The sequence below is a fragment of the Scyliorhinus torazame genome, chromosome 31 (assembly GCF_047496885.1).
Source record: "Scyliorhinus torazame isolate Kashiwa2021f chromosome 31, sScyTor2.1, whole genome shotgun sequence".
NCBI lineage: Eukaryota > Metazoa > Chordata > Chondrichthyes > Carcharhiniformes > Scyliorhinidae > Scyliorhinus > Scyliorhinus torazame.
The window spans coordinates 19,514,499-19,636,998 of NC_092737.1; the positions used below are offsets into that span (position 1 = coordinate 19,514,499).

The 122,500-nt window shown below is 54.4% G+C and overlaps 3 protein-coding genes and 1 long non-coding RNA gene across 8 annotated transcripts in view; 1 reads left to right on the forward strand and 3 right to left on the reverse strand.

Annotated features, from left to right (window-relative positions):
• The window catches only part of LOC140404744 (ephrin type-B receptor 1-like), a 15,806-nt gene extending 15,659 nt beyond the window's left edge, over positions 1-147 (reverse strand). For 2 of the 3 annotated variants that reach the window (XM_072493454.1, XM_072493456.1), the window contains exon 1: positions 16-147. In XM_072493454.1, coding sequence (XP_072349555.1) covers positions 16-67 — 52 coding nt within the window. In that variant the 5' untranslated portion in view covers positions 68-147. The other variant, XM_072493455.1, reaches the window with a different exon arrangement.
• A 3,899-nt stretch (positions 148-4,046) lies between these two features.
• Positions 4,047-14,284, reverse strand: LOC140404746 (uncharacterized). The gene is made up of 2 exons (XM_072493457.1): positions 14,222-14,284; positions 4,047-10,027 (listed from the first exon to the last, which is right to left on the reverse strand). Exon 2 carries the CDS (start codon positions 10,023-10,025, stop codon positions 5,256-5,258), a length of 4,770 nt encoding a protein of 1,589 aa, XP_072349558.1. The 5' UTR covers positions 10,026-10,027; positions 14,222-14,284; the 3' UTR covers positions 4,047-5,255.
• Positions 14,285-26,255: 11,971 nt separating this feature from the next.
• On the reverse strand, positions 26,256-110,555 carry LOC140404747 (mitochondrial 2-oxoglutarate/malate carrier protein). Its single transcript, XM_072493458.1, has 8 exons — positions 110,401-110,555; positions 46,686-46,838; positions 45,017-45,223; positions 41,819-41,909; positions 40,840-40,930; positions 33,752-33,851; positions 32,605-32,656; positions 26,256-30,960 (listed from the first exon to the last, which is right to left on the reverse strand). The coding sequence occupies exons 1-8, from the start codon at positions 110,475-110,477 to the stop codon at positions 30,805-30,807; spliced, it is 927 nt and encodes a 308-aa protein (XP_072349559.1). The 5' UTR covers positions 110,478-110,555; the 3' UTR covers positions 26,256-30,804.
• Positions 110,556-121,483: 10,928 nt separating this feature from the next.
• The window catches only part of LOC140404749 (uncharacterized), a 10,482-nt gene continuing 9,465 nt past the window's right edge, over positions 121,484-122,500 (forward strand). Inside the window, exon 1 of one of the 3 annotated variants that reach the window (XR_011938562.1) lies at positions 121,484-121,524. This is a non-coding gene — a long non-coding RNA (uncharacterized lncRNA). The other 2 variants (XR_011938560.1, XR_011938561.1) reach the window with 2 other exon arrangements.

The following is a 122,500-nucleotide window of genomic DNA, read 5'->3' on the forward strand; positions in this document are numbered from 1 at the left end:
ATCTCGAGGCCTCACCATCCACCGCCAGTGCTGTGGGGAGCAGGCACAGGGGGAGCCAGAACCCCATGTCCGGTAGGCTGCGAAAGGAGATCCCTCGGGAACATTCGATTCTTCCTGCTGAATTCAGTTGAACACCAGCTCCCTTCGCTGATCCGCAGCGGTGGGACTGACGGAGGCCTTCGCTCCCCTGGCCATTGACCCCCCTCCCCCCCCACTGTGAGGCCGTGTCCACAGGACGCTGTCCCTTCCCAGCATTCCGTGCACGCCCTCCCCTCCCCCACGCCGCTCAAGGCCAGGCCCCCAGTTTGAGTGGCTCACTTTCCCGGTTCGATTTTTGCAGGCAGGCAAAACTGTGATCTTATTTAAACCCCTCTCACGACTTCAGGATGGCCCAGAACACCTTGCAGCCAGCCACGAACTGCTCGTCGTCACTGTCATAATAGCCACACTCCCATTGCACAGCAAGCTCCCATAAACCGCAATGTGGCCATGGCCCGCTCATCCCGTCCGAAGTGTGGGCCGAATGCCCTTCTCGCCCGCAAAATTATTCTTTCGGTGCATTTTTAAGTGATGTGGGTATCCCTGGCTAGGCCCAGAATTTATCCCCTAATTGCCCCTTGTGAAGGGGGTAAGCTGCCTTCTTGAGCCGCTGCAGTCCCTGAGGTGTAGGTACACCCACTGTGCTGTTAGGGAGTCCCAGGATTTTGACCCCAGCGACAGTGAAGGAACGGCCGATATATTTCCCAGTCGGGACGGTGAGTGACTCGGAGGGGGACCTCCAGGCGGTGGGGTTCCCAGGTATCTGCTGCCCTTGTCCTTCTAGATGGTAGAGGTGGTGGGTTTGGAAGGTGCTGCCTGAGGAGCCTTGGTGAGTTGCTGCAGTGCATCTTGTAGACGGTACACACGGCTGTTACTGTGCGTCGGTGGGGGAGGGAGTGAATGTTTGTGGAAGGGGAGCCAATCAAACGGGGCTGCTTTGTCCTGGATGGTGTCGAGCTTCTTGAGTGTTGTTGGAGCTGCGTTCATCCAGGCAAGTGGAGAGTATTCCCTCACACTCCTGACTTGTGCCTTGTAGATGGTGGACAGGCTTTGGGGAGCCAGGATGTAGGTTACTGTAGGATCTCATAAGAACATAAGAACTAGGAACAGGAGCAGGCCATCTGGCCCCTCGAGCCTGCTCCGCCATTTAATGAGATCATGGCTGATCTTTGTGGACTCAGCTCCACTCTCCGGCCCGTACACCATATCCCCGAATCCCGTTATTCTTTAGAAAGGTATCTATCTTTTTCTTAAAAACTTTTAATGAAGGAGCCTCTACTGCTTCACTGGGCAAGGAATTCCAGAGATTCACAACCCTTTGGGTGAAGAAGTTCCTCCTACACTCCGTCCTAAACCTACTTCCCCTTATTTTGAGGCTATGCCCCCTAGTTCTGCTTTCCCCGACCAGTGGAAACAACCTGCCCGCATCTATCCTATCTATTCCCTTCATAATTTTATATGTCTCAATAAGATCCCCCCGCATCCTTCTAAACTCCAATGAGTACAGTCCCAGTCTACTCAACCTCTCGTCATAATCTAATCCCCTCAACTCTGGGATCAACCTAGTGAATCTCCTCTGCACTCCCTCCAGTGCCAATATGTCCTTTCTCAGGTAAGGAGACCAAAACTGAACACAATACTCCAGATACGGCCTCACCAACACCCTATACAATTGCAGCATAACCTCACTAGTCTTGAACTCCATCCCTCTAGCAATGAAAGACAAAACTCGATTAGCCTTCTTAGTTACCTGTTGCACCTGCACACCAACTTTTTGCGACTCGTGCACCAGCACACCCAGGTCCCTCTGCACAGCAGCATGTTTTAACATCTTACCGTTTAAATAATAATCCATTCTGCTGTTATTCCTCCCAAAATGGATAGCCTCACACTTGGCAACATTGAATTCCATCTGCCAGACCTTAGCCCATTCACCGAACCTATCCAAATCCTTCTGCAGACTTCCGGTATCCTCTGCACTTTTTGCTTTACCACTCATCTTAGTGTCGTCTGCAAACTTTGACACATTGCACTTGGTCCCCAACTCCAAATTGTCTATGTAAATTGTGAACAACTGCGGGCCCAACACTGATCCTTGAGGGACCCCACTAGTTACAGGTTGCCAACCAGAGAGACACCCATTTATCCCCACTCTCTCTCTTACTCTATCTTCAATTAAGAGTCGATTGTCTGGTTAATCCGAGGTGCGCAAAATACAACTTTATTGCTCATTATTCACTTTAATACACTTGCATAAGAATTAAATCAAATCATGCAATAAAAAAATAGAAGCTAAAGAAAACACATTCAGAGTTGTCTTTGATGGTCCCTTGTTTAGGAACAGCCTTCAACACTGGAATGGGCAATTCTTTAAAAAGTTACAAGCGTTTCAAGCTAATAGTAAAAACCATTCATACCCTGTGAAAGTATTTGTCTAAGTGAATACAGAGGCACCGTTTTAGGGCTTCTTGACGTCCTCTTACAGATACATTTAGTTGTCAGAGACATAACATACAGAGCAAAAAATTACAGAGTACATGACCGAACCTTGCACCAGTGAGGCTCGCTTGAGTTTTTCTACCTCCGTCTGGGTGCTTTTTTGCTAAATCAGTGATCTCTTTGGAGTTATCTGGAATATACGTACAACATTCTGACCTAATCGGGCCACCTGTCCCACCTCTCTGGGCGACTAGGTAATCAAGAGCTATTCGATGTTGCAAGGCCACAGTACGGGTGGGTAGCATTTCAGCGGACATCTTGAACTGGGCTGCAGAGGTGTTCTTCGCTACCTTTTCCAGTTTATTCCATAATCTATTGTCACTTGAAGGTGATGTCTGAACAATGGTCTCCGGTGGTCATTGCCTGACACTTGTGTGGCGCGAATGTAACTGGCCCCTTGTCAGCCCGAGCCTGGATATGGTCCAGGTCTTGCTGCATTTGGACAGGGACTGATTCAGTATCTGAGGAGTCGCGAATGGTGCTGAACATTGGGCAGTCATCCACAAACACCCCCACCTCTGACCTCATGATGGTAGGGAGGTGATTGATGAAGCGGCTGAAGGTGGTTGGGTTAGGGTTAGAGTTGACAGCTCCCTTGCCCTGCCTCAAAATGGAGCCGAGGCCTTCTGTTTAACATTGGCTGTGGATGATGGAACCGGCAACAGTGCAGCACCCCCTCAGTACTCGCCCAACATCCCCCCACCCCCCCCAACGCATTTCTCCGTAACCTCCTCCAGTCCCACAACTCCTCGAGACACACTGCGCTCCTCCCACTCCGGCCTCTTACGCAGGCCCGATTTTTATCACTCCAATAATGGCTGCCAAAATCCTCAGCCAGCTGGGGCGGGCGTGGGGTGGGGTCGAGGGCTGGGGGTCGAGGGGCGCATGCTCTGGAAGTCCCTCCCTCAACCTCTTGGCCTCACTGTCTCCCCCTTCAGGGCATTTCGTGGAGCCTTCTTCGTTGGCCGAGCTTTGGGTCATGTGACACAAATCTCTGCTCATGTGACTTCCGTCCACACCACCCCAGCCCTTGAACCTGGAGACACCGACGGGGATACCCCCGACCCTCAGAGCTGCCTCCCCCAAATGGAACCATGGTCGTGCCAACATCTTAGCCGTTGCATCCTTTGGCAATTACCTTGTTGAACTAATTGAACTAATCCCCAACGGTGGCGGGTGGGGACCGATAAGAGGGCTGTAAGTCCACTGAGCCTGTTTGAAGAATAAACTTGCTGAAGGTAAAAGACGAGCTCCTGTCAAAGGCGTCACTCTGTCGTGAGGACTTGGCAGTGATTCCACCCCCCGGATCATTTACTCCCCTCCTCCCACCCCACGCCCATTGCTCAATCCTAACACGCCGACGGCAATCCGGGTGATCGAGCCAATTGCAGCCAACAGAAGGAGGCCGAGAATCGCACGGAGCCCGTGGCTGCTTCCTCCAGGGCGATCCAGTCAGTCCCATCCCTCCTCGATGCCCCCTCACCCCCCCCCCCCCCCCCCCACCAGCAACGGGTCCATCCCCATCACCCTGCGAGTCGATTTCCCTCGGGGCCCCATTCCAATTTCCTCTCGATGTAAACCCTCGTCGCCACTTGCACCACCCATCAACCCCATTGCTCTTGGGGAATGCAAGGTTCCGCTGGCCGGATTAGTGAAAGGCCTCATTCGCAAACACCCCCCCCCACACACACACACACTACCCTACTACCCACCCTGTAATTTACACTGATGGGGGTACAGAAGAGGAAAGAGGCCAATCGGATCCCCTGCCGTGCCGTCCGGAGCTGAGGTCCGAGCGATATTCAAATAAGGCTGCCCGCCCTCATCTGCATATATGTAAATTCAGACGCATGCTTGATCTCGAAGACCTCCGCCTCGAGGCGCTGCCTCCCGTGTTGGTGTTGATTCACTCACACCGAACACATGTGAGGCCACATCTGGGGTGTGGTGGACAGAATTGGTCTCCTTCTCCAAGGGAAGATGTAAATACATCAGGAGCAGTTCAGAGAGCGTTTACCCGACTAATCCCAGGAACGGGCGGGCTGTCTGATGAGGAAAGGTTGGGGAGGTTGGGTTTGTATCCGCTGGAGTTTGAAGAGTGAAATGAAATGAAAATTGCTTATTGTCACAAGTCGGCTTCAAATGAAGTTACTGTGAAAAGCCCCTAGTCGCCACATTCCGGCACCTGTTCGGGGAGGCTGGGACGGGAATCGAACCGTGCTGCTGGCCTGCCTTGGTCTGCTTTAAAAGCCAGCGATTTAGCCCTGTGTGCTAAACCAGCCCCTAAGATTCTCTTGTGGGAGAATCGAGAACCGGGGGAGGGGGGGTCACCGTTTAAAAATAAGGGGGTGGCCCCTTTAAGACGGAGATGAGGAGAAATATTTTCTCTCGGGGGGGGGGGGGGGCGGAGTCTCTGGAACTCTCTTCGTCAAAATGGCGGCGGAAGCAGAATCTTTGAGTATTTTTACGCCGAGCGGGATAGATTCTCGATTAACGAGGGGGGTGAAAGGTTATCGGGGGTGAAAGGTTATCGGGGGTGAAAGGTTATCGGGGGTGAAAGGTTATCAGGGTTCGGCGTGAAGGCTGCACAATTGGATCAGCGATGATTGTATTGAATGGGGGACCAGGCTCGAGGGCCGAGGGAGGGCTCAGTCCGTTCGTGAGGAGACCACCCCTCCCTTTCGAACGTGTGTGGGGGGGGGGGGGGGGCTGAGATATCATCCGGTGGCTGACCCACGGTCGTCCGGCTCCCCGTCGGGGGAGGGGTAGATCTGGCAAGGCTCGGGCTGCAGCAGGCTGTACCGCACGAGTCTGATGCCAAAGGGCCTCTGGGCGAGGCGCTTCATGGGCGCGTAGCACCTGCGGTGGAAGCGGAAGGTGCAGAACAGGAGGAGGCCGCTCGACAAGAGCAGGAGGCCAAGTGAGAGGCAGTGCAGGAGGAAGAGTAGGAGGCAGCACGAGGCCCATTCGCTCAGCGCCGCGAGGAGGCCCAATCCACGCCCCCTGTGTTTAACGGCACCTTTAGGGCTGCCTAGATGGGATTGACTGGTTAGCAGCGCACCGGGGCTGCGGAGGGTTGTCAGGGTGACCTGGCCAGGCATGCTGGCCGTACACAAGACCAGTGGGTCAAGCAGAACGAGAGGCAGCCCTCCCATGTGAGGGGGGCTGTTACAATGAACACCAGTATCATTGAAGGCTCCTTCACCACAGGACATCTTTCCCTCACTCAGCTTCATCCACCTCGTCAAGTATTGAATGTCACAATCACAATGCCATGGGTTGCCATAGAAATGGAGGCAAACCACAGGATTCTCCATCAACAATTCCCGAGGGATTGTTCTCAGCTCATTACTGGAGACGTCCAAAGCTTTCAGATTCCTTAGGAAGGACAATGGGTTATTGGGGAGGCTCTTGATCCTGTTTCCAGACAGGATTAGATATCTGAGTTCCTCCAGAGGGTCAAAGATGTGCTCGGGAATAACCCGAATTGAGTTCCCTCTGAGGCTCAGCTCTTCCAGGGACACCAAGTCATCGAACGCTCCCTCGGGGAGATCAGGAATCTGATTGTGATCGAGGGTTAGGATTCTGAGTGTGGTGAGGTTGCTGAAGTTGGGAATGCTGGTTAAGGAGTTAGACGAGAGGTCCAACTTTTCCAATGGGAGTGAGTGGTCTGAGTCAAAGTGTTGAATGTGGTTGTTGGAGAGATCGAGGTCCTTGAGCTTTGAGAGACTTTTAAACGAGGTTAACGAGACGGACGTGAGATTGTTGCCATTCAATAAGAGGATCTCTGTCTCCTGTGAGAGAGGATGAGGGGTGGACACAAGGGACTGATGGCTACAATTGGTTCCCCTCTTCCCTTGCAAATCCGTGAATGGAGGACAAATTTCCAGGGTAGGAGATGTCTTTAACAAGTAGGTGTTGTCAGTGCTCACTTGAGATCTTTCCGTCACTGTGGGTGTCTGAGGGATCATTCCAATTGTTGTCACAATGGGACAGATTTGCTCAAAGGGGAGATCGATAATCGCAATCCCTTTCCAAACTGATGGTGTCAGACAAACAACACTCCTGGAGTCGGACACACCTGTACTATCGTATATGTTACCATCAATTTTACTAATCCAATCACTAAATATTCGCACAGTGTCACAATCACAGTGCCACGGGTTATCGTAAAGATAGATGTAAGGTGCAGAGAGATTCACAAAGTCTTGAGGAACAGATCTTAGATTATTCTTTGAGATGTCAAATTTGTCCAGAGTTTGAGCATTATGGAATGAGTTTTCAGGGAATTTCTCAATTCTGTTTGCAGACAGGATTAAATGTTTGAGATTCCCCAGAGGTTCAAAGAAATGATTGGGAATAACCCGAATTGTGTTCCCTCTGAGGCTCAGCTCTTCCAGGGACACCAAGTCATCGAACGCTCCCTCGGGGAGATCAGGAATCTGATTGTGATCGAGGGTTAGGATTCTGAGTGTGGTGAGGTTGCTGAAGTTGGGAATGCTGGTTAAGGAGTTAGACGAGAGGTCCAACTTTTCCAATGGGAGTGAGTGGTCTGAGTCAAAGTGTTGAATCTGGTTGTTGGAGAGATCGAGGTCCTTGAGCTTTGAGAGACTTTTAAACGAGGTTAACGAGACGGACGTGAGATTGTTGCCATTCAATAAGAGGATCTCAGTCTCCTGCGAGAGAGGATGAGGGGTGGACACAAGGGACTGATGGCTACAATTGGTTCCCCTCTTCCCTTGCAAATCCGTGAATGGAGGACAAATCTCCAGGGTAGGAGATGTCTTTAACAAGTAGGTGTTGACCGTGCTCACTTGAGATCTTTCCGTCACTGTGGGTGTCTGAGGGATCATTCCAATTGTTGTCACAATGGGACAGATTTGCTCAAAGGGGAGATCGATAATCGCAATCCCTTTCCAAACTGATGGTGTCAGACAAACAACACTCCTGGAGTCGGACACACCTGTACTATCGTATATGCTACCCTCAATTTCATTAATCCAATCACTAAATATTCGCACAGTGTCACAATCACAGTGCCACGGGTTATCGTAAAGATAGATGAAAGGTGGAAAGAGATTCACAAAGTCTGGAGGAATTGTTCTTAGATTATTGTTTGAGATGTCAAATTTGTCCACATTTTCCACATTACGGAGTGGGTTTCCGGGGAATTTCTCAATTCTGTTTCCGGACAGGATTACAACGGTGAGTTCCTCCAGAGGGTCAAAGATGTGCTCGGGAATAACCCGAATTGAGTTCCCTCTGAGGCTCAGCTCTTCCAGGGACACCAAGTCATCGAACGCTCCCTCGGGGAGATCAGGAATCTGATTGTGATCGAGGGTTAGGATTCTGAGTGTGGTGAGGTTGCTGAAGTTGGGAATGCTGGTTAAGGAGTTAGACGAGAGGTCCAACTTTTCCAATGGGAGTGAGTGGTCTGAGTCAAAGTGTTGAATGTGGTTGTTGGAGAGATCGAGGTCCTTGAGCTTTGAGAGACTTTTAAACGAGGTTAACGAGACGGACGTGAGATTGTTGCCATTCAATAAGAGGATCTCTGTCTCCTGCGAGAGAGGATGAGGGGTGGACACAAGGGACTGATGGCTACAATTGGTTCCCCTCTTCCCTTGCAAATCCGTGAATGGAGGACAAATCTCCAGGGTAGGAGTTGTCTTTAACAAGTAGGTGTTGACCGTGCTCACTTGAGATCTTTCCGTCACTGTGGGTGTCTGAGGGATCATTCCAATTGTTGTCACAATGGGACAGATTTGCTCAAAGGGGAGATCGATAATCGCAATCCCTTTCCAAACTGATGGTGTCAGACAAACAACACTCCTGGAGTCGGACACACCTGTACTATCGTATATGCTACCCTCAATTTCATTAATCCAATCACTAAATATTCGCACAGTGTCACAATCACAGTGCCACGGGTTATCGTAAAGATAGATGAAAGGTGGAAAGAGATTCACAAAGTCTGGAGGAATTGTTCTTAGATTATTGTTTGAGATGTCAAATTTGTCCACATTTTCCACATTACGGAGTGGGTTTCCGGGGAATTTCTCAATTCTGTTTCCGGACAGGATTACAACGGTGAGTTCCTCCAGAGGGTCAAAGATGTGCTCGGGAATAACCCGAATTGAGTTCCCTCTGAGGCTCAGCTCTTCCAGGGACACCAAGTCATCGAACGCTCCCTCGGGGAGATCAGGAATCTGATTGTGATCGAGGGTTAGGATTCTGAGTGTGGTGAGGTTGCTGAAGTTGGGAATGCTGGTTAAGGAGTTAGACGAGAGGTCCAACTTTTCCAATGGGAGTGAGTGGTCTGAGTCAAAGTGTTGAATGTGGTTGTTGGAGAGATCGAGGTCCTTGAGCTTTGAGAGACTTTTAAACGAGGTTATCGAGACGGACGTGAGATTGTTGCCATTCAATAAGAGGATCTCTGTCTCCTGCGAGAGAGGATGAGGGGTGGACACAAGGGACTGATGGCTACAATTGGTTCCCCTCTTCCCTTGCAAATCCGTGAATGGAGGACAAATTTCCAGGGTAGGAGATGTCTTTAACAAGTAGGTGTTGACCGTGCTCACTCGAGATCTTTCCGTCACTGTGGGTGTCTGAGGGATCATTCCAATTGTTGTCACAATGGGACAGATTTGCTCAAAGGGGAGATCGATAATCGCAATCCCTTTCCAAACTGATGGTGTCAGACAAACAACACTCCTGGAGTCGGACACACCTGTACTATCGTATATGTTACCATCAATTTTACTAATCCAATCACTAAATATTCGCACAGTGTCACAATCACAGTGCCACGGGTTACCGTAAAGATGGATGTAAGATGCAGAGAGTTTCACAAAGTCTTGAGGAATTGTTCTTAGATTATTGTTTGAGATGTCAAATTTGTCCAGATTTTGAGCTTTAAGGAATGAGTTTTTGGGGAACTTCTCAATTCTGTTTCCGGACAGGAATACATTTCTGAGTTTCTCCAGAGGGTCAAAGATGTGCTCGGGAATAACCCGAATTGTGTTCCCTCTGAGGCTCAGCTCTTCCAGGGACACCAAGTCATCGAACGCTCCCTCGGGGAGATCAGGAATCGGATTGTGATCGAGGGTTAGGATTCTGAGTGTGGTGAGGTTGCTGAAGTTGGGAATGCTGGTTAAGGAGTTAGACGAGAGGTCCAATGTTTCCAATGGGAGTGTATAGTCCGGATCAAAGCGTTCAATCTGGTTGTCGGAGAGGATGAGTTCTTTGAGGTTGGAGAGGCTTTTTAACGAGCTTAAAGACACGTTGGTGAGGCTGTTGTCATTCAATAAGAGGATCTCTGTCTCCTTCAAGAGAGAATGAGGGATGGATACATGGGACTGATGGCTACAGTCAGTTTCTGTCTTCGCTTGCGGATAAATGTACATCTCACATTGGGATTTTGATTGGAAAAAAGATGATAGGTACATAGGACAGAGGGTTTGCAAGTATAACATCCTCAACAGCCACATTCCTGCAGATGAAGAGCAGAAAGAAGACACTTGTCAATGCTGACTATCACTTCAATATTCCCTAATTGTCTCTCTATTAACCGAACAAACCTTGGTCATTGACATCCCAACAGAAGAGTGGGTCAGGGTTCAACATATTGAGGGCCTTCTTGCAATTGTTGCAAGTGACCATCCTGCGCGTACGCTGAGGGAGTGGCTCTAGGCTCTTCGAGTACAGAGGCCTTCGTCGCTCATATTCACTGATCCCACTCTGACCTTGCCGCCTCGGCAACTGATTGGATGGAGGGACAGGGTCGAGGAGCTGACTGGAGAGAGAGAGAGAGAGAGGGAGAGAGAGAGAGAGGGGGAGAATCAGCGGAGAGAGTGATAGAGATGGAGGAGAAAGAGAGAGAGATAAAGGAGAGAGAGAGAGATGGGGGGAGAGAGAGAGATGGAGGAGAGAGAGATGGGGTGAGAGAGAAATGGGTAGAGAGAGAGATGGCGAGAGAGATGTGGGGAGAGAGCAATGGGTAGAGAGAGATTGGGTGGGAGAGAGAGATGGGGAGAGAGAAATGGGAGAGAGAGAGAAATGGGAGAGAGAGAGAGATGGGGGAAGAGAGATGGGGGAGAGAGAGCTGGAGAGGAGAGAGAGAGGAGAAGGGGGAGAGAGATGGGGGAGAGAGAGAGAGATGGGGAAGGAGAGAGAGATGGGGAAGGAGAGAGAGATGGGGAGAGAGAGATGGGGAGAGAGAGGTGGGGGGAGAGAGGTGGGGGAGAGAAAGGTGAGGAGAGAGATGTGGGGGAGAGAGAGAGATGGGGGGATAGAGCGAGGGAGAGATGGGGAAGAGAGGAACAGAGATGTGGAGAGAGAGAGAGAGAGATGGGGAGAGAGAGAGAGAGAGATGGGGAGAAAGGGAGAGGGAGAGATGGGGAGGAAGGAAGAGAGAGAGGGCCGTGGCCAATTGAAGGGATTCAAATCAGGAATGAGGAAGAGTCCCGAATTAGGTGAGGCGCACAGATCCCAGATCTGGGAAGGCTACAGGGATAGGGAGAGGTGAGCCAGGGAGGGATTTGGACCCGAGGTCTTCAAAAAGATGAGCGGGGTCTGGACAGTGTCGAGAGGACGTGTCCCCATTTGTGAAAGGCTCGAGGACGAGCGGGACACAGATCTGAAGTGGTTATTAAAACAAGCGACGGGGACAGGAGGAGGAACGTTCTCACCCAGCGCGGGGTTAGGCTCGGGAAGTCGCTGCCTGAGAGCGGGATGGAGGCAGATTCAATCCAGGCTTCCCAGTGGGATTGGGATTGTGATCTGAAGGGGGAGGATGAGCCGGGTTATGGTGAGAAGGTGGGGTGATGGGTAACGGAACTCAGAACGCCAGTGCAGACGCGATGGGCCGAGTGACCCCCTTCTGCCCCCGACCAATTCTGTGATTCTATGGACGCCCAATTGGTTGGACCAGGAGCTAGTGGACACAAGGCGGATGGCTTAACGGGACTGGGGAGCGAGTTAGGTCACTGGCTATGGAGTCTTGGGTAAGCTCATGAGGGCTGTCCTCTATCGTAGCAGCCAAGTATCTTATCTGGGGCAGGCAGAGAGCAGAGCTCAATGTTTTAACAATTTCCTATCTTATCGCTGTCACTGTGGATATCAAAGGAAGGAAATGAGTCAGTGAGCTGACACTCCAATTCTGATCCTGTCGGTATCGGAGGACAGAGATAACGTAGTCAGACTGCAGCTAGGTCTGCTGCCCTGGCTACATTTAGGCATCAAGCAACTAAACTGAAAACGGATGATCCGGTCGTCATCTCGTTGCTGTTTGTTGGAGGACATTGGCTACATGGGTGGCCGATGTTCCAATTTGGGCCTGGACACCAGGCTGGTCTTCCGAACAGCTCCTCGGGATGGCCTGCTACTTGGGACAGGCGGACAAGACCACGGCTTAACATCTCACCTAAGAGATGGCTCCTCCGACAGTCTCTGGGAACTGAACATGGGAGAGAACATGCCCGGATTATGAGCTCTGGAGCGAGACTCGAGCCCAGAAGCTTCTGACGGCCAAGAGATCGACACTGATCCGCGTCTTGATGCATCGTCCCAGGTCTGAGGTGACCTGCTTATCGGCACCACTCAACAGATAGTCCACTTGCCGAAGGGTGATAGCGGAGCCAGTTCGACGGATCTCAGACATGTCAAATCAGGTCACTAAGGTAAGTGTGATCAATCTCTACAAGATACACTGCAGCGACTCATCAAAGAGTCTTCCACGGCACCTTCTAAACCCGCGGCCTCTACCACTTAGAAGGACAAGAGCAGCAGATACCTGGGAACCACCACTTGGAGGTTCCCCTCCGAGCCACACACCCTTCTTAAATTAGTTCACCAGCTACCTTGGCCATTTATAACCCACCCCGAATTGCTCTCGAGAAGGTGGGTGGGTGAGCCGCCTTCCTGAGCCGCTGCAGTCCATGCGGTGCAGGTACACCCACCGTGCTGTTAGGGAGGGAGTTCCAGGATTTTGTCCCAGTGACAGTGAAGGAGCGGCCAATATATTTCCAAGTCAGGTGAGTGACTTGGGAGAGGAACCTCCAGGTGTGGGGTTCCCAGGTGTCTGCTACCCTTGTCCTTAAAGGTTACGGGTTTGGAAGGTGCTGCCTAAGGCATCTTGGTGAGTTGCTGCAGTGCATCTTGTAGATGGTACACACGGCTGCCACTGTGCGTCGGTGGGGGAGGGAGTGAATGTTTGTGGAAGGGGGAGCCAATCAAGCGGGGCTGCTTTGTCCTGGATGGTGTCGAGCTTCTTCAGTGTTGTTGGAGCTGCGCTCATCCAGGCAAGTGGAGAGTATTCCATCACATTCCTGACTTGTGCCTTGTAGGTGGAGGACAGGAAAGTGTATCACCTTGGAATGTTACAACACCCTCTGAAACAAACCACCTAGCAGGAACCAATCGCTGACTGTTGTCAGGCAGAACACTGCCCCTGGCCAACCCGCCAACCAATCAAACCGACTTCTTCCAAACCTGGTTCCTAAGATTCACCAATGTGCCTGACTTCTCCTCTCTAAAACAAGACCCGGGAACGCCGTGTCCTGACTAGCAGGCTGCTTCAGCTCAAGTCCTCCAGTTGAAGGCACATTCCGAATGTGGGTCCGCGGACCAAAAATAGTAAATAGAAGAAAATGGGAACCAAGCAAATAAACAGGAACTGACAGGAACGATATCAGAGCTTCACTGTCACTGGGTCATAATCATGGAGGTTGTGTTGGAGTTGGACTGAACATTGGTGAGGCCACAGCAGGAGCACTGTGTGCAGTTCTCGTTGCCACATTATAGGAAGGATGTGATTGCGCTGGAGGGGGTGCAGAGGCGATTCACCAGGATGTTGCCTGGGATGGAACGTTTTAGTTATGAAGAGAGGTTGGACAGGCTTGGGTTGTTTTTGCTGGAGCAGTGAGGACTGAGGGGCGACCTGATCGAGGTGGACAAGATTATGAGGGGCACGGACAGGGTAGATAGGGAGCGGCTGTTCCCCTTAGTTGAAGGGACAGTCATGAGGGGGACACAAGTTCAAGGTGAGGGGCGGGAGGTTTAGGGGGGATTTGAGGAAAAGTCTTTTTACCCAGAGGTTGGTGACGGTTTGGAATACGCCGCCTGGGAGGGGGGGGTAGAGGCGAGTTGCCTCACATCCTTTACAATGTACCTGGATGAGCACTTAGCGCGTCCATAACATTCAAGGCTGTGGCGGCGCAGTGGGTTAGTACTGCTGCCTCACGGCGCCGAGGACCCGGGTTCAATCCCGGCTCTGGGTCACTGTCCGTGTGGAGTTTGCACATTCTCCCCCGTGTCTGCGTGGGTTTCGCCCCCACAGCCCAAAGATGCGCAGGGCAGGTGGATTGGCCGCGCTAAATTGCCCCTTAATTGGAAAAAACGAATTGGGTACTCTAAATTTCTAAAAAGAAAAGCCGGGTGTAGGATTTAAGAAGCATGTTAAGGAGTTGAGAGAGGTAGAGAGATGGAGAGGTTTCGGAAAGGACTCCCAGCACCGGACAGTACGGAAATGCAAGTCTGTCTTTCTCATTGCAATCCCCGGGGACAGAGTAAGAGGGGCTGCCGTCTCGACATATCTGGTCTAACGGAGGAGCCGAGAGGTTTGTCCAGTCCTTATCTCCCGCCCCTTCAGAACAAAGACATCGCGCAAGGTAGGGAGCATGCTTACCGAAGCCGTTCTCCAGCCGAGGCCACTCTGGACTGTTCCAAGGACCCTGCGCCGAGATGTGGAGGGCTTCACGGGGAAGACAGCGGGACACAAGACCTCCCCGGGCGTCGAAGCAGTCAGGGGAATGCTCTCCACTTTTATCTCTCGCCCACACCCCCTTCCTCCTAAACCCAAAGCACTTATCGGTGGTTTCATTGCGAGGAGGAAGTGCGAGTATCAAGTATCGCTCCGGGACAAAAAAAACACGCCAGCAGGCAATTCTTTTTTTAAATATATTTTCATTCGAGCTTTTCACTTTATACACAATAAAGTTTTTTAAAAATAACCAAATCCCTACAATTTGCAAAGACCAGACATTGAAAAAAAAAGCCCAACTTCTTTTTGTATTTAATCGCTTATTGTCACAAGTGGGCTTCAAATCAAGTTACTGTGAAAAGCCCCTCGTCGCCACATTCCGCCGCCTGTTCGGGGAGGCTGGTACGGGGATTGAACCCACGCTGCTGGCCTCGGTCTGCTTTACAAGCCAGCTATTTAGCCCACTGTGCTAAACCACCTTCCCCCCAATTTTTAAAAGTTGTTTTTATTGTGGTGTTCCATTCTACACACTCTACAGTAGACAAGGGCATTTGCAGCTGCTATAATATACAGGAACTTTTCCGTTGGTTTTGGGTTCTTTCCCCTTTGTCAACTGCACCCCCACCTCTCTCCTCCCTGTCTCTTCCCTGCTGTTCTCATTGGCTCCTGTGAGCGCCCGCCCCCCCTCCCCCCCCCCCCTTGGCTCTATTAGCTGTCGGCATCGAACAGGTCCTGGAACGAGTTGGTGACTGACCCTCCTTCCTTCCTGACCCTCAGATGCCCAATTTGATCATCTCCGGCTGGAGAAATTCCGACACGTTTGGGGGGGGGGGGGGGGGATGCTGTCGATCGGCAGCCGAGCAGGATTCACCGGCGGGCCATTAGGGAAGCAAAGGCTCGGGCTGCTCCGATACCCCGAAGACTGCCACTCTTGGGCATGGCTCCACCCTCATCCCCACAACCTTGGGCATCGCCTCGGCGAAGGCCGTCCAGATCCCAACAAGTCTGGGGCAGGCCCAGAACATCTGGGCGTGGTTGGCCGAGCCTCCCTGGCACCGCTCACATTTGTCCTCCGCCTCCGGGAAGAACCTGTTCATTCGCGCTCTGGTCAGGTGTGATCTGTGCACCACTTTCAGCTGCATGAGGCTTAACCTTGCGCAGGAGGAGGTGGAGTTGCGCTGTTCAGTGCTTCGCTCCAGAGTCCCCACCCTATTTTCATCCCAAGCCCTTTCCCATTTTTTCCATGTCTAGTCCAGTGGGAAGCGTGGGTCCTTTCTAATAGTCATCCGTACAGGTCCCCGCATTTCCCCCCTCCCAGGTTACCAACATCTTGATGCATCTGTGCTTTGTTAATATATTTATGTGTCGCCGCACTATATATTAATCGACAGAACTTGAGACTGAGCTTCTTGGGTGAAGTAAAGTATAGCTTCATTTGTGTCAGTTTTAAAATCCACTGCTCAAGTCAGATTTTATGCGAGTACGGAATTTAGAACGTTCGTTTGTCCAACGCAAATACAGATGGTTGAGTTGAATTGAAAATACAATCCAGTTTGTGGTAATTTCTTCAGATCAAAATGCACGATGCAAAAATGAAACGAATAGTGGTTTGCAAAGGAAAGTAAAAGAATAGGTTTCAAAGGTTAGGTTAAAGATGATTTTGGAGTGTAGAAGGTTCTCTCCCGGTCTCTTAAGGAGATCACAATCTTTAAGGTTCTGTCCCCTTTCTGACTGTGATTGGGTTTAAGTAATTATAATTCATCTAATTCGACCGAAATGTCTGTGCATCAAGTTTTAAGAGATAACGTGGCATGAGAGAATGTTTCCACAATATGGTGTGATCGAACCACCTGTTTTCCAGAGCTGGGATGTTTGCCTAGTAATGATAACAATGAGTCTATTCCATAGCGTGGCCTTGTAGAGTATGGTCAGTTTTCAAACTGACTTCCTTATCTGATCCTTTACCACGCTCTCAGCATTTTCTGCTGTCATGTTTAATACATGATTCTTAATAGTATAATGTCACTAAATCATTTCTTCCTTTAAACTTAATTACCTATAAGAAAAGGTTAGTTTCTATCACTCCTCTAACATTGTACGTCTCAGGGTCCGTGGGTATGGTGGGATCTCCTTGCGGAGGAAGTTCTCAACCAGTATCTGTCGGGAGTTTGTCCCCGTTAGGTAGCTGCACTCTCTCTGTCAGATGGTAGCGAGCCGGTCCTCTGTGCAGTCAGCGTCCCCCTGTCCTGTCTCCACGTCTTAAAGGTGGTGTCTAGCATGGTTGGCGGGGGGGTGGGGGGGGGGGGGAACCTGTGGTTAATGCAGATGGGGGCATTTCGGTCAAGCGCCATTGGACTTACGGAGTGTTTGGCTGGCAGGGATAAAAACGGTGTCGTAGCGAGGGCCCGGAGGACTGTCCCTGCACAGGTGCTCTCCTCCATCCTCACCCATTCCGTGTCTGAATCATAGAACTTACAGTGCAGAAGGAGGCCATTCGGCCCATCGAGTCTGCACCGGCTCTTGGAAAGAGCAACCTACACAAGCCCACACCCCCACCCTATCCCCATAACCCAGTAACCCCACCCAACACCAAGGGCAATTTTGGACACCAAGGGCAATTTATCACGGCCAATCCACCTAACCCGCACATCTTTGGACTGTGGGAGGAAACCGGAGCACCCGGAGGAAACCCACGCAGACACGGGGGAGAACGTGCAGACTCCGCACAGACAGTGACCCAAGCCGGGAATCGAACCGGTGGGGGGGGGGGGGGGGCGGTCATTATCACGTTCAGCAGCCGCCTGATGTTCACAGTTAGCTGTCTACCCTTCAGAAAGCCCGCCTGGTCCTCTGCAACCACCTCTGGTATGCAGTTCTCTCGCCACTTAGCCAGGATTTTTGCGAGTATTTTCGTGTCCACATTAAGCAGCGAAATGGGTCTGTATGGTCCGCATTGCCCTGGGTCTTTAGTCTTTTTGGGTATCAGCGATATGGTGGCTGTGTTAGCGTTGGAGACAGAGTGCCCCTCACTAGCGAGTCTGCGAACATAGAATTTACAGTGCAGAAGGAGGCCATTCGGCCCATCGAGTCTGCACCGGCCCTTACAAAGAGCACCCTACCCAAGCCCACGTCTCTGCCCTATCCCCGTAGCTCAGTAATCCCCACTTAACCTTTTTGGACACCAAGGGGCAATTTATCATGGCCAATCCACCTAACCTGCACGTCTTTGGACTGGGGGAGGAAACCGGAGCACCCGGAGGAAACCCACGCACACACGGGGAGGACGTGCAGACTCTGCACAGGCAGTGCCCCAAGCCGGGAATCGAACCTGAGACCCTGGAGCGATGAAGTGACTGCGCTATCCACTGTGCTACTGTGCTGCCCCTCACCTCTCGCAGGTGCGGGGCCAGTGTCAATTTTTTGTTACAGTTCTCCGGTAACCCGTTGGACCCCGGCGCCTTCCCCGCTGGCATGGAGCTGATACTTTCCATGACCTCGCCCCTTATTGGTGCTTCCACTCCCTCCTCTATCGTCCCCCATGTTATGTCCAGTCCATCGAGGAACCGTTTCATCCGCAAGTCCCCATCGGGGACCTCGGAGGTGTAGAGACCCCGGTAGAGAGCTCTGTTGATCTTTTTTGGTTGGGCTACCAGTCTGCCTCGGCTGTCCTTTACCGGGGCTATTTCCCTCGTGGCTGCCTGCTTTCTCAACTGGTGAGCTAGCAGGCGGCTAACCTGGTCTCCGCGCTCGTGGAAGGTCCCCTGGTGGAGTTGGCACGCTGCCTTCCTGGTGGATAGCAGGTTAAAGTCCATTTGTCGCTTTTTCCTTCTGCTCTACGGTCGGAACCTCAGAGTATCTTCTGTCGACCTCCAGGATGGAGTCGATCAGCTATTGCCTGGCCTCCTTCTCGTCCCTGTCCCTGCGTGCTAAGAGGCGATTTGGAAGAAGAAAATTCCTATTCACCTGGGTGCGTGAACCTCCATGGGTGCACAGCCCCCACTAGCTCATAAATATGCACGTTCACATCAATGTATATAGTTACCGATCAATGTATATAGTTATCAGTACGATCTCTGACCAGCAGGTGGTAGTATAGATCCACCATGTGAGTTGAGAGATTCGCCAGTTGGTAGTAAGTCGTACAAGAGGAGAGCCGCACCAGAAGTAGCTCCAGGGGAATTCACTGAATTCATTTATTTTGTTACCGTTTATATCATAGCTCGTTAGTTATTTTTCCACGTGTTCATCTCGTTAATAAATCATCTCACTGGTCAAAGAACGAGATGTTGTGTGTTGAACTTTACCACGGCCGTAACGCAGAACGTTGGCGAGGACCACTGGTGCCCCGTCCAGGACACCGCTGACCATGACGTACCGTCCCCCTGGATCCATAACCGTCCTTGTCGAGGTAAATATCGTCCCAGTATTGTTACCCCCCAACCGGGGCTCTCGTCCCGTAACATGAATGGTCCGTCTGTCCCACCCAGACCTTCCTTACCCGCAGTCGGTCCTTCTACCCTCAGGTGTGCCTCTTGGAGGAAGACTATGTCGGCTCTCTTACCGTTCAGGTGGGCGAAGACTCTGGATCTTTTCAGCGGGCTGTTAGTCACCTGGAACGTCAGGGGACCTATCTTGGGGGGGGGGGTTTGTAACCCCGCTCCTGTGGTATCAACCATACTTACCTTGCGGGTGCGCCCCTGCACTCCCGGGGTTTCCCTGTGTTAGGAGGAGCCGCCCAGAATGGCCACGGTCACCATGAGGCCAGGCCCGTGCTCTCCGGGGTTCCCTTGTTCAGGGACCCTCCAAAGTTGCTACTTGCCGCGCCATCTTGTTCCACGTTCCTGAGAGTGATCTGCTGAAGGCGCCGTCTCTCTGGCGGGAGGTGTGTCGCAGGCTCCCCCCCCTCCCGCTCCTCACTCATACCTCCTGCGCTGTCTTTCCCGGGAGAGTGGTGCCTCCCCTCTCCCCCCCCCCTCCTGGGGTCAGTCTGACCCCCCCTCCGCTCTGCTGGTGCCCCCTCTACCTCCTCCTCGCCCTCTGCGGCCCTCGCCCCCTCCTTTCTGCGAAACGGTTCCCCCCCTGTCCACGACGCGGCAGTGCAGTCCCGCGCAAAATTGTCCTTTAGTTCCCCTCCGGCCTCCTCTGCGCCTATTTGTCGCGGTCTCCCTTGCTGGCCGCTCTTTTGAACGAACACATCTGCTTCCGCAGGGGCGCTATTGTTCCTTGCCCTGGTATCTTACCCAGAGCTTGGCTGGGTACGACAGCCCAGATTTAATGTCGTTCCTGTACAGGGCTGCTTTTGCCCTGTTAAATTCTGCTCTTTGCCAGGTCCACCCCAATGTCCGGACGGACTCTGATCTTGTGTCCTTCCCAGTTGCATGCCTTTTGGCAATGGGCGCTCTCGGCTGCTCCCCCGCCTGGGGTTTCAGCCGGAGCCACCTGTAGGCCCTGTCGATCTCCGGCGGCCTGGGGAAGCTGTCTCTCCCCACTCGGTTACCCGGCGCCTGGGCCATTTAGTCCTCGATTCCTTCTGGCAGGCCCGCTATTCTGATATTCTGCCATCCCGACTGATTTCCCTGGTCCTCCACCTCCAGGTTCCCCCGAGTCGCCACCCACCTCTTAGTTTCGGCCTCCAGGGTGGAGTCCCTCGAGGCTTTCACCAGCTCCTCGACTGTGCTCCCCTGGACCTGCAGTCTCCTTCCCATGCTGTCGAGGGCCACCTCCATGGCGGCCAACGCCCCCCCCCCCCCATCACATTTCTTTCAACCTCTATGTCGTTCCCTCACCGCATTCAGTTGCCCGGTGAGGAACGTCTTCCATCCACCTCCTGGTCCGGTGGGGGCTTGTTTCTCGGGTCGCCGGCCTCCCTCTCTCTGGGAGTGGCCGGGGACCCCTCACCTTATGGGTCAGCTTGCCCGCTTGCCCACCGCTCCTTCCGTCCCAGCTTTTGGCGTATCTGCAGCCTTTTGAACTGCTGCTTCCTGGCATCCTTGCTGTAATACTTGTCGTTGAGAGTTAGGGGATGTTTAAGTCCAATTCTGTGGGCTCCAAGTGCCTATTATTCTGTCTTTCGGAGGAGAGACAGCACATCCCCGTCATGGGGATCACTGCACCTCAGGCGACGGGCAAAGGCTGAGAGGGCGGGTCCATCGTGACTAACCTCGACCGGTACGGGAATTGAACCCGCGCCCCTGGCCTACGCTCAGCATCACGAGCCAGCCGTCCAGCCCACTGAGCTAAACCCTCTGCCACCATCGCGTCTGAGAGTATCCTACCTAGGCCCACACCCCAACCCAACCCCGCCTAACCTTGGACTCACCGAGGCTATTCAACCCGTCCCATTCATTCTGGCCCCTCCCCCAAAAGCAACTGAAACTAACCCCCGCCACCCCCCCCCCCCCCCCCCCCCGGCTATTTATCTCTCTTCAGATACTTATCCAACTCCCCTTTTGAAAGCCACGATGGAGCCTGCCTCCATCACACGCTCAGGCAGTGGAGACCAGATCCTCCGCACTTCCTGCATGAAATGGTTTCTCGTGTCAGCCCCGGTTCTGAACCCTCCAGCTGGTGGGAGCACGATGAGATTCTTCCTGCTCCAAAGATCAGGCTCTGAAATCTGAGCACATCGCTCACAAAAGGTGCAGTGGATGCTGGGTCTCTGCCTTCGAGGGGGAGACGGGCCCGCTTTGGGTTGGGATATGGACCTGTGCATAGCTGGGAGAAGAGCCCGCGCTTGGCTGGGAGAAGAGCCCGCGCTTGGCTGGGAGATGGACCCGCGCTTGGCTGGGAGATGGACCCGCGCTTGGCTGGGAGATGGACCCGCGCTTGGCTGGGAGATGGACCCGCGCTTGGCTGGGAGATGGACCCGCGCTTGGCTGGGAGATGGACCCGCGCTTGGCTGGGAGATGGACCCGCGCTTGGCTGGGAGATGGACCCGCGCTTGGCTGGGAGATGGACCCGCGCTTGGCTGGGAGATGGACCCGCGCTTGGCTGGGAGATGGACCCGCGCTTGGCTGGGAGATGGACCCGCCCTTGGCTGGGAGATGGACCCGCGCTTGGCTGGGAGATGGACCCGCGCTTGGCTGGGAGATGGACCCGCGCTTGGCTGGGAGATGGACCCGCGCTTGGCTGGGAGATGGACCCGCGCTTGGCTGGGAGATGGACCCGCGCTTGGCTGGGAGATGGACCCGCGCTTGGCTGGGAGATGGACCCGCGCTTGGCTGGGAGATGGACCCGCGCTTGGCTGGGAGATGGACCCGCGCTTGGCTGGGAGATGGACCCGCGCTTGGCTGGGAGATGGACCCGCGCTTGGCTGGGAGATGGACCCGCGCTTGGCTGGGAGATGGACCCGCGCTTGGCTGGGAGATGGACCCGCGCTTGGCTGGGAGATGGACCCGCGCTTGGCTGGGAGATGGACCCGCGCTTGGCTGGGAGATGGACCCGCGCTTGGCTGGGAGATGGACCCGCGCTTGGCTGGGAGATGGACCCGCGCTTGGCTGGGAGATGGACCCGCGCTTGGCTGGGAGATGGACCCGCGCTTGGCTGGGAGATGGACCCGCGCTTGGCTGGGAGATGGACCCGCGCTTGGCTGGGAGATGGACCCGCGCTTGGCTGGGAGATGGACCCGCGCTTGGCTGGGAGATGGACCCGCGCTTGGCTGGGAGATGGACCCGCGCTTGGCTGGGAGATGGACCCGCGCTTGGCTGGGAGATGGACCCGCGCTTGGCTGGGAGATGGACCCGCGCTTGGCTGGGAGAAGAGCCTGCGCTTGGCTGGGAGATGGACCCGCGCTTGGCTGGGAGATGGACCCGCGCTTGGCTGGGAGATAGACCCGCGCTTGGCTGGGAGAAGAGCCTGCGCTTGGCTGGGAGATGGACCCGCGCTTGGCTGGGAGAAGAGCCCGCGCTTGGCTGGGAGAAGAGCCCGCGCTTGGCTGGGAGATGGACCCGCGCTTGGCTGGGAGAAGAGCCCGCGCTTGGCTGGGAGATGGACCCGCGCTTGGCTGGGAGATGGACCCGCGCTTGGCTGGGAGAAGAGCCCGCGCTTGGCTGGGAGATGGACCCGCGCTTGGCTGGGAGAAGAGCCCGCGCTTGGCTGGGAGATGGACCCGCGCTTGGCTGGGAGAAGAGCCCGCGCTTGGCTGGGAGATGGACCCGCGCTTGGCTGGGAGATGGACCCGCGCTTGGCTGGGAGAAGAGCCCGCGCTTGGCTGGGAGATGGACCCGCGCTTGGCTGGGAGAAGAGCCCGCGCTTGGCTGGGAGAAGAGCCCGCGCTTGGCTGGGAGATGGACCCGCGCTTGGCTGGGAGATAGACCCGCGCTTGGCTGGGAGAAGAGCCCGCGCTTGGCTGGGAGATGGACCCGCGCTTGGCTGGGAGAAGAGCCCGCGCTTGGCTGGGAGATGGACCCGCGCTTGGCTGGGAGATGGACCCGCGCTTGGCTGGGAGATGGACCCGCGCTTGGCTGGGAGATGGACCCGCGCTTGGCTGGGAGATGGACCCGCGCTTGGCTGGGAGATGGACCCGCGCTTGGCTGGGAGATGGACCCGCGCTTGGCTGGGAGATGGACCCGCGCTTGGCTGGGAGATGGACCCGCGCTTGGCTGGGAGAAGAGCCTGCGCTTGGCTGGGAGATGGACCCGCGCTTGGCTGGGAGAAGAGCCTGCGCTTGGCTGGGAGATGGACCCGCGCTTGGCTGGGAGATGGACCCGCGCTTGGCTGGGAGATGGACCCGCGCTTGGCTGGGAGATGGACCCGCGCTTGGCTGGGAGATGGACCCGCGCTTGGCTGGGAGATGGACCCGCGCTTGGCTGGGAGATGGACCCGCGCTTGGCTGGGAGATGGACCCGCCCTTGGCTGGGAGATGGACCCGCGCTTGGCTGGGAGATGGACCCGCGCTTGGCTGGGAGATGGACCCGCGCTTGGCTGGGAGATGGACCCGCGCTTGGCTGGGAGATGGACCCGCGCTTGGCTGGGAGAAGAGCCCGCGCTTGGCTGGGAGATGGGCCCGCGCTTGGCTGGGAGAAGAGCCCGCGCTTGGCTGGGAGATGGACCCGCGCTTGGCTGGGAGAAGAGCCCGCGCTTGGCTGGGAGATGGACCCGCGCTTGGCTGGGAGATAGACCCGCGCTTGGCTGGGAGAAGAGCCCGCGCTTGGCTGGGAGATGGACCCGCGCTTGGCTGGGAGAAGAGCCCGCGCTTGGCTGGGAGATGGACCCGCGCTTGGCTGGGAGATGGACCCGCGCTTGGCTGGGAGATGGACCCGCGCTTGGCTGGGAGAAGAGCCCGCGCTTGGCTGGGAGATGGACCCGCGCTTGGCTGGGAGATAGACCCGCGCTTGGCTGGGAGAAGAGCCCGCGCTTGGCTGGGAGATGGACCCGCGCTTGGCTGGGAGAAGAGCCCGCGCTTGGCTGGGAGATGGACCCGCGCTTGGCTGGGAGATGGACCCGCGCTTGGCTGGGAGATGGACCCGCGCTTGGCTGGGAGATGGACCCGCCCTTGGCTGGGAGATGGACCCGCGCTTGGCTGGGAGATGGACCCGCGCTTGGCTGGGAGATGGACCCGCGCTTGGCTGGGAGATGGACCCGCGCTTGGCTGGGAGATGGACCCGCGCTTGGCTGGGAGAAGAGCCTGCGCTTGGCTGGGAGATGGACCCGCGCTTGGCTGGGAGAAGAGCCTGCGCTTGGCTGGGAGATGGACCCGCGCTTGGCTGGGAGATGGACCCGCGCTTGGCTGGGAGATGGACCCGCGCTTGGCTGGGAGATGGACCCGCGCTTGGCTGGGAGATGGACCCGCGCTTGGCTGGGAGATGGACCCGCGCTTGGCTGGGAGATGGACCCGCGCTTGGCTGGGAGATGGACCCGCCCTTGGCTGGGAGATGGACCCGCGCTTGGCTGGGAGATGGACCCGCGCTTGGCTGGGAGATGGACCCGCGCTTGGCTGGGAGATGGACCCGCGCTTGGCTGGGAGATGGACCCGCGCTTGGCTGGGAGATGGACCCGCGCTTGGCTGGGAGATGGACCCGCGCTTGGCTGGGAGAAGAGCCTGCGCTTGGCTGGGAGATGGGCCCGCGCTTGGCTGGGAGATGGACCCGCCCTTGGCTGGGAGATGGGCCTGTGCTCGGCTGGGAGATGGACCCGCGCTCGGCTGGGAGATGGACCCGCGCTTGGCTGGGAGATGGACCCGCGCTTGGCTGGGAGATGGACCCGCGCTTGGCTGGGAGATGGACCCGCGCTTGGCTGGGAGATGGACCCGCGCTTGGCTGGGAGATGGACCCGCCCTCGGCTGGGAGATGGACCCGCCCTCGGCTGGGAGATGGACCCGCCCTCGGCTGGGAGATGGACCCGCGCTTGGCTGGGAGAAGAGCCTGCGCTTGGCTGGGAGATGGACCCGCGCTTGGCTGGGAGATGGACCCGCGCTTGGCTGGGAGATGGGCCTGCGCTTGGCTGGGAGATGGGCCTGCGTTTGGCTGGGAGATGGGCCTGCGCTCGGCTGGGAGATGGGGCTGCGCTCGGCTGGGAGATGGGCCTGCGTTTGGCTGGGAGATGGGCCTGCGCTCGGCTGGGAGATGGGCCTGCGCTCGGCTGGGAGATGGGCCTGCGCTCGGCTGGGAGATGGGCCTGCGTTTGGCTGGGAGATGGGCCTGCGTTTGGCTGGGAGAAGAGCCTGCGCTTGGCTGGGAGATGGGCCTGCGCTCGGCTGGGAGATGGGGCTGCGCTCGGCTGGGAGATGGGGCTGCGCTCGGCTGGGAGATGGGGCTGCGCTCGGCTGGGAGATGGGGCTGCGCTCGGCTGGGAGAAGAGCCTGCGCTTGGCTGGGAGATGGGCCTGCGCTCGGCTGGGAGATGGGGCTGCGCTCGGCTGGGAGATGGGGCTGCGCTCGGCTGGGAGATGGGGCTGCGCTCGGCTGGGAGATGGACCGCACGATGCGTAAGACACGATTAATACCACTTTGGGGTTTGTCATTGCTTGGATCCCTCCTGGACTCATTCCGATTCGCTGATGATGTCGGAGACCTGATAGAGGTCTACAAGATAATGAATGGGATGGACAGAGCGGATAGTCAGATGCTCTTTCCTTGGGTAGGAGAGTCAAGTACTCGGGGACAGAGGTTCAAAGTACGTGGGGGAAAGTTTAGAACAGACGTGCGAGGCAAGTTTCCTTTTTACACAGAGGATGGTAAAGATATGGACCGCGCTGCCTGGGGACAGGTGGGAGCAGGTACGATAGCGGCACTTAAGGGGCATGTAGACAAATATATGAATAGGGTGGGAATGGAAGGATACGGACTCCCTAAGTGCAGACGGTTTTAGTTTAGGTCGGTACCATGGTCGGCGCTGGCTTGGAGGGCCGAAGGGCCTGTTCCTGTGCCGTATTGTTCTTTGCAAGTCCAGAACGAGCGGGGCTCCACTTTAAAATCGGGGGGGGCTGTCCTTTTAGGACGGAGAGATGAGGATTTCATTCTCTCTGAGGGATGTGCTACTTTGGAACTCTCTGTCGCGGAAGGCGGTAGAGGCCGGGGTGGGGTGGGGGGGATGTTATAACGGCGGAGGTACATTGATTCCTGTTAAGACGAGAAGGATCGAAGATTGTCGATGGGGTTGCGTAGGGCGGTGTAGTAGATGGGAATGTCGAACTCGAAACGCAAAGCCTTCGGCCGCGATCGTGTCAAATGGCGGAGCAGGCTCGAGGGGCCGAATGGCTTAGCCCTCGGCTCCGATTTCGCGCACTGGATTCAGGAGAGGCAGGTTCCCCTCTGACACCTGCGCCGGAGAAATCGCGGAGGCAGGCAGAGGTGGCAGGGGTGCGGGGCGAGTCGGAAAGCACTGGGAGAAGGAGGGACTCTCCGATCACGGTTGTCGTGTCCATACCTCGCTGCCCCAGTGCTGGCCGTCGGTTCTACATTCCTCGACGCTGCCGAGTACGAGCATTGACCACCTGACGAGGGAAAATAAAATGACAACCCTTCAACCAATAACTGATTTATTGTCAGGAACTGATTTTTTTCTCTCTCTCACATCACATGATCAAATATCGCCATGATCGAACATCACTATTAGCCTAAATATGCCAGTGCAGTTTTCCGTGGCAAGACACACAAACAGACTGACCGTACCGAAATGTCAATGGGAGTGAGCAAAGCGGAGGGGGCACACTGTCAGCATTGCTTGGGGGGGGGGGGGGGGGGGGGTGAACGATCGCGAGGGAGGTCAATAAGGGAGTAACAAACCCCCAACGAAATCCCCCCACCCAATGCGAGGCCCTTCGACGCAAGCCGTAACAAAAACGAGAGCACCTCTCTCCAAATCCTCGACACTCGAATGCTGTTGAAAAGGGGGCGGCGGATGTTTTCGAAGCTTCTCGTCCCGTCTCGGGAAAAGCGACAAGAATGCCGATTTTCAAACTCTCCCAACAATTTATACTACACGGGAAAAGGGCGTCGACGGGTTGGCAACTCCGCTCTGGCTGGCTGAGGCACTGCTGCTTCGAAGGGACGCGCGGGGGTCTACACACCGCAGGAATACGTTGGGGATTCGCTCCTTTTCTTTGTATTGGCGGGCCCCTGCGACGGTGCCTCGGCGAATCGGGTGCGACACGTCACCCATGCCACGCCCGAGGGCTTTGAAATTCTGCATTCTTGAGTCTGGCCGGGTGAGCGGAGGCAAGAAGAAAAGAAGCTTCGAGTTATCGGGCCCTCGCTTTCCAAATCCAGATTGCGGGGGAATCGCCCAGTGCAACATCGAAGGGGGTCACCCAAATGTTCCCGGACGTCAGCGGCGGGGACAGGGACTCAATTCCGATTTGCAGTCCCTGTTTCGCCGGTAGATAACCGGGAAACACACCTTTTGTGAGCACGACTCAGCAACGGAGTTTAGTCCAGGCCGCGTAACCCCCTACCTTTTCAAATTGACAAACTCCCAAAAGGTTTCGAGCTTTGAAGTAAATGATGTGGATTTGTTTTACAAATGTATTCAGACTTAAAAGTGTTTTCATTAAATATGACAGATGAAAATACCCTCTCAATTTTATATTTATCGCTATATACTTTTTTTTTTTTTTAAACAGCTCTAACTTTATTGGGTGTAGTGGGGACACTTATTTTATCGCCCTGCTTAGAGCAAAAGACTCACATCACAGCTACTGGGTAATACTTTGCAGACACGGACTCTGATTTTGAGGCGTTAGTGTTGACACGGAGGAAACACGGGCGCCAATATGAGCGCAGAAGGATCCCACATTGGGTGACGGCTGTTGGGGTGGGGGTTAGTATTCCCCTGGAGCGCCGTGGGGCAGACATGGCCTCGGCTTCACGGGTTCCAGGCCCAGCCGGACATCACGGGACCCCGGGTGGGCGGCACATCCCTCTTCATTCCCCCCCCCCACCGCTGGGCGGGGGCGCGAGGACACAGGCCCCCCCCCCCCCCCATCCCCATGTAAGCAAGCAAAAAGTCAACTCCCTTCAATAGGGATTTCAGGCATTCTCCGTTTAGCGGACCGTCTGGCGGACTGGGTGGACAGAGGTGGGTGTTTGGGGGGGTCCTTTTTTCGACAACCCAGGTATTGCCAATCTGACAAGTCATTTTGAGCCCAGAGCCGGATGCTCCCCCGCAACTTCAGCCTATTTCTAAAGTGTGTGCTCTCTGCCCGAGGATTGGGGAGGGGGGGATTGGGACATGCTGCAAATTGGCGTAAGAGTAAAGGGGGGGTGGGGGAGAAAGAGTTGTAATCACACCTTTCCTTGGCCGATGCCTTATGCGCGCGCACGCCACCTGAAAACGGAAGAGTCTGGGCAATCTCCCGCCAATCCTAGCTCAGGAGCACGGAGACCAAATCGAAACCCGACTACGCCGAGCCTCGCGGCCGCCACAGCGAACAGCGTTAAAATGTTGCGCTCGTTGGTGGGACGTGCGCGTCGCTGGCCGGGCTAACCCCAGGTGTGCTCGAGGAGTTGCCGGGAGCCACATTCTTGAACTGCTTTAGTCCGTGGGGAAGCACCGCAGCAGCTGACCAAGGCTCCTTGGACGTTCCCTGCTGTACATCTTGAAAGATGGCGTCAAGCTTTTCGAGTGGAGTTCATCCAGGCAAGTGTAGAGGATTCCAGTAGGCTGGTGCCTTGCAGATGGGGGGGGGGGGGGGGGGGGGTTCTGGAGGTGAGTTACTCACCGCAGGATTCCCAGCCTCTGACCTGTCCTGGTAGCCGCAGTATTTATAACGTGGCAGAGAGGGGTAGCACGGTGGCACAGTAGGTCAGCACTGTTGCCTCGCGGCGCCGGGGGACCCGGGTTCGATTTTGGCCTCGGGTGATTGTCACCCTTCCAAGTCACCCACCACCCTGACTCGGAGATATATCCTTCACTGCGGCTGGGTCAGAATCCTAGAACTCCCTCCCTAACAGCACCGTGGGTGTACCTACACCTCGGAGACTGCAGCGGGCTCACCCGCCACCTTCTCAAGGTGCAATTAGCGATGGGCAACAACGGCTGGGCCCAGCCAATCACAGGGCAGCTGACACCCTATTCGGGATCGATGACAGGGAAGACTTTTGACGAAAGAGGGGCGATGACTCTTGAGATCGATTCCGTAAAGGTGGGGGGGGGGCAAAAAAAAATTGTACCTACATTTAGAAGTCGCAGGCGTTACTGGGGACGATTCTAGAGGCCGGACATTACTGTGGGTGATATTAATGATGTGCGGTTAATGAGTCTGTGTCACATTCCCTGCGGCTATTTTAATGCCCTGAGCTTGTTAAGCGCTTATTTAATTATATCACGGACAGTCATGCCTTTTAATGCCCTTCGACACTGCACATTTAAATGGCGGAATAACTAGTTTACAAGATCCACAGCAAACCTTTCCAATGGGGCAATGATCCTTTCCTTTTTTTAAGCTTAAGTGAATGTTTGGCAGATTCAGCTATCGCAGCGATCAACTGGGTCCCAGCCTGCCTCAGCGATCCGAATCGGTCTCTACCCAGGCTGTCTCGGGGCTTGATTACAGGTTACAAAATGTTTGTGATCTACACTCGTACATGCTCATCCTGCACCAGGTTAATTTGTAAACTAGTCACACTTGTAAGACTTTGGCGTGGACGACGACTATCTTGTGTGTGTGTGTGTGTGTGTATCTGTCTGTGTGTGTGTGCGCGCGACAGGATGGGAATATCTCCAGGTAAATGGTCGACAACCTAAGAGGGCAGGGGATAATTTCTGTGCGCCCCCCCCCCCACCCCCAGTGCTGGAGGAAATGGTCAGTGGTTAGCACTGCTGCCTCATGGGCAGCACGGCGGCGCAGTGGGTAGCACTGCAGTCTCACGGTCCCAGGTTCGATCCCGGCTCTGGGTCGCTGTCCGTGCGGAGTTTGCACCTTCTCCCAGAGATCAATACTGCTCTGTTGTGAGTCGGACATTTCTGGGGAAATGCCAGTTTTCTTCCCATCGCTCTGGCAATATATTAAATGCTAGGGCAGCACGGTGGCACAGTGGTTAGCACTGGGACTACGGCGCTGAGGACCCGGGTTCAATCCCGGCTCTGGGTCACTGTCCGTGTGGAGTTTGCACATTCTCCCTGTGTCTGCGTGGGTTTCGCCCCCACAACCCCAAGATGTGCAGAAGGGGTGGATTGGCCGTGATAAATTGCCCCTTTAGCGTGTCCAACGATGTGCAGGTTCACAGAATCCCAGGAGTGCAGAAGGAAGTCGTTCGGCCCAGTGAGGCTGCACCGACCCCCTGAAAGGGCACCCTCCCCAAGCCCACTCCCCCTGCCCTACCCCCATAACCGAACCGCGTCATCCCTGATACGGTGGGGTTTGGGGGAGTGGGCCGAGGAGGGGCGCTCTCTCGGGGAGCCGGCGCAGACTCGATAGGCCAAGTGGCCTTGTTCTGCACTGTCGGGATTCTATAGTCCGAAAATGATATAACCCTTCCCACCTCCTGCGACCAGTCTTTGCGGAGTGCCTGAAGTACCCGTCATGGGCTTAGGGAGTGCGAGGAAGTCTGGAGTGGTTCTAGTCCCTCCTGCAGACTGGAGTTTGGGGAGGAGGTTAGGCCAGGAGCAAATGCTGCCGACTGAGAGTCCCACATGGGCTAAGCCTTGGACGGAGGCCCCCAGCCAGCGAGAGCAGCCTGGGGGAGGGGGGGGGGGGGAATCAGGTCCGAGGGGCGGAAGGGCCTCCTCCTGTCCCTTTGCGCTCTCCGGAGGGTCAAAGGTCAGGAGAAACCGGCCCCAACCAGAAATAAAGCGAAGCAGCGATGCGTTCCTGATTGACGGGCGCGCCCTTCGGTTTGGGCAGAGTGCGGATCACTTGACTGCGGCCTGACCCCCGGGCACCTCGTGAAGAAAAGTTACAAACACCCAACAAACCAGAAAAAACACCGCACCAATACAATCAGGGGAAATGCCAGCCCGGTCTCCGATGTCTGGCGGATAATACGACGTCTCCCCCCCCCCCCCCCCCCCCCCCCACATTCACACAAATATGTTATACCCCTTGGCGGGGAGCCGAGAGGAGTCACCACTTTATTGATCCAAGAAGTACTGCTTGTAAAATTTGTTCATCTGCTCCAGGAATATGAAGGTGAGCACTGTGTGAGGGCCCAGCCGAGCGTAGTACGGAGTGAACCCTTTCCAAAGGCTAAAGAATCCCTCTTGTCGAACGACACGGACAAGGACTTCCTGAGATGAACAGAGGGGAAAAAAACAACTCGGTCAAGGAAGCATCGCGGGAGTTTCCCCACAATCCCCACCCCTTTTCCCCAGGGAGACACAGAGTATCCCGTTGGTACAGTTTTGGCAGTGGATGACATTCGGGGGAAAACGAATGATGGACGAGCGTGTCTCCCACAATCGGTTTTACCCAGCAACCCTCGGCAGCGGCTACCCAACACCCCCCTGCAACCATGGCCCCGGCGAATCCTCGCCTCCGCGACGCCGCCCCCGCCTCCCCACGTCGCCCCCCGCCTTCCAACCCCCGCCCCCCTCGGCGTCGCCCCCGCCTCCCCGCCCCGCCCCCCTCGGCGTCGCCCCCGCCTCCCCGCCCCGCCCCCCTCGGCGTCGCCCCCGCCTCCCCGCCCCGCCCCCCTCGGCGTCGCCCCGCCCCCCCTCGGCGTCGCCCCGCCTCCCCGCCCCGCCCCCCTCGGCGTCGCCCCGCCCCCCTCGGTGTCGCCCCTGCCTCCCCGCCCCGCCTCCCTCGGCCACGCCCCGCCTCCCTCGGCCACGCCCCGCCTCCCTCGGCCACGCCCCCTCTCCCTCGGCCACGCCCCCGCCTCCCTCGGCCACGCCCCCGCCTCCCTCGGCCACGCCCCCGCCTCCCTCGGCCACGCCCCCGCCTCCCTCGGCCACGCCCCCGCCTCCCTCGGCCACGCCCCCGCCTCCCTCGGCCACGCCCCCGCCTCCCTCGGCCACGCCCCCGCCTCCCTCGGCCACGCCCCCGCCTCCCTCGGCCACGCCCCCGCCTCCCTCGGCCACGCCCCCGCCTCCCTCGGCCACGCCCCCGCCTCCCTCGGCCACGCCCCCGCCTCCCTCGGCCACGCCCCCGCCTCCCTCGGCCACGCCCCCGTCTCCCTCGGCGACGCCCCCGTCTCCCTCGGCGACGCCCCCGTCTCCCTCGGCGACGCCCCCGTCTCCCTCGGCGACGCCCCCTCTCCCTCGTCGACGCCCACTCTCCCTCGTCGACGCCCCCTCTCCCTCGGCCACGCCCCCTCTCCCTCGGCCACGCCCCCTCTCCCTCGGCCACGCCCCCTCTCCCTCGGCCACGCCCCCGTCTCCCTCGGCCACGCCCTCGTCTCCCTCGGCCACGCCCCGTCTCCCTCGGCCACGCCCCCTCTCCCTCGGCCACGCCTCCGCCTCCCTCGGCGACGCCCCCGCCTCCCTCGGCGACGCCCCCGCCTCCATGGGCGACGCCCCTCTCCCTCGGCGACGCCCCCGTCTCCCTCTGCGACGCCCCCGTCTCCCTCGGCCACGCCCCCTCTCCCTCGGCCACGCCCCCCCTCGGCGACCCCCCGCCTCCCTCGGCGACGCCCCCGTTTCCCTCGCCGACGCCCCCGTTTCCCTCGGCGACGCCCCCTCTCCCTCGGAGACACCCCCTTCTCTCTCTGTCACGGCACGTTACCCCTCCTCCCTCAGCCCTGCGTTTCCGCTCCTCCCTCACCCACCCCTAGCCCCGTCATTCACCTCTCACACGTTATCGCGACTACCTCGAACCCCAAATTACCCCTCCTCTCTTAGCACCCACTGCGTTGCCGCACTTCCCTCGATCCAGGAGTATCTCTCCCCTCACCCCTTGAAGGTCAGCGGGACAGAATAACACCTTTCACTCACCAATCCATTCCTATATTCAGGTTTTCCATCGATTATTTGCATATTTTGGATTCTGTGAAGTGAAAAAAAGGAAAGCTCAGATTCCTTTACAGCTTCCAGTCCCACTAAAGGAATCAGCGTTTGAATTTAACAAACTCCACAGCGTGGTGCAAAGAGCAAAGAGAATCGGTTCCAATTTTTCCAAAGCTTTAATATTGTGTAAATCTTGATCACGCCTATCCCCATCAAACACTCCCAGGACAGGTACAGCACGGGGATAGATACAGAGTAAAGCTCCCTCTACACTGTCCCCATCAAATACTCCCAGGACAGGTACAGCACGGGGTTAGATACGGAGTAAAGCTCCCTCTACACTGTCCCCATCAAACACTCCCAGGACAGGTACAGCACGGGGTTAGATACAGAGTAAAGCTCCCTCTACACTGTCCCCATCAAACACTCCCAGGACAGGTACAGCACGGGGTTAGATACAGAGTAAAGCTCCCTCTACACTGTCCCCATCAAATACTCCCAGGACAGGTACAGCACGGGGTTAGATACGGAGTAAAGCTCCCTCTACACTGTCCCCATCAAACACTCCCAGGACAGGTACAGCACGGGGTTAGATACAGAGTAAAGCTCCCTCTACACTGTCCCCATCAAACACTCCCAGGACAGGTACAGCACGGGGTTAGATACAGAGTAAAGCTCCCTCTACACTGTCCCCATCAAACACTCCCAGGACAGGTACAGCACGGGGTTAGATACAGAGTAAAGCTCCCTCTACACTGTCCCCATCAAACACTCCCAGGACCCGTACAGCACGGGGTTAGATACAGAGTAAAGCTCCCTCTACACTGTCCCCATCAAACACTCCCAGGACAGGTACAGCACGGGGTTAGATACAGAGTAAAGCTCCCTCTACACTGTCCCCATCAAACACTCCCAGGACAGGTACAGCACGGGGTTAGATACAGAGTAAAGCTCCCTCTACACTGTCCCCATCAAACACTCCCAGGACCCGTACAGCACGGGGTTAGATACAGAGTAAAGCTCCCTCTACACTGTCCCCATCAAACACTCCCAGGACAGGTACAGCACGGGGTTAGATACAGAGTAAAGCTCCCTCTACACTGTCCCCATCAAACACTCCCACAAATATTCTTACCTGGTCTTTGCAATATCCACGGGCATTGATGCTGCGGTTGTCACAAGCCCACTGATCATACTGGCACAGAAATGGCACAAGATATTATCACGGAAATAACCTGTGTTCAGGGGAAAAACCATAGGTCAGAAATCAGAACAATTCTGCCTCGATAAATTGCCAATTGGGCCAAACTGATGCAAGGGATCATTGTAACTGAGCCTCGAAGCAGACAGAATTGCAGCAAGGTTTGGATAAACTTAATTCAAAGCCACAGGACTTACTTTTAGGGCAGAGGTGAAGATGCTGCAAAGGCCACTTCGGATTCGAGTGCCAAAATCACGTTGTAGCAAATGGCTGGCATCAGCACAGGGTTAGATACAGAGTAAAGCTCCCTCTACACTGTCCCCATCAAACACTCCCAGGACAGGTACAGCACGGAGTTAGATACAGAGTAAAGCTCCCTCTACAATGTCCCCATCAAACACTCCCAGGACAGGTACAGCACGGGGTTAGATACAGAGTAAAGCTCCCTCTACAATGTCCCCATCAAACACTTCCAGGACAGGTACAGCACGGGGTTAGATACAGAGTAAAGCTCCCTCTACACTGTCCCCATCAAACACTCCCAGGACAGGTACAGCACGGGGTTAGATACAGAGTAAAGCTCCCTCTACACTGTCCCCATCAAACACTCCCAGGACAGGTACAGCACGGGGTTAGATACAGAGTAAAGCTCCCTCTACACTGTCCCCATCAAACACTCCCAGGACAGGTACAGCACGGGGTTAGATACAGAGTAAAGCTCCCTCTACACTGTCCCCATCAAACACTCCCAGGACAGGTACAGCACGGGGTTAGATACAGAGTAAAGCTCCCTCTACACTGTCCCCATCAAACACTCCCAGGACAGGTACAGCACGGGGTTAGATACAGAGTAAAGCTCCCTCTACACTGTCCCCATCAAACACTCCCAGGACAGGTACAGCACGGGGTTAGATACAGAGTAAAGCTCCCTCTACACTGTCCCTATCAAACACTCCCAGGACATGTACAGCACGGGGTTAGATACAGAGTAAAGCTCCCTCTACACTGTCCCCATCAAACACTCCCAGGACAGGTACAGCATGGGGTTAGACACAGAGTAAAGCTCCCTCTACACTGTCCCCATCAAACACTCCCAGGACAGGTACAGCATGGGGTTAGATACAGAGTAAAGCTCCCTCTACACTGTCCCCAAAACACACTCCCAGGACAGGTACAGCACGGGGTTAGATACAGAGTAAAGCTCCCTCTACACTGCCCCATCAAACACTCCCAGGACAGGTACAGCACGGGGTTAGATACAGAGTAAAGCTCCCTCTACACTGTCCCCATCAAACACTCCCAGGACAGGTACAGCACGGGGTTAGATACAGAGTAAAGCTCCCTCTACACTGTCCCCAAAACACACTCCCAGGACAGGTACAGCACGGGTTAGATACAGAGTAAAGCTCCCTCTACACTGTCCCCAAAACACACTCCCAGGACAGGTACAGCACGGGGTTAGGTACAGAGTAAAGCTCCCTCTACACTGTCCCCATCAAACACTCCCAGGACAGGTACAGCACGGGGTTAGATACAGAGTAAAGCTCCCTCTACACTGTCCCCATCAAACATTCCCAGGACAGGTACAGCACGGGGTTAGGTACAGAGTAAAGCTCCCTCTACAGTGTCCCCATCAAACACTCCCAGGACAGGTACAGCACGGGGTTAGATACAGAGTAAAGCTCCCTCTGCACTGTCCCCATCAAACACTCCCAGGACAGGTACAGCACGGGTTTGGATACAGAGTAAAGCTCCCTCTACACTGTCCACATCAAACACTCCCAGGACAGGTACAGCACGGGGTTAGGTACAGAGTAAAGCTCCCTCTAAACTGTCCCCATCAAACACTCCCAGGACAGGTACAGCACGGGGTTAGGTACAGAGTAAAGCTCCCTCTACACTGTCCCCATCAAACACTCCCAGGACAGGTACAGCACGGGGTTAGATACAGAGTAAAGCTCCCTCTACACTGTCCCCATCAAACACTCCCAGGACAGGTACAGCACGGGGTTAGGTACAGAGTAAAGCTCCCTCTACACTGTCCCCATCAAACACTCCCAGGACAGGTACAGCACAGGGTTAGATACAGAGTAAAGCTCCCTCTACACTGTCCCCATCAAACACTCCCAGGACAGGTACAGCACGGGGTTAGATACAGAGTAAAGCTCCCTCTACACTGTCCCCATCAAACATTCCCAGGACAGGTACAGCACGGGGTTAGGTACAGAGTAAAGCTCCCTCTACACTGTCCCCATCAAACACTCCCAGGACAGGTACAGCACGGGGTTAGATACAGAGTAAAGCTCCCTCTACACTGTCCCCATCAAACACTCCCAGGACAGGTACAGCACGGGGTTAGATACAGAGTAAAGCTCCCTCTACACTGTCCCCATCAAACACTCCCAGGACAGGTACAGCACGGGGTTAGATACAGAGTAAAGCTCCCTCTGCACTGTCCCCATCAAACACTCCCAGGACAGGTACAGCACGGGTTTAGATACAGACTAAAGCTCCCTCTACACTGTCCACATCAAACACTCCCAGGACAGGTACAGCACGGGGGTAGATACAGAGTAAAGCTCCCTCTACACTGTCCCCATCAAACACTCCCAGGACAGGTACAGCACGGGGTTAGATACAGAGTAAAGCTCCCTCTACACTGTCCCCATCAAACACTCCCAGGACAGGTACAGCACGGGGTTAGATACAGAGTAAAGCTCCCTCTACACTGTCCCCATCAAACACTCCCAGGACAGGTACAGCACGGGGTTAGATACAGAGAAAAGCTCCCTCTGCACTGTCCCCATCAAACACTCCCAGGCCAGGTACAGCACGGGTTTAGATACAGAGTAAAGCTCCCTCTACACTGTCCACATCAAACACTCCCAGGACAGGTACAGCACGGGGTTAGATACAGAGTAAAGCTCCCTCTACACTGTCCCCATCAAACACTCCCAGGACAGGTACAGCACGGGGTTAGATACAGAGTAAAGCTCCCTCTACACTGTCCCCAAAACACACTCCCAGGACAGGTACAGCACGGGGTTAGATACAGAGTAAAGCTCCCTCTACACTGTCCCCATCAAACACTCCCAGGACAGGTACAGCACGGGGTTAGATACAGAGTAAAGCTCCCTCTGCACTGTCCCCATCAAACACTCCCAGGACAGGTACAGCACGGGTTTAGATACAGACTAAAGCTCCCTCTACACTGTCCACATCAAACACTCCCAGGACAGGTACAGCACGGGGTTAGATACAGAGTAAAGCTCCCTCTACACTGTCCCCATCAGACACTCCCAGGACAGGTACAGCACGGGGTTAGATACAGAGTAAAGCTCCCTCTACACTGTTCCCATCAAACACTCCCAGGACAGGTACAGCACGGGGTTAGATACAGAGTAAAGCTCCCTCTACACTGTCCCCATCAAACACTCCCAGGACAGGTACAGCACAGGGTTAGATACAGAGTAAAGCTCCCTCTACACTGTCCCCATCAAACACTCCCAGGACAGGGACAGCACAGGGTGAGATACAGAGTAAAGCTCCCTCTACATTGTCCCCATCAAACACTCCCTGGACAGGTACAGCACGGGGTTAGATACAGAGTAAAGCTCCCTCTACACTGTCCCCATCAAACACTCCCAGGACAGGTACAGCACGGGGTTAGATACAGAGTAAAGCTCCCTCTACACTGTCCCCATCAAACACTCCCAGGACAGGGACAGCACAGGGTGAGATACAGAGTAAAGCTCCCTCTACACTGTCCCCATCAGACACTCCCAGGACAGGTACTGCACGGAGTTAGATACAGAGTAAAGCTCCCTCTACACTGTCCCCATCAAACACTCCCAGGACAGGTACAGCACGGGGTTAGATACAGAGTAAAGCTCCCTCTACACTGTCCCCATCCAACACTCCCAGGACAGGTACAGCACGGGGTTAGATACAGAGTAAAGCTCCCTCTACACTGTCCCCATCAAACACTCCCAGGACAGGTACAGCATGGGGTTAGATACAGAGTAAAACTCCCTCTACACTGTCCCCATCAAACACTCCCAGGACAGGTACAGCACGGGGTTAGATACAGAGTAAAGCTCCCTCTACACTGTCCCCATCAAACTCTCCCAGGACAGGTACAGCACAGGGTTTGATACAGAGTAAAGCTCCCTCTACACTGTCCCCATCAAACACTCCCAGGGCAGGTACAGCACGGGGTTAGATACAGAGTAAAGCTCCCTCTACACTGTCCCCATCAAACTCTCCCAGGACAGGTACAGCACAGGGTTTGATACAGAGTAAAGCTCCCTCTACACTGTCCCCATCAAACACTCCCAGGGCAGGTACAGCACGGGGTTAGATATAGAGTAAAGCTCCCTCTACACTGTCCCCATCAAACACTCCCAGGACAGGTACAGCACGGGGTTAGATACAGAGTAAAGCTCCCTCTACAGTGTCCCCATCAAACACTCCCAGGACAGGTACAGCACGGGGTTAGATACAGAGTAAAGCTCCCTCTACACTGTCCCCATCAAACATTCCCAGGACAGGTACAGCACGGGGTTAGGTACAGAGTAAAGCTCCCTCTACACTGTCCCCATCAAACACTCCCAGGACAGGTACAGCACGGGGTTAGATACAGAGTAAAGCTCCCTCTACACTGTCCCCATCAAACACTCCCAGGACAGGTACAGCACGGGGTTAGATACAGAGTAAAGCTCCCTCTACACTGTCCCCATCAAACACTCCCAGGACAGGTACAGCACGGGGTTAGATACAGAGTAAAGCTCCCTCTGCACTGTCCCCATCAAACACTCCCAGGACAGGTACAGCACGGGTTTAGATACAGACTAAAGCTCCCTCTACACTGTCCACATCAAACACTCCCGGGACAGGTACAGCACGGGGGTAGATACAGAGTAAAGCTCCCTCTACACTGTCCCCATCAAACACTCCCAGGACAGGTACAGCACGGGGTTAGATACAGAGTAAAGCTCCCTCTACACTGTCCCCATCAAACACTCCCAGGACAGGTACAGCACGGGTTTAGATACAGAGTAAAGCTCCCTCTACACTGTCCACATCAAACACTCCCAGGACAGGTACAGCACGGGGTTAGATACAGAGTAAAGCTCCCTCTACACTGTCCCCATCAAACACTCCCAGGACAGGTACAGCACGGGGTTAGATACAGAGTAAAGCTCCCTCTACACTGTCCCCAAAACACACTCCCAGGACAGGTACAGCACGGGGTTAGATACAGAGTAAAGCTCCCTCTACACTGTCCCCATCAAACACTCCCAGGACAGGTACAGCACGGGGTTAGATACAGAGTAAAGCTCCCTCTGCACTGTCCCCATCAAACACTCCCAGGACAGGTACAGCACGGGTTTAGATACAGACTAAAGCTCCCTCTACACTGTCCACATCAAACACTCCCAGGACAGGTACAGCACGGGGTTAGATACAGAGTAAAGCTCCCTCTACACTGTCCCCATCAGACACTCCCAGGACAGGTACAGCACGGGGTTAGATACAGAGTAAAGCTCCCTCTACACTGTTCCCATCAAACACTCCCAGGACAGGTACAGCACGGGGTTAGATACAGAGTAAAGCTCCCTCTACACTGTCCCCATCAAACACTCCCAGGACAGGTACAGCACAGGGTTAGATACAGAGTAAAGCTCCCTCTACACTGTCCCCATCAAACACTCCCAGGACAGGGACAGCACAGGGTGAGATACAGAGTAAAGCTCCCTCTACATTGTCCCCATCAAACACTCCCTGGACAGGTACAGCACGGGGTTAGATACAGAGTAAAGCTCCCTCTACACTGTCCCCATCAAACACTCCCAGGACAGGTACAGCACGGGGTTAGATACAGAGTAAAGCTCCCTCTACACTGTCCCCATCAAACACTCCCAGGACAGGGACAGCACAGGGTGAGATACAGAGTAAAGCTCCCTCTACACTGTCCCCATCAGACACTCCCAGGACAGGTACTGCACGGAGTTAGATACAGAGTAAAGCTCCCTCTACACTGTCCCCATCAAACACTCCCAGGACAGGTACAGCACGGGGTTAGATACAGAGTAAAGCTCCCTCTACACTGTCCCCATCCAACACTCCCAGGACAGGTACAGCACGGGGTTAGATACAGAGTAAAGCTCCCTCTACACTGTCCCCATCAAACACTCCCAGGACAGGTACAGCATGGGGTTAGATACAGAGTAAAACTCCCTCTACACTGTCCCCATCAAACACTCCCAGGACAGGTACAGCACGGGGTTAGATACAGAGTAAAGCTCCCTCTACACTGTCCCCATCAAACTCTCCCAGGACAGGTACAGCACAGGGTTTGATACAGAGTAAAGCTCCCTCTACACTGTCCCCATCAAACACTCCCAGGGCAGGTACAGCACGGGGTTAGATACAGAGTAAAGCTCCCTCTACACTGTCCCCATCAAACTCTCCCAGGACAGGTACAGCACAGGGTTTGATACAGAGTAAAGCTCCCTCTACACTGTCCCCATCAAACACTCCCAGGGCAGGTACAGCACGGGGTTAGATATAGAGTAAAGCTCCCTCTACACTGTCCCCATCAAACACTCCCAGGACAGGTACAGCACGGGGTTAGATACAGAGTAAAGCTCCCTCTACACTGTCCCCATCAAACACTCCCAGGACAGGTACAGCACGGGGTTAGATACAGAGTAAAGCTCCCTCTACACTGTCCCCATCAAACACTCCCAGGACAGGTACAGCACGGGGTTAGATACAGAGTAAAGCTCCCTCTACACTGACCCCATCAAACATTCCCAGGACAGGTACAGCCCCACATCCCAGTAGCTGTTTTTTTTAGTTGTAGGGCGATGTGTGAAGGCTGATAGCTCAGTGCCCTCGCCACATCAGAGCCCCTGTGTGTGTATGTGTGTGTGTGTGTGTGTGTGGGGGGGGGGGGAAACACCAGGTTGAGATGAAAGAAGCGGAGAGCGACAGGCAGCGAAAGCGGTTGATCTCACCGAGCCCCAGGAGGAATTGCTTGGACTGAGAGTACGACGCCAGCTGGGCTGCATTCACCACCACCGCTCGTGTCATTGTCGGGACACAACCCTGGAGACAGCCAGTGAGGAGGGTGCGAGTTAGTGAGAGTCAGAACCCGCGGCAGTCAGCAACAAAACACACCCGAGACCTGCATTCACGTAGCGCCCTTCACACCCTCAGCACGGCCACTGAGGTGTCGCCGCCGTTATGGTGGAGTACATTCCGTCGCTTGATTGCGCGTGGCAAGACCCCCATATTGAGTGACCATTTTGTTTTTTTGAAGATGATTATAAGGTTTGATTGGTTCGGCTTAGAGGTGGCGGATGTTCCCCATCTTCTAATGAACTTGCTTAGGGGGGGAAAGGTGGCCCTGTGCATAGGTGGCACGGTGGGTTAGCATTGCTGCCTCACAGCGCCAGGGACCCGGGTTCGATTCCGGTCTGGGGTGACTGTCCGTGTGCAGTTTGCGTGTCTTCTCTCCCCCCCCCCCCCCCCCCGCCGTGTCTGCGTGGGTTTCCTCCGGGTGCTCCGGTTTCCTCCCACACTCCAGAGATGTGCAGCTTCGGTGGGGTTATGGGGATAGGGTGGGAGAGGGGGCCCCGGTAGGGGTTTCTCAGAGGGCCGGCGCAGACTCGACGGGCCGAATGGCCTCCTTCTGCACTGTTGGGATTCTACGGAGGAGTAGGAGAAACGGGAGCTGGAGCATTCGGGCCCTCAAGCCTGCTGTCCCATTAAACAGGTTTGGAACTGACCTTCGATCACAACCCCCTTTCCTATATCCTCCCCCCCCCCCGCGTGCCCGAGGATCTGTCGGCCCCCGCTCTTGGAGATGCAGAACACCCATGGCCCTCTGGGGCGCAGGACGCCAAATATTCACAACCCTTCGAGCGGAAAGGAACCTCGTTCCTAAACGACCCACCCGTACCCGGACACTGCCACCACGTTCGGTTAACTCACCCGCCAGAGTGTGATAAGCCCCTCTTCGCGGGTAATGCGAACGAGTGCGTTGAACACGTTTGTGTACCCCCGACGTTGGCCGACAGGTAACCTAGAGCGAGAGAGAGAGAGAGAGACCGGTTTTCAAGTTGAGGGAGGCGGTTCTTGAAAAGGCTGTTCACGCGCATCGCCGCCAATTAAATCAAGCCCCACACAGCTGGATAAAGATTGCTCGAGCTTAGCGGAGATTTAAAAAGGGAGGAGAGTAGCTAAAGAAAGCCTGGGTTCCACGGAGGCTGCGGTTGCAGAAACGATATTGGGGAAATAACAAAATGGCGGAGACGTGAATCAGATATTATGTCTGTCTTCGGAGGAGAAGGTCAGAGCTGTAGGCCCCTGATCAACATCCTGGGGGTTACCATTGATTAGAAACTGAACTGGACCCAGCCACATTAATACTGTGGCTACCAGAGCAGGTCAGAGGCTGGGAATCCTGCGGAGAGTAACTCACCTCCTGACCCCCCCCCCCCCAAAGCCTGTCCACCATCTACAAGGCACAAGTCAGGAGTGTCATGGAATAAAGGACCCGGGTTTGATCCCGGCCCCGGGTCACTGTCCGTATGGAGTTGAAAATGAAATGAAAATCGCTTATTGTCACAAGTAGGCTTCAAACGAAGTTACTGTGAAAAGCCCCTAGTCGCCACATTCCGGCGCCTGTTCGGGGAGGCCGGTACAGGAATCGAACCGTGCTGCTGGCCCGCCTTGGTCGGCTTTAAAAGCCAGCGATTTAGCCCAGTGTGCTAAACCAGCCCCTATGTTTGCACATTCTCCCCGTGTCTACGTGGGTTTCGCCCCCACAACCCAAAGGTGTGCAGGGTAGGTGGATTGGCCGCGCTAAATTGCCCCTGAATTGGAGAAAATGAATTGGGTACTCGAAATTTAGACTAGAAAACACTGGTGCCTCATGGTGCCAGGAATCCGGGTTCGATCCCGGCCCTGGGTCACTGCCTGTGCGGAGTCTGCACGTTCTCCCCCGTGTCTGCGTGGGTTTCCACCGGGTGCTCCGGTTTCCTCCCACAGTCCAAAGATGTGCAGGTTCATAGAAACCCAGGAGTGCAGAAGGAAGCCGTTCGGCCCATCGAGCCTGCACCGACCCCCCAAAAGGGCACCCTCCCCAAGATGTGCAGGATAGGTGGATTGGCCGCGCTAAATTGCCCCTGAATTGGAAAAGAGAATCGGGTACTCTAAATTTTTTTTTTTTTTTTTTTTTAAAAGGAGTGTGAGGGAATACTCTCCACTTGCCTGGATGAGCGCAGCTCCAACAACACTCAAGAAGCTCGACACCATCCAGGACAAAGCAGCCCCGCTTGATTGCTCCCCCCTTCCCCAAACATTCACTCCCTCCACCACCGACGCACAGTGGCAGCCGTGTGCACCGTCTACAAGATGCACGGCAGCAACTCACGAAGGTTCCTCAGGCAGCACCTTCCAAACCCACGACCTCTACCATCTAGAAGGACAAGGGCAGCAGATACCTGGGAACCCCACCGCCTGGAGGTTCCCCTCCGAGTCACTCACCGCCCCGACTGGGAAATATATCGGCCGTTCTTTCACTGTCGCTGGGTCAAAATCCCCTCCCTCCCTAACAGCACTGTGGGTGTACCTACACCTCAGGGACTGCAGCGGCTCAAGTCGGCAGCTCCCCACCACCTTCCCAAAGGGCAATTAGGGTTGGGTAACAAATGCTGGGCCCGGCCAGCGACGCCCACATCCCGTAAAAGAATATCAAACTCAACTCCACTTTCTCACCCGCCCTCCATAATTCCGCAACTGCTTTCGTGTCCAAACATCATCGAGCTTAAATATACTCTTCAGACTATGATCCCGTATTCTAGACTAACCGCCCGGGGGGGGGGGGGGGGGACACAGCACCTATCCTGTCAAGCCCTCTACGAATTTTACACCTTTCATCGAGATCAGCTCTCACTCTGCTAAACGCCAGAGAACATGGGACCATTCTGCTCGAGCCTCCCTCAGTGGGTATGTGGCTATCGGTACTTTCACCAGATGTGCCGGCTGGTTATTCACCCTTCAGCCAGGGGGAAACAGTTTATCTTTATTTGCTCGATCTCAAACTTTCATGACCTTGAACAACGACAACGCTTCTCTTGGCCTTTTTCGCTCGGAGGAGAACAGCCTTTAAGCTTTTGTGAAAAAACGTGAGCCCGCTGTCGGGAGCGATTCGTCGCGCACACACCAGGGAGCTGTTGTCCTCTGCTCTCCATGGCGACGCCTCGACCATCAGTTAACTTGCCAACCAACCAGCGCCATTTCCACATGCAGTGCAATTTGTTGCTCCCTTTGAAATTTGGTGTTCTGTCCTGATGAGTCCAAGGCAAAAAATTTTGACTGGATGGGCGGGATTCTCCACTCCCACGCCGAAGTGGCCGCGCCGGCGTGAATGCCGTCGAGGTTCACGACGGCGCGGAACGGCCCCGGTCCCGACCGATTCAGGCCTTGACAATGGGCCAGGATTGGGCCGCGTCATCTACACGCGCCAGGCCTTGTCGCCCGAGAGAGGTTGCTTTAGAGAGGTTGCCGTCCTCTCTAAATCCGCCCCGCAAGAAGATGGGGGATGGATCTTGCGGGGCCGCGGAAGGAAGGAGGTCCTCCTTCAGAGAGGACGGCCCGACGATCGGTGGGCACCGATCGCGGGCCACCCCACATTCCAGGTGAAGCCCGGTGCAGGATCCCCCCCCCACCCCACAGGCCGCCCCCCCCAGCGTTCACGCACCGCCCACGACGGCGACGACCAGGTGTGGACGGCGCCGGGGGGGGAACCCGCCGTTTTGGCCTGGCCGCTCGGCCCGTCCGGGCCTCAGAATCGCGGGGGTGCCGGAGAATCGCCATTTTGGGTGTCTCCGGCGATTCTCCGGCCTGCGAAACCCGACCGGGCCGTTCCCGCCGCTCGGGAGAATCGAGTGAGGGCGTCGGACCAGCGTCCCCGGAAATTTTGGCGGCCCAGGCGGTTCTCCCAACCGGCGCGGGAGTGGAGAATCGCGCCCGATGTCTCCTTTATATCTTCCTTCTCCGACGGAAGGATCCCGAGCTGACATGTTCACGGTTTCTCCCTCCCCAGGCTGCTGCCTGACCTGCTCGCTCGTTTCCGACAATACCGGGTCTCACGGCCTTACCCCTCTTGCCGTTTTGGGTACGCACCTGCCGTCAGCGGTCATCCTGATCAGCGACACCTCGGCCGGAGTCCCCACGAAGGCGCCGATCGCGCCCGCCGTCATCCCGATGCCGGCTTTGAGGAAGAAGTTGGGCGGAGTCCCGTCGGCTTTGGTGAGTTTCTCGAAGAGGATGGTGTAGATCCCCAGGCGGGTCGTCGTGTAGGTGGCCTGTCGAAGCAAACCGGCAGAGAGGCTGCGGCGGGGGAGGGAGAAAGAGAGCGTCAGGCCGGGTCAAGGGCAGGCAACTGCTGAATGCAGCACTTTCTCCGGCAGGGGGCAGGGAGTGAGAGGCAGTGGTGGCGTTACGATGTGTAGAAGGTGTTTGACAAGAGTTGAGTGGAGGTATCAATGTGGTACTGGAGAGGTTTGGGATTGGGCCTAAGTTTGTGGCTTGGGTTGAACTGCTGTACAAGGCCATTATGTGGAGATGCCGGCGTTGGACTGGGGTGAGCACGGTAAGAAGTCTCACAACACCAGGTTAAAGTCCAACAGGAATCACTAGTGATTTGAAACAAATGTGTTGGGACTTTAACATGGTGTTGTAAGACTTCTTACTATACAAGGATCTGACAGCTTATGTGCGGACGAATGGGACGCAGTCACGGAGTGGAGGGGTTGCCACTTAGGGTGGCGGCAACTCATTTTAGGGACTCGAGGGGTGCAGGTAGCGTGGGATTTAGGGCAGCACGGTAGCACAGGTGGATAGCACTGTGGCTTCACAGCGCCAGGGTCCCGGGGGGGAGGGGGGGGGGGGGGGGATCCGTAAGCTTAACGAGTCTGGTGGGGAGGATGTGGGGTAATGGGATGGTCTCCTTTGTCATTGGTTGGCCAGGTGCAGCCAGCCGAGATGAATATTTCGTCACGGTTTCTGTTCCAGTGTCTGCCGGTCTTTTTGCTACAGGCATCTTTTTCGAGGGGTGGATGGGCTGGGTCTCGTCCTCTGTGTGGGCAGGGAAGGTGGCGAGGGCAAGGAAGGCGGCGCTCCGGAAGGGGCTCTTCCGAATCTGTGGCGCTATCACCGAGCGGCGAATGCAGAGAAGGTGCAGGGCTGGGGGGTGGAGATGGAGGCTTTGTGGGTGCGGATGGAAGCGGGGTCCGGTAAGAGGTCGGGATAGCGGGCGCTGGCAACGGTGGCGGTAGCGCTCACCCCGGGGAGGTATTCCGGGAATCCGGTGGCCACGCGGATGATCTGGGGTTCAGGCTGCAGCGTGAGGAGGGCTTTACGTATAGGCGGGAGCGGAATTTTGCAAGAAAGGTCCGTCCTTCTCGTTGCTGGGAGGAGCAGCTGTCGGTGGGGGTAAGTGTCACAAAGTAGCCGGGACTGAAAGAGAGGGTTACGGGGGGGGGGGGCCTCTCAGGCTGGGTGTGGAGGCCAGATGTGAGCTTCGGTATAAATCCCAGTGCCCTGATCCTCGAGGGTGCCAGCCCGCACCCCATCCGGCAGCAGAGGTGTGCACAGGGGAGAGGGGGGGCGTCAAGTCAGGATTGGGACGATGCCTGCCCTCGCCGAACAGCCGGCCGGCATTCAGGGGACAATCACTGTGATAGTCACAGCCCCAGACGTTTTTTTTTTGGGGGGAGGAGGGGGTGCTGGTCAGTGCGCTACATCAGTTCATCAGTTCACGCCCACAGGGGGCACGAGGCCGCTCGCTTACCCAGTGTAGATCCCTCGGACCCCCTCAGCCTTCAGGATGTTGGAGAGGGCGTGAAAGCTGGTCTTGTACTCTTTCGACCGCCCGCCTTGGCCGCTCAGCTGCATGCGGTTCTTCACCAGGTCCAGGGGCTGGACAAAGAAGGTGGCCCCCATCCTGGGACAGGAAAAAGAAAAAGTGCAACAATGATTCAGGCTGCTCCGGGGGGGGGCCGCCATCCCCAATGGCGGGCGCTGGGAGGCGGCAGCTTGGAGGGTCCGAGTGTGGGAACCCCCGAACGGGACAGAGGTGTCGGGATCAGTACAAGCGGGGAATGACTGACGATACAGAGCCAATGGCATCGTGGGGACATCATTGCGACGGCCAGGGGTGGGGAGGAGGAGAATACGGAGAGGATTTGATTGAGTGAGGGCTGGATGGAGGGAGCCAAGTTTTCACTGACCCCTGGGTCCCCTCGCCCCATCAGAGGAAACACCGCTTGTGACCAATCCTTCGAAACAGGTCAGACGCCCGCAATCAGATCGACCTTCGTGAATCGCGTTTTTTTAAATTAAATCTTTTTATTCGCCACCTTTTCAACAAAACGATAAACAAACCAAAACAGCCCCTCCCAGATTAAACCAGCTCCCCGCTCAATATACACCCGAAACAGCCCCCACAGATTAAACCAGCTCCCCGCTCAATATACACCCGAAACAGCCCCTCCCAGATTAAACCAGCTCAACGCTCAATATACACCCGAAACAGCCCCCCCAGATTAAACCAGCTCCCCGCTCAATATACACCCGAAACAGCCCCTCCCAGATTAAACCAGCTCAACGCTCAATATACAACCAAAACAGCCCCTCCCAGATTAAACCAGCTCCCCGCTCAATATACACCCGAAACAGCCCCTCCCAGATTAAACCAGCTCCCCGCTCAATATACACCCGAAACAGCCCCTCCCAGATTAAACAAGCTCAACGCTCAATATACAACCAAAACAGCCCCTCCCAGATTAAACCAGCTCCCCGCTCAATATACACCCGAAACAGCCCCTCCCAGATTAAACCAGCTCAACGCTCAATATACAACCAAAACAGCCCCTCCCAGATTAAACCAGCTCCCCGCTCAATATACAACCGAAACAGCCCCCCCCAGATTAAACCAGCTCCCCGCTCAATATACACCCGAAACAGCCCCCACAGATTAAACCAGCTCCCCGCTCAATATACACCCGAAACAGCCCCCCCAGATTAAACCAGCTCCCCGCTCAATATACAACCGAAACAGCCCCCACAGATTAAACCAGCTCCCCGCTCAATATACACCCGAAACAGCCCCCACAGATTAAACCAGCTCCCCGCTCAATATACACCCGAAACAGCCCCCCCAGATTAAACCAGCTCCCCGCTCAATATACAACCGGAACAGCCCCCCCAGATTAAACCAGCTCCCCGCTCAAAATACACCCGAAACAGCCCCCTCCCAGATTAAACCAGCTCCCCGCTCAATATACAACCGAAACAGCCCCTCCCAGATTAAACCAGCACCCCGCTCAATATACAACCGAAACAGCCCCTCCCAGATTAAACCAGCTCCCCGCTCAATATACTCCCGAAACAGCCCCTCCCAGATTAAACCAGCTCCCCGCTCAATATACAACCGAAACAGCCCCCACAGATTAAACCAGCTCCCCGCTCAATATACACCCGAAACAGCCCCTCCCAGATTAAACCAGCTCCCCGCTCAATATACACCCGAAACAGCCCCCCCAGATTAAACCAGCTCCCCGCTCAATATACACCCGAAACAGCCCCTCCCAGATTAAACCAGCTCCCCGCTCAATATACACCCGAAACAGCCCCTCCCAGATTAAACCAGCACCCCGCTCAATATACAACCGAAACAGCGCCCCCCAGATTAAACCAGCACCCCGCTCAATATACAACCGAAACAGCCCCTCCCAGATTAAACCAGCTCCCCGCTCAATATACAACCGAAACAGCCCCTCCCAGATTAAACCAGCTCCCCGCTCAATATACTCCCGAAACAGCCCCTCCCAGATTAAACCAGCTCCCCGCTCAATATACAACCGAAACAGCCCCTCCCAGATTAAACCAGCTCCCCGCTCAATATACACCCGAAACAGCCCCCCCCCAGATTAAACCAGCTCCCCGCTCAATATACAACCGAAACAGCCCCTCCCAGATTAAACCAGCTCCCCGCTCAATATACACCCGAAACAGCCCCCCCCAGATTAAACCAGCTCCCCACTCAATATACACCCGAAACAGCCCCTCCCAGATTAAACCAGCTCCCCGCTCAATATACAACCGAAACAGCCCCCCCCCAGATTAAACCAGCTCCCCGCTCAATATACAACCGAAACAGCCCCCCCCCCAGATTAAACCAGCTCCCCGCTCAATATACAACCGAAACAGCCCCTCCCAGATTAAACCAGCTCCCCGCTCAATATACAACCGAAACAGCCCCCCCCCAGATTAAACCAGCTCCCCGCTCAATATACAACCGAAACAGCCCCTCCCAGATTAAACCAGCTCCCCGCTCAATATACACCCGAAACAGCCCCTCCCAGATTAAACCAGCTCCCCGCTCAATATACAACCGAAACAGCCCCCCCAGATTAAACCAGCACCCCGCTCAATATACAACCGAAACAGCCCCCCCAGATTAAACCAGCTCCCCGCTCAATATACAACCGAAACAGCCCCCCCAGATTAAACCCGCTCCCCGCTCAATATACAACCAAAACAGCCCCTCCCAGATTAAACCAGCTCCCCGCTCAATATACACCTGAAACAGCCCCCCCAGATTAAACCAGCACCCCGCTCAATATACACGCGAAACAGCCCCCCCCAGATTAAACCAGCTCCCCGCTCAATATACAACCGAAACAGCCCCCCCAGATTAAACCAGCTCCCCGCTCAATATACAACCGAAACAGCCCCCCCCCAGATTAAACCAGCTCCCCGCTCAATATACAACCGAAACAGCCCCCCCAGATTAAACCAGCTCCCCGCTCAATATACAACCGAAACAGCCCCTCCCAGATTAAACCAGCACCCGCTCAATATACACCCGAAACAGCCCCTCCCAGATTAAACCAGCACCCGCTCAATATACACCCGAAACAGCCCCTCCCAGATTAAACCAGCTCCCCACTCAATATACAACCGAAACAGCCCCTCCCAGATTAAACCAGCACCCGCTCAATATACAACCGAAACAGCCCCTCCCAGATTAAACCAGCTCCCCGCTCAATATACAACCGAAACGGCCCCTCCCAGATTAAACCAGCTCCCCGCTCAATATACAACCGAAACAGCCCCCCCAGATTAAACCAGCTACCCGCTCAATATACAACCGAAACAGCCCCCCCAGATTAAACCAGCTCCCCGCTCAATATACACCCGAAACAGCCCCCCCCAGATTAAACCAGCTCCCCGCTCAATATACAACCGAAACAGCCCCTCCAGATTAAACCAGCTCCCCGCTCAATATACAACCGAATCAGCCCCTCCCAGATTAAACCAGCTCCCCGCTCAATATACAACCGAAACAGCCCCCCCAGATTAAACCAGCTCCCCGCTCAATATACAACCGAAACAGCCCCCCCCCAGATTAAACCAGCTCCCCGCTCAATATACACCCGAAACAGCCCCTCCCAGATTAAACCAGCACCCCGCTCAATATACACCCGAAACAGCCCCTCCCAGATTAAACCAGCTCCCCGCTCAATATACAACCGAAACAGCCCCTCCCAGATTAAACCAGCTCCCCGCTCAATATACACCCGAAACAGCCCCTCCCAGATTAAACCAGCTCCCTGCTCAATATACACCCGAAACAGCCCCTCCCAGATTAAACCAGCTCCCTGCTCAATATACAACCGAAACAGCCCCCCCCAGATTAAACCAGCTCCCTGCTCAATATACACCCGAAACAGCCCCTCCCAGATTAAACCAGCTCCCTGCTCAATATACACCCGAAACAGCCCCCCCAGATTAAACCAGCTCCCTGCTCAATATACAACCGAAACAGCCCCCCCAGATTAAACCAGCTCCCCGCTCAATATACAACCGAAACAGCCCCTCCAGATTAAACCAGCTCCCCGCTCAATATACAACCGAAACAGCCCCTCCCAGATTAAACCAGCTCCCCGCTCAATATACAACCGAAACAGCCCCCCCCCAGATTAAACCAGCTCCCCGCTCAATATACAACCGAAACAGCCGCTCCCAGATTAAACCAGCACCCCGCTCAATGTACAACCGAAACAGCCCCCCCCCAGATTAAACCAGCTCCCCGCTCAATATACACCCGAAACAGCCCCTCCCAGATTAAACCAGCTCCCCGCTCAATATACAACCGAAACAGCCCCCCCAGATTAAACCAGCACCCCGCTCAATATACAACCGAAACAGCCCCCCCAGATTAAACCAGCTCCCCGCTCAATATACAACCGAAACAGCCCCCCCAGATTAAACCCGCTCCCCGCTCAATATACAACCAAAACAGCCCCTCCCAGATTAAACCAGCTCCCCGCTCAATATACACCTGAAACAGCCCCCCCCAGATTAAACCAGCACCCCGCTCAATATACACGCGAAACAGCCCCCCCCAGATTAAACCAGCTCCCCGCTCAATATACAACCGAAACAGCCCCCCCAGATTAAACCAGCTCCCCGCTCAATATACAACCGAAACAGCCCCCCCCCCAGATTAAACCAGCTCCCCGCTCAATATACAACCGAAACAGCCCCCCCAGATTAAACCAGCTCCCCGCTCAATATACAACCGAAACAGCCCCTCCCAGATTAAACCAGCACCCGCTCAATATACACCCGAAACAGCCCCTCCCAGATTAAACCAGCACCCGCTCAATATACACCCGAAACAGCCCCTCCCAGATTAAACCAGCTCCCCACTCAATATACAACCGAAACAGCCCCTCCCAGATTAAACCAGCACCCGCTCAATATACAACCGAAACAGCCCCTCCCAGATTAAACCAGCTCCCCGCTCAATATACAACCGAAACGGCCCCTCCCAGATTAAACCAGCCCCCCGCTCAATATACAACCGAAACAGCCCCCCCAGATTAAACCAGCTACCCGCTCAATATACAACCGAAACAGCCCCCCCAGATTAAACCAGCTCCCCGCTCAATATACACCCGAAACAGCCCCCCCCAGATTAAACCAGCTCCCCGCTCAATATACAACCGAAACAGCCCCTCCAGATTAAACCAGCTCCCCGCTCAATATACAACCGAATCAGCCCCTCCCAGATTAAACCAGCTCCCCGCTCAATATACAACCGAAACAGCCCCCCCAGATTAAACCAGCTCCCCGCTCAATATACAACCGAAACAGCCCCCCCCCAGATTAAACCAGCTCCCCGCTCAATATACACCCGAAACAGCCCCTCCCAGATTAAACCAGCACCCCACTCAATATACACCCGAAACAGCCCCTCCCAGATTAAACCAGCTCCCCGCTCAATATACAACCGAAACAGCCCCTCCCAGATTAAACCAGCTCCCCGCTCAATATACACCCGAAACAGCCCCTCCCAGATTAAACCAGCTCCCTGCTCAATATACAACCGAAACAGCCCCCCCAGATTAAACCAGCTCCCCGCTCAATATACAACCGAAACAGCCCCTCCAGATTAAACCAGCTCCCCGCTCAATATACACCCGAAACAGCCCCCCAGATTAAACCAGCTCCCTGCTCAATATACAACCGAAACGGCCCCTCCCAGATTAAACCAGCTCCCCGCTCAATATACACCCGAAACAGCCCCTCCCAGATTAAACCAACTCCCCGCTCAATATACACCCGAAACAGCCCCCCCAGATTAAACCAGCTCCCCGCTCAATATACACCCGAAACAGCCCCCCCCAGATTAAACCAGCTCCCCGCTCAATGTACACCCGAAACAGCCCCCCCCAGATTAAACCAGCTCCCCGCTCAATATACACCCGAAACAGCCCCCCAGATTAAACCAGCTCCCCGCTCAATATACAACCGAAACAGCCCCTCCCAGATTAAACCAGCTCCCCGCTCAATATACAACCGAAACAGCCCCTCCCAGATTAAACCAGCACCCCGCTCAATATACACCCGAAACAGACCCCCCCAGATTAAACCAGCTCCCCGCTCAATATACACCCGAAACAGACCCCCCCAGATTAAACCAGCTCCCCGCTCAATATACACCCGAAACAGCCCCCCCAGATTAAACCAGCTCCCCGCTCAATATACAACCGAAACAGCCCCTCCCAGATTAAACCAGCTCCCGCTCAATATACAACCGAAACAGCCCCTCCCAGATTAAACCAGCTCACCGCTCAATATACAACCGAAACAGCCCCCCCAGATTAAACCAGCACCCCGCTCAATATACAACCGAAACAGCCCCCCCAGATTAAACCAGCACCCTGCTCAATATACAACCGAAACAGCCCCCCCAGATTAAACCAGCTCCCCACTCAATATACACCCGAAACAGCCCCCCCAGATTAAACCAGCTCGCCGCTCAATATACACCCGAAACAGCCCCTCCCAGATTAAACCAGCTCCCCGCTCAATATACAACCGAAACAGCCCCCTCCCAGATTAAACCAGCACCGCGCTCAATATACAACCGAAACAGCCCCCCCCAGATTAAACCAGCTCCCCGCTCAATATACACCCGAAACAGCCCCCCCAGATTAAACCAGCTCCCCGCTCAATATACAACCGAAACAGCCCCCCCCAGATTAAACCAGCTCCCCGCTCAATATACAACCGAAACAGCCCCTCCCAGATTAAACCAGCACCGCGCTCAATATACAAACGAAACAGCCCCTCCCAGATTAAACCAGCTCCCCGCTCAATATACACCCGAAACAGCCCCCCCCAGATTAAACCAGCACCCCGCTCAATATACAACCGAAACAGCCCCTCCCAGATTAAACCAGCACCGCGCTCAATATACACCCGAAACAGCCCCTCCCAGATTAAACCAGCACCCGCTCAATATACACCCGAAACAGCCCCTCCCATATTAAACCAGCACCCGCTCAATATACACCCGAAACAGCCCCCCCAGATTAAACCAGCTCCCCGCTCAATATACAAACGAAACAGCCCCTCCCAGATTAAACCAGCTCCCCGCTCAATATACAAACGAAACAGCCCCTCCCAGATTAAACCAGCACCCGCTCAATATACAAACGAAACAGCCCCTCCCAGATTAAACCAGCTCCCCGCTCAATATACAACCGAAACAGCCCCTCCCAGATTAAACCAGCACCCGCTCAATATACAAACGAAACAGCCCCTCCCAGATTAAACCAGCTCCCCGCTCAATATACACCCGAAACAGCCCCTCCCAGATTAAACCAGCACCCGCTCAATATACACCCGAAACAGCCCCTCCCAGATTAAACCAGCTCCCCACTCAATATACAACCGAAACAGCCCCTCCCAGATTAAACCAGCACCCGCTCAATATACAACCGAAACAGCCCCTCCCAGATTAAACCAGCTCCCCGCTCAATATACAACCGAAACGGCCCCTCCCAGATTAAACCAGCTCCCCGCTCAATATACAACCGAAACAGCCCCCCCAGATTAAACCAGCTACCCGCTCAATATACAACCGAAACAGCCCCCCCAGATTAAACCAGCTCCCCGCTCAATATACACCCGAAACAGCCCCCCCCAGATTAAACCAGCTCCCCGCTCAATATACAACCGAAACAGCCCCTCCAGATTAAACCAGCTCCCCGCTCAATATACAACCGAATCAGCCCCTCCCAGATTAAACCAGCTCCCCGCTCAATATACAACCGAAACAGCCCCCCCAGATTAAACCAGCTCCCCGCTCAATATACAACCGAAACAGCCCCCCCCCAGATTAAACCAGCTCCCCGCTCAATATACACCCGAAACAGCCCCTCCCAGATTAAACCAGCACCCCACTCAATATACACCCGAAACAGCCCCTCCCAGATTAAACCAGCTCCCCGCTCAATATACAACCGAAACAGCCCCTCCCAGATTAAACCAGCTCCCCGCTCAATATACACCCGAAACAGCCCCTCCCAGATTAAACCAGCTCCCTGCTCAATATACAACCGAAACAGCCCCCCCAGATTAAACCAGCTCCCCGCTCAATATACAACCGAAACAGCCCCTCCAGATTAAACCAGCTCCCCGCTCAATATACACCCGAAACAGCCCCCCAGATTAAACCAGCTCCCTGCTCAATATACAACCGAAACGGCCCCTCCCAGATTAAACCAGCTCCCCGCTCAATATACACCCGAAACAGCCCCTCCCAGATTAAACCAACTCCCCGCTCAATATACACCCGAAACAGCCCCCCCAGATTAAACCAGCTCCCCGCTCAATATACACCCGAAACAGCCCCCCCCAGATTAAACCAGCTCCCCGCTCAATGTACACCCGAAACAGCCCCCCCCAGATTAAACCAGCTCCCCGCTCAATATACACCCGAAACAGCCCCCCCAGATTAAACCAGCTCCCCGCTCAATATACAACCGAAACAGCCCCTCCCAGATTAAACCAGCTCCCCGCTCAATATACAACCGAAACAGCCCCTCCCAGATTAAACCAGCACCCCGCTCAATATACACCCGAAACAGACCCCCCCAGATTAAACCAGCTCCCCGCTCAATATACACCCGAAACAGACCCCCCCAGATTAAACCAGCTCCCCGCTCAATATACACCCGAAACAGCCCCCCCAGATTAAACCAGCTCCCCGCTCAATATACAACCGAAACAGCCCCTCCCAGATTAAACCAGCTCCCGCTCAATATACAACCGAAACAGCCCCTCCCAGATTAAACCAGCTGACCGCTCAATATACAACCGAAACAGCCCCCCCAGATTAAACCAGCACCCCGCTCAATATACAACCGAAACAGCCCCCCCAGATTAAACCAGCACCCCGCTCAATATACAACCGAAACAGCCCCCCCAGATTAAACCAGCTCCCCACTCAATATACACCCGAAACAGCCCCCCCAGATTAAACCAGCTCGCCGCTCAATATACACCCGAAACAGCCCCTCCCAGATTAAACCAGCTCCCCGCTCAATATACAACCGAAACAGCCCCCTCCCAGATTAAACCAGCACCGCGCTCAATATACAACCGAAACAGCCCCCCCCAGATTAAACCAGCTCCCCGCTCAATATACACCCGAAACAGCCCCCCCAGATTAAACCAGCTCCCCGCTCAATATACAACCGAAACAGCCCCCCCCAGATTAAACCAGCTCCCCGCTCAATATACAACCGAAACAGCCCCTCCCAGATTAAACCAGCACCGCGCTCAATATACAAACGAAACAGCCCCTCCCAGATTAAACCAGCTCCCCGCTCAATATACACCCGAAACAGCCCCTCCCAGATTAAACCAGCACCCGCTCAATATACACCCGAAACAGCCCCTCCCATATTAAACCAGCACCCGCTCAATATACACCCGAAACAGCCCCCCCAGATTAAACCAGCTCCCCGCTCAATATACAAACGAAACAGCCCCTCCCAGATTAAACCAGCTCCCCGCTCAATATACAAACGAAACAGCCCCTCCCAGATTAAACCAGCACCCGCTCAATATACAAACGAAACAGCCCCTCCCAGATTAAACCAGCTCCCCGCTCAATATACAACCGAAACAGCCCCTCCCAGATTAAACCAGCACCCGCTCAATATACAAACGAAACAGCCCCTCCCAGATTAAACCAGCTCCCCGCTCAATATACAACCGAAACAGCCCCCCCCAGATTAAACCAGCTCCCCGCTCAATATACAACCGAAACAGCCCCCCCAGATTAAACCAGCTCCCCGCTCAATATACACCCGAAACAGCCCCTCCCAGATTAAACCAGCTCCCCACTCAATATACAACCGAAACAGCCCCTCCCAGATTAAACCAGCTCCCCGCTCAATATACAACCGAAACAGCCCCTCCCAGATTAAACCATCTCCCCGCTCAATATACACCCGAAACAGCCCCCCCCAGATTAAACCAGCTCCCCGCTCAATATACACCCGAAACAGCCCCTCCCAGATTAAACCAGCACCGCGCTCAATATACAAACGAAACAGCCCCTCCAGATTAAACCAGCTCCCCGCTCAATATACACCCGAAACAGACCCCCCAGATTAAACCAGCACCGCGCTCAATATACACCCGAAACAGCCCCTCCCAGATTAAACCAGCACCCCGCTCAATATACACCCGAAACAGCCCCTCCCAGATTAAACCAGCTCCCCGCTCAATATACAACCGAAACAGCCCCTCCCAGATTAAACCAGCTCCCCGCTCAATATACAACCGAAACAGCCCCTCCCAGATTAAACCAGCTCCCCGCTCAATATACAACCGAAACAGCCCCTCCCAGATTAAACCAGCACCCGCTCAATATACACCCGAAACAGCCCCTCCCAGATTAAACCAGCACCCCGCTCAATATACACCCGAAACAGCCCCCCCAGATTAAACCAGCTCCCCGCTCAATATACACCCGAAACAGCCCCTCCAGATTAAACCAGCTCCCCGCTCAATATACAACCGAAACAGCCCCCCCAGATTAAACCAGCTCCCCGCTCAATATACAACCGAAACAGCCCCTCCCAGATTAAACCAGCTCCCCGCTCAATATACACCCGAAACAGCCCCTCCCAGATTAAACCAGCTCCCCGCTCAATATACACCCGAAACAGCCCCTCCCAGATTAAACCAGCTCCCCGCTCAATATACAACCGAAACAGCCCCTCCCAGATTAAACCAGCTCCCCGCTCAATATACACCCGAAACAGCCCCTCCCAGATTAAACCAGCTCCCCGCTCAATATACACCCGAAACAGCCCCTCCCAGATTAAACCAGCTCCCCGCTCAATATACAAACGAAACAGCCCCTCCCAGATTAAACCAGCTCCCCGCTCAATATACAACCGAAACAGCCCCTCCCAGATTAAACCAGCACCCGCTCAATATACAAACGAAACAGCCCCTCCCAGATTAAACCAGCACCCGCTCAATATACACCCGAAACAGCCCCTCCCAGATTAAACCAGCTCCCCGCTCAATATACAACCGAAACAGCCCCCCCAGATTAAACCAGCACCGCGCTCAATATACAAACGAAACAGCCCCTCCCAGATTAAACCAGCTCCCCGCTCAATATACAACCGAAACAGCCCCTCCCAGATTAAACCAGCTCCCCGCTCAATATACAACCGAAACAGCCCCTCCCAGATTAAACCAGCACCGCGCTCAATATACAAACGAAACAGCCCCTCCCAGATTAAACCAGCTCCCCGCTCAATATACACCCGAAACAGCCCCTCCCAGATTAAACCAGCACCCGCTCAATATACAACCAAAACAGCCCCTCCCAGATTAAACCAGCACCCGCTCAATATACAACCGAAACAGCCCCTCCCAGATTAAACCCGCTCCTCGCTCAATATACAACCGAAACAGCCCCTCCCAGATTAAACCAGCACCCGCTCAATATACACCCGAAACAGCCCCCCCAGATTAAACCAGCTCCCCGCTCAATTTTCACCCGAAACAGCCCCTCCCAGATTAAACCAGCACCCGCTCAATATACAACCGAAACAGCCCCCCCCAGATTAAACCAGCTCCCCGCTCAATATACACCCGAAACAGCCCCTCCCAGATTAAACCAGCACCCGCTCAATATACAACCGAAACAGCCCCCCCCAGATTAAACCAGCTCCCCGCTCAATATACAACCGAAACAGCCCCCCCCAGATTAAACCAGCACCCGCTCAATATACAACCGAAACAGCCCCCCCAGATTAAACCAGCACCCCGCTCAATATACACCCGAAACAGCCCCCCCCAGATTAAACCAGCACCCGCTCAATATACAACCGAAACAGCCCATCCCAGATTAAACCAGCACCCCGCTCAATATACAACCGAAACAGCCCCTCCCAGATTAAACCAGCTCCCCGCTCAATATACAACCGAAACAGCCCCCCCCCAGATTAAACCAGCTACCCGCTCAATATACAACCGAAACAGCCCCTCCCAGATTAAACCAGCTCTCCGCTCAATATACAACCGAAACAGGCCCCCCAGATTAAACCAGCTCCCCGCTCAATATACACCCGAAACAGCCCCCCCAGATTAAACCAGCTCCCCGCTCAATATACACCCGAAACAGCCCCCCCAGATTAAACCAGCTCCCCGCTCAATATACACCCGAAACAGCCCCCCCAGATTAAACCAGCTCCCCGCTCAATATACACCAGAAACAGGCCCCCCAGATTAAACCAGCACCCGCTCAATATACAACGGAAACAGCCCCTCCCAGATTAAACCAGCACCCGCTCAATATACAACCGAAACAGCCCCTCCCAGATTAAACCAGCTCCCCGCTCAATATACAACCGAAACAGCCCCTCCCAGATTAAACCAGCTCTCCGCTCAATATACAACCGAAACAGCCCCTCCCAGATTAAACCAGCTCTCCGCTCAATATACAACCGAAACAGCCCCTCCCAGATTAAACCAGCTCTCCGCTCAATATACAACCGAAACAGCCCCTCCCAGATTAAACCAGCTCTCCGCTCAATATACAACCGAGACAGCCCCTCCCAGATTAAACCAGCTCCCCGCTCAATATACAACCGAAACAGCCCCTCCCAGATTAAACCAGCTCTCCGCTCAATATACAACCGAAACAGGCCCCCCAGATTAAACCAGCTCCCCGCTCAATATACACCCGAAACAGCCCCCCCCAGATTAAACCAGCTCCCCGCTCAATATACAACCGAAACAGCCCCCCCAGATTAAACCAGCTCTCCGCTCAATATACAACCGAAACAGCCCCCCCCAGATTAAACCAGCTCCCCGCTCAATATACAACCGAAACAGCCCCTCCCAGATTAAACCAGCTCCCCGCTCAATATACAACCGAAACAGCCCCTCCCAGATTAAACCAGCTCTCCGCTCAATATACAACCGAAACAGGCCCCCCAGATTAAACCAGCTCCCCGCTCAATATACACCCGAAACAGCCCCCCCAGATTAAACCAGCTCCCCGCTCAATATACAACCGAAACAGCCCCCCCAGATTAAACCAGCTCTCCGCTCAATATACAACCGAAACAGCCCCCCCCAGATTAAACCAGCTCCCCGCTCAATATACAACCGAAACAGCCCCTCCCAGATTAAACCAGCTCCCCGCTCAATATACACCCGAAACAGCCCCTCCCAGATTAAACCAGCTCCCCGCTCAATATACAACCGAAACAGCCCCCCCCAGATTAAACCAGCTCCCCGCTCAATATACAACCGAAACAGCCCCTCCCAGATTAAACCAGCACCCCGCTCAATATACAACCGAAACAGCCCCTCCCAGATTAAACCAGCTCCCCGCTCAATATACAACCGAAAATGCCCCTCCCAGATTAAACCAGCTCCCCGCTCAATATACAACCGAAACAGCCCCCCCCAGATTAAACCAGCACCGCGCTCAATATACAACCGACACAGCCCCTCCCAGATTAAACCAGCACCCCGCTCAATATACACCCGAAACAGCCCCCCCCCAGATTAAACCAGCTCCCCGCTCAATATACACCCGAAACAGCCCCCCCAGATTAAACCAGCACCCCGCTCAATATACAACCGAAACAGCCACCTCCCAGATTAAACCAGCTCCCCGCTCAATATACAACCGTAACAGCCCCTCCCAGATTAAACCAGCACCCCGCTCAATATACACCCGAAACAGCCCCCCCAGATTAAACCAGCTCCCCGCTCAATATACACCCGAAACAGCCCCCCCCCAGATTAAACCAGCACCTGCTCAATATACAACCGAAACAGCCCCCCCCCCCAGATTAAACCACCTCCCCGCTCAATATACAACCGAAACAGCCCCTCCCAGATTAAACCAGCACCCCACTCAATATACAACCAAAACAGCCCCCCCAGATTAAACCAGCTCCCCGCTCAATATACAACCGAAACAGCCCCTCCCAGATTAAACCAGCACCCGCTCAATATACAACCGAAACAGCCCCTCCCAGATTAAACCAGCTCCCCGCTCAATATACACCCGAAACAGCCCCCCCAGATTAAAACAGCACCCACTCAATATACACCCGAAACAGCCCCCCCAGATTAAACCAGCACCCGCTCAATATACAACCGAAACAGCCCCCCCAGATTAAACCAGCACCCCACTCAATATACAACCGAAACAGCCCCCCAGATTAAACCAGCTCCCCGCGCAATATACAACCGAAACAGCCCCCCCAGATTAAACCAGCTCCCCGCTCAATATACAACCGAAACAGCCCCTCCCAGATTAAACCAGCTCCCCGCTCAATATACACCCGAAACAGCCCCTCCCAGATTAAACCAGCTCCCCGCTCAATATACACCCGAAACAGCCCCTCCCAGATTAAACCAGCAACCCGCTCAATATACACCCGAAACAGCCCCTCCCAGATTAAACCAGCTCCCCGCTCAATATACAACCGAAACTGCCCCTCCCAGATTAAACCAGCACCCCGCTCAATATACACCCGAAACAGCCCCCCCAGATTAAACCAGCACCCCACTCAATATACACCCGAAACAGCCCCCCCAGATTAAACCAGCACCCCGCTCAATATACACCCGAAACAGCCCCTCCCAGATTAAACCAGCTCCCCGCTCAATATACACCCGAAACAGCCCCCCCAGATTAAACCAGCTCCCCGCTCAATATACAACCGAAACAGCCCCCCCCAGATTAAACCAGCACCCCGCTCAATATACACCCGAAACAGCCCCCCCAGATTAAACCAGCACCCCGCTCAATATACACCCGAAACAGCCCCTCCCAGATTAAACCAGCTCCCCGCTCAATATACACCCGAAACAGCCCCCCCAGATTAAACCAGCACCCCGCTCAATATACACCCGAAACAGCCCCCCCAGATTAAACCAGCTCCCCGCTCAATATACAACCGAAACAGCCCCCCCAGATTAAATCAGCTCCCCGCTCAATATACACCCGAAACAGCCCCCCCAGATTAAACCAGCACCCACTCAATATACACCCGAAACAGCCCCCCCAGATTAAACCAGCACCCGCTCAATATACAACCGAAACAGCCCCTCCCAGATTAAACCAGCTCCCCGCTCAATATACAACCCGAAACAGCCCCTCCCAGATTAAATCAGCTCCCCGCTCAATATACACCCGAAACAGCCCCCCCAGATTAAACCAGCACCCACTCAATATACACCCGAAACAGCCGCCCCAGATTAAACCAGCACCCCGCTCAATATACAACCGAAACAGTCCCCCCCAGATTAAGCCAGCACCCCGCTCAATATACAACCGAAACAGCCCCCCCAGATTAAACCAGCTCCCCGCTCAATATACACCCGAAACAGCCCCCCCAGATTAAACCAGCTCCCCGCTCAATATACAACCGAAACAGCCCCCCCAGATTAAACCAGCTCCCCGCTCAATATACACCCGAAACAGCCCCCCGAGATTAAACCAGCTCCCCGCTCAATATACAACCGAAACAGCCCCTCCCAGATTAAACCAGCACCCGCTCAATATACAACCGAAACAGCCCCTCCCAGATTAAACCAGCACCCGCTCAATATACACCCGAAACAGCCCCCCCAGATTAAACCAGCTCCCCGCTCAATATACACCCGAAACAGCCCCTCCCAGATTAAACCAGCACCCGCTCAATATACAACCGAAACAGCCCCCCCCCCAGATTAAACGAGCTCCCCGCTCAATATACACCCGAAACAGCCCCCCCAGATTAAACCAGCTCCCCGCTCAATATACAAACGAAACAGCCCCTCCCAGATTAAACCAGCACCCGCTCAATATACAACCGAAACAGCCCCTCCCAGATTAAACCAGCTCCCTGCTCAATATACACCCGAAACAGCCCCCCCCAGATTAAACCAGCTCCCCGCTGAATATACACCCGAAACAGCCCCTCCCAGATTAAACCAGCACCCCGCTCAATATACACCCGAAACAGCCCCCCCAGATTAAACCAGCTCCCCGCTCAATATACAACCGAAACAGCCCCCCCCCCAGATTAAACCAGCTCTCCGCTCAATATACAACCGAAACAGCCCCTCCCAGATTAAACCAGCACCCCGCTTAATATACAACCGAAACAGCCCCTCCCAGATTAAACCAGCTCCCCGCTCAATATACAACCAAAACAGCCCCTCCCAGATTAAACCTGCTCCCCGCTCAATATACACCCGAAACAGCCCCTCCCAGATTAAACCAGCTCCCGCTCAATATACACCCGAAACAGCCCCTCCCAGATTAAACTAGCACCCGCTCAATATACACCCGAAACAGCCCCTCCCAGATTAAACCAGCACCCGCTCAATATACACCCGAAACAGCCCCCCCAGATTAAACCAGCACCCGCTCAATATACAACCGAAACAGCCCCTCCCAGATTAAACCAGCTCCCCACTCAATATACACCCGAAACAGCCCCCGCAGATTAAACCAGCTCCCTGCTCAATATACACCCGAAACAGCCCCCCCAGATTAAACCAGCTCCCGGCTCAATATACACCCGAAACAGCCCCCCCCAGATTAAACCAGCACCCCGCTCAATATACACCCGAAACAGCCCCCCCAGATTAAACCAGCTCCCGGCTCAATATACACCCGAAACAGCCCCCCCCAGATTAAACCAGCTCCCTGCTCAATATACAACCGAAACAGCCCCTCCCAGATTAAACCAGCTCCCCACTCAATATACAACCGAAACAGCCCCCCCCAGATTAAACCAGCTCCCTGCTCAATATACACCCGAAACAGACCCCCCAGATTAAACCAGCTCCCCACTCAATATACAACCGAAACAGCCCCCCCAGATTAAACCAGCTCCCCGCTCAATATACAACCGAAACAGCCCCTCCCAGATTAAACCAGCACCCGCTCAATATACAACCGAAACAGCCCCTCCCAGATTAAACCAGCACCCGCTCAATATACACCCGAAACAGCCCCCCCGGATTAAACCAGCTCCCCGCTCAATATACAACCGAAAGAGCCCCTCCCAGATTAAACCAGCTCCCCGCTCAATATACAACCGAAACAGCCCCTCCAGATTAAACCAGCACCCTCTCAATATACACCCGAAACAGCCCCCCCAGATTAAACCAGCTCCCCGCTCAATATACATCCGAAACAGCCCCCCCAGATTAAACCAGCTCCCCGCTCAATATACATCCGAAACAGCCCCCCCAGATTAAACCAGCTCCCCGCTCAATATACAACCGAAAGAGCCCCCCCAGATTAAACCAGCTCCCCGCTCAATATACAACCGAAACAGCCCCCCAAGATTAAACCAGCTCCCCGCTCAATATACAACCGAAACAGCCCCCCCAGATTAAACCAGCTCCCCGCTCAATATACACCCGAAACAGCCCCTCCCAGATTAAACCAGCTCCCCGCTCAATATACAACCAAAACAGCCCCTCCCAGATTAAACCAGCTCCCCGCACAATATACACCCGAAACAGCCCCCCCCAGATTAAACCAGCACCCGCTCAATATACAACCGAAACACCCCCCCAGATTAAACCAGCTCCCCGCTCAATATACACCCAAAACAGCCCCCCCAGATTAAACCAGCTCCCCGCTCAATATACAACCGAAACAGCCCCCCCCAGATTAAACCAGCACCCCGCTCAATATACAACCGAAACAGCCCCCCCCAGATTAAACGAGCTCCCCACTCAACATACAACCAAAACAGCCCCTCCCAGATTAAACCAGCTCCCCGCTCAATATACACCCGAAACAGCCCCCCCCCAGATTAAACCAGCTCCCCACTCAATATACAACCGAAACAGCCCCCCCAGATTAAACGAGCTCCCCGCTCAATATACACCAGAAACAGCCCCCCCAGATTAAACCAGCACCCCGCTCAATATACAACCGAAACAGCCCCCCCCAGATTAAACCAGCTCCCCGCTCAATATACAACCGAAACAGCCCCTCCCAGATTAAACCAGCTCCCCGCTCAATATACAACCGAAGCAGCCCCTCCAAGATTAAACCAGCTCCCCGCTCAATATACAACCGAAACAGCCCCCCCCAGATTAAACCAGTACCCCACTCAATATACAACCGAAACAGCCCCTCCCAGATTAAACCAGCACCCGCTCAATATACAACCGAAACAGCCCCGCCAGATTAAACCAGCTCCCCGCTCAATATACAACCGAAACAGCCCCCCCCAGATTAAACCAGCACCCCGCTCAATATACACCCGAAACAGCCCCCCCCAGATTAAACCAGCACCCCGCTCAATTTCAACCGAAACAGCCCCTCCCAGATTAAACCAGCTCCCCGCTCAATATACAACCGAAACAGCCCCCCCCAGATTAAACCAGCACCCCGCTCAATATACACCCGAAACAGCCCCTCCCAGATTAAACCAGCACCCCGCTCAATTTCAACCGAAACAGCCCCTCCCAGATTAAACCAGCTCCCTGCTCAATATACACCCGAAACAGCCCCTCCCAGATTAAACCAGCACCCGCTCAATATACAACCGAAACAGCCCCTCCCAGATTAAACCAGCTCCCTGCTCAATATACAACCGAAACAGTCCCCCCAGATTAAACCCGCTCCCCGCTCAATATACAACCGAAACAGCCCCTCCCAGATTAAACCAGCTCCCCGCTCAATATACAACCGAAACAGTCCCCCCAGATTAAACCCGCTCCCCGCTCAATATACAACCGAAACAGCCCCTCCCAGATTAAACCAGCTCCCCGCTCAATATACAACCGAAACAGCCCCTCCCAGATTAAACCAGCTCCCCGCTCAATATACAACCGAAACAGCCCCCCCAGATTAAACCAGCACCCGCTCAATATACAACCGAAACAGCCCCCACAGATTAAACCAGCACCCGCTCAATATACACCCGAAACAGCCCCCCCAGATTATATCAGCACCGCGCTCAATATACACCCGAAACAGCCCCTCCCAGATTAAACCAGCACCCGCTCAATATACACCCGAAACAGCCCCCCCAGATTAAACCAGCACCCGCTCAATATACACCCGAAACAGCCCCCCCAGATTAAACCAGCACCCGCTCAATATACAACCGAAACAGCCCCCCCAGATTAAACCTGCTCCCCGCTCAATATACACCCGAAACAGCCCCCCCAGATTATATCAGCACCGCGCTCAATATACACCCGAAACAGCCCCTCCCAGATTAAACCAGCACCCGCTCAATATACACCCGAAACAGCCCCCCCAGATTAAACCAGCACCCGCTCAATATACACCCGAAACAGCCCCCCCAGATTAAACCAGCACCCGCTCAATATACAACCGAAACAGCCCCTCCCAGATTAAACCAGCACCCCGCTCAATATACAACCGAAACAGCCCCTCCCAGATTAAACCAGCTCCCTGCTCAATATACAACCGAAACAGCCCCTCCCAGATTAAACCAGCTCCCTGCTCAATATACAACCGAAACAGCCCCTCCCAGATTAAACCAGCTCCCCGCTCAATATACAACCAAAACAGCCCCTCCCAGATTAAGCCAGCTCCCTGCTCAATATACACCCGAAACAGACCCCCCAGATTAAACCAGCTCCCCGCTCAATATACAACCGAAACAGCCCCCCCAGATTAAACCAGCTCCCCACTCAATATACACCCGAAACAGCCCCTCCCAGATTCAACCAGCTCCCCGCTCAATATACAACCGAAACAGCCCCCCCAGATTAAACCAGCTCCCCACTCAATATACACCCGAAACAGCCACCCCAGATTAAACCAGCTCCCCGCACAATATACAACCAAAACAGCCCCTCCCAGATTAAACCAGCTCCCCGCACAATATACAACCGAAACAGCCCCTCCCAGATGAAACCAGCTCCCCGCACAATATACACCCGAAACAGCCCCTCCCAGATTAAACCAGCTCCCCGCTCAATATACAACGGGAACAGCCCTCCCAGATTAAACCAGCTCCCCGCTCAATATACACCCGAAACAGCCCCTCCCAGATTAAACCAGCTCCCCGCTCAATATACAACCGAAACACCCCCCCCTGATTAAACCAGCTCCCTGCTCAATATACAACCGAAACAGCCCCTCCCAGATGAAACCAGCTCCCCGCACAATATACACCCGAAACAGCCCCTCCCAGATTAAACCAGCTCCCCGCTCAATATACACCCGAAACAGCCCCTCCCAGATTAAACCAGCACCCCACTCAATATACAACCAAAACAGCCCCCCCAGATTAAACCAGCTCCCCGCTCAATATACAACCGAAACAGCCCCTCCCAGAATAAACCAGCACCCGCTCAATATACACCCGAAACAGCACCTCCCAGATGAAACCAGCTCCCCGCACAATATACAACCGAAACAGCCCCTCCCAGATTAAACCAGCACCCCGCTCAATATACAACCGAAACACCCCCCCCAGATTAAACCAGCTCCCCGCTCAATATACACCCGAAGCAGCCCCTCCCAGATTAAACCAGCTCCCCGCTCAATATACACCCGAAACAGCCCGTCCCAGATTAAACCAGCTCCCCGCTCAATATACAACCGAAACAGCCCCCCCCAGATTAAACCAGCTCCCCGCTCAATATACAACCGAAACAGCCCCTCCCAGATTAAACCAGCTCCCCGCTCAATATACAACCGAAACAGCCCCTCCCAGATTAAACCAGCTCCCCGCTTAATATACACCCGAAACAGCCCCCCCAGATTAAACCAGCTCCCCGCTCAATATACACCCGAAGCAGCCCCTCCCAGATTAAACCAGCACCGCGCTCAATATACACCCGAAAATGCCCCTCCCAGATTAAACCAGCTCCGCGCTCAATATACAACCGAAACAGCCCCTCCCAGATTAAACCAGCTCCCCACTCAATATACACCCGAAACAGCCCCTCCCAGATTAAACCAGCTCCTCGCTCAATATACACCCGAAGCAGCCCCTCCCAGATTAAACCAGCACCGCGCTCAATATACACCCGAAAATGCCCCTCCCAGATTAAACCAGCTCCCCGCTCAATATACAACCGAAACAGCCCCTCCCCAGATTAAACCAGCTCCCCGCTCAATATACAACCGAAACAGCCCCTCCCCAGATTAAACCAGCTCCCCGCTCAATATACAACCGAAACAGCCCCTCCCCAGATTAAACCAGCTCCCCGCTCAATATACAACCGAAACAGCCCCTCCCAGATTAAACCAGCTCCCCGCTCAATATACACCCGAAACAGCCCCTCCCAGATTAAGCCAGCTCCCTGCTCAATATACAACCGAAACAGCCCCTCCCAGATTAAACCAGCTCCCTGCTCAATATACACCCGAAACAGCCCCCCCAGATTAAACCAGCACCCCGCTCAATATACACCCGAAACAGACCCCCCCAGATTAAACCAGCTCCCCGCTCAATATACAACCAAAACAGCCCCCCCCCCAGATTAAACCAGCACCCGCTCAATATACAACCGAAACAGCCCCCCCAGATTAAACCAGCTCCCCGCTCAATATACAACCGAAACAGCCCCCCCCCCAGATTAAACCAGCACCCCGCTCAATATACAACCGAAACAGCCCCCCCCAGATTAAACCAGCTCCCTGCTCAATATACACCCGAAACAGCCCCTCCCAGATTAAACCAGCACCCCGCTCAATATACACCCGAAACAGCCCCCCCAGATTAAACCAGCTCCCCGCTCAATATACAACCGAAACAGCCCCCCCCCAGATTAAACCAGCACCCCGCTCAATATACAACCGAAACAGCCCCCCCGCCAGATTAAACCAGCACCCCGCTCAATATACACCCGAAACAGCCCCTCCCAGATTAAACCAGCTCCCTGCTCAATATACAACCGAAACAGCCCCTCCCAGATTAAACCAGCTCCCTGCTCAATATACAACTGAAACAGCCCCTCCCAGATTAAACCAGCACCCCGCTCAATATACACCCGAAACAGCCCCTCCCAGATTAAACCAGCTCCCCGCTCAATATACAACCGAAACAGCCCCTCCCAGATTAAGCCAGCTCCCTGCTCAATATACACCCGAAACAGCCCCCCCCAGATTAAACCAGCTCCCCGCTCAATATACAACCGAAACAGACCCCCCAGATTAAACCAGCTCCCCGCTCAATATACAACCGAAGCAGCCCCCCCAGATTAAACCAGCACCCCACTCAATATACAACCGAAACAGCCCCCCAGATTAAACCAGCTCCCCGCGCAATATACAACCGAAACAGCCCCCCCAGATTAAACCAGCTCCCCGCTCAATATACAACCGAAACAGCCCCTCCCAGATTAAACCAGCTCCCCGCTCAATATACACCCGAAACAGCCCCTCCCAGATTAAACCAGCTCCCCGCTCAATATACACCCGAAACAGCCCCTCCCAGATTAAACCAGCAACCCGCTCAATATACACCCGAAACAGCCCCTCCCAGATTAAACCAGCTCCCCGCTCAATATACAACCGAAACTGCCCCTCCCAGATTAAACCAGCACCCCGCTCAATATACACCCGAAACAGCCCCCCCAGATTAAACCAGCACCCCACTCAATATACACCCGAAACAGCCCCCCCAGATTAAACCAGCACCCCGCTCAATATACACCCGAAACAGCCCCTCCCAGATTAAACCAGCTCCCCGCTCAATATACACCCGAAACAGCCCCCCCAGATTAAACCAGCTCCCCGCTCAATATACAACCGAAACAGCCCCCCCCAGATTAAACCAGCACCCCGCTCAATATACACCCGAAACAGCCCCCCCAGATTAAACCAGCACCCCGCTCAATATACACCCGAAACAGCCCCTCCCAGATTAAACCAGCTCCCCGCTCAATATACACCCGAAACAGCCCCCCCAGATTAAACCAGCACCCCGCTCAATATACACCCGAAACAGCCCCCCCAGATTAAACCAGCTCCCCGCTCAATATACAACCGAAACAGCCCCCCCAGATTAAATCAGCTCCCCGCTCAATATACACCCGAAACAGCCCCCCCAGATTAAACCAGCACCCACTCAATATACACCCGAAACAGCCCCCCCAGATTAAACCAGCACCCGCTCAATATACAACCGAAACAGCCCCTCCCAGATTAAACCAGCTCCCCGCTCAATATACAACCCGAAACAGCCCCTCCCAGATTAAATCAGCTCCCCGCTCAATATACACCCGAAACAGCCCCCCCAGATTAAACCAGCACCCACTCAATATACACCCGAAACAGCCGCCCCAGATTAAACCAGCTCCCCGCTCAATATACACCCGAAACAGCCCCTCCCAGATTAAACCAGCTCCCCGCTCAATATACACCCGAAACAGCCCCTCCCAGATTAAACCAGCACCCCGCTCAATATACAACCGAAACAGTCCCCCCCAGATTAAGCCAGCACCCCGCTCAATATACAACCGAAACAGCCCCCCCAGATTAAACCAGCTCCCCGCTCAATATACACCCGAAACAGCCCCCCCAGATTAAACCAGCTCCCCGCTCAATATACAACCGAAACAGCCCCCCCAGATTAAACCAGCTCCCCGCTCAATATACACCCGAAACAGCCCCCCCAGATTAAACCAGCTCCCCGCTCAATATACAACCGAAACAGCCCCTCCCAGATTAAACCAGCACCCGCTCAATATACAACCGAAACAGCCCCTCCCAGATTAAACCAGCACCCGCTCAATATACACCCGAAACAGCCCCCCCAGATTAAACCAGCTCCCCGCTCAATATACACCCGAAACAGCCCCTCCCAGATTAAACCAGCACCCGCTCAATATACAACCGAAACAGCCCCCCCCCCAGATTAAACGAGCTCCCCGCTCAATATACACCCGAAACAGCCCCCCCAGATTAAACCAGCTCCCCGCTCAATATACAAACGAAACAGCCCCTCCCAGATTAAACCAGCACCCCGCTCAATATACAACCGAAACAGCCCCTCCCAGATTAAACCAGCTCCCTGCTCAATATACACCCGAAACAGCCCCCCCCAGATTAAACCAGCTCCCCGCTGAATATACACCCGAAACAGCCCCTCCCAGATTAAACCAGCACCCCGCTCAATATACACCCGAAACAGCCCCCCCAGATTAAACCAGCTCCCCGCTCAATATACAACCGAAACAGCCCCCCCCCCAGATTAAACCAGCTCTCCGCTCAATATACAACCGAAACAGCCCCTCCCAGATTAAACCAGCACCCCGCTTAATATACAACCGAAACAGCCCCTCCCAGATTAAACCAGCTCCCCGCTCAATATACAACCAAAACAGCCCCTCCCAGATTAAACCTGCTCCCCGCTCAATATACACCCGAAACAGCCCCTCCCAGATTAAACCAGCTCCCGCTCAATATACACCCGAAACAGCCCCTCCCAGATTAAACTAGCACCCGCTCAATATACACCCGAAACAGCCCCTCCCAGATTAAACCAGCACCCGCTCAATATACACCCGAAACAGCCCCCCCAGATTAAACCAGCACCCGCTCAATATACAACCGAAACAGCCCCTCCCAGATTAAACCAGCTCCCCACTCAATATACACCCGAAACAGCCCCCGCAGATTAAACCAGCTCCCTGCTCAATATACACCCGAAACAGCCCCCCCAGATTAAACCAGCTCCCGGCTCAATATACACCCGAAACAGCCCCCCCCAGATTAAACCAGCACCCCGCTCAATATACACCCGAAACAGCCCCCCCAGATTAAACCAGCTCCCGGCTCAATATACACCCGAAACAGCCCCCCCCAGATTAAACCAGCTCCCTGCTCAATATACAACCGAAACAGCCCCTCCCAGATTAAACCAGCTCCCCACTCAATATACAACCGAAACAGCCCCCCCCAGATTAAACCAGCTCCCTGCTCAATATACACCCGAAACAGACCCCCCAGATTAAACCAGCTCCCCACTCAATATACAACCGAAACAGCCCCCCCAGATTAAACCAGCTCCCCGCTCAATATACAACCGAAACAGCCCCTCCCAGATTAAACCAGCACCCGCTCAATATACAACCGAAACAGCCCCTCCCAGATTAAACCAGCACCCGCTCAATATACACCCGAAACAGCCCCCCCGGATTAAACCAGCTCCCCGCTCAATATACAACCGAAAGAGCCCCTCCCAGATTAAACCAGCTCCCCGCTCAATATACAACCGAAACAGCCCCTCCAGATTAAACCAGCACCCTCTCAATATACACCCGAAACAGCCCCCCCAGATTAAACCAGCTCCCCGCTCAATATACATCCGAAACAGCCCCCCCAGATTAAACCAGCTCCCCGCTCAATATACATCCGAAACAGCCCCCCCAGATTAAACCAGCTCCCCGCTCAATATACAACCGAAAGAGCCCCCCCAGATTAAACCAGCTCCCCGCTCAATATACAACCGAAACAGCCCCCCAAGATTAAACCAGCTCCCCGCTCAATATACAACCGAAACAGCCCCCCCAGATTAAACCAGCTCCCCGCTCAATATACACCCGAAACAGCCCCTCCCAGATTAAACCAGCTCCCCGCTCAATATACAACCAAAACAGCCCCTCCCAGATTAAACCAGCTCCCCGCACAATATACACCCGAAACAGCCCCCCCCAGATTAAACCAGCACCCGCTCAATATACAACCGAAACACCCCCCCAGATTAAACCAGCTCCCCGCTCAATATACACCCGAAACAGCCCCCCCAGATTAAACCAGCTCCCCGCTCAATATACAACCGAAACAGCCCCCCCCAGATTAAACCAGCACCCCGCTCAATATACAACCGAAACAGCCCCCCCCAGATTAAACGAGCTCCCCACTCAACATACAACCAAAACAGCCCCTCCCAGATTAAACCAGCTCCCCGCTCAATATACACCCGAAACAGCCCCCCCCCAGATTAAACCAGCTCCCCACTCAATATACAACCGAAACAGCCCCCCCAGATTAAACGAGCTCCCCGCTCAATATACACCAGAAACAGCCCCCCCAGATTAAACCAGCACCCCGCTCAATATACAACCGAAACAGCCCCCCCCAGATTAAACCAGCTCCCCGCTCAATATACAACCGAAACAGCCCCTCCCAGATTAAACCAGCTCCCCGCTCAATATACAACCGAAGCAGCCCCTCCAAGATTAAACCAGCTCCCCGCTCAATATACAACCGAAACAGCCCCCCCCAGATTAAACCAGTACCCCACTCAATATACAACCGAAACAGCCCCTCCCAGATTAAACCAGCACCCGCTCAATATACAACCGAAACAGCCCCGCCAGATTAAACCAGCTCCCCGCTCAATATACAACCGAAACAGCCCCCCCCAGATTAAACCAGCACCCCGCTCAATATACACCCGAAACAGCCCCCCCCAGATTAAACCAGCACCCCGCTCAATTTCAACCGAAACAGCCCCTCCCAGATTAAACCAGCTCCCCGCTCAATATACAACCGAAACAGCCCCCCCCAGATTAAACCAGCTCCCCGCTCAATATACAACCGAAACAGCCCCTCCCAGATTAAACCAGCTCCCTGCTCAATATACACCCGAAACAGCCCCTCCCAGATTAAACCAGCTCCCCGCTCAATATACAACCGAAACAGCCCCCACAGATTAAACCAGCACCCGCTCAATATACAACCGAAACAGCCCCCACAGATTAAACCAGCACCCGCTCAATATACAACCGAAACAGCCCCCCCAGATTAAACCTGCTCCCCGCTCAATATACACCCGAAACAGCCCCCCCAGATTATATCAGCACCGCGCTCAATATACACCCGAAACAGCCCCTCCCAGATTAAACCAGCACCCGCTCAATATACACCCGAAACAGCCCCCCCAGATTAAACCAGCACCCGCTCAATATACACCCGAAACAGCCCCCCCAGATTAAACCAGCACCCGCTCAATATACAACCGAAACAGCCCCTCCCAGATTAAACCAGCACCCCGCTCAATATACAACCGAAACAGCCCCTCCCAGATTAAACCAGCTCCCTGCTCAATATACAACCGAAACAGCCCCTCCCAGATTAAACCAGCTCCCTGCTCAATATACAACCGAAACAGCCCCTCCCAGATTAAACCAGCTCCCCGCTCAATATACAACCAAAACAGCCCCTCCCAGATTAAGCCAGCTCCCTGCTCAATATACACCCGAAACAGACCCCCCAGATTAAACCAGCTCCCCGCTCAATATACAACCGAAACAGCCCCCCCAGATTAAACCAGCTCCCCACTCAATATACACCCGAAACAGCCCCTCCCAGATTCAACCAGCTCCCCGCTCAATATACAACCGAAACAGCCCCCCCAGATTAAACCAGCTCCCCACTCAATATACACCCGAAACAGCCACCCCAGATTAAACCAGCTCCCCGCACAATATACAACCAAAACAGCCCCTCCCAGATTAAACCAGCTCCCCGCACAATATACAACCGAAACAGCCCCTCCCAGATGAAACCAGCTCCCCGCACAATATACACCCGAAACAGCCCCTCCCAGATTAAACCAGCTCCCCGCTCAATATACAACGGGAACAGCCCTCCCAGATTAAACCAGCTCCCCGCTCAATATACACCCGAAACAGCCCCTCCCAGATTAAACCAGCTCCCCGCTCAATATACAACCGAAACACCCCCCCCTGATTAAACCAGCTCCCTGCTCAATATACAACCGAAACAGCCCCTCCCAGATGAAACCAGCTCCCCGCACAATATACACCCGAAACAGCCCCTCCCAGATTAAACCAGCTCCCCGCTCAATATACACCCGAAACAGCCCCTCCCAGATTAAACCAGCACCCCACTCAATATACAACCAAAACAGCCCCCCCAGATTAAACCAGCTCCCCGCTCAATATACAACCGAAACAGCCCCTCCCAGAATAAACCAGCACCCGCTCAATATACACCCGAAACAGCACCTCCCAGATGAAACCAGCTCCCCGCACAATATACAACCGAAACACCCCCCCCAGATTAAACCAGCTCCCCGCTCAATATACACCCGAAGCAGCCCCTCCCAAATTAAACCAGCTCCCCGCTCAATATACACCCGAAACAGCCCGTCCCAGATTAAACCAGCTCCCCGCTCAATATACAACCGAAACAGCCCCCCCCAGATTAAACCAGCTCCCCGCTCAATATACAACCGAAACAGCCCCTCCCAGATTAAACCAGCTCCCCGCTCAATATACAACCGAAACAGCCCCTCCCAGATTAAACCAGCTCCCCGCTTAATATACACCCGAAACAGCCCCCCCAGATTAAACCAGCTCCCCGCTCAATATACACCCGAAGCAGCCCCTCCCAGATTAAACCAGCACCGCGCTCAATATACACCCGAAAATGCCCCTCCCAGATTAAACCAGCTCCGCGCTCAATATACAACCGAAACAGCCCCTCCCAGATTAAACCAGCTCCCCACTCAATATACACCCGAAACAGCCCCTCCCAGATTAAACCAGCTCCTCGCTCAATATACACCCGAAGCAGCCCCTCCCAGATTAAACCAGCACCGCGCTCAATATACACCCGAAAATGCCCCTCCCAGATTAAACCAGCTCCCCGCTCAATATACACCCGAAACAGCCCCTCCCCAGATTAAACCAGCTCCCCGCTCAATATACAACCGAAACAGCCCCTCCCCAGATTAAACCAGCTCCCCGCTCAATATACAACCGAAACAGCCCCTCCCCAGATTAAACCAGCTCCCCGCTCAATATACAACCGAAACAGCCCCTCCCAGATTAAACCAGCTCCCCGCTCAATATACACCCGAAACAGCCCCTCCCAGATTAAGCCAGCTCCCTGCTCAATATACAACCGAAACAGCCCCTCCCAGATTAAACCAGCTCCCTGCTCAATATACACCCGAAACAGCCCCCACAGATTAAACCAGCACCCCGCTCAATATACACCCGAAACAGACCCCCCCAGATTAAACCAGCTCCCCGCTCAATATACAACCAAAACAGCCCCCCCCCCAGATTAAACCAGCACCCGCTCAATATACAACCGAAACAGCCCCCCCAGATTAAACCAGCTCCCCGCTCAATATACAACCGAAACAGCCCCCCCCCCAGATTAAACCAGCACCCCGCTCAATATACAACCGAAACAGCCCCCCCCAGATTAAACCAGCTCCCTGCTCAATATACACCCGAAACAGCCCCTCCCAGATTAAACCAGCACCCCGCTCAATATACACCCGAAACAGCCCCCCCAGATTAAACCAGCTCCCCGCTCAATATACAACCGAAACAGCCCCCCCCCAGATTAAACCAGCACCCCGCTCAATATACAACCGAAACAGCCCCCCCGCCAGATTAAACCAGCACCCCGCTCAATATACACCCGAAACAGCCCCTCCCAGATTAAACCAGCTCCCTGCTCAATATACAACCGAAACAGCCCCTCCCAGATTAAACCAGCTCCCTGCTCAATATACAACTGAAACAGCCCCTCCCAGATTAAACCAGCACCCCGCTCAATATACACCCGAAACAGCCCCTCCCAGATTAAACCAGCTCCCCGCTCAATATACAACCGAAACAGCCCCTCCCAGATTAAGCCAGCTCCCTGCTCAATATACACCCGAAACAGCCCCCCCCAGATTAAACCAGCTCCCCGCTCAATATACAACCGAAACAGACCCCCCAGATTAAACCAGCTCCCCGCTCAATATACAACCGAAACAGCCCCCCCAGATTAAACCAGCTCCCCGCTCAATATACAACCGAAACAGCCCCTCCCAGATTAAACCAGCACCCGCTCAATATACAACCGAAACAGCCCCTCCCAGATTAAACCAGCACCCGCTCAATATACACCCGAAACAGCCCCCCCAGATTAAACCAGCTCCCCGCTCAATATACAAACGAAACAGCCCCTCCCAGATTAAACCAGCACCCGCTCAACATACAACCGAAACAGCCCCTCCCAGATTAAACCAGCCCCCTGCTCAATATACACCCGAAACAGCCCCCCCCAGATTAAACCAGCTCCCCGCTGAATATACACCCGAAACAGCCCCTCCCAGATTAAACCAGCACCCCGCTCAATATACACCCGAAACAGCCCCCCCAGATTAAACCAGCTCCCCGCTCAATATACAACCGAAACAGCCCCCCCCCCAGATTAAACCAGCTCTCCGCTCAATATACAACCGAAACAGCCCCTCCCAGATTAAACCAGCACCCCGCTCAATATACAACCGAAACAGCCCCTCCCAGATTAAACCAGCTCCCCGCTCAATATACAACCGAAACAGCCCCTCCCAGATTAAACCAGCTCCCCGCTCAATATACAACCAAAACAGCCCCTCCCAGATTAAACCTGCTCCCCGCTCAATATACACCCGAAACAGCCCCTCCCAGATTAAACTAGCACCCGCTCAATATACACCCGAAACAGCCCCTCCCAGATTAAACCAGCACCCGCTCAATATACACCCGAAACAGCCCCCCCAGATTAAACCAGCACCCGCTCAATATACAACCGAAACAGCCCCTCCCAGATTAAACCAGCACCCGCTCAATATACAACCGAAACAGCCCCTCCCAGATTAAACCAGCTCCCTGCTCAATATACAACCGAAACAGCCCCTCCCAGATTAAACCAGCACCCCGCTCAATATACACCCGAAACAGCCCCCCCAGATTAAACCAGCACCCCGCTCAATATACACCCGAAACAGCCCCTACCAGATTAAACCAGCTCCCCGCTCAATATACAACCGAAACAGCCCCCCCCAGATTAAACCAGCTCCCCGCTCAATATACACCCGAAACAGCCCCTCCCAGATTAAACCAGCTCCCCGCTCAATATACAACCGAAACAGCCCCCCCCAGATTAAACCAGCTCCCCGCTCAATATACAACCGAAACAGCCCCCCCCAGATTAAACCAGCTCCCCGCTCAATATACAACCGAAACAGCCCCTCCCAGATTAAACCAGCTCCCCGCTCAATATACACCCGAAACAGCCCCTCCCAGATTAAACCAGCTCCCCGCTCAATATACAACCGAAACAGCCCATCCCAGATTAAACCAGCTCCCCGCTCAATATACACCCGAAACAGCCCCTCCCAGATTAAACCAGCTCCCCGCTCAATATACACCCGAAACAGCCCCCCCAGATTAAACCAGCTCCCCGCTCAATATACAACCGAAACAGCCCCTCCAGATTAAACCAGCTCCCCGCTCAATATACAACCGAAACAGCCCCCCCCAGATTAAACCAGCTCCCCGCTCAATATACAACCGAAACAGCCCCCCCCAGATTAAACCAGCTCCCCGCTCAATATACAACCGAAACAGCCCCTCCCAGATTAAACCAGCTCCCCGCTCAATATACAACCGAAACAGCCCCTCCCAGATTAAACCAGCTCCCCGCTCAATATACAACCGAAACAGCCCCCCCAGATTAAACCAGCTCCCCACTCAATATACAACCGAAACAGCCCCCCCAGATTAAACCAGCTCCCCACTCAATATACAACCGAAACAGCCCCTCCAGATTAAACCAGCTCTCCGCTCAATATACACCCGAAACAGCCCCCCCAGATTAAACCAGCTCCCCGCTCAATATACAACCGAAACAGCCCCTCCCAGATTAAACCAGCTCCCCGCTCAATATACAACCGAAACAGCCCCTCCCAGATTAAACCAGCTCCCCGCTCATTATACAACCGAAACAGCCCCTCCCAGAATAAACCAGCACCCCGCTCAATATACACCCGAAACAGCCCCTCCCAGATTAAACCAGCACCCCGCTCAATATACACCCGAAACAGCCACTCCCAGATTAAACCAGCACCCCGCTCAATATACACCCGAAACAGCCCCTCCCAGATTAAACCAGCACCCCGCTCAATATACACCCGAAACAGCCCCTCCCAGATTAAACCAGCACCCTGCTCAATATACACCCGAAACAGCCCCCCCAGATTAAACCAGCTCCCCGCTCAATATACAACCGAAACAGCCCATCCCAGATTAAACCAGCACCCGCTCAATATACACCCGAAACAGCCCCTCCCAGATTAAACCAGGACCCCGCTCAATATACACCCGAAACAGCCCCTCCCAGATTAAACCAGGACCCCGCTCAATATACACCCGAAACAGCCCCTCCCAGATTAAACCAGCTCCTCGCACAATATACAACCGAAACAGCCCCTCCCAGATTAAACCAGCTCCCCGCTCAATATACAACCGAAAATGCCCCTCCCAGATTAAACCAGCTCCCCGCTCAATATACAACCGAAACAGCCCCCCCCAGATTAAACCAGCTCCCCGCTCAATATACAACCGAAAATGCCCCTCCCAGATTAAACCAGCTCCCTGCTCAATATACAACCGAAACAGCCCCTCCCAGATTAAACCTGCTCCCCGCTCAATATACAACCGAAACAGCCCCCCCCAGATTAAACCAGCTCCCCGCTCAATATACAACCGAAAATGCCCCTCCCAGATTAAACCAGCTCCCCGCTCAATATACACCCGAAACAGCCCCTCCCAGATTAAACCAGCTCCCCGCTCAATATACAACCGAAACAGCCCCTCCCAGATTAAACCAGCTCCCGCTCAATATACACCCGAAACAGCCCCTCCCAGATTAAACCAGCTCCCCGCTCAATATACAACCGAAACAGCCCCTCCCAGATTAAACCAGCTCCCGCTCAATATACACCCGAAACAGCCCCTCCCAGATTAAACCAGCACCCCGCTCAATATACAACCGAAACAGCCCCCCCCAGATTAAACCAACACCCCGCTCAATATACACCCGAAACAGCCCCCCCAGATTAAACCAGCACCCGCTCAATATACAACCGAAACAGCCCCCCCCAGATTAAACCAGCTCCCCGCTCAATATACAACCGAAACAGCCCCTCCAGATTAAACCAGCTCCCCGCTCAATATACAACCGAAACAGCCCCCCCCAGATTAAACCAGCTCCCAGCTCAATATACAACCGAAAGAGCCCCTCCCAGATTAAACCAGCTCCCCGCTCAATATACATCCGAAACAGCCCCCCCAGATTAAACCAGCTCCCCGCTCAATATACACCCGAAACAGCCCCTCCCAGAATAAACCAGCACCCCGCTCAATATACACCAGAAACAGCCCCCCCAGATTAAACCTGCTCCCCGCTCAATATACAACCGAAACAGCCCCCCCCAGATTAAACCAGCACCCCGCTCAATATACAACCGAAAGAGCCCCCCCAGATTAAACCAGCACCACGCTCAATATACACCCGAAACAGCCCCCCCCAAGATTAAACCAGCTCCCCACTCAATATACAACCAAAACAGCCCCTCCCAGATTAAACCAGCTCCCTGCTCAATATACAACCGAAACAGCCCCTCCCAGATTAAACCAGCTCCCCGCTCAATATACAACCAAAACAGCCCCTCCCAGATTAAGCCAGCTCCCTGCTCAATATACACCCGAAACAGACCCCCCAGATTAAACCAGCTCCCCGCTCAATATACAACCGAAACAGCCCCCCCAGATTAAACCAGCTCCCCACTCAATATACACCCGAAACAGCCCCTCCCAGATTCAACCAGCTCCCCGCTCAATATACAACCGAAACAGCCCCCCCAGATTAAACCAGCTCCCCACTCAATATACACCCGAAACAGCCACCCCAGATTAAACCAGCTCCCCGCACAATATACAACCAAAACAGCCCCTCCCAGATTAAACCAGCTCCCCGCACAATATACAACCGAAACAGCCCCTCCCAGATGAAACCAGCTCCCCGCACAATATACACCCGAAACAGCCCCTCCCAGATTAAACCAGCTCCCCGCTCAATATACAACGGGAACAGCCCTCCCAGATTAAACCAGCTCCCCGCTCAATATACACCCGAAACAGCCCCTCCCAGATTAAACCAGCTCCCCGCTCAATATACAACCGAAACACCCCCCCCTGATTAAACCAGCTCCCTGCTCAATATACAACCGAAACAGCCCCTCCCAGATGAAACCAGCTCCCCGCACAATATACACCCGAAACAGCCCCTCCCAGATTAAACCAGCTCCCCGCTCAATATACACCCGAAACAGCCCCTCCCAGATTAAACCAGCACCCCACTCAATATACAACCAAAACAGCCCCCCCAGATTAAACCAGCTCCCCGCTCAATATACAACCGAAACAGCCCCTCCCAGAATAAACCAGCACCCGCTCAATATACACCCGAAACAGCACCTCCCAGATGAAACCAGCTCCCCGCACAATATACAACCGAAACATCCCCCCCAGATTAAACCAGCTCCCCGCTCAATATACACCCGAAGCAGCCCCTCCCAGATTAAACCAGCTCCCCGCTCAATATACACCCGAAACAGCCCCGACCCAGATTAAACCAGCTCCCCGCTCAATATACAACCGAAACAGCCCCCCCCAGATTAAACCAGCTCCCCGCTCAATATACAACCGAAACAGCCCCTCCCAGATTAAACCAGCTCCCCGCTCAATATACAACCGAAACAGCCCCTCCCAGATTAAACCAGCTCCCCGCTTAATATACACCCGAAACAGCCCCCCCAGATTAAACCAGCTCCCCGCTCAATATACACCCGAAGCAGCCCCTCCCAGATTAAACCAGCACCGCGCTCAATATACACCCGAAAATGCCCCTCCCAGATTAAACCAGCTCCGCGCTCAATATACAACCGAAACAGCCCCTCCCAGATTAAACCAGCTCCCCACTCAATATACACCCGAAACAGCCCCTCCCAGATTAAACCAGCTCCTCGCTCAATATACACCCGAAGCAGCCCCTCCCAGATTAAACCAGCACCGCGCTCAATATACACCCGAAAATGCCCCTCCCAGATTAAACCAGCTCCCCGCTCAATATACACCCGAAACAGCCCCTCCCCAGATTAAACCAGCTCCCCGCTCAATATACAACCGAAACAGCCCCTCCCCAGATTAAACCAGCTCCCCGCTCAATATACAACCGAAACAGCCCCTCCCCAGATTAAACCAGCTCCCCGCTCAATATACAACCGAAACAGCCCCTCCCAGATTAAACGAGCTCCCCGCTCAATATACACCCGAAACAGCCCCTCCCAGATTAAGCCAGCTCCCTGCTCAATATACAACCGAAACAGCCCCTCCCAGATTAAACCAGCTCCCTGCTCAATATACACCCGAAACAGCCCCCACAGATTAAACCAGCACCCCGCTCAATATACACCCGAAACAGACCCCCCCAGATTAAACCAGCTCCCCGCTCAATATACAACCAAAACAGCCCCCCCCCCAGATTAAACCAGCACCCGCTCAATATACAACCGAAACAGCCCCCCCAGATTAAACCAGCTCCCCGCTCAATATACAACCGAAACAGCCCCCCCCCCAGATTAAACCAGCACCCCGCTCAATATACAACCGAAACAGCCCCCCCCAGATTAAACCAGCTCCCTGCTCAATATACACCCGAAACAGCCCCTCCCAGATTAAACCAGCACCCCGCTCAATATACACCCGAAACAGCCCCCCCAGATTAAACCAGCTCCCCGCTCAATATACAACCGAAACAGCCCCCCCCCAGATTAAACCAGCACCCCGCTCAATATACAACCGAAACAGCCCCCCCGCCAGATTAAACCAGCACCCCGCTCAATATACACCCGAAACAGCCCCTCCCAGATTAAACCAGCTCCCTGCTCAATATACAACCGAAACAGCCCCTCCCAGATTAAACCAGCTCCCTGCTCAATATACAACTGAAACAGCCCCTCCCAGATTAAACCAGCACCCCGCTCAATATACACCCGAAACAGCCCCTCCCAGATTAAACCAGCTCCCCGCTCAATATACAACCGAAACAGCCCCTCCCAGATTAAGCCAGCTCCCTGCTCAATATACACCCGAAACAGCCCCCCCCAGATTAAACCAGCTCCCCGCTCAATATACAACCGAAACAGACCCCCCAGATTAAACCAGCTCCCCGCTCAATATACAACCGAAACAGCCCCCCCAGATTAAACCAGCTCCCCGCTCAATATACAACCGAAACAGCCCCTCCCAGATTAAACCAGCAGCCGCTCAATATACAACCGAAACAGCCCCTCCCAGATTAAACCAGCACCCGCTCAATATACACCCGAAACAGCCCCCCCAGATTAAACCAGCTCCCCGCTCAATATACAAACGAAACAGCCCCTCCCAGATTAAACCAGCACCCGCTCAATATACAACCGAAACAGCCCCTCCCAGATTAAACCAGCCCCCTGCTCAATATACACCCGAAACAGCCCCCCCCAGATTAAACCAGCTCCCCGCTGAATATACACCCGAAACAGCCCCTCCCAGATTAAACCAGCACCCCGCTCAATATACACCCGAAACAGCCCCCCCAGATTAAACCAGCTCCCCGCTCAATATACAACCGAAACAGCCCCCCCCCCAGATTAAACCAGCTCTCCGCTCAATATACAACCGAAACAGCCCCTCCCAGATTAAACCAGCACCCCGCTCAATATACAACCGAAACAGCCCCTCCCAGATTAAACCAGCTCCCCGCTCAATATACAACCGAAACAGCCCCTCCCAGATTAAACCAGCTCCCCGCTCAATATACAACCAAAACAGCCCCTCCCAGATTAAACCTGCTCCCCGCTCAATATACACCCGAAACAGCCCCTCCCAGATTAAACTAGCACCCGCTCAATATACACCCGAAACAGCCCCTCCCAGATTAAACCAGCACCCGCTCAATATACACCCGAAACAGCCCCCCCAGATTAAACCAGCACCCGCTCAATATACAACCGAAACAGCCCCTCCCAGATTAAACCAGCACCCGCTCAATATACAACCGAAACAGCCCCTCCCAGATTAAACCAGCACCCCGCTCAATATACACCCGAAACAGCCCCCCCAGATTAAACCAGCACCCCGCTCAATATACACCCGAAACAGCCCCTACCAGATTAAACCAGCTCCCCGCTCAATATACAACCGAAACAGCCCCCCCCAGATTAAACCAGCTCCCCGCTCAATATACACCCGAAACAGCCCCTCCCAGATTAAACCAGCTCCCCGCTCAATATACAACCGAAACAGCCCCCCCCAGATTAAACCAGCTCCCCGCTCAATATACAACCGAAACAGCCCCCCCCAGATTAAACCAGCTCCCCGCTCAATATACAACCGAAACAGCCCCTCCCAGATTAAACCAGCTCCCCGCTCAATATACACCCGAAACAGCCCCTCCCAGATTAAACCAGCTCCCCGCTCAATATACAACCGAAACAGCCCATCCCAGATTAAACCAGCTCCCCGCTCAATATACACCCGAAACAGCCCCTCCCAGATTAAACCAGCTCCCCGCTCAATATACACCCGAAACAGCCCCCCCAGATTAAACCAGCTCCCCGCTCAATATACAACCGAAACAGCCCCTCCAGATTAAACCAGCTCCCCGCTCAATATACAACCGAAACAGCCCCCCCCAGATTAAACCAGCTCCCCGCTCAATATACAACCGAAACAGCCCCCCCCAGATTAAACCAGCTCCCCGCTCAATATACAACCGAAACAGCCCCTCCCAGATTAAACCAGCTCCCCGCTCAATATACAACCGAAACAGCCCCTCCCAGATTAAACCAGCTCCCCGCTCAATATACAACCGAAACAGCCCCCCCAGATTAAACCAGCTCCCCACTCAATATACAACCGAAACAGCCCCCCCAGATTAAACCAGCTCCCCACTCAATATACAACCGAAACAGCCCCTCCAGATTAAACCAGCTCTCCGCTCAATATACACCCGAAACAGCCCCCCCAGATTAAACCAGCTCCCCGCTCAATATACAACCGAAACAGCCCCTCCCAGATTAAACCAGCTCCCCGCTCAATATACAACCGAAACAGCCCCTCCCAGATTAAACCAGCTCCCCGCTCATTATACAACCGAAACAGCCCCTCCCAGAATAAACCAGCACCCCGCTCAATATACACCCGAAACAGCCCCTCCCAGATTAAACCAGCACCCCGCTCAATATACACCCGAAACAGCCACTCCCAGATTAAACCAGCACCCCGCTCAATATACACCCGAAACAGCCCCTCCCAGATTAAACCAGCACCCCGCTCAATATACACCCGAAACAGCCCCTCCCAGATTAAACCAGCACCCTGCTCAATATACACCCGAAACAGCCCCCCCAGATTAAACCAGCTCCCCGCTCAATATACAACCGAAACAGCCCATCCCAGATTAAACCAGCACCCGCTCAATATACACCCGAAACAGCCCCTCCCAGATTAAACCAGGACCCCGCTCAATATACACCCGAAACAGCCCCTCCCAGATTAAACCAGGACCCCGCTCAATATACACCCGAAACAGCCCCTCCCAGATTAAACCAGCTCCTCGCACAATATACAACCGAAACAGCCCCTCCCAGATTAAACCAGCTCCCCGCTCAATATACAACCGAAAATGCCCCTCCCAGATTAAACCAGCTCCCCGCTCAATATACAACCGAAACAGCCCCCCCCAGATTAAACCAGCTCCCCGCTCAATATACAACCGAAAATGCCCCTCCCAGATTAAACCAGCTCCCTGCTCAATATACAACCGAAACAGCCCCTCCCAGATTAAACCTGCTCCCCGCTCAATATACAACCGAAACAGCCCCCCCCAGATTAAACCAGCTCCCCGCTCAATATACAACCGAAAATGCCCCTCCCAGATTAAACCAGCTCCCCGCTCAATATACACCCGAAACAGCCCCTCCCAGATTAAACCAGCTCCCCGCTCAATATACAACCGAAACAGCCCCTCCCAGATTAAACCAGCTCCCGCTCAATATACACCCGAAACAGCCCCTCCCAGATTAAACCAGCTCCCCGCTCAATATACAACCGAAACAGCCCCTCCCAGATTAAACCAGCTCCCGCTCAATATACACCCGAAACAGCCCCTCCCAGATTAAACCAGCACCCCGCTCAATATACAACCGAAACAGCCCCCCCCAGATTAAACCAACACCCCGCTCAATATACACCCGAAACAGCCCCCCCAGATTAAACCAGCACCCGCTCAATATACAACCGAAACAGCCCCCCCCAGATTAAACGAGCTCCCCGCTCAATATACAACCGAAACAGCCCCTCCAGATTAAACCAGCTCCCCGCTCAATATACAACCGAAACAGCCCCCCCCAGATTAAACCAGCTCCCAGCTCAATATACAACCGAAAGAGCCCCTCCCAGATTAAACCAGCTCCCCGCTCAATATACATCCGAAACAGCCCCCCCAGATTAAACCAGCTCCCCGCTCAATATACACCCGAAACAGCCCCTCCCAGAATAAACCAGCACCCCGCTCAATATACACCAGAAACAGCCCCCCCAGATTAAACCTGCTCCCCGCTCAATATACAACCGAAACAGCCCCCCCCAGATTAAACCAGCACCCCGCTCAATATACAACCGAAAGAGCCCCCCCAGATTAAACCAGCACCACGCTCAATATACACCCGAAACAGCCCCCCCCAAGATTAAACCAGCTCCCCACTCAATATACAACCAAAACAGCCCCTCCCAGATTAAACCAGCTCCCCGCTCAATATACAACCGAAACAGCCCCCCTCCCAGATTAAACCAGCACCCCGCTCAATATACAACCGAAACAGCCCCCCCAGATTAAACCAGCACCGCGCTCAATATACAACCGAAACAGCCCCCCTCCCAGATTAAACCAGCACCCCGCTCAATATACAACCGAAACAGCCCCCCCCCAGATTAAACGAGCTCCCCACTCAACATACAACCAAAACAGCCCCTCCCAGATTAAACCAGCTCCCCGCTCAATATACAACCGAAACAGCCCCCCCCAGATTAAACGAGCTCCCCACTCAATATACAACCGAAACAGCCCCCCACCCAGATTAAACCAGCTCCCCGCTCAATATACAACCGAAACAGCCCCTCCCAGATTAAACCAGCTCCCCGCTCAATATACAACCGAAACAGCCCCCCCCAGATTAAACGAGCTCCCCACTCAATATACAACCGAAACAGCCCCCCTCCCAGATTAAACCAGCTCCCCGCTCAATATACAACCGAAACAGCCCCGCCAGATTAAACCAGCTCCCCGCTCAATATACAACCGAAACAGCCCCCCCCAGATTCAACCTGCTCCCCGCTCAATATACAACCGAAACAGCCCCTCCCAGATTAAACCAGCTCCCCGCTCAATATACAACCGAAACAGCCCCCCCCAGATTAAACCAGCACCCGCTCAATATACACCCGAAACAGCCCCTCCCAGATTAAACCAGCAGCCCGCTCAATTTCAACCGAAACAGCCCCTCCCAGATTAAACCAGCTCCCTGCTCAATATACACCCGAAACAGCCCCTCCCAGATTAAACCAGCACCCGCTCAATATACAACCGAAACAGCCCCTCCCAGATTAAACCAGCTCCCTGCTCAATATACACCCGAAACAGCCCCCCCAGATTAAACCAGCACCCCGCTCAATATACAACCGAAACAGCCCCCCCAGATTAAACCAGCTCCCTGCTCAATATACACCCGAAACAGTCCCTCCCAGATTAAACCAGCTCCCCGCTCAATATACACCCGAAACAGCCCCCCCAGATTAAACCAGCTCCCCGCGCAATATACACCCGAAACAGCCCCTCCCAGATTAAACCAGCTCCCCGCTCAATATACAACCGAAACAGCCCCGCCAGATTAAACCAGCACCCCGCTCAATATACAACCGAAACAGCCCCTCCCAGATTAAACCAGCACCCCGCTCAATATACAACCGAAACAGCCCCCCCAGATTAAACCAGCTCCCCGCTCAATATACACCCGAAACACCCCCCCAAGATTAAACCAGCACCCCGCTCAATATACACCCGAAACAGCCCCCCCAGATTAAACCAGCTCCCCGCTCAATATACAACCGAAACAGCCCCTCCCAGATTAAACCAGCTCCCTGCTCAATATACACCCGAAACAGCCCCCCCAGATTAAACCAGCTCCCCGCTCAATATACACCCGAAACAGCCCCCCCCCAGATTAAACCAGCACCCGCTCAATATACAACCGAAACAGCCCCCCCCCCCCAGATTAAACCAGCTCCCCGCTCAATATACACCCGAAACAGCCCGTCCCAGATTAAACCAGCATCCCGCTCAATATACAACCGGAACAGCCCCCCCAGATTAAACCAGCTCCCCGCTCAATATACACCCGAAACAGCCCCCCCAGATTAAACCAGCTCCCCGCTCAATATACAACCGGAACAGCCCCCCCAGATTAAACCAGCTCCCCGCTCAATATACACCCGAAACAGCCCGTCCCAGATTAAACCAGCATCCCGCTCAATATACAACCGGAACAGCCCCCCCAGATTAAACCAGCTCCCCGCTCAATATACACCCGAAACAGCCCCCCCAGATTAAACCAGCTCCCCGCTCAATATACAACCGGAACAGCCCCCCCAGATTAAACCAGCTCCCCGCTCAATATACAACCGGAACAGCCCCTCCAGATTAAACCAGCTCCCCGCTCAATATACACCCGAAACAGCCCCCCCCAGATTAAACCAGCTCCCCGCTCAATATACAACCGAAACAGCCCCTCCCAGATTAAACCAGCACCCGCTCAATATACAACCGAAACAGCCCCCCCCCAGATTATATCACCACCCGCTCAATATACAACCGAAACAGCCCCCCCAGATTAAACCAGCTCCCCGCTCAATATACAACCGGAACAGCCCCCCCCAGATTAAACCAGCTCCCCGCTCAATATACAACCGAAACAGCCCCTCCCAGATTAAACCAGCTCCCCGCTCAATATACAACCGAAACAGCCCCTCCAGATTAAACCAGCTCCCCGCTCAATATACAACCGAAACAGCCCCCCCCAGATTATATCAGCACCGCGCTCAATATACAACCAAAACAGCCCCCCCCAGATTAAACCAGCACCCGCTCAATATACACACGAAACAGCCCCTCCCAGATTAAACCAGCTCCCCGCTCAATATACACCCGAAACAGCCCCCCAGATTAAACCAGCACCCGCTCAATATACAACCGAAACAGCCCCTCCCAGATTAAACCAGCACCCGCTAAATTTACAATCGAAACAGCCCCTCCCAGATTAAAGCAGCACCCGCTAAATTTACAACCGAAACAGCCCCCCCCAGATTAAACCAGCTCCCCGCTCAATATACACCCGAAACAGCCCCTCCCAGATTAAACCAGCTCCCTGCTCAATATACACCCGAAACAGCCCCCCCAGATTAAACCAGCTCCCCGATCAATATACAACCGATACAGCCCCTCCCAGATTAAACCAGCTCCCTGCTCAATATACAACCTAAACAGCCCCTCCCAGATTAAACCAGCTCCCCGCTCAATATACACCCGAAACAGCCCCTCCCAGATTAAACCAGCTCCCCGCTCAATATACACCCGAAACAGCCCCTCCCAGATTAAACCAGCACCCCGCTCAATATACAACCGAAACAGCCCCCCCAGATTAAACCTGCTCCCCGCTCAATATACACCCGAAACAGCCCCTCCCAGATTAAACCAGCTCCCTGCTCAATATACAACCGAAACAGCCCCCCCCAGATTAAACCAGCACCCGCTCAATATACAACCGAAACAGCCCCCCCCAGATTAAACCAGCTCCCCGCTCAATATACAACCGAAACAGCCCCCCCCCAGATTAAACCAGCACCCCGCTCAATATACAACTGAAACAGCCACCCCCCCAGATTAAACCAGCTCCCCGCTCAATATACAACCGAAACAGCCCCCCCCCCAGATTAAACCAGCTCCCCGCTCAATATACACCCGAAACAGCCCCCCCCAGATTAAACCAGCTCCCCGCTCAATATACACCCGAAACAGACCCCCCAGATTAAACCAGCTCCCCGCTCAATATACAACCGAAACAGCCCCCCCCAGATTAAACCAGCTCTCCGCTCAATATACAACCGAAACAGCCCCTCCCAGATTAAACCAGCACCCCGCTCAATATACAACCGAAACAGCCCCCCCAGATTAAACCAGCTCCCCGCTCAATATACAACCGAAACAGCCCCTCCCAGATTAAACCAGCTCCCCGCTCAATATAGAACCGAAAATGCCCCTCCCAGATTAAACCCGCTCCTCGCTCAATATACAACCGAAACAGCCCCTCCCAGATTAAACCAGCACCCCGCTCAATATACAACCGAAACAGCCCCCCCAGATTAAACCAGCTCCCCGCTCAATATACAACCGAAACAGCTCCTCCCAGATTAAACCAGCTCCCCGCTCAATATACAACCGAAAATGCCCCTCCCAGATTAAACCAGCTCCCCGCTCAATATACAACCGAAAATGCCCCTCCCAGATTAAACCCGCTCCTCGCTCAATATACAACCGAAACAGCCCCTCCCAGATTAAACCAGCTCCCCGCTCAATATACAACCGAAAATGCCCCTCCCAGATTAAACCCGCTCCTCGCTCAATATACAACCGAAACAGCCCCTCCAAGATTAAACCAGCTCCCCGCTCAATATACACCCGAAACAGCCCCTCCCAGATTAAACCAGCACCCCGCTCAATATACAACCGAAAATGCTCCTCCAAGATTAAACCAGCACCCGCTCTATATACAACCGAAACAGCCCCCCCAGATTAAACCAGCTCCCCACTCAATATACAACCGAAACAGCCCCCCCCAGATTAAACCAGCACCCGCTGAATATACACCCGAAACAGCCCCTCCCAGATTAAACCAGTACCCGCTGAATATACAACCGAAACAGCCCCTCCCAGATTAAACCAGCTCCCCGCTCAATATACACCCGAAACAGCCCCCCCAGATTAAACCAGCTCCCCGCTCAATATACAACCGAAACAGCCCCTCCCAGATTAAACCTGCACCCCGCTCAATATACAACCGAAACAGCCCCCCCAGATTAAACCAGCTCCCCGCTCAATATACACCCGAAACAGCCCCCCCAGATTAAACCAGCTCCCTGCTCAATATACAACCGAAACAGCCCCCTCCCAGATTAAACCAGCACCCGCTGAATATACAACCGAAACAGCCCCTCCCAGATTAAACCAGCTCCCCGCTCAATATACAACCGAAACAGCCCCTCCCAGATTAAACCTGCACCCCGCTCAATATACAACCGAAACAGCCCCCCCAGATTAAACCAGCTCCCCGCTCAATATACATCCGAAACAGCACCCTCCCAGATTAAACCAGCTCCCTGCTCAATATACAACCGAAACAGCCCCCCCAGATTAAACCAGCTCCCCGCTCAATATACACCCGAAACAGCCCCCCCCCAGATTAAACCAGCTCCCCGCTCAATATACAACCGAAACAGCCCCTCCAGATTAAACCAGCTCCCCGCTCAATATACAACCGAAACAGCCCCCCCAGATTAAACCAGCACCCCGCTCAATATACACCCGAAACAGCCCCTCCCAGATTAAACCAGCTCCCCGCTCAATATACACCCGAAACAGCCCCTCCCAGATTAAACCAGCTCCCCGCTCAATATACAACCGAAACAGCCCCGCCCAGATTAAACCAGCTCCCCGCTCAATATACAACCGAAACAGCCCCCCCAGATTAAACCAGCACCCGCTCAATATACACCCGAAACAGCCCCCCCAGATTAAACCAGCTCCCTGCTCAATATACAAACGAAACAGCCCCTCCCAGATTAAACCAGCTCTCCGCTCAATATACACCCGAAACAGCCCCCCCAGATTAAACCAGCTCCCTGCTCAATATACAACCGAAACAGCCCCCCCAGATTAAACCAGCTCCCCGCTGAATAGACACCCGAAACAGCCCCTCCCAGATTAAACCAGCTCCCCGCTCAATATACAACCGAAACAGCCCCGCCCAGATTAAACCAGCTCCCCGCTCAATATACAACCGAAACAGCCCCCCCAGATTAAACCAGCACCCGCTCAATATACACCCGAAACAGCCCCCCCAGATTAAACCAGCTCCCTGCTCAATATACAAACGAAACAGCCCCTCCCAGATTAAACCAGCTCTCCGCTCAATATACACCCGAAACAGCCCCCCCAGATTAAACCAGCTCCCTGCTCAATATACAACCGAAACAGCCCCCCCAGATTAAACCAGCTCCCCGCTGAATAGACACCCGAAGCAGCCCCTCCCAGATTAAACCAGCTCCCCGCTCAATATACAACCGAAACAGCCCCTCCCAGATGAAACCAGCTCCCCGCTGAATAGACACCCGAAGCAGCCCCTCCCAGATTAAACCAGTACCGCGCTCAATATACAACCGAAACAGCCCCTCCCCAGATTAAACCAGCTACCCGCTGAATATACAACCGAAACAGCCCCTCCCAGATTAAACCAGCACCCCGCTCAATATACACCCGAAAATGCCCCTCCCAGATTAAACCAGCTACCCGCTCAATATACAACCGAAACAGCCCCTCCCAGATTAAACCAGCTCCCCGCTCAATATACAACCGAAACAGCCCATCCCAGATTAAACCAGCTCCCCGCTCAATATACACCCGAAACAGCCCCTCCAGATTAAACCAGCTCCCCGCTCAATATACACCCGAAACAGCCCCTCCAGATTAAACCAGCTCCCCGCTCAATATACACCCGAAACAGCCCCTCCCAGATTAAACCAGCTCCCCGCTCAATATACACCCGAAACAGCCCCTCCCAGATTAAACCAGCTCCCCGCTCAATATACAACCGAAACAGCCCCTCCCCAGATTAAACCAGCTACCCGCTGAATATACAACCGAAACTGCCCCTCCCAGATTAAACCAGCTCCCCGCTCAATATACAACCGAAACAGCCCCCCCAGATTAAACCAGCACCCTGCTCAATATACACCCGAAACAGCCCCTCCAGATTAAACCAGCACCCGCTCAATATACACCCGAAACAGCCCCTCCCAGATTAAACCAGCTCCCCGCTCAATATACACCCGAAACAGCCCCCCCCAGATTAAACCAGCACCCCACTCAATATGCAACCGAAACAGCCCCCCCAGATTAAACCAGCGCCCCGCTCAATATACACCCGAAACAGCCCCCCCAGATTAAACCAGCACCCCACTCAATATACATCCGAAACAGCCCTTCCCAGATTAAACCAGCTCCCCGCGCAATATACACCCGAAACAGCCCCTCCCAGATTAAACCAGCACCCCGCTCAATATACAACCGAAACAGCCCCCCCCAGATTAAACCAGCTCCCCGCTCAATATACAACCGAAACAGCCCCTCCCAGATTAAACCAGCTCCCCGCTCAATATACACCCGAAACAGCCCCCCCAGATTAAACCAGCTCCCCGCTCAATATACACCCGAAACAGCCCCTCCCAGATTAAACCAGCACCCCGCTCAATATACAACCGAAACAGCCCCCCCCAGATTAAACCAGCTCCCCGCTCAATATACAACCGAAACAGCCCCTCCCAGATTAAACCAGCTCCCCGCTCAATATACACCCGAAACAGCCCCCCCAGATTAAACCAGCTCCCCGCTCAATATACACCCGAAACAGCCCCTCCCAGATTAAACCAGCACCCAGCTCAATATACAACCGAAACAGCCCCCCCAGATTAAACCAGCTCCGCGCTCAATATACACACGAAACAGCCCCTCCCAGATTAAACCAGCACCCAGCTCAATATACAACCGAAACAGCCCCCCCAGATTAAACCAGCTCCGCGCTCAATATACACCCGAAACAGCCCCTCCCAGATTAAACCAGCTCCCCGCTCAATATACACCCGAAACAGCCCCTCCCAGATTAAACCAGCTCCCCGCTCAATATACACCCGAAACAGCCCCTCCCAGATTAAACCAGCTCCCCGCTCAATATACACCCGAAACAGCCCCCCCAGATTAAACCAGCTCCCCGCTCAATATACACCCGAAACAGCCCCTCCCAGATTAAACCAGCTCACCGCTCAATATACAACCGAAACAGCCCCTCCCCAGATTAAACCAGCTCTCCGCTCAATATACACCCAAAACAGCCCCTCCCAGATTAAACCAGCTCACCGCTCAATATACAACCGAAACAGCCCCTCCCAGATTAAACCAGCTCCCCGCTCAATATACACCCGAAACAGCCCCCCCAGATTAAACCAGCTCACCGCTCAATATACACCCGAAACAGCCCCTCCCAGATTAAACCAGCTCACCGCTCAATATACAACCGAAACAGCCCCTCCCAGATTAAACCAGCTCCCCGCTCAATATACACCCGAAACAGCCCCCCCAGATTAAACCAGCTCCCCGCTCAATATACAAACGAAACAGCCCCCCCAGATTAAACCAGCTCCCCACTCAATATACAACCGAAACAGCCCCCCCCAGATTAAACCAGCTCCCCGCTCAATATACAACCGAAACAGCCCCTCCAGATTAAACCAGCACCCGCTCAATATACACCCTAAACAGCCCCCCCAGATTAAACCAGCTCCCCGCTCAATATAGAACCGAAAATGCCCCTCCCAGATTAAACCCGCTCCTCGCTCAATATACAACCGAAACAGCCCCTCCCAGATTAAACCAGCACCCCGCTCAATATACAACCGAAACAGCCCCCCCAGATTAAACCAGCTCCCCGCTCAATATACAACCGAAACAGCCCCTCCCAGATTAAACCAGCTCCCCGCTCAATATACAACCGAAAATGCCCCTCCCAGATTAAACCAGCTCCCCGCTCAATATACAACCGAAAATGCCCCTCCCAGATTAAACCCGCTCCTCGCTCAATATACAACCGAAACAGCCCCTCCCAGATTAAACCAGCTCCCCGCTCAATATACAACCGAAAATGCCCCTCCCAGATTAAACCAGCACCCCGCTCAATATACAACCGAAAATGCTCCTCCAAGATTAAACCAGCACCCGCTCTATATACAACCGAAACAGCCCCCCCAGATTAAACCAGCTCCCCACTCAATATACAACCGAAACAGCCCCCCCCAGATTAAACCAGCACCCGCTGAATATACACCCGAAACAGCCCCTCCCAGATTAAACCAGTACCCGCTGAATATACAACCGAAACAGCCCCTCCCAGATTAAACCAGCTCCCCGCTCAATATACACCCGAAACAGCCCCCCCAGATTAAACCAGCTCCCCGCTCAATATACAACCGAAACAGCCCCTCCCAGATTAAACCTGCACCCCGCTCAATATACAACCGAAACAGCCCCCCCAGATTAAACCAGCTCCCCGCTCAATATACACCCGAAACAGCCCCCCCAGATTAAACCAGCTCCCTGCTCAATATACAACCGAAACAGCCCCCTCCCAGATTAAACCAGCACCCGCTGAATATACAACCGAAACAGCCCCTCCCAGATTAAACCAGCTCCCCGCTCAATATACAACCGAAACAGCCCCTCCCAGATTAAACCTGCACCCCGCTCAATATACAACCGAAACAGCCCCCCCAGATTAAACCAGCTCCCCGCTCAATATACATCCGAAACAGCACCCTCCCAGATTAAACCAGCTCCCTGCTCAATATACAACCGAAACAGCCCCCCCAGATTAAACCAGCTCCCCGCTCAATATACACCCGAAACAGCCCCCCCCCAGATTAAACCAGCTCTCCGCTCAATATACAACCGAAACAGCCCCTCCAGATTAAACCAGCTCCCCGCTCAATATACAACCGAAACAGCCCCCCCAGATTAAACCAGCACCCCGCTCAATATACACCCGAAACAGCCCCTCCCAGATTAAACCAGCTCCCCGCTCAATATACACCCGAAACAGCCCCTCCCAGATTAAACCAGCTCCCCGCTCAATATACAACCGAAACAGCCCCGCCCAGATTAAACCAGCTCCCCGCTCAATATACAACCGAAACAGCCCCCCCAGATTAAACCAGCACCCGCTCAATATACACCCGAAACAGCCCCCCCAGATTAAACCAGCTCCCTGCTCAATATACAAACGAAACAGCCCCTCCCAGATTAAACCAGCTCTCCGCTCAATATACACCCGAAACAGCCCCCCCAGATTAAACCAGCTCCCTGCTCAATATACAACCGAAACAGCCCCCCCAGATTAAACCAGCTCCCCGCTGAATAGACACCCGAAACAGCCCCTCCCAGATTAAACCAGCTCCCCGCTCAATATACAACCGAAACAGCCCCGCCCAGATTAAACCAGCTCCCCGCTCAATATACAACCGAAACAGCCCCCCCAGATTAAACCAGCACCCGCTCAATATACACCCGAAACAGCCCCCCCAGATTAAACCAGCTCCCTGCTCAATATACAAACGAAACAGCCCCTCCCAGATTAAACCAGCTCTCCGCTCAATATACACCCGAAACAGCCCCCCCAGATTAAACCAGCTCCCTGCTCAATATACAACCGAAACAGCCCCCCCAGATTAAACCAGCTCCCCGCTGAATAGACACCCGAAGCAGCCCCTCCCAGATTAAACCAGCTCCCCGCTCAATATACAACCGAAACAGCCCCTCCCAGATGAAACCAGCTCCCCGCTGAATAGACACCCGAAGCAGCCCCTCCCAGATTAAACCAGTACCGCGCTCAATATACAACCGAAACAGCCCCTCCCCAGATTAAACCAGCTACCCGCTGAATATACAACCGAACAGCCCCTCCCAGATTAAACCAGCACCCCGCTCAATATACACCCGAAAATGCCCCTCCCAGATTAAACCAGCTACCCGCTCAATATACAACCGAAACAGCCCCTCCCAGATTAAACCAGCTCCCCGCTCAATATACAACCGAAACAGCCCATCCCAGATTAAACCAGCTCCCCGCTCAATATACACCCGAAACAGCCCCTCCAGATTAAACCAGCTCCCCGCTCAATATACACCCGAAACAGCCCCTCCAGATTAAACCAGCTCCCCGCTCAATATACACCCGAAACAGCCCCTCCCAGATTAAACCAGCTCCCCGCTCAATATACACCCGAAACAGCCCCTCCCAGATTAAACCAGCTCCCCGCTCAATATACAACCGAAACAGCCCCTCCCCAGATTAAACCAGCTACCCGCTGAATATACAACCGAAACAGCCCCTCCCAGATTAAACCAGCTCCCCGCTCAATATACAACCGAAACAGCCCCCCCAGATTAAACCAGCACCCTGCTCAATATACACCCGAAACAGCCCCTCCAGATTAAACCAGCACCCGCTCAATATACACCCGAAACAGCCCCTCCCAGATTAAACCAGCTCCCCGCTCAATATACACCCGAAACAGCCCCCCCCAGATTAAACCAGCACCCCACTCAATATACAACCGAAACAGCCCCCCCAGATTAAACCAGCGCCCCGCTCAATATACACCCGAAACAGCCCCCCCAGATTAAACCAGCACCCCACTCAATATACATCCGAAACAGCCCTTCCCAGATTAAACCAGCTCCCCGCGCAATATACACCCGAAACAGCCCCTCCCAGATTAAACCAGCACCCCGCTCAATATACAACCGAAACAGCCCCCCCCAGATTAAACCAGCTCCCCGCTCAATATACAACCGAAACAGCCCCTCCCAGATTAAACCAGCTCCCCGCTCAATATACACCCGAAACAGCCCCCCCAGATTAAACCAGCTCCCCGCTCAATATACACCCGAAACAGCCCCTCCCAGATTAAACCAGCACCCCGCTCAATATACAACCGAAACAGCCCCCCCCAGATTAAACCAGCTCCCCGCTCAATATACAACCGAAACAGCCCCTCCCAGATTAAACCAGCTCCCCGCTCAATATACACCCGAAACAGCCCCCCCAGATTAAACCAGCTCCCCGCTCAATATACACCCGAAACAGCCCCTCCCAGATTAAACCAGCACCCAGCTCAATATACAACCGAAACAGCCCCCCCAGATTAAACCAGCTCCGCGCTCAATATACACACGAAACAGCCCCTCCCAGATTAAACCAGCACCCAGCTCAATATACAACCGAAACAGCCCCCCCAGATTAAACCAGCTCCGCGCTCAATATACACCCGAAACAGCCCCTCCCAGATTAAACCAGCTCCCCGCTCAATATACACCCGAAACAGCCCCTCCCAGATTAAACCAGCTCCCCGCTCAATATACACCCGAAACAGCCCCTCCCAGATTAAACCAGCTCCCCGCTCAATATACACCCGAAACAGCCCCCCCAGATTAAACCAGCTCCCCGCTCAATATACACCCGAAACAGCCCCTCCCAGATTAAACCAGCTCACCGCTCAATATACAACCGAAACAGCCCCTCCCCAGATTAAACCAGCTCTCCGCTCAATATACACCCAAAACAGCCCCTCCCAGATTAAACCAGCTCACCGCTCAATATACAACCGAAACAGCCCCTCCCAGATTAAACCAGCTCCCCGCTCAATATACACCCGAAACAGCCCCCCCAGATTAAACCAGCTCACCGCTCAATATACACCCGAAACAGCCCCTCCCAGATTAAACCAGCTCACCGCTCAATATACAACCGAAACAGCCCCTCCCAGATTAAACCAGCTCCCCGCTCAATATACACCCGAAACAGCCCCCCCAGATTAAACCAGCTCCCCGCTCAATATACAAACGAAACAGCACCCCCAGATTAAACCAGCTCCCCACTCAATATACAACCGAAACAGCCCCCCCCAGATTAAACCAGCTCCCCGCTCAATATACAACCGAAACAGCCCCTCCAGATTAAACCAGCACCCGCTCAATATACACCCTAAACAGCCCCCCCAGATTAAACCAGCTCCCCGCTCAATATACAACCGAAACAGCCCCCCCAGATTAAACCAGCTCCCCACTCAATATACAACCGAAACAGCCCCCCCAGATTAAACCAGCACCCGCTCAATATACAACCGAAACAGCCCCCCCAGATTAAACCAGCTCCCCGCTCAATATACACCCGAAACAGCCCCCCCAGATTAAACCAGCTCCCCACTCAATATACAACCGAAACAGCCCCCCCAGATTAAACCAGCACCCGCTCAATATACAACCGAAACAGCCCCCCCAGATTAAACCAGCTCCCCGCTCAATATACACCCGAAACAGCCCCCCCAGATTAAACCAGCACCCCGCTCAATATACACCCGAAACAGCCCCCCCAGATTAAACCAGCACCCCGCTCAATATACAACCGAAACAGACCCCCCCAGATTAAACCAGCACCCCGCTCAATATACAACCGAAACAGCCCCCCCCCCCAGATTAAGCCAGCTCCCTGCTCAATATACACCCGAAACAGCCCCTCCCAGATTAAGCCAGCTCCCTGCTCAATATACACCCGAAACAGCCCCCCCAGATTAAACCAGCTCCCCGCTCAATATACAACCGAAACAGCCCCTCCCAGATAAAACCAGCACCCCGCTCAATATACACCCGAAACAGCCCCCCCCAGATTAAACCAGCTCCCTGCTCAATATACAACCGAAACAGCCCCTCCCAGATTAAACCAGCTCCCTGCTCAATATACACCCGAAACGGCCACCCACAGATTAAACCAGCTCCCCGCTCAATATACAACCAAAACAGCCCCCCCAGATTAAACCAGCTCCCCGCTCAATATACACCCGAAACAGCCCCTCCCAGATTAAACCAGCTCCCCGCTCAATATACACCCGAAACAGCCCCTCCCAGATTAAACCAGCACCCGCTCAATATACAACCGAAACAGCCCCTCCCAGATTAAACCAGCTCCCTGCTCAATATACACCCGAAACAGACCCCCCCAGATTAAACCAGCTCCCCGCTCAATATACAACCAAAACAGCCCCCCCCAAGATTAAACCAGCACCCGCTCAATATACAACCGAAACAGCCCCTCCGAGATTAAACCAGCACCCGCTCAATATACAACCGAAACAGCCCCTCCCAGATTAAACCAGCTCCCTGCTCAATATACACCCGAAACAGCCCCCCCCCCCAGATTAAACCAGCTCCCCGCTGAATATACACCCGAAACAGCCCCTCCCAGATTAAACCAGCTCCCCGCTCAATATACAACCTAAACAGCCCCTCCCAGATTAAACCAGCTCCCCGCTCAATATACACCCGAAACAGCCCCCCCAGATTAAACCAGCTCCCCGCTCAATATACAACCGAAACAGCCCCCCCCCCAGATTAAACCAGCACCCGCTCAATATACAACCGAAACAGCCCCTCCCAGATTAAACCAGCACCCGCTCAATATACAACCGAAACAGCCCCTCCCAGATTAAACCAGCTCCCTGCTCAATATACAACCGAAACAGCCCCTCCCAGATTAAACCAGCACCCCGCTCAATATACACCCGAAACAGCCCCTCCCAGATTAAACCAGCACCCCGCTCAATATACACCCGAAACAGCCCCTCCCAGATTAAACCAGCTCCCTGCTCAATATACACCCGAAACAGCCCCCCCCCAGATTAAACCAGCTCTCCGCTCAATATACACCCGAAACAGCCCCCCCAGATTAAACCAGCACCCCGCTCAATATACAACCGAAACAGCCCCTCCCAGATTAAACCAGCTCCCCGCTCAATATACAACCAAAACAGCCCCTCCCAGATTAAACCTGCTCCCCGCTCAATATACACCCGAAACAGCCCCTCCCAGATTAAACCAGCTCCCGCTCAATATACACCCGAAACAGCCCCTCCCAGATTCAACCAGCTCCCCGCTCAATATACACCCGAAACAGCCCCTCCCAGATTAAACCAGCTCCCCGCTCAATATTCAACCGAAACAGCCCCCCCCAGATTAAACCAGCTCCCGCTCAATATACAACCGAAACAGCCCCTACCAGATTAAACCAGCTCCCCGCTCAATATACAACCGAAACAGCCCCCCCCAAATTAAACCAGCTCCCCGCTTAATATACAACCGAAAATGCCCCTCCCAGATTAAACCAGCTCCCTGCTCAATATACAACCGAAACAGCCCCTCCCAGATTAAACCAGCTCCCCGCTCAATATACAACCGAAACAGCCCCCCCCAGATTAAACCAGCTCCCTGCTCAATATACAACCGAAACAGCCCCTCCCAGATTAAACCAGCTCCCCGCTCAATATACACCCGAAACAGACCCCCCAGATTAAACCAGCTCCCAGCTCAATATACAACCGAAACAGCCCCTCCCAGATTAAACCAGCTCCCCACTCAATATACACCCGAAACAGCCCCCCCAGATTAAACCAGCTCCCCGCTCAATATACAACCGAAACAGCCCCTCCCAGATTAAACCAGCACCCGCTCAATATACACCCGAAACAGCCCCTCCCAGATTAAACCAGCACCCGCTCAATATACAACCGAAACAGCCCCTCCCAGATTAAACCAGCACCCGCTCAATATACACCCGAAACAGCCCCCCCCAGATTAAACCAGCACCCGCTCAATATACAACCGAAACACCCCCCCAGATTAAACCAGCTCCCTGCTCAATATACAACCAAAACAGCCCCTCCCAGATTAAACCTGCTCCCCGCTCAATATACACCCGAAACAGCCCCTCCCAGATTAAACCAGCTCCCGCTCAATATACACCCGAAACAGCCCCTCCCAGATTCAACCAGCTCCCCGCTCAATATACACCCGAAACAGCCCCTCCCAGATTAAACCAGCTCCCCGCTCAATATTCAACCGAAACAGCCCCCCCCAGATTAAACCAGCTCCCGCTCAATATACACCCGAAACAGCCCCTCCCAGATTAAACCAGCTCCCGCTCAATATACACCCGAAACAGCCCCTCCCAGATTCAACCAGCTCCCCGCTCAATATACACCCGAAACAGCCCCTCCCAGATTAAACCAGCTCCCCGCTCAATATTCAACCGAAACAGCCCCCCCCAGATTAAACCAGCTCCCCGCTCAATATACAACCGAAACAGCCCCCCCCAGATTAAACCAGCTCCCCGCTCAATATACAACCGAAAATGCCCCTCCCAGATTAAACCAGCTCCCTGCTCAATATACAACCGAAACAGCCCCTCCCAGATTAAACCAGCTCCCCGCTCAATATACAACCGAAACAGCCCCCCCCAGATTAAACCAGCACCCCGCTCAATATACACCCGAAACAGACCCCCCAGATTAAACCAGCTCCCCGCTCAATATACACCCGAAACAGCCCCCCCAGATTAAACCAGCTCCCCGCTCAATATACAACCGAAACAGCCCCCCCCAGATTAAACCAGCACCCCGCTCAATATACACCCGAAACAGACCCCCCAGATTAAACCAGCACCCCGCTCAATATACAACCGAAACAGCCCCCCCAGATTAAACCAGCTCCCAGCTCAATATACAACCGAAACAGCCCCTCCCAGATTAAACCAGCACCCGCTCAATATACACCCAAAACAGCCCCTCCCAGATTAAACCAGCACCCGCTCAATATACAACCGAAACAGCCCCTCCCAGATTAAACCAGCACCCGCTCAATATACACCCGAAACAGCCCCCCCAGATTAAACCAGCACCTCGCTCAATATACACCCGAAACAGCCCCCTCCCAGATTAAACCAGCTCCCCGCCCAATATACAACCGAAACAGCCCCCCCAGATTAAACCAGCACCCGCTCAATATACACCCGAAACAGCCCCTCCCAGATTAAACCAGCTCCCCGCTCAATATACACCCGAAACAGCCCCCCCAGATTAAACCAGCACCCCGCTCAATATACACCCGAAACAGCCCCCTCCAGATTAAACCAGCTCCCCGCTCAATATACACCCGAAACAGCCCCTCCCAGATTAAACCAGCACCCCGCTCAATATACAACCGAAACAGCCCCCCCAGATTAAACGAGCTCCCCGCTCAATATACACCAGAAACAGCCCCCCCAGATTAAACCAGCACCCCGCTCAATATACACCCGAAACAGCCCCCCCCCAGATTAAACCAGCACCCGCTCAATATACACCCGACACAGCCCCTCCCAGATTAAACCAGCTCCCCACTCAATATACAACCGAAACAGCCCCTCCCAGATTAAACCAGCACCCGCTCAATATACACCCGACACAGCCCCTCCAAGATTAAACCAGCTCCCCACTCAATATACACCCGAAACAGCCCCTCCCAGATTAAACCAGCTCCCCGCTCAATATACAACCGAAGCAGCCCCTCCCAGATTAAACCAGCTCCCCGCTCAATATACAACCGAAACTGCCCCCCCCAGATTAAACCAGTACCCCACTCAATATACAACCGAAACAGCCCCTCCCAGATTAAACCAGCTCCCCGCTCAATATACAACCGAAGCAGCCCCTCCCAGATTAAACCAGCTCCCCGCTCAATATACAACCGAAACAGCCCCTCCCAGATTAAACCAGCTCCCCGCTCAATATACAACCGAAGCAGCCCCTCCCAGATTAAACCAGCTCCCCGCTCAATATACAACCGAAACAGCCCCCCCCAGATTAAACCAGTACCCCACTCAATATACAACCGAAACAGCCCCTCCAGATTAAACCAGCTCCCCGCTCAATATACAACCGAAACAGCCCCTCCCCAGATTAAACCAGCTCCCCGCTCAATATACAACCGAAACAGCCCCTCCCAGATTAAACCAGCTCCCCGCTCAATATACAACCGAAACAGCCCCCCCAGATTAAACCAGTACCCCACTCAATATACAACCGAAACAGCCCCCCCAGATTAAACCAGCTCCCCGCTCAATATACAACCGAAACAGCCCCCCCCAGATTAAACCAGCACCCGCTCAATATACACCCGAAACAGCCCCTCCCAGATTAAACCAGCACCGCGCTCAATATACACCCGAAACAGCCCCCCCAGATTAAACCAGCACCCGCTCAATATACAACCGAAACAGCCCCTCCCAGATTAAACCAGCACCCGCTCAATATACACCCGAAACAGCCCCTCCCAGATTAAACCAGCTCCCCGCTCAATATACAACCGAAACAGCCCCTCCCAGATTAAACCAGCACCGCGCTCAATATACACCCGAAACAGCCCCTCCCAGATTAAACCAGCTCCCCGCTCAATATACACCCGAAACAGCCCCTCCCAGATTAAACCAGCTCCCCGCTCAATATACACCCGAAACAGCCCCCCCAGATTAAACCAGCACCGCGCTCAATATACACCCGAAACAGCCCCTCCCAGATTAAACCCGCTCCCCACTCAATATACACCCGAAACAGCCCCTCCCAGATTAAACCAGCACCCGCTCAATATACAACCGAAACAGCCCCTCCCAGATTAAACCAGCTCCCTGCTCAATATACACCCGAAACAGCCCCTCCCAGATTAAACCAGCTCCCCGCTCAGTATGCAACCGAAACAGCCCCCCCAGATTAAACCAGCTCCCCGCTCAATATACAACCGAAACGGCCCCTCCCAGATTAAACCAGCTCCCCGCTCAATATACACCCGAAACAGCCCCCCCAGATTAAACCAGCTCCCCGCTCAATATACACCCGAAACAGCCCCTCCCAGATTAAACCAGCTCCCTGCTCAATATACAACCGAAACGGCCCCCCCCAGATTAAACCAGCACCCGCTTAATATACACCCGAAACAGCCCCTCCCAGATTAAACCAGCTCCCTGCTCAATATACAACCGAAACGGCCCCTCCCAGATTAAACCAGCACCCCGCTCAATATACAACCGAAACAGCCCCCCCCAGATTAAACCAGCTCCCTGCTCAATATACAACCGAAACGGCCCCTCCCAGATTAAACCAGCTCCCCGCTCAATATACACCCGAAACAGACCCCCCAGATTAAACCAGCTCCCCGCTCAATATACACCCGAAACACCCCCCCCCCCCAGATTAAACCAGCTCCCCGCTCAATATACACCCGAAACAGCCCCCCCCCAGATTAAACGAGCTCCCCGCTCAATATACAACCGAAGCAGCCCCTCCCAGATTAAACCAGCTCCCCGCTCAATATACACCCGAGACAGCCCCCCCCAGATTAAACCAGCTCCCCGCTCAATATACAACCGAAACAGCCCCTCTAGATTAAACCAGCTCCCCGCTCAATATACACCCGAAACAGCCCCCCCAGATTAAACCAGCTCCCCACTCAATATACAACCGAAACAGCCCCCCCCCAGATTAAACCAGCTCCCCGCTCAATATACACCCGAAACAGCCCCCCCCCAGATTAAACGAGCTCCCTGCTCAATATACAACCGAAGCAGCCCCTCCCAGATTAAACCAGCTCCCCGCTCAATATACACCCGAGACAGCCCCCCCCAGATTAAACCAGCTCCCCGCTCAATATACACCCGAAACAGCCCCCCCAGATTAAACTAGCTCCCCGCTCAATTTCCAACCGAAAGAGCCCCCCCAGATTAAACCAGCTCCCCGCTCAATATACAACCGAAACAGCCCCCCCAGATTAAACCAGCTCCCCGCTCAATATACAACCGAAACAGTCCCCCATAAGTTCCAGGTCCAAACAGTCAATGACAAAATAACCTTAGCAACCCACCCGCTTCACCCCCCCTCAATGTTCGATGGCAACCAATTCTCGAACGGGCATAATAAACAGTGCCCGCGAATTGTAGAATCCTTCCTCCGTCCCCCTCAGCTCAAACTACACCTTCTCCAGGGTCAGGAACTCCAGCAGGGCCCCCCCCCCGTACAGGCACAGGGCGGAGAAGCTGACCCCCACCCCAACAGGACCCGCCTGCAGGGAATCAGCTTCCAACCCTGGGCGATCCGATAGCCCGAATGTGACCTCTAGGGGCCCTGGCTCTACGTTTACGGGCACTACCCCCGAGATGACACTGCAAACCTCCCTCCAGTACACCTCCAGCTTCGGACAGGTCCAAAACTTATTTGCGGGGGCCCCCTGGCCCCCCCCCCCCCTCCCACCCATGGACGCCCCATTCGCCCTCCCAAATCCTCCCGTAGATCACCGACACCCGCCCCTTCTCCGTTGCCCCTACTGATATTACCTCTTCCAACAATGACGGGTTTGGCGCTATCGGAAAACTCTGAAACTCCTTCCTGGGAAAGTCCCGGAGCTGCAGGTACCTAAACCCTTCCCCTTGTCCCAGTCCATATCTCTAATTTTTTCAATAATCTTTATTGTCACAAGTAGGCTTACATTAACACTGCAATGAAGTTACTGTGAAAAGCCCCTAGTCGCCGCATTCCGGCGCCTGTTCGGGTACACAGAGGGAGAATTCAGAATGTCCAATTCACCTAACCTTTCGGGACTTGTGGGAGGAATCCGGAGCACCCGGAGGAAACCCACGCACACACGGGGAGGATGTGCAGACTCCGCACAGGCAGTGACCCAGCGGGGAATCGAACCTGGGACCCTGGCGCTGTGAGGCAACAATGCCAACTACTGTGTTACTGCGCCGACCTGCGTACTCCCCCAACTCTTCCAGCCTCGCAAAGCGTCTCCCCCAACCCAGGAACTGCTCATTTAAGTACCCTGATCCCTCTCTCCTCCCATCTCCGAAACCTCCTGTCTCGTTCCCCCTAATCGGCCTCTCCCGCCCCCAGCTTGAAATGCTGCCTCCAAATCTTCAGCGTTGCCACCACCGCTGGACTCCCCGAGTATTTCCCCGGGGCCATCGGGAGAGGAATCATCCCATCCCAATACACGGCTTGATCGACTCAAATACTTCCTTAAAGAACACCTTCGGCAAAGTGACCAGCAGGCACTGGGACACAAACCAGAATCGCAGCAACACATTCATCGCCTGCCCTGGACCGGCCAATGGCAGAGGGAGGCTGTCCCTCGTCAATCTCAATGGAATACAAACCACGCAACAACTCAGCTGAACTTTGATGCGGGGCAGAACACACGCTTCTTGACTTAACCCTGTTCGACCTTGACATTCGGGAACAGCATAGGGATTCCCCAGCACTGCTGCCAAGCGCATTGCCCAAATGTCACTGGTTTCAGCTTTCGCGGTGGGCTCGGAGTGGGCTCCTAAACCCGGTGGCTCCCACTGCCAAGCGAAGCTCCGAGGGCTCACCGGAGATACACAGCAGAGAAGGGACAGTGGCCAGAGGCCGCCCCCGCCAGCCTCGGATCTATTAGTAGCTGGCCGCAAGTTAGTCCCTGTTCCCTTAGATTGCAAGAAGCTAACGCAACTCCCGATGCAGAGCATCGAGGGAGAAGGCAGGGCCTCGGCAGCTACAGGCATTGGATCGGCTACGACAACCTGCATTGAGATAGCACCTCAAGCAAGGTGGGGCCCTGCATGGGCGCAAACCGCCGCCTCCGGGAATGTGGGTTTCCCGAGCTGCACTATTCCGGCAAAAACCTGATTTGACACGGGACACTTAAAGCAACAACTCACATTTACGTGGCGGCTTTTAGCACATCGACAGGAGCGGTTCTAAAACAAAGTTTGAATCCGAGCCGCTGAAGGGGATTTCGGGTTGGGCGACCAGAATCAAAGCGGCAGGTTTGAAAGAAACGTCTTCGAGGGGGAACGCGCGGCAGTGAGGCAGAGAGGGAATTACAGAGGCGTCCCTCCGAGGCAGGCGAGGACATCCGTAGAATCTCTACAACGCCATTCGGCCCATCGAGTCTGCACCAACCCTCTGAAAGAGCCCCCCACCTCGGCCCCCACCCAACCCTTTGGACACAAAGGGGCAATTTGACGTGGCCAATCCACCCGAACCTGCACATCTTCGGGAGGAAACCGGAGCACCCGGAGGAAACCCACGCAGACACGGGGAGTGCCGAATTTGCCACATTATTACTGGGCGGTCAAAGCGGAGAAAGTGCTGGAAGTGATTTGGGCATCGGAAAGTTAGCTGGGTACAGATGGAGTCTGGGTCGTGTGGAGAAACGGGTCTGGGGCAATTGGTAACCGTGCCTTTCCCCCGGCGATATATTCTGGGACTTCAGTGGCAATCACCACGTTAAAAACTTGGCGGCAATTTCTTTTTTTTTAGTATAAATTCAGAGTACCCAATTCTTTTCTTCCACCTACCCTGCGCATCTTTGGGTTGTGGGGGCGAAACCCTCGCAGACACGGGGAGAATGTGCAAACTCCACACAGACAGTGACCCGGGATCGAACCCGGGACCTCGGCGCCGTGAGGCCGCAGTGCTAAACACTACGCCCCCGTGCTGCCCCTGCCTATTATCTTTGATACTAAGTACCTGGAGTTGGGCTGTGGCTTTTGAAATACTTCCTGATGCCACCTATCAGCGCATCAACCATTCACATCTCGCCCCTTAGTGACCTTTCAGCGCAATAACAGGTGTACCTACAGCATGAGCACTGTATTCACCTTGAGTGTGGAATAATATTAACGCAGCGCTCACCCGCCAAGGTTACAGACTGGGGCGAAACAAAGTGATGGAAGAAATACCACAATAAAACCAGATTTAAGGCAGAATCAAGGCAGGTTGCATAGTCCTTGCTTACATGTAAAATGCAGCAAAGTAAACGCAAATGAAGACTAAACGGGCGATCGATCACCTTGCGGAACACCTTTGCTCAAGTGGCTGGCCTGGCCAGAAGCTTGCAGTCGGTTACCGTTACAATATAACTCGTTTCTTTCCCCCGCCCGCGGAACCACAGACCAGCCGCGGCGCCGTTCAGCCCATCGAGTCTGGGGCAGCTCTCTGTACGGCCATCAAGCCCTGGTACCTCCAACCCCCCCCTCCCATGGCCGCACTGTGGTTCCCAGTCAACTAAACCAGCCAAACGCCCTCTTTTCTGACACTGCCAGACCCTCTGAGCATTTTTACATTTTTGACAAAGGAAGCCCCATAACGTGTAAATATCAGATTCCCAGCAGCTCTGCCGGGTTGGACAGGGATTCCCAGCAGCTCTGCCGGGATGGACAGGGATTGCCAGCAGATGGGCAGGGACTGTCTGCAGGGATGGGCAAGGATTGCCAGCAACTCTGCAGGGATGGACTGGGATTGCCAGCAGCTCTGCAGGAATGGACTGGGATTGCCAGCAGCTCTGCAGGGATGGACTGGGATTGCCAGCAGCTCTGCAGGGATGGACTGGGATTGCCAGCAGCTCTGCAGGGATGGACTGGGATTTGCCAGCAGCTCTGCAGGGATGGACTGGGATACCCAGCAGCTCTGCAGAGGTGGACAGGGATGGACAGGGATTCCCAGCAGCTCTGCAGGGATGGACAGGGATTGCCAGCAGCTCTGCAGGGATGGACAGGGATTGCCAGCAGCTCTGCAGGGATGGACAGGTATTCCCAGCAGCTCTGCAGGGATGGACAGGGATTCCCAGCAGCTCTGCAGGGATGGACAGGGATTCCCAGCAGCTCTGCAGGGATGGACAGGGATTGCCAGCAGCTCTGCAGGGATGGACAGGGATTGCCAGCAGCTCTGCAGGGATGGACAGGGATTGCCAGCAGATGGGCAGGGATTGTCTGCAGGGATGGGCAGGGATTGCCAGCAGCTCTGCAGGGGTGGACTGGGATTCCCAGCAACTCTGCAGGGGTGGACTGGGATTGCCAGCAGCTCTGCAGGGATGGACTGGGATTGCCAGCAGCTCTGCAGGGATGGACTGGGATTGCCAGCAGCTCTGCAGGGATGGACTGGGATTGCCAGCAGCTCTGCAAGGATGGACTGGGATTGCCAGCAGCTCTGCAGGGATGGACAGGGATTGCCAGCAGGTCTGCAGGGATGGACTGGGATTGCCAGCAGCTCTGCAGGGATGGACTGGGATTCCCAGCAGCTCTGCAGGGATGGACAGGGATTCCCAGCAGCTCTGCAGGGATGGACAGGGATTCCCAGCAGCTCTGCAGGGATGGACAGGGATTCCCAGCAGCTCTGCAGGGATGGACAGGGATTCCCAGCAGCTCTGCAGGGATGGACTGGGATTGCCAGCAGCTCTGCAGGGATGGACAGGGATTCCCAGCAGCTCTGCATGGATGGACTGGGATTCCCAGCAGCTCTGCAGGGATGGCCAGCAGATGGGCAGGGATTGTCTGCAGGGATGGACAGGGATTCCCAGCAGCTCTGCAGGGATGGACTGGGATTGCCAGCAGCTCTGCAGGGATGGACAGGGATTCCCAGCAGCTCTGCATGGATGGACTGGGATTCCCAGCAGCTCTGCAGGGATGGACAGAGATTCCCAGCAGCTCTGCAGGGATGGACAGGGATTCCCAGCAGCTCTGCAGGGATGGACAGGGATTCCCAGCAGCTCTGCAGGGATGGACAGGGATTCCCAGCAGCTCTGCAGGGATGGACAGGGATTCCCAGCAGCTCTGCAGGGATTGCCAGCAGCTCTGCAGGGATGGACAGGAGCTCTGCAGGGATGGACTGGGATTCCCAGCAGCTCTGCAGGGATGGACAGGCATTCCCAGCAGCTCTGCAGGGATGGACAGGGATTCCCAGCAGCTCTGCAGGGATGGACAGGCATTCCCAGCAGCTCTGCAGGGATGGACAGGGATTCCCAGCAGCTCTGCAGGGATGGACTGGGATTGCCAGCAGCTCTAACTCCGGGAAGCTGACAGTCGGCCACCAGGAGCCGGGATTGAGGATTAAAGGTTTATTTCTCTCAGGCCGCTCTCCCCGGACCCCGCGCTCAGCCTGAGCACCGGACACCTTACCCCGCCAGGCCCCCGAACAGGAATTTGACCGACTTGGGCGACGTCCGAGGTTTCTCCGTCTGCTGCGCCGCCGCCATCTTCACCAAGGTGACTCCCGCAGGGGGCGCGCACGTGCCCGCGCGGCGTCACCCGGCCCCGCCCCCACCGCGTCACCCTGACCACGCCCCCGACGCGTTCCCCTGACCCGCCCACTCCTCGTCACCCAAAACCGTCCACTCGTCGTCACTCTGACCCGCCCATCCCGTCACTCTGACTCCGCCCACTCCCCGACACCCGGCCCCGCCCCTACCGCGTCACCCTGACCCGCCCACCCGTCACCATTTCGGCATTCTGACTTCGCCCCGCCCCGTCACCCTGGCCGCGCCCCCAGCGCGTCACTCTGACGCCGCACTCTAAAGTTACTACGGCCCCGCCCCGACCCCGCCCCGTCACTCTTACCCCGCCCACTCCCCGTCAACCCTGCCCCACCCACATCTCGTCATCACGGCCCCGCCCCCACCGTGTCACCCTGACCCCGCCCACTCTCGTCACGCTGGTTCCGCCCACTTCCATCGCTCTGACCCCGCCTGCTTTTACGTCATCCCGACCTCGCAGACACCAGCCCACTTGCCGGCATAGACGCCCCGCCCACTCTCCGTCCCTCTGACCATCGCCCTCTCCCGGCCCCGCCCACCCCGCCCGTGCCCGCCGCCCGTCATCCCGACTCGGCCCCGACCACTCCCCGTCATGCTGACTCCGCCCACCTCCGTCACTCTGACCCCGCCCACCTCCGTCACTCTGACGCCGCCCACCTCCCCGTCATGCTGGCCCCGCCTTGCCCGTCATGCTGACTCCGCCCACCTCCGTCACTCTGACCCCGCCCACCTCCGTCACTCTGACTCTGCCCACCTCTGTCACTCTGACCCCGCCCATCTCCGTCTCTCTGACTCCGCCCACCTCCGTCACTCTGACTCCGCCCACCTCCGTCACTCTGACCCCGCCCACCTCTGTCACTCTGACTCCGCCCACCTCTGTCACTCTGACCCCGCCCATCTCCGTCTCTCTGACTCCGCCCACCTCCGTCACTCTGACTCCGCCCACTTCTGTCACTCTGACCCCACCCATCTCCGTCACTCTGACTCTGCCCACCTCTGTCACTCTGACTCCACCCACCTATGTCACTCTGACTCCGCCCATCTCCATCACTCTGACTCCGCCCATCTCCATCACTCTGACCCCACCCATCTCCGTCACTCTGACTCTGCCCACCTCCGTCACTCTGACCCCACCCATCTCCGTCACTCTGACTCTGCCCACCTCCGTCACTCTGACCCCACCCATCTCCGTCACTCTGACTCTGCCCACCTCTGTCACTCTGACCCCGCCCATCTCCGTCACTCTGACCCCACCCATCTCCGTCACTCTGACCCCGCCCATCTCCGTCACTCTGACTCTGCCCACCTCCGTCACTCTGACCCCACCCATCTCCGTCACTCTGACTCTGCCCACCTCTGTCACTCTGACCCCGCCCATCTCCGTCACTCTGACCCCACCCATCTCCGTCACTCTGACCCCGCCCATCTCCGTCACTCTGACTCTGCCCACCTCCGTCACTCTGACCCCGCCCATCTCCGTCACTCTGACTCTGCCCACCTCCGTCACTCTGACCCCACCCATCTCCGTCACTCTGACTCTGCCCACCTCCGTCACTCTGACCCCACCCATCTCCGTCACTCTGACTCTGCCCACCTCCGTCACTCTGACCCCACCCATCTCCGTCACTCTGACTCTGCCCACCTCCGTCACTCTGACCCCACCCATCTCCGTCACTCTGACTCTGCCCACCTCCGTCACTCTGACCCCACCCATCTCCGTCACTCTGACTCTGCCCACCTCCGTCACTCTGACCCCACCCATCTCCGTCACTCTGACTCTGCCCACCTCTGTCACTCTGACCCCGCCCATCTCCGTCACTCTGACCCCACCCATCTCCGTCACTCTGACCCCGCCCATCTCCGTCACTCTGACTCTGCCCACCTCTGTCACTCTGACTCCACCCACCTATGTCACTCTGACTCCGCCCATCTCCATCACTCTGACCCCGCCCATCTCCATCACTCTGACCCCACCCATCTCCGTCACTCTGACTCTGCCCACCTCTGTCTCTCTGACTCCGCCCACCTCCGTCACTCTGACTCCGCCCACTTCTGTCACTCTGACCCCACCCATCTCCGTCACTCTGACCCCGCCCACCTCTGTCACTCTGACTCCGCCCACCTATGTCACTCTGACTCCGCCCATCTCCATCACTCTGACTCCGCCCATCTCCATCACTCTGACTCCGCCCATCTCCATCACTCTGACTCCACCCACCTCTGTCACCCTGACCCCGCCCATCTCCGTCACTCTGACCCGGCCCACCTCCGTCACTGACCCCGCCCACCTCCATCACTCTGACTCCGCCCATCTCCATCACTCTGACTCCGCCCACCTCTGTCACTCTGACCCCGCCCATCTCCGTCACTCTGACCCCGCCCATCTCCGTCACTCTGACCCCGCCCACCTCCGTCACTCTGACTCCGCCCATCTCCATCACTCTGACTCCGCCCACCTCTGTCACTCTGACCCCGCCCACCTCTGTCACTCTGACTCCGCCCACCTCCGTCACTCTGACCCCGCCCACCTCTGTCACTCTGACTCCGCCCACCTCCATCACTCTGACTCCGCCCATCTCCATCACTCTGACTCCGCCCACCTCCATCACTCTGACTCCGCCCATCTACATCACTCTGACTCCGCCCACCTCTGTCACCCTGACTCCGCCCATTTCCGTCACTCTGACCCCGCCCACCTCCGTCACTGACCCCGCCCACCTCCCCATGGGTTGGTGCAGACTCGATGGGCTGAATGGCCTCCTTCTGCGCTGCACGATCTCTGTTCACCGCCCGGCAGCCCCCTCGGTGCAGATCCGGGTGCTGCCGCCACCACCAACTCGGACCGCGAGTTCCAGGCTCTCACTACCCTCTGTGTAAAAACCTTCTTTCCTCGTGTCCCCTCCACACCTTCCGCCTCTTATCCTCACTCGCTGTCCCTGGCTTCAGAATTCTCCACCGAGGGAAACAATCTTATCCTGTCCACCTCTGCCCCTCACTATCCTGTTCACCTCAATCGCGTCAGCCCCCGGCCTTCGCTGTTCCCAGGAAAATAACCTCGATCTCTCCTCGTCGCCACACTTCTCCAGCCCTGGCAGCATTCCCGTAAACCTCCCTCGACACTCTCCCCAGAGCAATAACGTCCTTCCTGTAATGTGGCGACGAGAACTGCGCACAATACCCCAGTCGTGGCCTCACCAGGGTTTTGTACAATTCCAACATTATATCCTTACTTTTATCTTCCATACGTCTTGCCGACGAAGGAGGACATTTCATCTGTTCTCTTTACAACCTTCTCTACTTGGAACTGCTGCCTTTAGAGACCTTTGTACTGTCATGGGCCAGGGTTTAGAGAAGCCCAAACTGTATCGTGGAGTTCCCCTGACCCACAACTTTGACTAGATTGTGGTATGGGGAGCACACGGCCCATTCTACAGGTGTGGTGCAGCAGAAATGGAAAAGTATTTTTTAAAGCAAAACAATGTTTATTCCATGAACTCAAGTTAACCTTTTTAAAACATACAGTGAACATTTTGGGCAGCACGGTAGCGTTGTGGATAGCACAATTGCTTCACAGCTCCAGGGTCCCAGGTTCGATTCCGGCTTGGGTCACTGTCTGTGCGGAGTCTGCACATCCTCCCCGTGTGTGCGTGGGTTTCCTCCGGGTGCTCCGGTTTCCTCCCACAGTCCAAAGATGTGCAGGTTGGGTGGATTGGCCATGATAAATTGCCCTTAGTGTCTAAAATTGCCCTTAGTGTTGGGTGGGGTTACTGGGTTATGGGGATAGGGTGGAGGTGTGGGCTCGGGTGGAGGTGTGGGCTTGCTTCGGGTGCTCTTTCAAAGAGCTGGTGCAGACTCGATGGGCCGAATGGCCTCCTTCTGCACTGTAAATTCTATGATTTTAGCAACCATTAATTCAAATACAACCCCCAAAGACTACAACCCTTTAAGCTTTCCTTTTAACATCCATAAGACATATTTATATACACACCCATTTTTTTTTTTAATATGTTTTATTGAAATTTTTTTCCCAAACAACAATTTTTCCCCTCTTACAAAGCAAACGCAACAATAACAATACAGAAATTTTTAACAATACACAAGTAACAAAACCCCTTTATCTTTGACCTAAACTAAACTAAACCCCCCCTCCCTCCCCCCTTCCCCCCCCCTTCCCCCTGGGTTGCTGCTGCTGGTCACCTGTCTTCCCTCTAACGTTCCCCTAGGTAGTCGAGAAATGGCTGCCACCGCCTGGTGAACCCTTGAGCTGATCCTCTCAGGGCAAACTTTATCTGCTCCAGTTTAATGAACCCCGCCATATCATTTACCCAGGCCTCCAGTCCGGGGGGTTTCGCCTCCTTCCACATGAGTAGGATCCTGCGCCGGGCTACGAGGGACGCAAAGGCCACGACATCGGCCTCTTTCGCCTCCTGCACTCCCGGCTCTTCCGCAACTCCAAATAGAGCTAATCCCCAGCCTGGTTTGACCCGGGCCTTCACCACCTGCGAAATCACTCCCGTCACTCCCTTCCAATACCCTTCCAGTGCCGGGCACGCCCAAAACATATGTGCGTGGTTTACCGGGCTCCCGCCACACCTCCCACATTTGTCCTCCACTCCAAAGAACCTGCTCAATCTTGCTCCCGTTATGTGTGCTCTATGTAGCACCTTAAATTGAATCAGGCTAAGCCTGGCGCATGAGGAAGAGGAATTTACCCTGCTTAGGGCATCAGCCCACATACCCTCCTCTATCTCCTCCCCTAGTTCTTCTTCCCACTTTCCTTTTAGTTCGCCCACCGACTCCTCCCCCTCTTCCCTCATCTCTCGGTAAATCTCTGACACCTTGCCCTCTCCGACCCACACCCCTGAAAGCACCCTGTCCTGTATCCCCTGTGTCGGGAGCCGCGGAAATTCCCTCACCTGTTTTCTAGTAAACGCCCTCACCTGCATATATCTCAAGAAATTTCCCCGGGGCAACTTATACTTTTCCTCCAATGCCCCCAAGCTCGCAAAAGTCCCATCTATAAATAAATCTCCCACCCTCCTAATTCCCAACTGGTACCAGCTCTGAAATCCTCCATCCATTCTTCCTGGGGTGAACCTATGGTTGTTCCTGATTGGGGACTCCACCAGGGCTCCCCGCACCCCTCTCTGTCGCCTCCACTGTCCCCAGATATTCAATGTTGCCGCCACCACCGGGTTCGTGGTAAACATTTTAGGTGAGAACGGTAGCGGCGCCGTCACCAGCGCCTCTAAACTCGTCCCTTTACAGGACTTTCTCTCCAGTCTTTTCCACGCCGCTCCCTCACCCTCCATCATCCATTTACGTATCATTGCCACATTGGCGGCCCAATAGTAATCGCCCAAGTTCGGTAGTGCCAATCCTCCTCTGTCCCTACTACGCTGAAGGAACCCCCTCCTTACTCTCGGAACTTTCCCTGCCCACACGAAGCTCGTGATGCTCCTGTCTATTTTATTAAAAAAGGTCTTGGTGATTAGTATAGGGAGACATTGAAATACAAATAAGAACCTCGGGAGGACCATCATCTTAATTGCTTGCACCCTGCCCGCCAGCGATAGAGGCTGCATGTCCCACCTCTTGAAGTCCTCCTCCATTTGTTCTACCAACCGTGTCAGATTAAGTCTGTGCAAGGTTCCCCAGCTCCTAGCGATCTGAATCCCCAGGTATCGGAAGTTTCTTTCCACTTTCCTTAGAGGCAAGCCTTCTATCTCTCTACTCTGGTCCCCTGGATGTATCACAAATAATTCACTCTTCCCCATGTTTAGCCTATACCCCGAGAAATCCCCGAACCCCCTCAAAATTCGCATAACCTCTATCATCACCCCCGCTGGGTCCGACACGTATAACACTAGGTCATCCGCGTATAACGAGACTCGGTGTTCTTCTCCCCCTCTAATCACCCCTCTCCATTTCCTGGAGTCTCTCAACGCCATGGCCAGAGGTTCAATTGCCAACGCGAACAACAATGGAGACAGCGGGCATCCCTGTCTTGTTCCCCTATATAGTCGGAAATACTCCGATCTATGTCGACCCGTAACTACGCTTGCCGTTGGAGCCCCATAAAGAAGTTTGACCCAGCTAATAAACCCGTTCCCAAACCCAAACCTCCTTAACACTTCCCATAAATACTCCCACTCCACCCTATCAAATGCCTTCTCTGCGTCCATTGCCGCCACTATCTCTGCCTCCCCCTCCACTGGGGGCATCATTATCACCCCTAATAGTCGTCGCACGTTAACATTCAGTTGTCTCCCTTTTACGAACCCTGTCTGGTCTTCGTGCACCACCCCCGGGACACAGTCCTCTATCCTCGATGCCAGTACCTTTGCCAACAATTTGGTGTCCACGTTCAATAATGAAATGGGTCTATAGGACCCGCACTGCAACGGATCTTTATCCCTCTTCAAAATTAGCGATATCGTCGCCTCCGACATCGTCGGGGGTAAAGTCCCTACTTCCCTGGCCTCATTGAACGTCCTCACCATCAACGGGGCCAACAAGTCCACATATTTTCTGTAATACCCCACCGGGAACCCGTCTGGTCCTGGGGCCTTCCCTGCTTGCATGCTTCCCAGTCCCTTAATAACCTCGTCCACCCCAATCGCTGCCCCCAGGCCTACCACCCCCCGCTCCTCCACTTTCGGGAACCTCAATTGGTCCAGGAACTGCCGCATCCCCTCCTCTCCCTCTGGGGGGTTGAGACCTATACAGTTCCTCATAGAAGGTCTTGAACATACACACCCATTTATAAACACCCATTTCTTAAAGGTACGCTCACATGACAGTACCTGTACGCCAAGATCTCTCACTTCACAACAGTCAGCGACCCAACACCGAGCCCTGTGGGACCCCACTCGAAACAACTTTCCAATTGCACGGGTAGCCATCGACCATTACCCTTTGGTCCCTGTGAAATTATTGATTATTCATGGTTTTAGGTGCTAATTGAATGCACAGCTAAAGAGTGAAATTATTAAAAATGTAGATAATGAATCCACTATTGAACTCCAGTGTCATGACTCTGCAAATGTAGACATAGTTTCGGTAAATGCTTCATATAATGAGTTGACTATTGTATTTCAGCGCATTTAGCAATAAGAATGTATCAACTAATTAGTTACAGCAAGGTCTATGGCCAGCAGTGGCGTGAGAAACCTATTTTCCATAGAATTTACAGTGCAGAAGGAGGCCATTCATCCCATCGAGTCTTCACCGGCTCTTGGAAAGAGCACCCTACCCAAGGCCCATCCTATCCCCATAACCCAGTAACCCTACCCAACGCTAAATTTTCGACACGAAGGGGCAATTTATCACGGCCAATCCACCTAACCTGCACATCTTTGGACTGTGGGAGGAAACCGGAGCACCCGGAGGAAACCCACGCAGACATGAGGAGGACGTGCAGACTCCGCGCAGACAGTGACCCGAGCCGGGAATCGAACCCGGGACCCTGGAGCTGTGAAGCAATTGCGCTATCCACAATGCTACCGTGCTGCCCATTATCATGAGACTGTGCACGTAGACGCTGAACTAACTTTGGTGGACACCAGTCAATCTTAAGTAATGGCCAATGTTTGATTAATAAAGCATCCTCTAAGTAACAGATGTGCATTTGAACAATTCAGGAGGCCTCAGCTGAGAATTAGAAACCAATGAGAGTAAAGGAGGGATTAGACCATAGATAAGGATACCCTTAAAATTAAGACCTCGTGGTCGAGGTCACGTTCCTGAATTTCTGCCTTCATGAATTCTTGAATTATCCTATTCAGTTCTTACACAAGTGTATCGAAGTCAAGAATTAGCAATAAAGTTGTATTTTCGACACCTCCAATCAACCTGACAATCGAGTCTTAAGGTAAAACAAGAGTCCCACAGTCTGGGAGCAATTCAGGAACCATTAAGGGGCCACGTGGAACAGCGTCACCCAGGTTAGAGGACGCTGAGCTGGAGAGCCTGCTGGATGCCGTGGAGGAGAGGCGGGTTACCCTGTATCCAGGGGTGGGAAGGAAGCTGCCACCCGCCGGCCTGCACCGTGCCTGGGTACGGAGCTCGTGAATGCCGCGGGCCCCGCCGCCAGGACCGGCCAGCACTGCCGGCAGAAGCTGCAGGCCCTCCTCAGGGCGGCCAGGGAGAGCAGGCAGCAGGGGGTCCCTGGCACCCATGCCCGTCCCACAGACCCGTAACCTCCACCCCTCCCCCGCCTCCCCGCCTCCCGGAGGGATGCACATCTCCACCCACGGGCAGTCTGCTCGCACCACACACTGCACCGCATGTCGACACTCAGAGTGTCAGTATTTACAGGGGGTCCCCGGGGAGTGTGTCAGTATTTACAGGGTGTCCCCGGGGAGTGTGTCAGTATTTACAGGGAGTCCCCGGGGAGTGTGTCAGTATTTACAGGGTGTCCCCGGGGGAGTGTGTCAGTATTCACAGGGGGTCCCCGGGGAGTGTGTCAGTATTTACAGGGGGGCCCCGGGGAGTGTGTCAGTATTTACAGGGAGTCCCCGGGGAGTGTGTCAGTATTTACAGGGGGGTTCCCGGGGAGTGTGTCAGTATTTACAGGGGGTCCCCGGGGAGTGTGTCAGTATTTACAGGCGGTCCCCGGGGAGTGTGGCAGTATTTACAGGCGGTCCCCGGGGAGTGTGGCAGTATTTACAGGATGGTCCCCGGGGAGTGTGTCAGTATTTACAGGGTGTTCCCGGGGAGTGTGTCAGTATTTACAGGGGGTCCCCGGGGAGTGTGTCAGTATTTACAGGGCGTCCCCGGGGAGGGTGTCAGTATTTACAGGGGGTCCTCGGGGAGTGTGTCAGTATTTATAGGGGGGTCTCCGGGGAGAGTGTCAGTATTTACAGGGAGTCCCCGGGGTGTGTGTCAGTATTTACAGGGGGTCCCCGGGGAGTGTGTCAGTATTTACAGGGGGTCCCCGGGGAGTGTGTCAGTATTTACAGGTGGTCCCCGGGTGTGTGTCAGTATTTACAGGGGGTCCCCGGGGAGTGTGTCAGTATTTACAGGGGGTCCCCGGGGAGTGTGTCAGTATTTACAGGGAGTTCCCGGGGAGTGTGTCAGTATTTACAGGGAGTCCCCGGGGAGTGTGTCAGTATTTACAGGGGGTCCCTGGGGAGTGTGTCAGTATTTACAGGGGGTCCCCGGGGAGTGTGTCAGTATTTACAGGGGGGTCCCCGGGGAGTGTGTCAGTATTTACAGGCGGTCCCCGGGGGAGTGTGTCAGTATTCACAGGGGGTCCCCGGGGAGTGTGTCAGTATTTACAGGGGGGCCCCGGGGAGTGTGTCAGTATTTACAGGGAGTCCCCGGGGAGTGTGTCAGTATTTACAGGGGGGTTCCCGGGGAGTGTGTCAGTATTTACAGGGGGTCCCCGGGGAGAGTGTCAGTATTTACAGGGTGTCCCCGGGGAGTGTGTCAGTATTTACAGGGGGTCCCCGGGGAGTGTGTCAGTATTTACAGGGCGTCCCCGGGGAGTGTGTCAGTATTTACAGGGGGTCCCCGGGGAGTGTGTCAGTATTTATAGGGGGGTCTCCGGGGAGAGTGTCAGTATTTACAGGGAGTCCCCGGGGTGTGTGTCAGTATTTACAGGGGGTCCCCGGGGAGTGTGTCAGTATTTACAGGGGGTCCCCGGGGAGTGTGTCAGTATTTACAGGTGGTCCCCGGGTGTGTGTCAGTATTTACAGGGGGTCCCCGGGGAGTGTGTCAGTATTTACAGGGGGTCCCCGGGGAGTGTGTCAGTATTTACAGGGAGTTCCCGGGGAGTGTGTCAGTATTTACAGGGAGTCCCCGGGGAGTGTGTCAGTATTTACAGGGGGTCCCTGGGGAGTGTGTCAGTATTTACAGGGGGTCCCCGGGGAGTGTGTCAGTATTTACAGGGGGTCCCCGGGGAGTGTGTCAGTATTTACAGGGAGTTCCCGGGGAGTGTGTCAGTATTTACAGGGAGTCCCCGGGGAGTGTGTCAGTATTTACAGGGGGTCCACGGGGAGTGTGTCAGTATTTACAGGGGTTCCCCGGGGAGTGTGTCAGTATTTACAGGGGGGCACGGGGAGTGTGTCAGTATTTACAGGGGGGTCCCCGGGGAGTGTGTCAGTATTTACAGGGGGGGTCCCCGGGGAGTGTGTCAGTATTTACAGTGGAACCCCGGGGAGTGTGTCAGTATTTACAGGGGGGCCCCCGGGGAGTGTGTCAGTATTTACAGGGAGTCCCCGGGGAGTGTGTCAGTATTTACAGGGGGGTCCCCGGGGAGTGTGTCAGTATTTACAGGGGGGTCCCCGGGGAGTGTGTCAGTATTTACAGTGGAACCCCGGGGAGTGTGTCAGTATTTACAGGGGGGCCCCCGGGGAGTGTGTCAGTATTTACAGGGAGTCCCCGGGGAGTGTGTCAGTATTTACAGGGGGTCCCCGGGGAGTGTGTCAGTATTTACAGGGGGTCCCCGGGGAGTGTGTCAGTATTTACAGGGAGTCCCCGGGGAGTGTGTCAGTATTTACAGGGGGTCCCCGGGGAGTGTGTCAGTATTTACAGGGGGGCCCCCGGGGAGTGTGTCAGTATTTACAGGGAGTCCCCGGGGAGTGTGTCAGTATTTACAGGGGGTCCCCGGGGAGTGTGTCAGTATTTACAGGGGGGCCCCCGGGGAGTGTGTCAGTATTTACAGGGGGTCCCCGGGGAGTGTGTCAGTATTTACAGGGGGTCCACGGGGAGTGTGTCAGTATTTACAGGGGGTCCCCGGGGAGTGTGTCAGTATTTACAGGGGGGCCCCCGGGGAGTGTGTCAGTATTTACAGGGGGTCCCCGGGGAGTGTGTCAGTATTTACAGGGAGTCCCCGGGGAGTGTGTCAGTATTTACAGGGGGGTCCCCGGGGAGTGTGTCAGTATTTACAGGGGGTCCCCGGGTTTGAGGGAGTATTGGGTTTGAAAGTTTACTCGCTGTGATTTGCAGAAGGAATGATCCTTCTCCAGGCGGCGAACGCTTTGCGGTAATTTAATGAAGCTACAGATGAAACTGAAACCATGTCGGGGTTTTCCAATCTTGCGATCTCGGCCGGAAATAAAGTTACAAACAACAAGCTGGGGAAGGGCTTTAACGTTTGAGTGTTCATGTGGTGGCATGGATGTTAACCTTGCTGATGAATCTGAAGGTCAGTGAGTGAATCCGATCCCAGTCTTCACCCCGAGCTGGGGGAGGTGATGGTGAACTGGAGTCTGTCCTACAGCAGAACCCGTCACACAATCTTCCTCAGTTAGAAGGGACTGGCTGGCGTGATTTTTACATGTACGTCCCCACAAGTGTAAATGTGTGTGTAGGTGTCTGTGTGTTTCTGTGTCTGTGTTTCCGGCTGTGTGCGTGTGTGAGTGTGTGGCTGTGTCTGTGTGCGTGCCTGTCTGTGTGTGTGTGTGTGTCTGTGTTTCCGGCTGTGTGCGTGTGTGTGTGCCTGTCTGTGTGTGTGCGTGTGTGTCTGTGTGTGTCTGTGTGTGTGTGTGTGTGTGTGCCTGTCTGTGTGTGTGTGTGTCTGTGTTTCCGGCTGTGTGCGTGTGTGTCTGTGTATGTGTGTGTGTGCCTGTCTGTGTGTGTGTGTGTGTCTGTGTTTCCGGCTGTGTGCGTGTGTGTGTGCCTGTCTGTGTGTGTGCGTGTGTGTCTGTGTGTGTGTGTGCCTGTCTGTGTTTCCGGCTGTGTGCGTGTGCGTGTGCCTGTCTGTGTGCGTGTGTCTGTGTTTCCGGCTGTATGCGTGTGTGTCTGTGTGTGTCTGTGTCTGTGTGTGTGTGCCTGTCTGTGTGTGTGTGTGTCTGTGTTCCCCGCTCTGTGTGTCTGTGTGTGTCTGTGTCTGTGTGTGTGTTAGTTTGTGTGTGTGTGTGAGAGAGAGTCTGTGTGTGTGTGTCTGTGTCAGTCTATCTGTGTGTGTCCGTGTGTGTGTGTGTCTGTCTGTCTATCTGTGTGTGTGTGTCTGAGTGTGT

What these genes read in the sequence shown, in the direction of transcription:
- LOC140404747 (XM_072493458.1), bottom strand. Translation starts at nt 110,477, where the DNA reads ATGGCGGCGGCGCAGCAGACGGAGAAACCTCGGACGTCGCCCAAGTCG. An exon ending in CTGTTCGGGGGCCTGGCGGG is followed by an intron (nt 46,839 to 110,400) that starts GTAAGGTGTCCG and finishes TTCCTGTCCCAG; the next exon opens with GATGGGGGCCACCTTCTTTG. An exon ending in GGCTTATCACACTCTGGCGG is followed by an intron (nt 40,931 to 41,818) that starts GTGAGTTAACCG and finishes GGCTGTCTCCAG; the next exon opens with GGTTGTGTCCCGACAATGAC.
- LOC140404746 (XM_072493457.1), bottom strand. Translation starts at nt 10,025, where the DNA reads ATGTGGCTGTTGAGGATGTTATACTTGCAAACCCTCTGTCCTATGTAC.